The 144179-nt window shown below is 39.8% G+C and overlaps 3 protein-coding genes across 6 annotated transcripts; 1 reads left to right on the top strand and 2 right to left on the bottom strand.

Moving 5' to 3' along the window:
• Positions 1-4259: 4259 nt before the first annotated feature.
• aasdhppt (aminoadipate-semialdehyde dehydrogenase-phosphopantetheinyl transferase) lies at positions 4260-11118 on the bottom strand. Its single transcript, XM_063493243.1, has 7 exons — positions 10770-11118; positions 9806-9919; positions 9430-9550; positions 8949-9070; positions 8073-8231; positions 5951-6019; positions 4260-5792 (listed from the first exon to the last, which is right to left on the bottom strand). Exons 1-7 carry the CDS (start codon positions 10911-10913, stop codon positions 5625-5627), a joined length of 897 nt encoding a protein of 298 aa, XP_063349313.1. The 5' UTR covers positions 10914-11118; the 3' UTR covers positions 4260-5624.
• Positions 11119-11434: 316 nt separating this feature from the next.
• On the top strand, positions 11435-19343 carry msantd4 (Myb/SANT-like DNA-binding domain containing 4 with coiled-coils). The gene is made up of 5 exons (XM_063493382.1): positions 11435-11495; positions 12875-13616; positions 14255-14350; positions 14442-14723; positions 16734-19343. The coding sequence occupies exons 2-5, from the start codon at positions 13509-13511 to the stop codon at positions 17460-17462; spliced, it is 1215 nt and encodes a 404-aa protein (XP_063349452.1). The 5' UTR covers positions 11435-11495; positions 12875-13508; the 3' UTR covers positions 17463-19343.
• A 6521-nt stretch (positions 19344-25864) lies between these two features.
• On the bottom strand, positions 25865-142282 carry gria4a (glutamate receptor, ionotropic, AMPA 4a). 4 transcript variants are annotated; one of them, XM_063494205.1, is made up of 18 exons: positions 141926-142282; positions 136956-137114; positions 91008-91247; positions 87412-87464; positions 87031-87162; positions 84756-84809; positions 83521-83679; positions 78757-78924; positions 77444-77548; positions 76386-76496; positions 66510-66716; positions 65065-65280; positions 62066-62226; positions 50392-50590; positions 44282-44529; positions 40694-40808; positions 35325-35462; positions 25865-29327 (listed from the first exon to the last, which is right to left on the bottom strand). In XM_063494205.1, exons 1-18 carry the CDS (start codon positions 142017-142019, stop codon positions 29163-29165), a joined length of 2724 nt encoding a protein of 907 aa, XP_063350275.1. In that variant the 5' UTR covers positions 142020-142282; the 3' UTR covers positions 25865-29162. The 4 variants fall into 4 exon arrangements, with proteins under 4 accessions (XP_063350275.1, XP_063350276.1, XP_063350277.1 ...); XM_063494206.1 differs by lacking the exon at positions 40694-40808 and adding an exon at positions 38700-38814; XM_063494207.1 differs by having other exon boundaries at positions 29218-29327; positions 35215-35462.
• Positions 142283-144179: the final 1897 nt, after the last annotated feature.

Raw genomic sequence — 144179 nt, 5'->3', positions numbered from 1 at the left:
TCATCAACTAATTGGAAGGGCGGTAGTTGGACAGTCCTTGGGCACTACTGAAGCTCATCTCACACAAACAATGTGACATTTGTCGGAAAAAACTTAAAAACCTCTGACGTTTTTAAGGTTTTCTAAATTCCACTTCCACATAATAAAAGAATAAAATGTCAGGAATCCTGTGGTAAAATTCTGTAGCTGTTTCACAATTTGCAATTTATTGGATTGTTTTCAAATGACTCCATCCAGTGGAATAAACATACACATTTTTGTGCTTGTAGCCACTTCTGAAAAGTTATTACAGTTAGGCGTCAATGTGGCCTCACCATCGACGATGTCATGAGATAACAAAACAAAATCTATCAGTAACCTGATAACAAAGGTGCCAAATTAAAGATAAGGAAAACAAATTGGTTATATCTTCGAAGTATTTTTTGTCAATGTTTCGTCTGCCTTCGCTTAAATGTTTCATCCAAGCTTGACTAGAAGAGCACGTACAAGTAAGTAACTTTTCCTCCAAACTTCACACACGAGACAGAAGTACACACGGACACAAATATTTAAGTAAGCACTCGGCAGTCACAGTGGCTCGCTCTGCAATCAGAGCAAACCAGCAAATGTAAACGCGCTAATTTTCTGATCGCTGGGTATTACATGTCTGCCCTGTGTGGGTACTGGTGTGTTGTATGCGCTATTTGTATGTGTGTGTGTATGTGCGTTTTGATTGTGTCAAATGTGGCGTGACTTTCTAATCACGTTGGGCTGCACAGATCGTGTTCCAAAAATGTGAAAAATAAAAACACAGTCATGACTTATGAACGCAAGGATGCACGAACTTAAACAAAATAAGACTTATATTTAAGAAAAACTGCTCAGGAATCATAGCCTGTGATCTAATTTTGACAGTTTTCTATAGGTATGACCATTAATGTCTATGACTGTTTATGATTTCTCCTGCAAACCAAACTTTGGTTGATTGTGGACTCAGAATGAAACATTGTATGCCACTGAATAATGTATGACTCTGAAGTGGAACCAGCCTGAGCGATAGAGGATTATAACGAATTCCAGTGGCACATAGAAGTCAGTCCTCTTATCCGCTGCTGAAACACTGCTTCATATCTGAGCAAACATGAAGCTCAAAGCTTGGATTGAGAAAAAAAACTTGACTCGGGGCCGTGTACGCCATATCTTCGCTGACTCCAAGTTCCTACATCAAAGTAGCACCATGCTCCCTCAGAAGTAGCAAAGTTTTAAGTATCCACAAGAAAAAAAATGCAGGAGAAGAGAAAAAAAATCCACTCTGAATATATTTTCCAGCCGACCAGACAGACATAACAAAGTCAGTCTATGACACTACAGTAAATCACTTTAGGCTTCAGCTCACAATCTGTTCTCACTGAAGTAGTGGCTTGGCAATTCAAAAAAGCATGAATATGAAAATATCAAATTCTTTGCTTTCAGTCATTCTGTTGTGGATACACATGTATCCTTAGGCTTATTGTCTTGGCTCATGAGTCCACCCCTTCTAAACTTCAAGCCATGGACTGCTGCCCTGAAATTCCCCAGTAAAATTTCTTCATGCAATTTTCAGTTCATTGTTCCCTGATGATGATTGCAAGTCCAAACCCCGAGGTAGCAAAGCAGCTCCAGAATGATGCACTCCACCATCATTCACAGTCAGGCTGAAGGTTTTTGTGTTGTCGTGCAATGCCTTTTCCCCCCTTCCAAACAAACTGGTTTGCAGTCAAAAATTGTCAAGTTTTGTTTCACAGGTTGGTGGATCATCCAGATGGTCTTTTGAAAAGGTCTTTATACCATTTTCTAGTTTGTTCACCCCTGTAATGTATCATCTGCATGTGAAAGTCATTATAATAAAGGCATGGTTAAATCTAAGAGGCCCAAAGTGTGCCTAGAAAATATCGCCCGCATAATTACACCACCAGCACCAGCCTGACCATTAATACAAGGCAGAATGGCAAAACTCCATGCTTTCATGCTGTTTATGTCAAAATTTGACCCTGATATCTGTATATCACAGCAGAATTTGGTTGTATTTGAATTACTGTCGCCTTTTACCAGCTCGAAGCAGTCTGGCCATTCTCCTTCTGGTATCAATAAGGCATTTTCATCATAAGAACTGCTGCTAACTGGATATTTCTCTCTTTTTCAGACCATTCTGTGTAAACCCCAGAGATGGTTGTGCTGGAAAATCCCAGAAGATCAGCAGTTTCTGAAACACTCTGAGCAGCCCGCCTGGCACCAACAACATTCAGAGTCCATTAAATCAACTTTCTTCCTTATTCTGATGCTGCGATTGAACTTCAGCATGTTGTCTTGGTTATGTCTACGTGCCCAGATGCACTGAGTTGCTGCTTTGTGATTGGCTGATTAGATATTTGCTTTAACAAGTAGTTGAACAGGTGTGCCTAAAAAGCTTCTGTGCATAAAAACACAGAAGTGCTGATACAGAGATTTTATAAACTTATAAAAACGTTGGACAGAGAAAGGCTAGCTGCTCGCCTCTGTTTAAGCTAAGCTAATATGCTTCCAACTACACTCTGCTGGGAAATAAATAAGTGTATTTTCCAGAATTCTTGATGCATTTTTGAAGTAAATGCAAAGCAAAGCACCCTATTATATGTCACATCGGCAGCTGGCATAAATCACCTCGGTTGATGAGAATGTCATCATATTGAATCATTAAACAAAGTAATGGACACATTAAAGGATGAAATAAAATTAATGAAATGTCAGGCGCGGCTGAAATGTTATTACTTACCAGCTCAGCAAACAAGTGCACTCATTACATGAGCTTTCCTTCCTATGTGGGATTGGCTTCCTAATCACTCAAGCACAAAGTCTTCAGTGGACTTGTTAGGTTCATAAGTTACAACAGGGTTTTATGTTTTGTTTTACACGTTGTTTGCAAGGCAATGGTTAAAAATGTTATTTTGAAATCGAGTCTAATTTTAAAGACATACCAGCGAAAGTTTAAATGCAGCAGAAACTGTTCTCCTGCTCTTCCTCCATCAGAAGAAACATTACTCTTATCCTCAACAGCAGGCAGGTGGATTTCATCTCTCACTTCAAGCTAAACTCAGTCTCATGCCCAAAGCAGTCTTGTCTCCAGCCCACATATAAGACGAAAAAAGAGAGAGAAAATCTATTCCCGTGGTCTTGTCTCTGACACATCAGTAAACCTGAAGCAACTAAAAATGGTCTCTCTCTGAGGAAAGCCTGTAGGCCTCCAGTCTGACCCTGCTGCCTCCTCTCTCCTCTTCACCGCTGCAGCTAACGTAAGATTTAAGACGATGAGGAGGCAAATGAATTCACTCCAGCCAGAGACAATGACGGCGCGCATATGTCATTTCAAGTTGTATACACATATCTCTGTACAGGCTCAGCAACGTACACTTGAATCAGTGCACTTTTTCTCTGACATTTCAACACTATGTTATCGGTCTCATATACAAGTGTAAACAAAAGGACTCCATAAAGCCACCTGGAGAGTAGGTTGCCATTTAATCAGTACCCACAAGTCTCCTCTGTTCTCTCGGAAGGCTAAGGTTACATCAAAGGAGAGCTGGAAAAAAAGAAGAGCAGCAGATTCTACAGGTTGGGTTAAACAACCAGTCCGTGTCATTGTGTGGGTCTCAGACAACCAATGTTTGCCTCTGATTACAATTTGAAGGCAGATGTGGCACTGAAAGAACTCTTTGTGGCTGGTTTTACTTGATGTGTTTGTGTATCTGTTCAATTCAAAGGTTAAAGCAAAAGCTAAGTGTAGGATGTTCAAAGAGATTGCTAACCGACCTCTTGGCACTGATGATAGCCAACGTGTGCAGGCAAAAAGACTTACGATCACAGGTAAGAAATAATATGCGATGCAGGAAAAAAAAAAGGTTAATGCGGCAGACTGACACGAGCAATCTATGAGTTAGTCTCGAGAGCAGGAGGAGAATAAGATTGAAGGAAGGAGACGGTCAGCTGAATATGTTCAACAAAAACAGACGCTACCAGGCAGAGAGGTGAGAAGGGAGGGAAAAAGAAATAGATGAGATATGATGGCAGGAGGAAAACGTTCATGAAAGATAAGAGTGAAGTTAAGAAAGAGAAGCAAGGTTGAGAGACATTTAGATTTAGATACACAAGGGAGGAAACAAAGACAGCAGTAAAAAAAATGATACTCACATAAAAATGCACTTGTAGCATTTGGTAGTAATGCTGAAACTGGTTTATATGCAAAGTTTTAATTGTTGACATTGAGTAAAGATATATTTTATGTTTCAGAACAATTGTGATGGACATTTTTTTATTATAATTATTATTCTGATGTGTAGAGAATAACAACAAAGTGTAGAAAGAGTGAGGGTGAATGACAGGAAATGATCTGGGAGAGAACTGAACCCAGACCCCTGCAGGAGGACTATAGCTGTCAGTGTATGCCATCAGTCATGCTTAGCATGCATACTGAGGTTTAGGTTTTCTTACTGAAATAGGAAAGAAAACCTAGTTTGTCCAAAGAACATAGGTGGGTGGTGGATATGTTATTAAAAACAACTTTATATATTGTAAAGCATTACTGGTCCCCTCACAAATGTGCAAGAGCATGTCATGTGCACAAATACACCTCCATATGACCTTGGATGCTGGTTTTCTGGTTTTCGCCTCTTAACACCAGAGAATATGGCAAAAAATAGCAGCTGATCTGCAAAATTATTGAATTTATTTTATTTGCATTTTACACATTTTAAATGTTTGAAAATGACAAAAAAAGTATTTTTTTTATTTTGATCATCACTAATTCCCTTGTTAAACATATTTATTCTTATTTTTTTAGCCAACAGTTGGATGGAAACATTTTGTTTCTGGATTTAACAGGGAATCAGTGAAGTGACGCTAAAATGGGAGAAATATGCTCTCTCTTTCTGGTTCCCTGTCAGTACTTGCGCTGCAACATTTTAGATCAACTCAAGGCTTTTCAGGGATTATGAATGGAAACAGTCTAGCCTAGAAGTAAAAAGGCAGGAAGTAGTTTTTCAGCATCACTCTGAGACAGGATGTTTCTAATTCTAGAGATATCGTGCAAACGTATTAAAGCAGTCCTACATATGTTTGACATTACATGGAAAGATATATCCTAGCTAAAAACCACTCCAAAATTCCTCACAGTGTTTCTGGAGGCTGAGGTAAGAATTAGGATTTATTCACAATTTCACAACTGACAGCAACCTCTCACCAACCAGTCATGTGACCAGAAGTTGCCGGGTGGTTGCCAATCGGTTTTAGTTTCATGAGACTTAAATCAGATTCAGTGTGTAGAAAGAAAACAAAATGACATGTTGGATATATTGTGTGTCTGTCTATTGGGTTGGCGATTTTTGTTGAATTTCCTATCTTTTTTTATACTTATCAGAACAGAGAATCTAAAGATAGATATTGTCAGATGCTGTCCAAGTTCTTCGGTCCTTTGAGACAAGCCTGTAAGTTCTGGCTTGGCAAATAAACTTGACAGGACGTGACTGGATTCGGGTTGAATACCAAAGTGACTTCAGTGTCAGTGTTTTTCTTCTTTGGCACTTCTGAAAGGTGTGCGTTTGTATGGCAGCTGAGGGTCGGCTTCAGACGGGCCGCTATGTGGACGTGTGTGTATCCTTCTGTCTCTGCGGAGCTTCAGCCTTCATCTTGAAGCTATCCCAGTAGGTGGGGTCTTCGTCTGTTAGAGGTGAGGCTGAGTCGATGAGCTCTCTGAACGACAGCACGGTAAATGTGGTGGGCGGAAGAAGAGAAGGCGGACGAGGCTGTGAGGAACCAGGAAGAAAGTTAATATTGTTTATCCTACAGTATGATAGCTACTCTTACTATTGTAGAGAAGTTCTTTTTTTTCTTTCTTTTTTTTTTTAATAATCTATTCGTTCCAAGTTCACATTTTTTTAATGGAAAAGTTATGCTTCCTTACTGCAGGGCATGTGTTGTCTGCTGGTCCGAGTGCTACAGCAACATGATGATCAGCATCCAGTAAACTCTCCTGCAGAATGACACACAAATCCAAAAATATGCAGTCTGCATAGACTTTGGAACCAATCATTTTAGGGTGTTTGGCACAAAAAAAGGGCACACAGTAATGTCAATAGAGAGAAAATCAATAATTTATTTGAGTGGTGAGGAAAACTACATTTTAACAGGCAGAACCCTCCAACAGGCCATCTGCATCGATGCTTGGGGTAAGAGCAAAGAAGAGGATGGAGAACCAACAACAAAAAAAAAATGCAGCAGTAAACACTCAGCAGGTAGGAGATGTGGCCAGTGATAGCTCATTGCTGCAGTTTCAAAGAGTTGCTGAAAAGTCAGAGAGGAAAGGAGACACAGAGGAAAAGTATGCGTGTGCACAAACTGCAGGGGAGACGTCACAAACTGTAAATGCACTGAGAGAGAAAGGAAGAGGTGAAGTGACTATTACACCACAGCGTAGCTGGTTTACAGATGATATAGGGTCACCTGATCCAGGCCTAATGATAAGCTTATCAACGAATAAAGTATTTAAGGTTAACATTAAAGAAGAGAGTCTGCATCACGACCTGGTTGTGTGGGAACGGAGCCTGACAGCTAAAGGCCTCCCGTGGTATTTTTGGAAGAGCCAGAAGTAGAGAGCAAAGTGCTCTACTGGGTACTATTAGATCTTTAAGATATGATGGAGCTTGGTCGGGTTTTGTATGTGAGGAGAAGGATTTTAAATTCCTTAAATCTGGAAAATATGATCTCTTTATAGTTTCTCTTAGTGCTTTTAATGGAACATGTTGGATCAGAGACATTTTGAGAGAGCCTGGTAAAAAATCCATGCGCCAAGTCATCAGCAATGCTCTGTGACAGGATGTTCCTAATTTTAAAAGATGTCATGTTTTTTAAGGGCTTGAAAGAGATGACCTAGATCATTGTGGTGTGTTGTGTACCAATATGTTCTTGCTTTAAATATTTGTAACTTAGTGTCTGCTCTAGGGCAAAGAAATGTACAGATTACTAGGGGGAGCAGAGCAATGGCAGAAAGAGGAGTTCTTTGCTCTGTGAGGTGCACTCCTCTAATCTTCAGTTATCATGTTAGGCAGGATGAAGAAACACTCGAGAGAGCCCCCCCCCCCAAATCACAACCACTTGTATTTCCGTACGAGGCCACCTATGATTCTCTCTGAAGATGCTCTCAAGGGCATATTCACTGTGGAAATGTGCATCAAGGACCCCTCTGCATAGCACCCAAGTCCTTTGAACCACTGTGTTAAACTTTCCTAAAAGCTGCTTCCAGCTTGTTTAATGCGATCCCAAATTAGCTCATCTTGTTTTGAGCTGCCCTGGTTTGTGACACATTACTTAATATAAAAAACAAAAACAAAAACAAAAAAACACACACACACACACACACACACACACACACACACACACACACACACACACACACACACACACACACACACACACACACACACACACACTCATGTTATCTTTGCACTTGAAACTAATCGGTCATCAGTTCTATAGCTGCATACAGTATCTCACTCTGTGTGGGAAGCAGCGATTGCTGAGAGCTACGTGGCTGGGAGGAGGAGAGTCTGCTGATAAAGAATAGCTCAGAGCAGCTCATTTCCAAAAAATGTAAGAAACAAACACAGAATAGCTTATTTTTATCTGTGTGTGTGTGTGTGTGTGTGTGTGTGTGTGTGTGTGTGTGTGTGTGTGTGTGTGTGTGTGAACTGAGCAAACATTTGTGAAGTGTGAACTAGCACAGCACTGATGCATTCGTGACACAAGTGGAAAATCCAGAAAAATGGAGCAATTATCAAATGGCATAGCAACATTTTAAACCTGAGAATAAAACCACAGACTACTTGGAAGCTGATGAGAGACAAAAATAGACTGAATTGTTGAGCTTCTTCTCACAAAATTTGGGAAAGCAGTAAACATTGTGTTGTGGTTTCTGCATACCAGACTTAAATCTAGCATTTTAATTTGATTGCGACCTCTAATACACAAACCTCTAGATTTTAACAACATCTCTGGACTTTTATTTTTCTTCACAACACCAGACTCACTTCGAATACCCAGTCCTCTTCTTCCTCATCTAGATGCATCTTTGTCTGGTGCAGTACCCGGGCCTGTGTGAGCGGCTCAGACGGCAGGTGAAACTCCACCCTCTGCAGGTTGAAGCCCAGACCGGTGCCAATGGCTTTGATGAAGCTCTCCTTCAGGGCCTTGATGGAAAGGGAAGAAACCTGATCAGCTGCATGGAGAAAATGATGATCTGTGTGTATGCGTGTGTCTTCATGTGTGGGATGGTGTGTGTGTGGTGGTGGAGGGTGTTTTGGCTAAGAAGAAACACCACTTAAAACCGCAACAGATGGGAGTTTGTGCACACATGTTTATCAGAGTGCACACCAAAGAAGGACATAGTGTGTGTGTGTGTGTGTGTGTGTGTGTGTATCCAGCCAAAACCGACCCTGCTCGACAACCAATAAGCCACAATAACACTATTACAAGGCTAATCGCTATGGTAACCGTTGAGCTCTGCCATTAGTCAACAGTGTGGTGGTGATATCAGTGCTTGACGTCTCTGTGCCACCCTCTCAATCGCACAAAATCTTTACTTAGCTCCACTGTTGCTTTTGCTGACCATCTGTGTGTGTGTGTGTGTGTGCGCGTATTAGAGAGAGAGAGCGAGAGAGTGTGAGTGCATGCAAGACAATGAGAGCCGAAGGAGGCAAAAACCAAAGAAAATGAAATGAAAGCGCACGTCTCTGATGACAGCATGCCGCGATGCAGCGGGGCAGCGTTTGAGAAACAAATTTGCACATGTATGTAAAAAAATACAAGTGTGTGCCGCCTCAGAGGACAGCGGCAATGTTATGTTCTCCCTGTGCTTTCTTCTGTTACACACACAGGGCACAAGGTAGTATGGTTGCCATGGTTACCCAGTGGCGGTAGAACGCGGCGAGTTGCTGGTGCTCCGAGCCGGCTGATTGGATGGCGCTCCACTCGTGCGCTGTAAACTGACGAGTCATAATGCGGAAAAACTCCGGCACAGAGCTGCTACCTGGAGCGAGTGAAAGAGGTGCGGGGACAAAAAAAGTACAAAACCAAAACAGGAGGGGAAGAGAGAATGGATGAAAAATTATAAATGAGGGGAGGAGAATGAGGGAGGTGATGGAAAAGAAAAACAGTAATATTCAAACACAGCCTGTGTTTGATGGAAGTGTTTCGCACATTTGAATTCTGTGGTCACACAGAAATCCAAATTTACACACACAAACAGCCTTGGCCTAGTCAATACTGTACATATATGATGCAGCAGCGACCCCTTGTGGTGGAATTTCATAGCCAAACGAGTCCAAAAATGTAGTCATTTCATATATTGGCACAGGTTTATCCTAACCAGGGAACCACAGTGTTTACCTGGCATGGTGGTCTTCATGATATCCACCCCGACCTGCCTCCCCTGCTCTGCAGCAAGCACTGCGTAGTCCCCTTGGTGGGAGAGATTGAAACTCCAGGCCAGATCTGACTCTGAACTGACCTGCAAGGAGAAGGATTATATGTTTGAATGTATCAAAATAAATGAAGTCTATACTGAGCTTGACAAAAATCCAGTATTTGGGTCACACCGACCCCTTCCTGCACTGTGTTATAGATATATTTCTGATATATCAGATTTATATCTGATTTTTAGTTACTTGTGCTGGAACACTTGCAGTTTAGTGAAATGACAATGCAGTGAAGTAAAATGCTGCAGTATATGCAGACTTTGAATTTTATGAAAAAAGGAGTGAACCTTGACAGGTGTTGCCAGGTAAGGTTTGCCTCTGGGAGATCGCTCCAGTCTGATCTCTGACCATGGGATCCCCATCTTCTCACACACAAACCTCCTTAGCAACAACCGTCCAGCCTGTTGAGGCAACAGAGACGCAAAGACAGCTGTATAAACTTTTCAGAATAATTAAGGGAACACTTGATGATAACAGCAGAATACAAAGTTTTATAAACTTTGGGGACATCACTCTGTCCAGGTAATAAACATAAACTAGTTTTGATTGCTTTGGTGCAAATTAAAGTGACAACAGGTGTACTGGAGATACAATATGCAACATATTAATGGCATTTCAGGTTGGGGCCACAGACTGTTGCTCTCTTCTTTTACTTCAGTTTAGCTTTTACCAGTGTCCTTATCACTGCTGGTAGCTTGAGACTCATGAGACTGTCTATCTTCACAGATGAGAGCAGGTTTGCACTAAGCACATGTGACAAGATGTGAAAATATCTGGAGATGCCATGGCAAGCGATACGCTGCCTGAAACACCATCTGTGAAGAGAACAGGGCGCCCTGCCAGTTCTGGTGTTCTCTGGCAAGAACCTGTGAGGGAGGTCCCGCTAAAGACCGTTAGGCCCTCATGCCACCGGAAACCTGTAGGAGTAAACCTGCTGGGCGTCATTCTGTAAGTCTCTGCTTTGCACTAAGCTCAGTTCAATTTAATTTTATTTAAATAGTGCCAAATCACAACAACAGTTGCCCCAAGGCGCATTCCAGGTCTATTCAAAATACATGGAAAGCTATGAGATGTGTTTCATTGTGTTAAGAAGGTAATGCGGAAAAAAGAAAAATCACAGGCACCTTGCGGTCATAATCCAGACACACTGGTCTTCCCAACAGAAGTTAACTTTACAGATTTAAAGTATCGGCAACACTGGCTCTTTGTTTACTTGGCTCTTGATCGATACCAATAATCGGTAAAGTTTACCATAGCTGACTTTGCATCCTTGGCGAACACAAACTGCCCGATCCGATCTTTCTCCTCCCGCTGGATGCAGCGAGCAGCGAACAGCCAGTCTGACCTGCTCGGCGTCCACGATCCGCAGCGGAAAGCCCACCGGACGGAACCCATCTCCTCGCCCCCTGCTCCACCTCTGACATCCGGGCACCTCCACCGCAACTTCGGGCTGCTTACAAGCTGCTAAGGAGCTAAAGTCAGCGCGGCGTCTTCGAATGTAATGTTCAGAGACATGCGGATTTTCGCACAGATGTATCCCAACAGACTTTCCTGTTTACATTTCGGAGTTGACAGCGGTGCACATGCCCGGAAGAGCCCGGCGAGATTTAATGTCGTCATAAGTGGGCGCGGTGGAGGATTAACCAATAGGAGCAATTAAAATGGCGCGTCACTGGCGGTACCTTCAAATGTTTCAATAACATTGGAAATACGACAACACTACGATTCAGTTTCAATAAATTACCCCCCATCCCCGTGCAATACAATGACAAAAGTAGAGACGATGTCCGAATGAGATAACACCAAGTGCTTTTGTTTTATTTAGGTCTAAATGTCAAGTCTAAATCTCTCGAACCTTAACCGTCTTTACAGCTTTGAAACCTTAGTGTCTCCCGTTTCAGACGGGGCGATGAACGCAGCATTAAAATTGCATTTTAAACGGTGCTGTTTTGATTGCGGTTTTTCTGTGTGATTAAGGTGAGTTGTTTTTACTATTATTACCAGTGGTGTTTTATTGGAGGAGGTGACGAGATGCAGTAAAACACGAAATTTATGACTGTTCTGACAAAAATGCACTGAGCCTCTCTGGTTACTGATGCCTTGTAGTCATCGGGAAAAAAAAATCGTAATTTCAACGATTTGGAAGGTTAAAGAGGGAAAAATGTTTAACATTCGAGGTTTATTCATTTATATATTTATTTTTATACATACAACTAGGTCTTTCTTGTGTTCTTGTGCGATAAGATAACGCATGACAAATGTGCTATTATCAACACATTATTGTCTGCTGATTATAGACATATAGTAACGACTCGCAGAGTATAGTGATGTTTGATTGTGCTTCAGAGACACGTGAAGCATGAGCAGTGTTCCTACCCATCAGTATTCGTCATAGTTACGAGCGATCTCAGTATTTGCCTGTCTTTAGATTGAAAGGTGGCCTGTAGCTGATTGTCCAGCTCCAATCCAAAATCAGGGCAACTGATTAAAAAAAAAAACCCTTAGAGTAAATTAAAATACTCAACATGTGTTTTTCTATCTATAAAAACGCCCCCCAAACTAACTTATTCCACTTAATATACAGATTGGTTCATAAGTATATGTATGATGACGTAATCGGTGTAATTTTGCCCGTCCATGCCATCATGGTGTATTTTAAATCAAACAATCAAAATGTGATGGAAGTACAGACTTTCATCCCTAATTCAAGGGATCTAACAAAAGTACTGCATTAACTATAGGTATACACAGTCTTTCAATTTTAGTGGCTCAAACGTAATTTGTAAATTGACTGACAAGAAGTTTCATGGCCAGCTGAGAGACAGTCATAACTTTAGGGTCTGCTACGGCACATCACAAGAAAACGAAAGAAAGAATAAATACATTGAACAGCCCAGCAACACCAAAAGGCCTGAAAAACCATAGAAAACAACTGAAGTGAATGATGACATAATTATTTTTATAGTTAAGAAAAACTGCTTTATGAAATCCAAACAAGTCAAGAACATTCCTGAGGAGGCAAAAGTATCATTGTAGGTTACAATAAAGAGACACCTTAATGAATGGAAATACAGAGGTCTCTACAGTAAGGGTCAAACCACTGGTTACACCAAAGAAGAGGAAGGCCAGATTGGATTGGACCAGAAAATACCCGAATAGAAGGTAGAGATCTGAAGTGTACATGGGCATGTATGTACATGGGCATGGCTGCCAGTGCAACCAGGTGACTAGTGTTTACTGATGATGTGTGTGAAGTGTACATGGCTGTACTCTCTGCTCAGATTCCACTAATGCAACTGTAGGTGGCTGTATAAACTAAATCGTGTTATCTGCTTTCTTTTTTGTCTTTTACACAGGGCTAAACAAGAAGAAGGGCTAAAGAACACTTTCACCCTGTGATGCTTCTCTACACGTGAGATTACCTGGCTGCAGCCCATTCCAGGAGAAGTTGGACTGCAACCTGAAGCCTTCTTATAATATTAATAATAGCTTGTGTCTTATTAAAAGAAAAAGTGAACCCTCCAATCAAACTTGAGCAAAGCAGGAAAGGATTTGATGACTTATCCCTCCAGTCTACCAGATCAACGCGTTTCTTTCCAGCTGGCATTGCTTTAACCCCCAAGCCTTAAATGTCCTTACTTAGATACTCCCAGGTGGAAAACTTTAAAGAAGCTGCTACAAACGGAGCCACGGAGGAATTCCTCCCCGGTGTAAACTTTTTGTGCTGCTGAAGGACAGCTAAGCTACAGCAAACTTCCACACTTCTCTCTATTTGAGGACTGAGTTTCCCTTTTACACTGAACTGTGACCTGTCTCTTTACACCTCTGTTTCAGTCCTTTTCCTCTGATACCTTCTTCCATATACGTGCCTCTCTTTCTCGTAACTTCACTCCTGTTTTTCCGGTTGTCTCTCTTGACTTGTTTTTCTTGCTCTCTACATTTCTGGGGGCTTCTGTCCCACTCCTTGCTGCAACACTGGATTTCCTGCAAATGAGGCACCTGAAGAGGAAGAGGAAGAGCAACTACAGCGTGAGGGAAACACAAATTCTCATCAGGGAGATCCACAAGAGGAGAGACGTGTTGTTCTCCAGACAGCAGGTGGAGATTCTTTTCTTTTCTTTTCTTTTCTTTTCTTTTCTTTTCTTTTCTTCTTGATTTTATCCACAGAAAAATGCATACACAACTCTCTTTCCTCGGAAGTCTGAACCAAGGTGGGGAAAATGACAAAAACAGCAGCACAAACCATTCAGATAATTCTGCCATCTCGCCCACCTGTGTTTAGTCAGCTCCAGTTTATGTTGGTCTAAATTAAAACATCTAGAGGCTGTAAATAAAGAACAAAACGCTGACTCCAAGGTTTGAACTGGTTACATTACCGTTGCTGCCCACTAGAGAGCACTGACATGTCTGTTTTTCAGCTGCAGGATGTCCTGTGTGTTGCACCCTGGACACATTTCTGCTTATACATAACAGTCAGATTTTTATCTTCCTAATGAAATCAATAGAAGAGGTTAAGAAGGTAGAGTTGGAAAAAAAAATTAATAACTTCACGCTGACTATGTCACGTGTACACTTTGCTCCAGCGTTCACTTTCTTCGTCCCAGTGAAGAGAGGGTAATTATTTTCAATGGCACAGGAGAATTTAATTTACTTTCTTTTTTATTCAGTAAACTAGTGTCATATTATTTGCCTCTTTGAATGAAACAGTTTAACTGCTGGTCTTTCTTCTTTAATAGAACACAGCCATTAATGAGCTGAAGAGGCAGGCATGGGAGGAAGTGGCACAAGGTGTGAATGCCCTGGGAGAGGGGGAGCTACGCACTGCTGCCGAGGTGAGTTTGTCTCCATTCAGATCGTATCGTTGCTTCTGTGGACCCAGTCGTGATTTTTCAAGCAGCCTTCCCTTTCTGATGTCCCGTGCAGGTGAAGCGTCGTTACCTCGACTGGCGTGCGCTTATGAAGAAAAAACAGCTGCAGACTGAACTCTCTCTCTCTTCCTCGCCCCCCTCTTTGGCCATTAAGACTGAGTATGAAAATTCCTCTCCAGAGCACGAGGCGCCTTCTTTGGGATCTGGTTGTGACCAGCTGCTTGACCTCTCGGGCTTCCCAAAGGACTGGCACTGCGACTGGCCGGAGATGGTGGCTCTCAGCGGGTCGAGCGGGCAGGCCGCGGGGGCACTGCCGGGAGTAAAGCTGGAGGACGATGTCAGTGAATACAGAGTAACAGTGTGTGTGTGTGTGTGTTTCTCTCTGTAGAGTAGCCATCAAAGCTTAGAGTCTGTTAAATGACTTTTCATGTAAATGCACACTGATTATTTTGTAAAAATATGCTCTTTAATACAGAGCTGCTAATTTTATGAGAAGACAAACAGCCTATGTTGAAATTCAAGTGTTGCTAGTGCGTAATTAGTCAAATTAATGTCCTTATCAGCCATTACTTAATACACATTATGCAGCTCAAGTGTCTCTAGTCAATCCAGTCTGTTGATTGTACTCCTGCAGGTTCACAAGGTAGAGACTAAATTAAATTAAGCACGTGTTAATTAATTAGGATATAATTGAAGACTGACATTTAAATATTACTTTTCTGTGATTACATTAAGATCTGCTTTTAGATCAAATCTCACTGGTCACTCTTATCTTATGAGACAACGCTTCCTGGGTCCTGTCAAACAAAGTTCAGGTGTTACAGCAGCTAAAGAGTTAGTATATGCAGTATACGCTATATAGTGTTCATTCATCTGCCTTCAGAAAGATATAAACTTGAGAAAAATCCCATTCTTAATCCATAGGGTTTAATACGATGCCCATCCAACCTTTGCAGCTATAACAGTTTTAGCTTTTTTGGGTATCATCTTAGAAGAGGAAGGGGCCATCCCCAAACTGCTCCTACAAAGTTTGGAGCATGAAATTGTCCAAAATGTCTTGCTCTTTTCACTATTTTAAGGGGCCGAGCCCAACTCCTGGAAAAGAACACGTCTCTGCTGATATAGAGTCCAGTGCTGGTGTGCTTTACACCACTGCAGCCGACACTTTGCATTGCACTTGGTGATGTAAGTTGCTCGGACATGGAAACCCATTCCATGAAGCTCTCTACACACTGTTCCTGAGCTAATGTGAAGGCCACATGAAGTTTGGAGATCTGTAGCGATTTACTCTGCAGGAAGTTGGCAACCTCTGCATACTATGCACCTCAGCATCCACTGACTCTCCTCTGTGATTTTATGTAGCCTACGTAAAATGAGTTACCGTCGTTCCCAGTCGCTTCCACTTTGTAATAATGCCACTAAAAGCTGACTGTGGAATATTTACTAATGAGGAAATTTCACCACTCGACTTGGAATTCAAAGAGCTCCTGAGAGCGAGCCATGTTTGTAGAGTCAGTCTGCATGCCTAGGTGCTTAATTTATATACCTGTGGCCATGGAAGTGATCGGAACTCCTGAATTCAATGACTTGGATGGGCGAGTGAAATTTTTATTGCCAATATAGATATTTATACATCTCAAAAATTCTCCAGTATTTTGTGTCTTTGGTTGATTTAATACTGCCTCGTAATACAAAACTGCACCATATCTAGTATAGTGGTACATATTATCAGCCAGAGAATCTGCAGTAATAAAGAAGTGATGTTGGTTTGTGTGCAGACCATGTAAAAAAAAACTCAGCACATGAAACCATCAAATGTAGTCGTAGAGATTTAGTTTAAAAATAATTTTGGGGATAAACTCTCAGCCAGAAATCCAGATTGATGACTCAGAATAGCTCATGGCTGTACTTATTTCTGTATCATTTATATAAAAACAAGAAAATAACTCAGGAGAAATTAGGATCCCCCATTTACCCCAGTGCTCCTCGAGCGCATCTTTCTTTGGGTTTATTTGTGAAAGCTTGCTTCAGAGTCTCCTGTGAGAATTAAAAATAAGTGTGGCGTTCGCTTTAGTTATGCTGACCCAGAGGAGCTCCTCGTCCTGCTGATACCAAACACACATCCAAAAGGTAAGGTGTTGCTATAGTTGATGCACATCTGCAGGCCACTTTGCACCCCAGCTCCTCATTTTCATGCTGTCTGACTTAATCAATTTCATGTCTGCGATCACTGATGTCTGCAGCGTTCTGAGTTGAAAGCCTTGCTGCTGATCTCCCCACTGGTTATCCACATATGTGTAAAAACCTGTTAAATGATGACTCTCTCTCTCTTTCTCCTTCCCTTTAGCTGGACGGGGATGTGGGAGATGGAGAAATGGATGATGATGATATTCCCTCTCTCCTTTGTGACATCGAGGCACGTGTAGAGGGGCATGATACTGATGTTTTTTCCCACAATGACTTGGGCATGCCCAGCCCCTCCAAGGATCCAACTTCCACCACCAGCAGAGATCTACTGCTGCCCGGTGGCCTGATGGGAATGCTCGGTGAACTCAGCAGTGATGAGAACATAGGAGCAGGGTTTCTGGTTGCTGTTGAGAAACATCGTCTGGAGCTAGAGAAACAAAGGCTGGCTGTGGAGACTGAACGCCTGGCGGTGGAGAAAGAGCGGCTATTGGTGGAGAAAGAGCGACTTCGTCAGACAGAGGTGGAGAGAGAGCGGCTGCAAATAGAGAAGGAGAGGTTACAGGTGGAGAGAGAGAGGCTGAGGCTCATGCGTGTTGGCCAATCAGAGTACGTCGACTCTTCTTTTAACCTGCCGCCGCAACAAGGCCCAGTCCTTTCCTCTCGTTCGTCCTTATCCTCAACTCATGATGGACAGAGGGAGAAGGGAGTGTCGGCGGCGGACTTGGAGGCAGCGAAGTTAAATCTGGAGAAGGAGAGACTGCAGCTGGAGAAGGAGAGACTGCAGTTCATCAAGTTTGAGGCTGGCAGGCTGCAGATTGAGAGAGAGCGCCTGCAAGTGGAGAAAGAGAGAATGCAGCTCCACAAGGACCATTTGTCAGTAAAAATCTGATAAGAGTGAGAAAAAGAGGGTAGCTGAGCAGGGTGAATAAATTAGATGTCTCCAGATCACTATTGGTACTAGCAGCAGATTTTTCACAGACATACTGTCTAAGTTTGGTGCGAGACACTTTAATGATCTTTCCTAACTGGCCAAGAAGAAGCCCGAGAACAGTGCCTTAGGATGTAATATTTGTTCGGCACAATCAGCGGCCAAATGCAACAACTGTTGGCTGATGTTCAGCACTCTAGTTCACAGAAATGTGCAGTAGAAGATGTTAAATAAATACTGGGCTGTTAGTGCAATTAATCTTTATTGGTGCAGAAATATTTAAATATATATATGAAATAGTGCTGTTGTACTATAACTCCTATAAACCCTAACCCTTGCCTATCTATTACTGAAAAACAAATAGTTCAGTCACACTACAGTCAGCATATGATGGTAACCTCCTTGCATCTAGGAAAAAATGGTGGTTGCCTTATGATTACATTGAATATTTTGCATTTGGTAAACAACTGCAAATAGCTGCGACGAATTGGTCACACAGAAGGTAAGCGTGCAACTCCATCTACCTCTGGTTGGCCACTTTTGGTTGCAAGGTGATTGCACAGGCCACTTAGTGGGAGGCAAATGATTTTCTCCATACTATCGGACCTGGACCAACTGCAGTCAGTCTCAGACAGATTGTTGAAGGTTTGCAAATAGTTTATAAACTAATGTACAGATGCAGAAAGAATGCCAACAAGTTCACTCAGTCTGATTCAGTCTGATGCGTCCCTTTGTATCCCTTTGAAAAGGGGTCTATCCTGGTTAGATTTCTATATAAACGCAACACTGTTGAGCACTTGTGTCATCGATCCATTGATCCATTGATCCATTGATCCATCCATCCATCTATCCATCTTCTTCCACTTATTTGAGGCTGGGTTGTGGGGACAGCAGCCTAAGAAGAAAAGCCCAGGCCTACCACACCGAGATGTTCCCAGGCCAGCTGAGAGATATAATCTCTCCAGTGTGTCTTGGGTCTACCCCGAGGTATCCTCACGGCAGGACGCCAACACCTTGCCTGGTTGGGTGTAGTGTACGTTGGGTAGCCTCAGCCAAGAGGACTGATCCCCAGTTACTTCTGTCATTTTGAAGTTAAATCGCCATGTTACAGCAACTAAACCACCAATTGTGGAGGAATTATTATGTCATATTTGAACTGTGAATGTAAGTAGTGATTGTGAATTTCTGTTTAATGTGAATTTTTGTGTATGTAGAGGCTCACAGATTCACAGTTTTCAGGAGTTTATGACAGTTAATCACAGATTCTGTTAATTCAGTTATAAATTGACAGCAGACTGACTCTGTCCTTTTGCTTTTCTTTTTGCCGTCTTGACGTACTAAATTTGTTCTAAAGATGGCACCTGACTGCGTGCAGACATGGTCCCTGTCAGTCATTTCAAAGGCAGCAAAATTGCATGTTCATTGCACACGGTCACAATAATTTGGGGCGTTCTGCGATCTCCAACCACCGTTTTCTCTAGTGTGACTGTAACAAAAAGCGCACAACTTTTCTTGTACAGAAAAATTTTAGTTCACAGAAGACAAACACGATTGACAATAATATTTAAGTTGATATCTCACCTTTTCACTGACTTTTAGATACTAATATCACTACCACTGAGCCAACACGAGTCACACCACAACCCTGAAACTGAGAAACCTAAATGGAATTCAGCCATTGCTAATTTTATATACCACACACCTGTATTCCTCCTACTCATGTCAGGAAGGACTTTGCAAGATTTTTAAAGGAATTTCTGATCAGCAAGTTTGATGTGCATGCTAAAAAAATACTGTAAGTGAAGTAATGAAAGTTTTGCTGTAAACATGCTGTAAAGTATTACTGGCTTTGAAGACTGTAATCCAAACTGTACTAAAAGCTGTGTCATCTGTAACATAAATGACACCAAACACAAGCTTTTATATAGAAAATGATAATAATAGTCATCATAAATATTGTTAGTTTTTCCTAATGTTAGATATTTTTATGTTATGTTAATTTATATTTGACATTCAATCATAGTATGAATATATTATTATATAAAACTTAAGTCTACGGAGCCCAAATTCATGAAACTTAGATTTCTTTGAACACGGGCAAAGAAAAGGTTAAATATCTGGGTGTAGGTCTGGGTCAATTAAAATAACAAAATCTGGGTATTGGACTTTGTGGAGAATGCATTACAAGTGCATCTTTTTAAAATATTTTCCCGCAATTGTGCCTTTTTGCTAAAATACTTGTTGATAAAGAGAAATTCAACTTCAAAAATTGTGGTGCTCAGAATGAAATAAAATCTGTTATACATCCAGATCCTAAAGTGCTGCTTCTGATGATTAAGCTGTGAGGGCCCTTTCATGCCTTTATGCATAACGATAAAAGAGAATAATAAGAAAAAATGTAAAAGTTTTTGAGTCTTCTGCACTGATGCTCTTTAAGAAGAAGGGACAATTGCTGAAATGTCCCTGATGTGCCTCTCAAAAACTGCAACTTTTGAGGACTTTACTAAATCTGATGTAACCTGGTGACACTTGAAAGTGAAACATTTAAGTTCATAAGAAAGACCTTCATTATCACCCGAGGGCTTACACAAACAAAGACACACATTCAAAGCGAGGTGGTCGAGGCAGACGGATCAAATCACAAAAGGCTAGTTTACTTCTCGGTCCCATGGTTTATACTTGTCTCTACTTGAGAGATGAAAGCCTCATTCAAAAGGCTCTGCTTTATCTTTAGACGTGCTCTGAAAATCCACTGTATTGATTCAAAGAGTCCCTCAGCACTGAAGTCATACATTGAATCAACTGACTGCTCTCTAGACTGTGTGAGCGTATTAGAAACATGGCCAGAGGTGAGGAAAAAAAACAATACAATATTTCCTTCCTGATATCGTGTTAACTTTACTTGACCTTATTCAGTGATGCAGCCCATTATATCAGGTTAACAGATATTACACATTTATAACCTTTCTGAAAAAAAAGAAAAGAAATAAAAGTGAGAGAGCGCTGTTAGCATTGTGAAGGTAAAACACTGTCCACAGACTGAGATGCCCGCAGGTCCTGTGGCAGACTGTTTCACAGGTGGCGAGGATAAAAACTAAAAGCTGCCTGCCCAGAGGTCACAGAGCTCACTACAGCTCAAAGATCTGTGTCCAAGGATTTCAGGGGTCTAATACCTTAAAATCAGCTGTTTCAAGATTTGAAAAACAGTGGATGGACTTTAGAGGTAATCTCAGATTTTTCTTCTCAGACTTGCTGTAAGAGCTCTCGTTGGCAGTCTATAAAAGAGAGAAGAGATATTACGAAGCCAATCTGATTAGTAATGAAAGTGAACATTCTGCCCATCTAGTCCCATTCTAACCCATCGTTTTGTAAAATTCCTTTAATGATAAATGCTTTGTGACTGTGCACTGAAAGCCAAAAAAAGTGCAAAAACAGAAATTTGGTTTTGTTTCTGAGACACGTTGAGTCATGTAAGTAATGATAACACTGATCTGATGAGGTGCTGATTAAACCTAATGTGCTGTTTTACTGCATATTCTGATATTTCTGTTGGAGTGGATCCATAATTTAATAAAAACCCTTGTCTTGTCAAGATAAATTTGCTTTCAACATGTTAGTTGGATAGAAGAGCATGAAAGTGGCTTTGTACAACAGTTGATTGTCAGTCACTTAAAACTGGTTGGTGTCTGCTGTTCCTCTGTGAGAGAAATCAAGGCTTTTCGGGTCATTCCATCTAAATCCATCAAATTACGAAATGAAAAAGAAAAAAATAATCCCACTTGATGTGCATAAATTTGTCTGAAAAAAAAATTGAGAGTGAAAGACACAGTTCTTTATTTTTTGTTCATTTTTACTGTGATTAGGTTTCCAAAAAAGAAATTAAAAAAAAGGTGTTAGATGATTTTTTTGAGGGGCCATTTTAAAATTCTATTATCTAAAAAACTATTTCAGCTAGGTCCTTTATTAATATTATTATTATTACTATTTTTTTCATAACAAATATCTGGTAGGCTACTATGGCTCTGCTAATATAGACCAGAAACCATAGTGTTGCAGGGAGGTGATATTTTTTCATAAATTTTATTTAGAGCTTCTCACGTGCATGAATTCTGCTACTTTTTGCAGTCAACTGCATATCTGAAATCTCCCTTCAGCAGCTTCTTTCTAACTTCCTTCTAACTTCAACTCTGGTGAAGTAAATTTGGTGCCATGATGGATTTGTATGTAATTTGACATTTGACCTCAACTCCCAGTGCGTGTGTTACTACTGTCGGAGAAATTTATCACAGATTTAAGGGAATCAGCAATTAGTTTGTCACAGTGTGCAGAAAAAGCTAAGACAATCATCCAGAAGCAAAGTGTTTTTGTTTTTTTGTAATCAGTTCCATTTGATTTACTCATAAATCGAAACTGAAAATATTTTAGTCATTCTTTTTCCATTGGCATTAAATGACAAACAATCTCATTTATTCTTCATTCAGCCAGAAAATTGAATTTGCACTAATTCAACCCTGAAGAATCCCAGCTGTGAGTTTATTTATTGTCATCTCATTTTTTGTGTGCGGCTACTCCAGCTCTGTACGCGTATAGGTAGGTAGTATGTACTAGAGTAACCCCAATTCTTAACAGTCTTAAAATATTCAGACCCTAGCAGCTGCAGTGGCAACAACAACAACAACAAACCAGCACAACGGTGAGCTGCCTGTGTGTGCTAAGAGTGTTGGAATTTAATCTTCTATCAGATCGTGAGAAATGCCTCAAGAAAAAGAGAGAGCAGGGGAGGTGGTCATAACGGGAAAGGAGCTGTGGATGACAAATCACGGTGTGACAGGGATTCCCCCTGAGAGACGAATGCAAAACAGGAGAAATAAGATATGACAAGAGGAGGGGAGGATAAAGAGAATGAGCAGTGAGAGCAGAGGAGAAATGAGGAGGGGCCGAGCAGAAGGGGGATAATGCAGAGCTGAGCGAAGGTAAGGGAGAAGCTGAGAAAGATAAATCGAGTCAGTGAAAATAAAAAGGTGAAAAGGCTGCTGTCACTCTGCAGTAATGATAAAAGAGGCAGACTGGAGGCGTGTGAGCGTTCACATGTGTGCATTTGCACACGAAGGTGCAAGGTTAAAAGGGCGGTGGAACTCCACAAAACTGTTATTTTGCTTCATCTTCAAGTAAATGGGAAATACTTGTCAGTAATAACACAGCATGGTGTGCGAGCGCATGTGTGGGTTTCTGCGAGAGCGTGAGTGAGATGGGAAATAATGGGAAATGCTTGTTGGTGATAGCTCTGCATTAAGAGTGTTAGATCCCCGAGGACTGAAGAAAAATACAACCCAAATGAGAAACTCACAGCAGGGAGTTTTTAACCCCATAACAGCAGGTCTACAGCGGCAGAGACTGAGACATGTTGGTATCACACAGGGCAGACACATAAGAAGTCCTGTAAAACTTAAAACCCCCCCCCCAAAACCTCCATCCGTCTCTGGAGAAAAATGGATTTCTCAAAACCACTGATTGAGCGATTTAGTTTTGGTTTAAAATCATGTAATGGCACGAGTACAGACACAAAAATCCAACCTTTTTTTAGTTTTTAAGTTAAGTTAAGGGACACAGTAATCCTCATCTGCTATGATCCTTTTGCTTATTAAGTGCAAAGAAAAAAGCAGAAAATATGTAGAAACAAAACACTAAAATAGTTCCTGAAGCTGCATGCAATCTATAGACAATTAGATGATATCCATGAATTTATTTCAGTTTGGTGTTGTGTTAAATTCTCCACTGTAAAAGTATTTTTCTTATTAGAGAAAATCAATGAGTGCAAAATCATTAAATAATCATTGTAACTTCTGGTTTTGTTGTCTGCTTTTATATTGCTACTTGCTACGTGTTTTATTTAGTAGTTACATGTAACAAATCTATAAATAAATATAAATTTGAATTAATTGATTTTTTTTTTACTGTTTGCTGTGGGGTGCGGATCATTTCTCAGTAGTCCATGGTGAACTGTATCCTTCTCAGTTTGGTTGGACAGTGATGGTCTTTAAGCTGCCAGGTCCCTACTCTGTTCCCGTGTGACTGTAGCGATGTGAGCATAGTGCTGGTGATAATGCATGAAAAGCTAGATCTTTCTGCAAACCTCCCTGCTCCATGGCGGTTAATGGCTGTTTACAGGCCTTGTGGTCTGGAGGTAACTGTGCCAGAAACTAGTCTATAGAATCCTGAGTAAACTGGGCTGCGTGATGGTCTGGCTTAGGTACGAATGACTCTGATTAGAATCGCACTCAAAGATAAGAAACCCTCAGGAAAAGTGTGTTTGGTTGGTAGATCTGGGATTAAATACAAGATTAGTAAACCCTGACCTTGAAATCCTAACACTTGTTTATGTTGTGGATAATCTATAAGCCTACATCAAAAATACTACAATTATTATATATTCACATGTTGCTGTTTGTGAATAAGTGGGGATCATGTGTCATGGCTCCTGTACACTCTACCTTTACCTGAAAAAGAGTATTTGTAAAGAGAGGACTATGACCTGCTGGCTGGTACATGTGGATAAAAGCAACTTTGGACTATGTCAGGACTTGAGTTGCCTAAAACTGTGTGTACTTCATGGCTCATAATGACTTTACACTCTTAAACTTGCTCTATCGGGAGATGCTATATACTTGTGCCTGTTGTACCTTGGCAATTAAGTGTTTCATTAACTTTCCTCAATATTAAGTGCTAATTTATTCATATAAGTCAACCATGTATTTTGTGCATGTAGTAGATTTACAGATTTAGGAGTGGAAAAAAAAATGCAATAACCCTTTTTGCTACTGTACACAACTATAGTAGAATTTAAAGGTACAGTGTGTATGATCTCACCACTAGATGTCAGTACATTACATACAGATTGCAGTCAATTGAATTCTGCTTTGTTATCTCTTCAAATAACAGTGGCAGCTGAGGCAAAAAAAAACTGGTCACAGTTAACAATCAATATGTGATTGAAGATGTGATTGAGGCTCAAAAGTAATTATACAGATAAAAGATCTGTAGATGATTCCAAGTGTTGTGTTTAATTTGGATTTGGTAGATGTTAACTGTAGCTCTCAGTATGAGGTCATGCCATCATTAGGCCATAAAAACAAATCTATCAGAGAGATAGACAAACCTTAAGGGTGGTAAAATCAGCGATCTGTTATAGTCTTAAAAAGACTGAATCTACTGTCCAGCTCAGCAACAGCAAAAAGACCTAAAAGACCACAGAAGTCAGCTAAAGCAGATGATCGCAAATTATTTACTTGGTTACGAAAACTTCAACATCAACCTAAGTGAAGAAGACTTTTAAGAAGGTTCGAGTTTCACTGTTAAAGTTGACTATCAGATGCCTTCCTGAATATAAATACAGAGAGTTTACAACAAGGTGCAAACCACTGGTTATGCTCAAGAACAAGGAGCTTAGACTAAAACATCTAAAAGACAGATTAAACCAAATTTACCTTGTACCAAAATGATGGGAAGAGAAAAGTATAAAGACTGAAAGAAACAGTTCATGATTCAAAACATAACACATTACCTATCAAACATGGTGAAGGCAATGTTAAGGCATGGGCATGTATGAGTGCCAGTGGAACTGTTGACTCTCGTTGCTCAGATTCAGCCAAGTGCTGCAAAATTGATCGGACAGCACTTCACAGTAAAAAGGATGATGACTCAAGTCATACTACACAAGAAAACCAAGCGTTTCTCAAGGCAAAAAAAAAAAAAAAAAAAAATCAGTATATTTCAATGGCGAAGTCAGTCACCTGATCTGAGTAGAGCATGCTTTTCAGTTATTAAATACAAAAATGGAGAAAGACCCACAAACAAGCAGCAAGGTCTGACAGAGCATCTCACAGGAGGAAACACAGCATTTGGTGATGCTCAGGGTTTCTAGACTACAGGGATTGAGTTCAAATTACTTTCATGTAAAATAAGTAAATAAATAAAAACAATAAAATTGATAAAATAAATTTTTTTCCAGTTACTTCTGAATCCCTGAAAACTGGGGCTATAAGTTGATTGCAATTCTAAAGTTAATCCCGTACTTTTGTTGGGAGTCTATCTAAATCTGTCCAAACTGTGGAACTCCTTGGCTTTCTTATTTCCTTCTTTCTATGTTGGTTTTTTTTTTGTGTGTGTCATTTTCATACTGCTTAGTTAGTACTTACCTCAGTCCAGTTAAGTATATTTGACTATGGATCCTTCATTGTGAAACAAACCATTAAATAAAGTGATCAATATAGATTTCATCATTTGGTTGAAAATTAATCCACCGTTCTGCTGTTGGAGGTGTAGAATTGAGATTACTGGATAAATAAGCACAGACAGAGACAGGAGATTGAGCATTGATGTTTTACTAGAAAAAAGAAAACTGATGGAAAGAAAGAAATAAAGGAAGAAAGAAACTGTTAAAGCCAGAGCATTGACAACCCACCAGTCAGCCTTTTGCTGTCTTCGCACGAAATCTTATGCTCTGGTGGTGAAAAATAAAATAAATGAAAAAAAAGAAAAGGAAAGGCAACAGTATCATGTGAGGTTGAAGTGTCTGGTGTTTCTGGTCTGGTGAGCTGGATTAGTGATAACTGTAAGAAACCCACTATTTGAGCAGTTTTTCTCATGCTGGATTGGTGCAGTACTTCTGCAGGCTCCTGATCCCCTCGGCCGAGAAGTGAGTAGAAAATTTCTACCTTACTGGTAAAATTTATGGATAGTTTAAATCTGTTGTCTGAAATACATGTAGATTCAAGAGGTTCTTTTCTGTTTATGTGTTTGTCTGTTTGGCTTGAATAGATCTGATGCAGGACTAATACAAGATGAGGTGCGAGTTCAACAGACAAGGTTATGATACAAAAGGAAAGCAACGCTGAGAACGCAGAGCTAGAAGAAACTCAGATTGTCAACCGGTGTCTCAGGTTCTTGATTAATCTCTAGCCTGTTACTTTGCATTGGATTAGGGCAAGAAATTAAAATATTTTCAAGAAATCAGATGTGCTATGTACAGAGCTTTTTGTATGTTAGGGGAGACACGAGCCGAAGGAGGACAAGACAAAATGGGGGGAAGAAACAATGATGGCCTAAGCAGGTGAGAGGTAGGGTAAAGGACAAACTATAAAATAACAAACTTGAGGGGCTTAGAGGTCACTGAAACAAAAGAGGAATGAGAAGGGCAAAAAACATAAACATACAGTATCGAGCTGCATTATGACACAGATCATAAGCATCATGCTTTAGCTGTATTGCAGTATAATAACTGCACTAATTTACTTCCCTTATTTTTTCCCAAGATTTCCTCATATATTAAAGGATCAGTGTGCAGGATTTAGAGTGCTTCTTTAAGCATGTTTTCATCATTATATAACAACCTGTACCTGGGAATGACTGTGTTTCAGTACTCTAGAATGAGCCCTTCATACGTACACAGGAAGCAGCTCGTCTTCATTGGCTATTGCCAGGTTTGGACCAACCAAATGCCAGAGGGCCTTTGTGTTTTTCTGTTGAAATGACGTTGACTGTAAGTTTGTTGCTGGTTGCAGTCTCCAATCTGACAGCCAGATGTCACTAACACCTACACACCGGTCCTTTAATGCAATATGCATTTTTCTATTTTCAGGTCCCCAAAAATGTACCGTACCATATAGATTCGGGGGAAAACATAGTCTACTTATTGAAGCGCAAACCCGTTCAGTCTGAACATGAACGTGAACGAAACGCGATGACAAAATGTGATTTCAAAAAAAAAAAAAAAGCACCAATAATGCTACACTCTTGAAAATGCCCCAAACTATTTCCCAGCAGTACAGCAGTCAAACTGATCCACCGCCTCTACGTACAGTCATAAACAGTGGCATCTTTACATTGTTTCAAGTGGCTTTGCAGCTAACAAAACATAGATTTGAGGGGGGTAAAGACACTATTAGACAGTGAAAAGCAGTGAATAACTAATGGTTCTATGGTTTGAGCCGACCGCGTGTATGCAACTATGTATGTGCACATGTTTCCATGTGTGTGTCTCTGTGAGTGCCAGATAGACATTCAGTGTTGTTTCGGACACATGAAAACGGTGGTATTTAAATATTTTCAAGTTATCAAAAAACAGCCAATGAACAGAATGTATGCCATGGCCTCTGACAATCAGTGATCAATGTTTTCTATAGCTCTCTATAGGCTTTTATATATATATATATATTTATTTATTTGTATTATATATAATATGTAGATTTATAAAAAAAATTTCATCTTAATTACAAGTAGTGGCATTTTTTTATATTCATTATTGCAATGAATTGTTATCTAAGATGGTTAAAAAAGACAGGTGAATTCTGTTTTGCTACGCAGTTATTTACAACAGTTTTAAAAAGCAAGCTCTCTGATATGGTACTTTTTCCCAGCAACTGGAAAAGATGGAGGATCTCAAATAACAACCAAACTGCCCATTTGAGTTGAACTGAATTGGAAATTGTCAAAGTTGGCCTTTATAGTTCAAATATCAGTTGCCTTTTACCGTGGAAAATGAATGCGTTCCCACATTTTTAAAGATTTTTACCCCACGTATTTCAAACGTCTCGCTCATTTCTTCTGCAAACATCTGTAAGATCCCAGTTGTCAGGCTGAGAAACACTTTGTTAGGAAGCCATTTGAGATCTGCCCATGTATTTCTTTTTTTTTTCTCTATATTTATCAACCTCACCCACTTGGCAAAATAAGTACTCATCACTTTGCTATTTAGAATTTCTACTGTCATGTTGATGCTGTCGATGAAGGGCTCCATGAATCACCACGTTTTTTTTTTCTTTTACAAACCCCTGTGTAGTCTGTGTTTTGGAGGTTACTTTTGTTCTATATTGATTAACTCGCTGGTTTGGGGCGAGAAACCATTCTATAAGCATTTTCATTCATTTTGAGCAGTCCATGGCTGAGTAGTCCAAATGTTCAAGCTTACAGTTTTCTGGTCTTCTAAGGGTTATACTAGCTGGCACTCTTCGCAGGCAAGTTAAATTGATGACGACCGTGATGATGATTATGATGAAAACAATGTTTGTCGTCTTAGTAAGGCGCTGTTAAGGGGGTGTGGCTTATTGTCCAATGAAGAGAGAGCAGGAGCTAAGTAGTTTGGTTGTCTGTTTTTTGTTTTTTTTCCTCTCGTCGGCTGTGGTCATCATCTTTATCACTATCATCATCATGATCAGTTTTATGGTCGTGTTCACAGCTCATTGTTCATGGAAATCTGTGCTGGCTTTCCCGTTGGTTCGATGATATCGCGATATTGGCATCTTTTCAAAAAAAAAAAGAAAAGAAAGAAAATTAAAAAGAAAAGAATGCTGCAGGCAAGTGTGACGTCATAGTTGTCCATTGCTCTGTTTCTACACCGTTCGCTCCACAGCTGTATACATCAGTCTTCTGTAAAATGAGTCAGTGGCAGCAGGAAATGTGAAATGATGATGCGGTGTGTGTGTGTTTCGTGTAAAAATGTGTTTCTCTGTATCTGAATATTTGAGCTTCTGTTGCTATGATCATGTACGTGCGGGTGTGTGAGAATATATATAGATCTTTTTGTATGTAAGTGTGTGTTTGGGTCTTTGTCGAAGTCCTTGTATGTTGGTGTGTTGTTAAGGCACGGCAGGTGTTTTTTGGTTTTCAGGGCAGTCCAGAGGAGACCACTGCAAGGCCGGGGTGTCGGAGGGAGGCGTGGCCAGCATGCACAGCTTTGGGGCAGTCTGGCGTCAGGACGCGGCCATTCTCCCCCACACTTCCTGTGATGGACAGACGAGCCTTGTTCCGCATGGCTTCAGAAAAAGACAGCTATATGAGGAGAGATGAAAGGCAGGACAGGAGAAGGGGAGGAAATAGCAGAGTGGAGATATCGTTTGAGAAAAAGAAAACACTCTCACAGACAGAAACACCGCACAGCAAATGCAACGACAACTAAAACAACAACTTTCTGTAAAAACACATGCACAAAAAGCACTTACACATGCATGTGCCTGTACACACACTACACATAATTAGGCTCACAAATACAAAAAAAAGGTCTCAGGGCGCGATCACGTAGACATATAAAATATTTGAAATAGTTAAAATTATATTGAGAAGGTTTCGCTGTTTGTAGTTTGTACATAAGCAAACCAGTGCTACAGGAACCAAATAAAGGATTTAATTAATTATCAAGCTAATCAGAGGCAACTCTGATGATGGATTCTTCTTTTAAATAATTGATCAAATAAAAATTTGAAACATTTGCCGCTTCTCAAACTGATCATGTACTTAATTTCCCTTTTACACTTGTTATTATTATTATTATTCAGTACATGTCTTTGCATTCAAGGGTGTTTAACAAACGTAACAAGCACTACAAAGACATTAGCCTGTGGTTTGGAAAATTCTAGTCAGCATCTTTTTGATCCCTCTAAAAAGACCATTAGATCAACATATAAGGAAAACACGTTACAATAAGAGACACAAACAAGTGTTTGGTTGTAGGAATAGAAGCTGTAGTAGTAAGTGAATGAATAAGGAGCAACCCAGTAGTTAATGAGTTATTCATCAGTTCTACCCTAATAATGCCTGATGCTGGATTTTATAGTATAAAAATGATTATTTACCAAATACCCAGCTGGGAGACGCTACTTAACTCAGCAGTTCCTCATTACTTCAGGACTGCTTCACCGTAACCTCCCCTTCAGGTGTCCCCTCAATTAAAGTAGTTAGTAAAGTCGTACGTAGCTAAACAAGTCTCTTATTGTAAAATGCTGACCAAATATGAGACATGAAGCTTATTCCTTTTTTTAATTATTAAACAAACCAAAAGAAAAAAAAAGGGTCATGGATTTCAGTTCAATAGCCTGGAAAATATCAAATTTTGAAATTGCACTTGTTAAAGGTGACCTGTAGAGTTTTAATGTAAACAAACTTCATTTTAAAAGAAAAAGTTTATTCATTACTTTTGTGGGAGCGTTATAAAAGCTGCTAATAAAAGCCTAGAATGTAGTCTTCTTGTTATGTGACATCTTGACTGAGTGTGCTATGTAATGCATGCATCTGCAAGCAGCTTTGCATCCCACCTCCAATCCATCTCCTCCTTTCTTGTTGTGTCCGACTTAATCAGTAATTTGCTGTTGTCCTTAATGCCTGCTCAGATCCATATCAAGGCTCTTGCTTGTGCTCAGCCTTCCTGCAGCTTTCCTATATGCAGATGGAACGGCAGGGAGGAGTGCTCTCCCTGACTTATGCTTTCCACATATGCGTGAGAAAGGGTAGGGAAGTCCCAGAAGAGAGCCATGCCCTCCAAATATAAACCACTGCAAATGGAAATAACATCTTTACACCACAGTGGTGCTGACTGAACTCTAATTTACATTTTACTTGCTAGCACTTCTTCTCTTTTTTGTGAATTGCTGTGCTAAGCGATTACTAGCAAGAGTACATGTGCATTCTTGTGCATGATGCAAACAAAGCAAAATAAAATAAAACAAGCAATCATACATTGTGGTACTAATGATAAAAAACTCCACAGGAAACCTTTAAGTTTGTTTTTGACACCAAATTAGAGGTTATCTAGAGAACAATGTAAAATGTTTTGATTTGATGTTAGTATTCATTTGTATTTTAGAAAAAAAATGCTCTAATCCTCTTTTTGAATTACGTTAAACAGATGAGGTGTGAAAGCACCCTAAACTGCACATTCAAATCTCATTAAGAGGCTACCACGCTGTGCAAATGCTACTGTAGCATACAGAGGCAGGCAACAATCCACAAACATGTACACTATAGACAAGAAGGGTTTGTGTTGTAGACAACTGCATTTCATAGGTGACCATGCGTTTTTGGGTTCTAGGTTTCAGTAACCTGACAGACTCGGGTGTGGATTTGGAAGGATAGGATTGAAATGGTGAGGACTTTGGAAAGACAGAGGGAAAACGGGAAGGAGTGATTTTTCTTCCAGGGTTTCAAATTCATAGAGAGGGAGTGACTGGCTATACTGCTCAGAGTCGGGTGACACTTCACACAGATGAGCTACTCTGGGATGTTTTGTTTTCTTAAACTTTCTCGCCTGCTAAATCATGTTAGAGGTTTTCAAACTGAGTACACTGAACATCTAGAGGCAATAATCTGTTTAAAGGATGCTAGCGAAGAAAAATAGTACATTCTTAATCTTAACCTCCTAGGACCAGGCGTCCACATATGTGGACATCACATTTTGGGATGTCTAGACCAAAATACTTAATTTTTCTCTACAAGGACCTGATATCCACTTACGAGGACATTATACTGCCACTGTTCTATCAAAATTTGAAACAAATGTCCTCATATGTAGATCTCATTTTTCTCCAAAAAACAAAAATTAGGTAAAAAAAAAAATCTGGGAATCCTTTGTTTTTACATTCTTTAGGTCCCAATCAACCCAAATAGCAAAGAAAAATTAAAAATGCATGCTATGAAAGAGTTTGGGTCTTAGGAGGTTAAACTTCGAATCAGGTGTTCTTGTGTGAACTTTTGTATACCTGAATTACAAGATAACATCTGAAAATAATGTTGTGTATTATTTAATTCCCCTTTCCGTTGTATGGCTTTCTTATTTTAAGGGTTGTGAAGTGTAGAATTAAAGAGAAGATGTGGAATTTTTAAATAACCTATACATTTAATTTCTTTTGTGTGGTACCACTGCTCTTTGAAATATTCTTGGATGACTGATAGCAGACCATAATCATTTGGGGAATTGCTGTTAACATCAGTGTTATTACTTTTGAGTGTGGTCCAAAATGGTCCGCTGTGAAAGTGGTTTGCCTTTGGTGAATTCTCCATCGTATTCAAAACTGTCAGTTTATGTCAAGAGCCAACATTCTGTGCGCATTTAGCTCTACTCATTTTTGCATCCTCTGTATTGATTTTGCTACTTTCCTCAAGGTGAGCATCAAGTATGACCTCATAATGCCTCTAAATGGTTTCCTACGCCGGCCAATGAAATGTTCAGTGTTTTCTGTTCACTTTAGTTAATTGCTCCTTTATATAACAATAAACATGAGTCATGTTGCAACCACATCACAGAGTAGCTGTTCCATATGAAGTACTTGCTCCATCAATTATTCGTCTGCATTAAAACTAAGTGAGTAACCGGGCTGTTTTGAAATTGTCAGAGCTGGAAAGCCAAAGTGCCTTTTTTTGTCTGTCTGCAGTAAGGATGCACAACTCCAGGTAATGGATGACACAATAGAGACGTAGAATAGATGATACACAGTATCAACTAAAAGCCAGCAGAGATGAGACTGGTAACTTGGAACTTGCTCTCCAATGTGTGCCTTTGTATTGTTTTTGTATAAATTTCTCTATATTTATTCCAGCTGTCTGCTATTTATATTATATTCTGGCACAGTTGGTATTGTACAATGACAATAAAGGGCTATTCTATTATAAATTCAAAAGGAATTAACAAATTTAATAAAAGGAATGAATTAACAGATCATTTAGACTCATGGTGTTTGCGTATACTTTTTAGGACAAAGGATTTCCATTGTGTTCACCTGTACAGGAACCTTAGTATACACCCACCAGCCAATTCATAAGGTACACCTTGCTAGCACTGGATTGGATCCAGTTTTGCCTTCAGAGCTGTATTCATTTTTGTGGCATAGATTCAATAACGTGCTGGAAACATTCCTCAGATTTTTTAAATCCTTATTTTCATGATAGCTTTACATGGTTGCTGCAGATTTTGTGCGTCTGTTCCAGCACACCCTAAAGATGCTCTATTGGATTGAGATCTGATGACCGTGGAGGCCATTTGAATACAGTGAACTTATACTCATATTCAAGAAACCAGTTTGAGATGATTCGAGCTTTGTGACATGGTGTATTATACTGGTGGAAGCAGCCATCAGAAGATGGGTACACTCTGCTCAGAAAAAGAGATGGACATGGTCAGAAACTGTACTCAGGCTGGATATGGTGTTTAAATTTCCCAAGGTGTGCCAAAAAATATCCTCCACACCATTACACCACCAGCAGCAACATGAAACTTTGATACAAGGCAGGCTACCATCTAAATGTTTAGGAGAAAATGAGACTCTTCAGATTTGATTCACTGTTGCTTTCCTGTCAACTCAAAGCAGTGGGACCATTCTCCGTAAAACTTTTAGAGATGATAGGAAAAGTCCCAGTGGGTCAGCAGTTTCTGAAATCACTTTTGAATTTCAGGAGGTGTCTTGGCCATGTCCACCTGCCTACATGCATTCAGTTGCTGTCATGTGATTGGCTGATTGGATTATTGCATTAATGATAACTGAACAGGTATACCTAATAAACACTGTGGTAGTCGGAAAATTTAGCTTTTACGTACGTCAATATCTGTATTCATCTTTCCACTTGAAATTAAGATAAATGGAAAAATAAAGTTTTTACAGACAAAAGATATATAAATTAATTAATTAATTAATAAAAGCTATTAAAAACTGCTGTTGGCTTAAAAAAATCACCTTGTCATTTTATATTTCCCTCAAGAATTTCTACTTCTACTGATTAAGGTAATTTTTTAGGGGGAATGTGGCGCAGCAGCAACTTTGCTTAAGCTTTCAGAAGACCAGACGTGCTCTAAATTAGTTTGAATTGGCTCAACACTAACTGGTCTTAAGAGGGACCAAACACAAATTTCTATCTGCGTTCATGTGCTATTAACAACCCACTCTACCAATTTGTCTGGTATTGCAGTGGTGCTAGAGGGAGTAATGAGATGTCTAGTTATGCTGAAAGAACGGACATCTACAGTTATAAAAATATCTTAATAGTGCGTTTCTTCAGAAGATGTCTATCACATTTTGGGTAAAAATATTTTAAGTCAGACCCAAATCCACGGTAATTGGTGTCCACACACTAGCTAATTAATTTGTAGCTGGAAGCGGTCACAGATTTTAATGAGGGCTACCAAATTAACAAACTTTTGCTCTCAGGATGGTGAAAAACTGAAAATAGATAATCCCTAAAACCTTGTAAAAGTTTAACCAAGAAAACACATCAGCAGATGAGGATAACGAAGACGTTTTTAGCATTAATAAACTTGAAACTTTTAAAGAAGGGACTCAAGATGTCACATGTGAAATAAGATAATAAACCAACACCATTAATTACAGTAATTAATATATAAATAATTAATAAATAATATATTAATTCATTTATTCATTCAAAATAAAAAGGTTCGAAAAAATCAAAATGTATTTAATGCTGGAGTTGTGCATCACGGCTTCAATATGTTATCTGAAAATTACAATGCAGGTGCCTAGTCATTAACCAAGAGCATCACCACCACTGTCATCATCATCATCATCATCACCATCATGATCATCTGCAGCCAAAGACGATGGAACCAAATCTGCGGTCACATAAATCTAACCCCAGTCTAGCCCAGGGTGACGTAACCGTGACAAAACGCAAACCAAATTTAAACCCCAAAGTCCAAGAAAATATTCTGCCAATAAATAAATAAATAAATAACCAAAACAGCCAAAATTAAGCAGAAAACATAGAAAAAAATAAAAAGTACATTGGTTCCACAATGCTTGACCACATACTCATCACCACATGAAGAACAACACGGTTGCGTGGGGCTGCTGCGACAGCCTCGTCGGTACAAAATCTACAGCACCACCGCCATGTTCAACACCACCATTACCCCACCTATACGGGAGCCTCTAAATCCTACCCCTATATCTTGACCCCCTCGGAGCCGTACACGTTGTACCCCTCCCTATAAGTGGCTAGATTCTGGGTGCTGGGGGAGGGGCTGGGGCAGTGGGGGGGGCTAAGGTCCACCTTCATGCGCTTGGCTTCGGCCCGTGACTTGTAGCAGAACTCGACCAGGGCCACCAGCATTGCCAGGCCCAGGCCGCCCACAAGGATGTAGAAGACCCCAGCCACGTTGGACAGGCTCAGAGCCTGGGACGACTTGTCCTGAAGAGATGGGAGGGAGGGAGGATTCAAGGAACATGTGTTTAAAAGATGAAAGGGTAGTAGTAGGATGGGTAGAGGAGAAGTGGTGGGTAGACAGAAAGGAAGAGTAGAGAAGAAGGGGAAAAGTGAGGGGAGACGTTGAGTAAACTCAAGGTGAGAGCAGTAAAAGGAGAACGGTGCAATGAGGAAGGTGGAGATAGAATAGGGAATGATCAGAGGGAAAGGGAAAATGAGGGAAAAAGCAGACAAAGAAAAGCAGATACAGTAAGTTAGACACAGAGAAATGGAGATTATACCAGATAAATTAATATGGTTACAGGTACTGAAGTTATGGTATTATCATAAATGATCACAGTAATACATTCTACTTATATAAACTGACATACTACTCATATTAAACTTTAATCTCTACTGCCACCACATCTGCTACTCCACAAATACTGTATACTACAAATCTATCACTACAGCTACAAAACATTCAACAGTTCTAGAAATGTTACAGTGTGCAAAATAGTGCAGCAAGAGTGAATTATTTGTAGAGCAAGTTTTTAATCTGAGCGGGGATTTTACTGTGCTCTATTTTTTGGAAAAGCTCCAGTAGTTTAGTTAAAATTTAAAGCAACTCCCATGTCAAATATTTATAGCAGGGCAAACATTCAAAAAAAAAAAAAACCCTGTTTAGCAACAATTTTTAGGTTTAATTTTGAAATAATTTGAATATAATTTTGATTAATATTGTTAACTGGGGAGGTATGCAGTATGAACTCCCTGGTCTGTTATTTCCCAGTTGCTTTGTAATTGTAATTCATTGGTAATTTAGATCCATTTATACAAATACTAAAGCGTAATTATAGAACATAGTTTTTGTTGTGTTTTGTTTTTAGCTTAGCTTATAGCTCATTATATTATTTATCAGTGATATAAACTCTATTAATGATAAATGCTACATTCTGTTTTTACCTTATTAAAAATGTATATACAGGGCTCTAGACTAACTTTTTGACATGGGCGCACCGATACGCCTAACTTAAAAAATTTAGGCGTACCGGCACAAAAGTTAGGCGTACCGGCACAAAAGTTAGGCGCACTCAAATTTTTCAACCGCTTCGCTTAACACCGCAGTTTTACATGTGCACCTTCTTTGGGGGGAGGTCCATACAGACAATATTCATTTCTAAATTATTAACTAACAATGTTGTGCTTAAAGTGCTTTGTCAATATTGTAGAAAATGTTAAACTTAATCATCATCTTGGCCTCCTCTGACGACCTGTTTGCTGTTGCATGCTGCTGAAAGGCAGTGGGGAGAGAGGACACTTGGGCAGTGCATTTATTGCAGCATGAAGTGTGTTTTCTGGATACACTGCTGTTTTTTCAGCATTCAAAGATTGATGGCACTGTGTCAGAGCACTGGCTATGAATTTCAGACGGATCAGGCCTTAACTTAACAAAAAAGTTATCAATAGTTCTTTTCATCTTTTCTTATTACCCACAGCTACATCCACTTCTGTCAGGCCTAGGCTGCTCACTAGGGCTGGGTATCATCACTGATTTCTATAATCCATTCGATTCCGGTTCTCAAAGTCCTGATTCGATTCAATTTAGCCTCAGACAGTCAGAAATATTATAATTCTGATCATTTATCAGTACTGACACTTGTGAGACTTCATCAGAATTGTGAACATCACAGCAGATGCCTTTGTGTAAAAGTAACTGAGAATAAAACACAGAAAAACATGAAGGAGATTTTCCTGGTCTGGCTTTTTATAGCAGATAACCTTAAAAATATTCTGCAATATTCTGCAATTTTGCATAATTTTAAGAAGTTTAAATTTCTTCAGTATTGAACAGCAGAAATTAGGCTTTCTTGTCGGACGTCATTTACATGAAAAAAGAAAAAGACAGCGCTGTAAACAACGGTAGACTGGTGGGTAATAAGCGAATGAATAATCCAGAAAACAGAGATTTGAGACGGGAAACTGTTCTTGAAGTACACACAGGGAGCTGTGTAGGAAGTGTAATTTTTATCGTGGGGAAGCAAAACAGCAAAAGTCAGAGGGAATTCATGACGACATTGATCAAATGTGAAGCGCAGTTTGCTGCTTCTTTTTGGCTCGGCGAATTTTGGTTGGAGAGACAAAACCTGCAGCTCAGAATCAGCGCAAAAAAACGTAAACACAGCGCGGACCCGACGCATCAGAATCTCTAAGCTCCGACAGCGTGTCCGTGTTCGGGCCGTCCGGTGAGAAAGCCGAGAAAGACAAAGCTGATTCTGATGCGTCGGGTCGCTCTGTGTTTACGTCTTTGTGTGGAATCCGTTAATGAATTGATATCGCCTTATTAAAGCTACTCACCTCCCTCTTCCACCTGCACTTTCCACTGGACCACGGCCAATCAGAGAGGTCCCGCCCCTGACTATCTCTGATTGGTTTAGTCCACGATAGGGGCATAATGTGTGTCTGCTGTTGACAACATGGAGAGTTGCAGAGATTTTTTTTTGTTACCCAAACAGGTGCGACCAAATGTTGGTAACAGTTCGACCAAATGTTTTTTTTTAGTCGCACCACGGAATAATTTGGTCGCATTTGCGACCATATTGGTCGCACTCTAGAGCCCTGATATATATTTGTGTAGCTGGGCTTCTGTCCACACTCCAGAACTGATTTTCCAGCATGTTAATTTAACCAATCAAATGAGTGTAGCTAATCATTGCATTTTATTTTGACTGACTTCTTTCAACAAAAGTTTTGAGAAAATAATAACAATCTAGACATTATGGAAAAAATCTTAAATTAATAGAAAATAAGGGAGCTGATCCCTGAATAAATCTCAAATATAAAATGGACAGCCAGAAATTGCAACAAGTTAATACTGCTGATGCATAAGAATCAGTGCCATTCTCATGTGGAATGGACTAGCATATGAGATTAAAACAGAAACATGGAAGTGAAGGCTGATGATTTTACATATTTTAATATATTTCTAACACTAACTGATGTGAAGATAGAATTGCCTCAGATTGCTACAGAGACTGAATAAGACTGTTGTCTTCATTTTTATTTAAAATTAGGTAAATGTGGTCCACCATCCAAAAAGACTCTTTTAATTTTAATGTGGAGCACGTTCAAGAATTATCTAAAGAGTATTTAAAATGCTATTTCTAAGACAGTAGTTGCAGTAGTATTCATGATGAGAGTTTCAGGCTAGCGTTCTGCGGGCCACAGCAGCGTGAGACTGACCTTACTTCCAGAGTCCTTGGGTCCACACTCTCCCTTGTCATACCACCATTTGTTTTTCAGTTTGTCTAAGACGCCTGCTTCGCTCAGTTTCAAAACTGCAAGGTTTACTGGGGTTCTTCGCGTGTAAAAATAACATAAATAACATCATAGGTCATGTTATTTTATGTTATTAGAGTATTTCTCATTTGCATTGCACATCTCAGTAACAAAGAAAAACATTTGCTTAGATTGAGTGACCTAGCATGGATCCCACTGAATACATGTGTGTATGCTCGTTGAGGAGGGGCTGGGGGGGAGCGAGGAGCTAAGGCGAGATACAGACATATGAGTGGGACCCACCTTTGTCACTTCAGGTAACACACCCATGCTGCCCCAGCTCAACCTACAACAATCCAGAGGCAATTACTATTAAACCGGGACTATTGGCGTCAGGCTAGCTCTGTGTCACGACTGGGAGAGTGAGAAGTTCGTAAACTTACTTTGCATGCGTTGAAGCAGAAATGATCTTTTCTTTAAACTCTCCCTATATCATCAGAGAAAACAAATGTGCAGTTCTGTCTGTTGGTTGGTTGACTGTTTTGAAACCTTTAGATATGAAATTTGGGGTAAGCATCAAAGGGTTAATCCCTTGGCAGTCTTCAACAATCAATCATCATCGAAAACCTTCCAAAACCACGTTTATTCAAATACACATAGAAATACACTAACAGGAAGGTTACTGCCAGTCCACCACTTTGGGCTGTGACTGAAATCGATGGACTGCTATGATATTTGGATGAAACAAGGCAATGAAATTCTTGTGTTCCTACAGATGAATTGAAATAATTCATCACAGAGTCAAAGTTTTATTTATTCAGTGTTTTGATTTGTGACAAAATCTAAATATATACACTACTAATGATGGTTTCAATAATAGTTTATATAGATGTGCATACTAACAATAATTAATATTAATTACATGACAAATAACAACTAATTAGCATGCATTTAGCTCAAAGCCTGTATCTAATTACAGCCACTAACAAGCAAGTAGAATTTATTCCTGTTCAAATGAACTTGATAGACTGCATTTAAAATTTCTCAGTTTTCAAACTGACTAAAGGAATGAAACTTTTGTTAAAGATCCAGATGAATACTTTTAGAAATTAAAATGTTTGAGTCTTTAACACAATATAGAACTTTTTTTGCTGAAAAATGTTTCAAATTGCTGAAATCACACATATCCTGTGATTGTTTTTTGCTTTTATTAATTATTCATCTCTCCATCTGCCTTTAGTCAAACTGAGCCTCTCAGGGGGTGTCTGCATTTGACTCTAACTAGACTGTTTGTTTTATCTCTTCTCTTCCCAGAGCTGCCACTAGGGGGCAAATATTCCCGTCTTGACAGTAATTGCTCTCTTTATTATTCCAGCTATCCATCAGGGAAACCTCTTTCCATTACTTTGCACTCTGTCCTGTCAGAGGGACATTACCAGTTCAGTGCAAAGCACCTTTAAAATGGTTATCTTCATGAGATGTGTTTGATTTATTTTGGCAGCTACTCAGAATAGGGATATTTTTCCATGCATTATAAAGAAAATGAACATTTTCCCCCCTGATGATTCAAAATGAAAGTAGGATATATTTACATTTTCCAGCAATCGGGTTCTCGGTCTCTACCAGGTCCAGCCAGCTGATTCATTTAAAAAGACGTTATTTCAGGGGTTTTCATTTTATGTGTATCAACAAGCTTCAAAGTGCATTTGTCATTGTGTCTGAACTTCTATATAAAGTCACAGACCGTGGACATCAGTGCAACCTTGTGCCTATTTTTGCAACTGCAGGTTGTCGCAAGAGATTTAAGCTATCTCTTCAATCCTCCCTGTACGCTGCTTGACTCTTTGCCAGGGCAGATGCATGTGTTACGCTCCCAGGACGGGGGCTGTCGCGAGCCGCTCAGCTGGTGAGCAGCCCCTGTCACCTGGAGGTGGGGGGGGCAGACAGAGAGGGCTAACCTTGGAATCCCCTCCCCCGCTGCCACATTCTCCTTTGTCATACCACCACTTGTTTTTCAATTTGTCCAACAGGCCCTGCTCGTTGAGTTTTAGCACGGCCAGGTTGACCGCGTTTCTTTAAGTAAAAAAGGAGGAACAGATAAGATAGTTTGGTCAGAGCAGAGGATGGAGGGACAAACAGACAAGATGGACGGGGGACCGTAGTCAGGAGAAGGAAAGGGAAAAGGAGGACGAGAGGGAGCAGAAATTAGGATGGGCTGAATTCACACATACAGGTGAGTTAGAGGGGGAAAACCGCACCCCGGACAACGCTCTCCCTTACTATCACTCCCTTGACTTACTTCTGGAATTTTTTCCAAATTTGTTTGTGGTCTTACAAAAAAAACCCCTCTTGCGTTACTCTTCTGTATCTGGCTGCACTAATATCAGATGCTACCACAGTGAGTGTCAGATTACTGGTATAAAGTGTGTTAACCAGGTCTCTGCAGTGTACTGATGAGGCGCTTGCCCCCTCCTGCTGCCCCCCTGCCGTCCTATTGCTCTGTGTGTGCACATTGTGTTTGTGTGGCTTCAGTTTCCTAAGGCCCTGCTTACTCTGTTAAAGGGACTGACCTCTAAACAAAATTCAGGGACACAGGGATAACTATTCGGCATCCGTACAGTGTGTGTGTTTGTCTGTATACCTAGCATGATTTTAATGAAATACAAAATCATTACTTGCCAATACTTCTTTGTAGATGTGCATGCAGTGTGTGGCCTCGAGTGGTCTAAAATGTTTATGTTTAAGTAATTTAATTACATGTAAATTTTCCATGCAAAAAATAACAAAAATTAATTGAATCTGTTTGAATGCAATTTACTTTATCAATACACATTCAGTTTTTAGCAGGGGTGTCAAACATAAGGGCCAGATTCTGCCCCCCCCCCCCCCCCCCCCCCAATGGCCATACTACACCAAAGTAACAATACAAAGACATTTCTATATTAGAAATATTTCTTAATGATGATTTATTAATTATGAATTACTCTCCAGTAATTGTAACTGCAGTAGAGTCCGGGTAGCGAGCCACATGAACGTTCTTCTGCAATTTTACACATTTATTTATTTATGCTAACAGATTTCTTTCATTTACTACAGCAGCAATTTTTTATCATGTAGAACAACTGAGACATACAATTGAAATTAAACTTTTTTCTTATTTTAAATGGGATTAAATGTGTAGCTAAACATCTTTACACTGACAGAAAAGGGAGTTTCGCTGGTTTGGCCTGTTTATGATGAAAGTGAGATGTATGTGGCCCACAATGTAAAATCAGTTTGACATTCCGGGTTTATAGCAAACATATTCTCCTTAATTATTATTTATTTGAAAAACAATTATTGAATATATTTCAGTTTCATTTTACTCAAGATTATTTCTTCATGTTTACAAGGGCCAAGAGTTATGGTATGACTGTGTCATTTTCTGCTTTCTCTGGCACATCTCTGATTTTTACAGCTGCCCATGAACTCTTTCCTGTCATCCTCTTCTTGTGCGACTGTGCTCTGCTTTTTTTTTTATGCGATGCTGATCGGCCATACTAATCTCTGCACAAAGGTCACAGCAGTCGCTGCGTACTTGTTTATTTGTCTGGCCCTTTGTCTGTGCACTTGCCTATCTGGAAGCACTATCTCATCTCTGACGGTCTGATGGTACACTGGTGTTAAGAGCTTAGAAACAATATTCGAGAGATTCGAGAAGAGACAGCGTTCTCTGGGGTGATCTAATCTGCCGGCCATGACTAATCTCATCAACATAAGAGGAATGGATGAAAACAGTTCAAAAAGATCTGTAAAGCATGATAATGACAGTCACATATTAAAAATCACATCAAAAGGAGCCATATAGCAGAAAGTATACAATACTATTAATGTTCAGCTCAGTCATCAGAGTATTCATGCTCTTCTTCATCATCATCATCATCACATCAAATGATTACTGCACCAGGAGGAGAGGCAGGCTCACCCGGCGTGCGCACTCGCAGCCTTGTGCAAGTCTGTGTTTCTGCAGACTGAGAGCAGCCAGAGACAACCGTGGATAGTCCCAGGTATGTGTTACGGGGGAGCTTCCAAAGGAACCTATCCACTTGCTGTCTGTCACAATTTTCCCTCATAAACGGGAAAACTTTTTTTTTTCTCGTTTAAGAAAATAAGAGATAAACTACAGGGCGACAGGGGTCTTGAGGAACTTTGCACCATGCACAGGGGAAAGTTATAGGACATGGTGTGAGGCTGATGTGCTGTTTGTGCTTTGCCTTTTATGTGGCAAATCTGAAATGCTGACAGAGATAGATGGAGGAGAGAGGAGTAAGCAAGTGGTCCAGCTTTGCTGAATTTAGTCAATTATTTTTTTTCCTCAGCAGGCACTTGTCACATTGAGAAGACAAAGTTTCTTTACTGCTGTCACAGTCACCTGGAAAATGAATTATCTACATTGCTGAGGATATCACAGTGAAACCTATTGAGACTGTTACTGTAAGCTCAAGTTAACAAGCCAGAGAAACAAATGTCTACTGAGGGAAAAACAAGATAAAATGACCAACTTCACTTTGTCATTTGTTTCCTCCATCTTATGGTTTCTATTTTGTGTTGATGCACTTTTTCCTTTTAAAAAAACTACTACAAATTTTTCTGTTTGTTGGGCTTTAATTTGAGATTGTTCAATTATCTATTAATTTAACCGGTTTAAAGATTGAAACTGTGTCTTTCTTTTGTTTGTGGCTCAGTATTTTTCCTGTATTACATTTACTTTGAATTCCCCCCATTGGACAGGCCCCTCTGCTTCCTGTTCCTCACTTTTTTTCTTTTCCTGGTTGTCTATAAATTCCCCCCGTGGCTCTGGATGGAGTGGCAGCAGTCTGAGGTTCTGCCTCTCCTCGTGGTCATTCTCTGGTAATAAATCTCTCTTTTAATCATCGTCATCATCAGTATCATGGAACAATGAGATGATAGCAGACAAATGAACAGAGTTACCTGGAAGGTGGCCCTGTGGAGAAAAGGTGGTTGAAAATAGCAACAAAAAAGAAAGGAAGGACACAAGCACAAAGCGATGTATGGATGACAGCGACACAGGACAAAGACGGTGGAGGTGACATGCTTTGATTTAACAGATGGCAGAAGTGAGAGCAAAGAGAGTCGAACAGAATTACAAACAATACAAAAAGGAAAGCAGAAAGTGGGGAAAAAGAAATTAAGGAATTAACAAAAGAAACCATGACTAAACAAATGATTTGCACGTTAAACACATTTATCGAAGTCACTGCTGCTCGGTAAAAACATATAACTGCCAAGTGCCTATTCCATAAATCCATAAACTGTGTTAAATCAATAACATTTACTGTTAATTTGGGACTTTACGCTTGCGAGAATCAATCAATATCCACTTTGGTCAATTTTTACAATTCTTTGGTTGAGAAATTTTCACCAGACAGCAGTGAGAGGTTGATTAAGGTCAAGTATAAAAGGCACAGCAGGGTAGGTGGAATATCGCAGCAATAGTCCAGTATCAGCGTCGTTACTGTTTCCTATTGTTACACTATTCCACCCACCTTAACTGTGAGCCTTTCGGTGTTGCAATGCCGTATCCTTTGGAGTCCAGGTTGCCCCCGACTTTCATGGTATCACAAGGCTTTCGCTGCTCCGTGTATTCGTTCATGGTGGACTCGAGGAGGAAGGCGTACTTCCCCTTGGACTTTCGGACCCTTGCCACGCCTTCTGCTGTGGTTTTGGTGAAGACAGTTGGCTCAGCGGATTTCATATATGACCACATCTTCTCGTATACAGCTATTTTGGATCTCTAGCATGGAAGAGGGGCAAAGGGGAGAAAGTAAAAGGTTAACAGGGAATTAATGGGTATAAATTTACAGTTATAGGAGTAAATTTTCCCTAAGATGATGTGGAAGCCAGCTGTCAAGGAAGCGACGCTGTAGATGTTCACTGTATATATTTCAGCCGTTTAACAAAAATAAATGAGTCCCACTAACAAATACTGCCTGTTTGTTGCCAAGTTATTGGTGTTCTCCAAAAGATATTAAAAACACATTTGAGCTGCATCATTGCCCTGGTTATGTTCTTCATTACTTTTAACACAGGTTTTGAGTCAATCCCACCTCAAAAACTCTAGAGGTGGATATATTTGAATTTGCTGCTGATTGATGCCAAACACATTGCTCTTAAACTTGATTTGGGAAGGTTAACAAAAATGAAAACAAAATTCCATTTTTGTGACCTATTTAAAATGGATTTATGCTTCAGGAATGAGTAGAAATTAATTGGTTTTCAGCTGCAAGAAAATATAGAACAATGCCTGCCAGTCTTTTTCTTTTACAAATATTACTTTGAACAGTGTGCGGACATTATCTAATTAATTATTCAAATCGACATGCTGACCTTAGTGCTGACTTTACTGATGAAAAAAGGAGGCTGTTAATCCATGTTAACAATCCATGTTTTCACTGGATTTGATTTGTTGCTACAGATGCTACAGCTTCACATGATGTGAAGCTGACTTTTCCTCTTTTAGTCCCTGAGTAAAATGATGCTGTTGATGGTGTGCTGTGTCTTCTATCTTCAATGTTTATCTCATGTAGAGCTGGGCGATATAAGATTTTTTCATATCACGATATGTTTTTTTCATTTCAGGCGATAACGATATATATCACGATATAAGCCAAATAACTATATTTGTAAGATTTAAATGTTCCGTTGCTCACAAGTAAAATGTGAAATAATCAGCAGCTTGTCTTGATTTTAATATTTATTTCCCATAATAAGTTCAACAGGGTAGATGTACTTAAGGAACATGAGACTTTTTCAGATAAATAAAGGCAAATATTGCAAACTACACAAAGGGCAGCCGCTAAAGCGTTTAAGTTTCAAAGTAGAACAAACAAAACAGACTACTAAATTGTCAATTCCACTTAGAAACAAAATATTAATTCTAAAAATAAATCTTAGTTTGTTTTACAGAAGAACAGACAAAATTGACTAACTTTTGTCAATATCAAATAAACTGAGAACTAAAAGGAAATTTTCACTCTCCTTGTTGTATAGCTTTCTGAACTTTCTGAATCCTTTATCATCCGCAACTGAAAATAGTTGTGGATGATTACTATACCTTTCTAATGTGACGTTGTTGTCCCTGGCTGTCTTTCTGTCTCTCCCTCCCGCTCTGTTCCTGTGCTACTGCGAGTGTAACTACTGCCCCTCCCCCCTCTTTCCAGCGCAAAGCACAAGGCTCGCGTGCAGAGTGAAGCGGAAAAAAAGTGCGAGAGAGAGGGTGAGAGAAGGAAAGAAAAAAACCCCACGGCTCACGACAAGGAGCCGGCTCGCGTCATTCACGTCAAAAATCCGGCTCTAAGAGCCATTTCGTTCGCAACGGACACATCACTACGAAATACCTTCGCACTACGGAACTTCTATGGCCCTTCCGTTCGACAATCTCTCCGGCATTGGAACCATCATCTCTTTTCTTTTCGGTAACCTGGTCACCCACGCTCTCGGTTGATTTTTCTCTAGTCGGCACACTCATTTCCTCCATTACCTGGGCAGCCCGGCTGGCTGCTTCCCAAACAACTACACATGTGCGGCTTGGCACTTGTGCTGTACGTAACAAGTCACGTGACGTGACGCTGCGGCTGTGATTGGTTCGGCTCTGCGCTACTTAATTTGGATTGGCTGTTCTTTTCTTTTTTTTTTTAAGAGAGCAAGGTCTATCGCAATAGTTTATTTTTTCTATGGAGAAAAAGTTATTTTGCAATACATATGGTTATCGTTCTATCGCCCAGCTCTAATCTCATGGTGTATAATCACGTTTACTGTATAACCACATTTAAATTATGACATGGTGTAGATGCTGACAAGTCAAGCATCAGTCTTACTTTTTACTGGGATACTTGTACACTAAGCTGGTGTGTGGTTATGAATTTAGGACTGAGTACTGTACAAAAGTCTTCAGCCACCACTTATTTCTTTATATTTTATCTTGAACAAACCAGACTTTTTTGGACTTTGGCTGCTTTTTCACTCATTTTCAGTCCACTCTTTGTACCTGGCTATTTTCAGAGGAATGTTGTGTTTTTTTTAAAAAAAAACACACTTATTGTGGTTGAATCATTCAAGCATACAGAATATGCCGAACCTAATGGGTGAACCAGTGTTGTAGCTACATATATAACAAAATGTATCTTTAGGCACTTTGTTACTATTAGCTTAGCCTATTAAAAAAATGATAATTATTTGTAATTTCTTTACTTGAAACTTGAATCTATGAAAAATTCCAAAAATAACTCAGTTTTTCAAGCATATAAACTGTACTTTTGTACCAATATGGTGATACCCAAAGAGCCAAAAACCTGGCATATCTCTACATGCTACACAGTGTTTCCTTAAATACATATAATAGAAATGACAGAGACAGAAGTGGCAGGCCTAAAAAACTACAAGACGACCTGGGGACAAAAAGCAGGGGTATGTCACATCACTGAAAAAAAACTGAATATCAGTGGCGACAGGTCATATGGGGTGATGAATCCAAATTGAAATTTTTGGGTTCAATCGATTTGAAGACAGAGGAGGTCAGGCGAGAGCTACAACAGTGAGTGTCTACAGCCATCTGTAAAACATTTCAGACAGTGGTGCTGGGGATCTTGTCAAAACTGATGGAATTGTGAATGCATTAAAGTATTTTCAGATCTTGATCCACCGTGCTGTACTAGCTGGAAAGCGTCTGATGGACATCAGCTTGTTTTTTTCAACATCACAATGATCCCAAACACACTGCCAATGCAGTAAAAGCACACCTGGATATCGGTCATGGATTGGCCTCCCCAGAGCCTGGACCTCAACATCCATGAAGCAGTGTGGGATCGTCTTGTGTGGTCATACCAGATATTGGCTTTTGAGCTTATTATAATTGTACAAACTCTGTTGCACATATTTTAGTAAATAAATTCACCAGTTTCTTAGCAAGATACAAAGAAATGAAGGGTGGCTTAAGACTTTTGCACAGCATTGTATATAAACTCTATTATATTTTTTTATAATGTGTACTGTATACATCCTGCATATGTCTGTGGTCTTGTAATTCTGCACATCGGTCTGTGTGTATACATGTGAAATGATTTGTTTGCTTGTGTGTGTGAACTGTGTGTACTCAGGAGTGAAAATAACAAGCAGAGGAGTCAAACTGTCATCCTCCACAAGCGCACTGCTTCTTTCTTCTCTTTCACTCCTGGTGATAAAGTGTTATTCTGTCGCTCTTCGAGCAACAAGCCAGGGCCTCAGCCACTGAAACCAGCACCCGGGGAATGGTATGTGTGTGTATCAGTGTGCTGCTAGTGCGTGACGGACACCTATCCCATAATAATGTCACACACATCAAAAGGCTCCGCCTCTCTTCATTCAACCCTCTCTTTCTCTTCATTTTTCTCCTTCCATTTCTTCCTCTGTCTGCCAAAGTCTATCACAGTTTCTCACCACCCCCTCCTGTACACCTCCAGCCCATCTATCCAAGCCCCCACCTATAAAAGAAAGTGAGACCGAGAGACGCCGATAATAAACGCGCGTGTACAAAGCGCCGTCTAGCCTTGGAGGGATGGATGTGTGACAATAAGGTGTGACTCTTTCCAGATTCTTTAACAATGAGCGTAGCTGTGAAAGAGGAAAATGGATGCTGCAAGTCACCTTCAGGCATGCACAATATGGAAACGCTTTTAAACATACATGGACGCACATACCGTGTTTCTGCGCGTTACAAAACGCCACTCAAACTTGCTTACACATATAAGACACATGCATATGTTGCTTTATGTGCACAAGATATTGTATGTACACATCCACGGTCACACAAACACACTCGCATGCACACACAAGATAATTAATGGTGGTGGCGAATCCCCCTCAGCTGTGGGAGAGTAAATTGCTTTTTCACCCTCCACAGATTTCAGCCTGCTCGTTATGTTGATGATGCCAGAGCGACTAACAGAAGCACAAACTGCCTGCTACATTCTCCCCCCTTTCCTCCTCTGTCTCCAGACACAAATACTAGTGCACACATTCCTACAGAGCAGAACTGTTTATATACACATAACATGCACAGGAACAAAAACAAATCTTAATAATTGTGTGAAGCAAAAGGGGAAGAAAAAAATAGGATTGTGTGCATGTTCATGTGTGTCAGCTATTAACAGTGACTGGAAGCCACATAGGTGAAGAGGTCAAAGGGTGAAGGTGTAATTGGGGCTTCTTTACCCCACTCTGCTATTCTTTCCACTTTCTTTTCATAGCAGCATATCCTATCCCACTGGTTATCCTTGACTTTACTTACCTTACTGCCTACTTTTATAATCATTATGGTTTTATTCCTTTATTTTGATTAACTGCTAAGGGCTATGGTAAAAAAAACATCTTTTCACTGTAATCAACATTGTGTTTGAGAAAATCCAGCACAGATCTTTTGTTTTCTCATGTCCAGTGTAATCTTTTTAAATCTTACTGTGGGCCTTGATCAGGTTTTTCACAAACTACCTGGAAACAGAAAGTCATCTCAGCTTAACATCACGTTTCAAGTCTCTCTCAAGTCAAGATCAGTACACGAAGATCCATTCATTTCTATTTTCTAGAATTTTGTAGATTGGTTTTCAAGTATGTGCTGCTTGAATTAGCCTAGCTAACAGAGGCACACTCATTACTCCCTACTAGCATACAAGTGATTAAAATTCTGCCACTAAGGTATTTTTCTGAACAATGTAATATTTTAAATAGTCATCTCTGTAAATTTGAATCTGCACTCAGTTGTCAGTTTATTAGCTATACCTTACTAGTACCAGGTTGGACCCTCTTTCGCCTTCAAAAATGCTTTAATTCTTCGTGGCATCGATTCAACAAGGTGCTGAAAACTTTGATCTATACTGATGTGATAGCATCACACAGTTGCTGCTTTGTTGGGTGCACACCAATCAATCCCAAAGGTGTTAGCTTGAGATCTGATGATTGTGGAGGTTATTTTCAAGAAACCAGTTCGAGACGATCTGAAAAAATATCTCCCTCACTATTACACCACCACCACTAGCATGAACTGTTGATTCCAGCATGGATCAGACCATTTTTTAATCTCTGTTGTCCTATTTGGTGAGTCCATGTGAATTGTAGCCTCAGTTCCTCCTGTTCTTAGCTGACAGGAACAGCCTTATGTTGCAGTAGCTTCAAGTCTGAATATGTTGTGCACTGTACCCCTTGTCTGTTACAAACAGCAACGACACATTTAAAATCACTTAAATCACCTTTTCCCCCCATTATGATGGCCTGTGTGGACTTCAGGAGTCTGTCCTGACCATCTCTACATATCTAAATGCACTGAGATGTTGCCATGTGATTGGCTGATTGCATATTTCCATTAGCAAGAAATTTAACAGGTGTACCTAATAAAGTGGTAACCTTGAAAATGTCAGTGTTTCAGATGCTAAAAATAAAGGAGGTTGCATTAACAACTGGCTGGTTTTCAGTACCAGTAATGGTATAAGTAATACTATACTAATGATACCAATAGGATTAAAGATGGTCTTCCTCAAAGTTGCAAATTAACTTTACTTAACATAATAAAAAACCTGAAAAGGCTCAGGCAATCAAATAAAATGAACAGTGTGCGTTGAGTTCATACCCTGAAGAATTCTTTAGTGGAGCCTGAGTCCAGCGTCCCATAGGCTATCTCTGTCTGTTTGGCCAAGTCCTCTGCACTCTCTATCGGTGAAACCATCCTCTCCACAGTGAGGAATGCAGCCAAGTTGGCTGTGTAAGAGGAGATGATGATAAGAGTAAAGAACCACCACACACCTCCAACAATACGTCCAGATAGAGACCTGCAGAGAAGAGAGTGGGGAGTGAGGTAGGGAGAAAAAAAAACAGGCAAAGCAAAGTGAGGTGTAAGAAAGGGAAAGATAAAGTCAATTTTTTTTTTTTTTTTTTACAAAGTGGCCAAGATGGCACGATTAAGGAGATGAAAGAAAGCAAACACAGACGAGAAATCAGCAGATGGATGACACGGAGATGGTTAAGGTAAAGATGACAGTGAAGGGATTAAAAAACGAGAGAGAGAAAGAAACACAATTACCGTTGCAGAGATATGCAACACAGAAAACTGTAGCTTCACAAAGCGTTTTGGACTCCACTGTGTGCATGACAAAACTGACAGTACCGCTAAAGTAATTGTCTTTCAACCTGAAAACCAATTCAGCACTAACAGCAACCGAGGCTACATGAAACAGATTGCAATCGGGGCAAGCCAGCAACTCTCTCATCGTCTTTCCGTCTTTTCCTTTTCTCCATGCTTACGCTGTTTATCTCCCAATTGTGAGCAGGAGCATCAAAGTAAGTGGCAATTCATTTTTTTTTGCATGAACTTGTTTTCACTGAGTAAAAGGAAGGAAAGCAAGTGAGAGTGAACCTATTAGAGAAAGTCAGAGAAAAATACACGAAGGCCACACGATGTTTCCTTTTAAGTACCGCAGTCAGTAAAAGACCTTGAAATTCTAATGGGCAGAAACAGCAACAAGGAAAATAATAATACAGAAAAAAATCAAAAAAACAACTTCACTTCAGAGGAGCGAGAAACAAAGTGAAAATATTACTGGGCATACACTACAAGACATTCAGAAAGAAAGAAAAAATGCAGAAAAAGACTGATAAAAGACCTGATAAATAACTTGAGCATGAAACCAAATCATCAAATTTAAAATGTTTAAATTGTAATTCATCGCTTTTGCTTTTAAGAAGCACTTTAATATTATTATTTTTAGGTAAAATTACACTAAAAAGAAATAAAACAACTGAGAGGTGCTATGATGAACTCCTGATTCAGGTGAAAATGATCTGTGAACAACTCCTACCACATTACAAATAATCATTTGATCCGTTGTTATCATAAAAACACTGATTACAGCCACTTAAACCTCGGGCGATAATCAGATCCTCTTGCATACAATCAGACAATGTGTTCCAATATTTACCGGACAGACAGTAGCCTGGTGATACCAACACTCTGATGTGAGAGCGGTGGCAGACAAATTATTTTTAGTCAGGGTTTATTTGTAAGAAGTGTGAGCGGAAGAGAAAACGAGGAGCGAGAAAGTGGAGAGATGCATTGACGCCTGACTCGGCATAAATTGTCACCTTTTGGAGCAACTCTGCATTATGCTGCTCTTCAAAATCCATCGCACCTCTTAATCCACACACACGCAAACACACACAGACTTGATAGTGTTTGTCCTTGAGGCCTTGATCTGTTTGCTTGAAATAATGAACCTGGCATACACCGTGATGGATTCTCAGAGGAAACTGTTGTTAGATTTATTTTTATACTTATTAGGATACAACAGAAACTTTCTGGTTTTTTTAACCATGTGACACTTTGATGTAATGTTTGTCTTCGAGCCCAGAAAAGGAAATACGCTGGTGACAGGGATTAGGAGGATGAAGAGGATGGCATGTTCAGAAGTATCATAGATTTCACAGGATTTCCGTTAGTGGCCGCAGAGGTGATCTGACTGGTTAGCTGGTAAACAATACCTTATTAATTCAACCATGTGGAGTGACTCTGGGTGAGTGGAAAAAGACAGTGGTATAAAAGAAAAAATGACCGTGTAAGGAATCTGTTGAAGTTTAAGTTGCACCTTATTGATCACTGAGGAAATTTTGTCCTCTGTAACTGACCCATTATAATCACTGAGTGGCATTTGGCAGAGTGCACTGCTTATTTCCTCGGGTAGTGCTTCAGGCAGGACCGGTGACAAGAGAAGTGACGTAAAACTTTACTGCAGTTGTGCATATCTTGTATTCATAAGCATTACATAAACTTTTAATAACCAATATACGCTCTAATGTATTTTTAAGGAGCATTTATTAATTCATTTGACAGCTCCTCTTGGGGCAACCGCAGGTGCTGGTATGAGCAGATACTGAATGACAATACACTGCAGCAAAACACATCTCTAATATAAAATATACGGGTTCCTCAAATTTATTACATCAAATTAAAGGCTCCGGCCTACAGCTTTCATAAATTAGCAGTGTTGATAATTACGAAAATCATTTTTGCAACATATATGCAGACTCTTTAATAGAAATTTTAAGCTAAAATATAACTACTGTTGTTTTCCAACAATTTTCAGATTTACTATAACCTAAGCCACGTTCTTGCCCTAAAGTAGTGCAAACAGCCACAGATGCAAAAGAGAAGAAGTAAAATAGTAATTGCCAAACACAGGATACAAACTGAAAATCGTCTGTTTGATATGTGTCTAAACTACTACCTTCACTGAAAATGGACTCTTTATACCAGTTAAACTGACTTGTTTTCTGGAAGTGTAATTTCTCTTGCTGCTTCTGACCTGTAGAGGCACTAGACCAGCATGTAAGCAAGCACTCTTGCTTTTTTTTAAAGCAGATGTTAGTAGCATTCCTAATAACATGCAATCTTACTGTAGCGAACAAAATCTCTTTTTTTGTCCACCAACTCCTCCTACACGATCAGGAGTTGAGGAATCAGACAATCGGGCACACTGGTTCATCACAGCCCACTGAAGGTTCTTATCAATGTCACATGTTATGACATCATCGTGTGATCTAGCAATAACCTAACAGTGATCTAAAACCACAGTCTAAACAGTACTACAGTACGGACATGTACTAGGACCTAAAATGCATGTGTCATTAGATGGGAGAGTAATAAGGTATGATGAGGACATATGCCAAGTGCACATTTGAAGGAAAGAAGGAAGCAGGATGCTATGTTTCCTTTTCAGAAATTCTCCAGAATCAACTCTCTGAATAATACCATTGTTTTTCTATATTGCATCTTTACAGTTATTCATTAGCTAATTGTAATACTTTTTAAAATTTCTTCTTCTTTTTTGCATTAGAATTGTCATCTTAAACTAAACACTGCATCCATCAACGCCGAGCAGCATTTCCAGCTGTAGTTGTTGACAGATGAATTTCCGAGGTCCATTAATTTATCAGCAGAATGCTCAATTCGAGAGCTGCATTTTTATAATTAATTTTATTTACATTAAACCCGTGAGGTTCTTTGAATAAATCATCCTCAGTGTTCTAAAATAATCACATCTGATTCATTTTATTTCTAGGTTAAAGGTTTCATAGGGGGAAAAACAGAATGTTGGACCACAGTGCAGGACAGCCAGCAAAGTTAATCTGACATTATAGTAGGGTCTAATTTATTCATTTTTTTTTCACTTTAATACCTTAACTTTGGCATGTCATTTGCTGGGCTGAGACTAGGCTAGCATCTGCTGCAAACAATCTCCCTTTGTTCTGTTTACATTCAGACTAAACGTGATCTCAGCGAGGATTTTCTTTTCTTTTTTTTAAAATTATAAAACACGGCAATACAGTGAAGAGCCAGGGAAAGATGAGTTTCCCCATTTAAATAAGGCTCAATGTTTAATGAAGTCCTACAAATCTGTGACATAAAGCAAAGTCGTTAAACCTCACAGTAAAGCTTCTCACACTAATTACAATACACTGGGAAGAGACACAGATTGTGCAGACTTTCAGTGTGTTTAAGGCTGATTTACAATTATAGCTACTCCCATACACAGTTTTCCTCTTGCTGAATGGGCTGTTAATACAGATGTGACAATGACAGAAACACTGTAAAAGTTAAAGAGGCTCACTGAGTCTGCACATGGCTTTGACACATTCTTTTATGCTATGTTGGGGGCGAGGTTACTGCTTTTATTCTGAAAATCAACTAAAAATGGTTCTGTATCTCAGGCAGCTCAATAGAAAACCATCCTATTGGAGAACACGTTTGCCCTCTGGTAGTTGATTTAGATGGAATCGTGTGTGACAATATGTGCAAGCAGGCATGTGTACAAATGTGTTTTCATGTGGACATGTGGATGAATTCAGCTGTTCTCAGAGTGCATGCCGGTACACTCGGCTGATCTTTGGCAGCAGTGTCTTTGATTCTTTTCGTGATGCGTCTGTGTGAGTGTGCCGCCTGTGTGTGCGGTTTCACAGTGTTGGTATGCAACAGGCGAGTCATTCTATAGCTGGTCATGTATCATCTATGATAGCCAGCAGATTGCCTCCCCAATCCAGTGTGTGAAAGATTAATGGCATGCTGTTCGTCTTCACTCCCTCTCACGCAGACTCACACTGTCACCCGCAAACACTCGAATCCTTCTGAGCTATGCAATTTGTTTAGCATCCAATACATCTGGATTTCATCGCCTGACAGAGGAGACTGCAATTTTGAGCTTCAGGTGTGCCCATAATATCTAGAGTGTGTTTTTATTTTTACTCCCATAAGACCAATTGCAGATCAGTGTCAGGCAGATCAGCTGAAAACTATAATCAATTACTCATTAAATGTTATTTCAGCAACAATTACAACGAGTCACCTCACTTGACTTCACTTTGATCAGTCAACATCAAAGATTCCTTTAAACACCTCCAAACCATCTACAGCAAAGCTGTCTTCAAGTTACGGGAGGAAACGAGACCAGTTTCATCAAATATCAAGTCTGCTGGCAGTGTGACTGATGTTTTAAGAAAGTGAAGCTTAAATGTTTGCGTTTGGCACAATAAAAGACAGAAAGGCTGAATAATGCAGGTGGGAGGCATAATATAATACAACCTTTCTTTTCTTTGTCTCTTCTCGCTTTCATCTTTTTCCGGGAACGACTACAGGTGTGACATAAAGTAAATTGGGAAAATGATTGAAAACGGGCTCAAAGACGCCACAGCAGATGAAGGCAGAATAAAGGGCATCAAGGCGAACATGAAAAAAAAAATCAAATTAATCGATTAAATAGTAGGTGCTGCAGGCAGGTAATGAACGGCATAATAGGAGAAAATAAGAGGAACTATAAAAGTGAAGCAGAAAAGATCTGAGCTGCTTAGAGAGAGGAGCCTTGAAAAGACTGTTCATAAAATAAAAAGGATTACTTGTGAAATTCATAAACACGCCGTCTGTCAGCGTGACTGGGTTCTAATCAGTGACCTTGAGACTAATCATTAATTACTCAGTAAGCTTCGGTGTCCCAGTGCAGTTAGTTAGTCATGCCATTAGCTGGATCTGTTGCTACCATTAACTATTCAACACACCCACAGCCATTTGCTCAATGCACATGACACTCACAAACACACATTTATACGCAGCCACACACACTCAAGCGCACAACTGCCCAGACAGCAGCAGACACACTCGCACAGCCCCCCTCAATACACGTACACACAAGAGACGGAAGCTGTAATTTCATATGCTTATTGACAGAGACAGATCTAATCCCTGTGAGATGTTCACTGGCGATCACTTTACCTCTTTCTTGCTTCCCTGCAGTCCCTCTTGGTCTTTCTTATTCTGAGAACAGACATTGCCACCATGATTTAATCTCTTTCTTTTATTTTTTTTAAATCCCGCACTATCACCTAACCATCCATCACTTTGTTGCCACCCTTTATGTTATGACCAAGCCAATCGCCATCATTAGAAACCCAAAAGCCCGGGCTAAAAGATGACAGGCGGGTGGGGCTAATGCCCTATCAAGGTCACTCTGACAATGTGTTTGAGGGTGTATAAATATGTTCATGGCAGCCATTACCTTGTGCTTGAGTGGAAAGGTGAAAGAAACACAAGTCGGTGCGTGGGATGCTCACATAAAGTAGTCAGTAGTGTCATCAGCATGTAGACACGCCACCACACATGTGCACAGCAGTTTCCATTATATAAATGCCAACTACAAAAGTGAGCATCAAAGAAAAAAAGAGGTAGGGAGGTCATAGGTAGATAGATGGATGATAGATGGATAGATAGATAGAAAGAGAGAAAGAAAGAAAGAAAGAAAGAAAGAAAGAAAGAAAGAAGAGAGCTGAATAGAAGTGTTTGTTACACTGTGTCTCCTAGACTGCAGAGATGACTGCAGCACAGAGAGAGGGACCCACGCTGAATACCAATGGACTTACTATGGCAGCTCACTACAACATACACAGTCAATACACAGAGTATATGGAGCCAAACAACCAGTATTGACACATGGGTACTTGACCGACAGATGTTCATAAATGTAATAAGACAAAACATAATGCTGGGCAGGAGAGATGCATAGTTCACCAAGCAAAAAAAGAAACCATGCACTTGTAATAACCAACGAGGCAAACTGCAAAGCAGATGAACACAGACTGAAATTAACATATAGAAGAAACAGGAAAGCATTCAACCAGTCAGAAAGAATATCTCTTCCTGCAGAGGCTGCCTCTTTTCCTTTATTCCCAACTCCACAGTAAATGTCAGCCTCGATATTCCGATCCCCGCTGACTGGCCAGGGACAATACAACTGGAAGGATGGAGGAAAGTGAGGATAAAGCCTGAGCAAAAAAATAGGCGTCCCGTCGTCAGGGTAGACATATGCACGATGAAAAGTGATGAAAAATGAAGAAACATTTAAATGATTCTTTAAAGAATGTTTTGAGAAAATAAAGTAACAGTAGACATAACAGAATGAAGTACAGCATGTAAAGTTTGAAAGGAGACGTAGCTCCAGCACTCAGCACTCACTAACGACAAAGGCTGGTGATGCTACTATAGTGTTTTTACCTGTAGTGGACAATACTCAACTTTCTGCTATTTTTCTGGTTGTTTCCAAGAACATCATTTTTACATATCATATTTATCTGGAGCCACTGTGTCACAGAGAGGGCTACTTGCCCAAAGAAGTCATAAAGCTTAAAAAATAATGCACATATACATACTTTTTCAAATTTTGTTATTCAAATTTCACTTGTTGGCCTAAATTAACACCACATACAAAAGAATTTTATACATAGTCTCTTTGGATTTGATCTCTTGTACAAACATAGCAAGAAATTCTGTTACATGTCTGCCTTTATAATCATTTAGTTCATTTTGTTGTTCTTTGATATGGTTGAACAGCTAATAGAGGGAATGTGATACTGCAGATTGATATCACGGTAAAATACGCATAAGACATCCTTAAATTTGTAATAAAAGTAAAAGATTGTTGGATATTTTCAATACAAGGAAACTTGAAGGCATCTCGGCAAAAAAGGGGGGGTACATTCTGTGTTATGATAATACATAAATACCTTGTCTTCACTGTAGCTGTAGCACATTTCTGCTGTCAGGTGTGACTTGAGTTAGCATTATGATTCTGCCTGCTTGCAAAGGTGAACAAGGGAATGTGAGATTAAAGGAAATGAACTGAGGAGAAAGAAAAGTGATATGACATTATGATATGCAGGACACGTCTCCTTTTCTAAGGACATGATCTAGTATTTCTGCAGAGCACAGTGTCAAAGAGGCTCATCCATCACATGATTTTATGGCAAAAAGCCTGGTCACCGGGCTTATTTCATTTTTTCATCAATGAGTCTGATGACTAATAAACTCTTTGACCGTGATTTCATGTGGAATAATGCTACTACGTGAACACAAGCTAAATTTAAAAGCTTTATAGTCACAGACACCGCTATCTAGCCAAATTGGCACATTGAAAACAGTAAAATTTGCCTTCTTTCAGCCGTGGCTCCCAATGACAAAAGAAATACTGGGAGAAAGATAAGGGAGAGCATGTTAGGGCCACATGAAGAGAGATTAAGAGGGACAGTAACAAATTTTTCCTCCCCTTACTGAGACTCCTTTGCTACAATCAGCAGCCTTAATGTTTGGGCGCTTAATGCTGTAAGAAAGGGGTGTGATGCTAATCACGGTGCAGGGATGCATGGTTTAGCAGGAGATGCATAGGTTGAGCAAAAAATTGGGCAGACCGTAAAAGGTTTTTGATTATAAATGATCTCACCCATAATGCCAAAAGTCACTTTAAGCCCTTAACACCCACTGGCCAAAATATGAGTCCCTTGAAAATTCTGCTGCTGTATTTTAAATGACATTGGTCCAGTCTGAATGACATTTGCCAAACCGCAAAGCCTCATGATTCAGAGAAGTTAAGTCTTTTACAGACACCAGTGCTCTTATTTGTAAGCATGCACCAATACATTGTCTCCCTTGAGTCATTATATATAGCACGCTGTTTTCAGCAAGAGCCCATATAAAGCACCACATATATGGACAAAGCCATTGGGAAAAAGCATTAGACACAAATTTATCTCTGTAACATTGAGTGCTATCTATTTAAACACATGTGTGGTCAAGAGTTAATATACTGGTGTTTTCATTTGTGCTTCCATCATTAACCTCGCGCCTGTTCACTGAATGCTTTCACCTCTCCTTGGCCTCTTCTTTCTTATTAGAAAGCACCAGGTATGTCCCCATATTGTCAATATTACAACTAAGAGATACGCATCTCCAAAGCTCATTTCTGTGTAAAAAAACAGGGGCTTGAAAACCAAATGCCATCAGAGTAGAGAAACACAGCAAATGTACCCGTCCTTGTGTATCTTGTAAGACTAAAATGTTGATACAGTGTACATCAAAGTGCATTTACTTCATCAATTGTAACTGTAGGAGGTGCTTCTATGAGGAAAAATCTTAAGCCTAAATTGCCCAGTTTTGTTTGAAAAATCCATAAGATAAACTACACACATTTCTTACTGTAAGAATATAATCTGGCATTTGCGGCCGCTGTAATCCTGGCCTATGGAGACGTTGTGCTGTATTGGAAGTGACAGGCTGTAGTGATTTATGTGACGAACACTGGCTTCATGTTAAGTATCACATTATTGATATGACAGCTGTAGCTTATGCGCAGGACCTGCAAGTGACAGAAAGGTCCACAAGTGTGTGTTGGACTGTTGTGAAACTATACGCTGGCTGTTTTGTTCTTTTACATGTGTGTGTATCAGGAAAGCAAAGTCTGTAAAGTGTCTGTTTATTCGTGTGCACAACTTGTATGACCGTGCGCCTCTGAGTGGTTGTGCGCGCAGCCGATGTGAGTGTTTTCCATTTTGTGTGCTAAGGCTAGAATTGGCCTGTCAGTCACAGTAAAGTGGGGAGAAGAAGGAGACGACATGTGTCGGGAAGTGGAGAGAGAAAAGGAGAGGGTATGAAAGAGATGGATGCGAGAGCACAAGAGAAGGGCAGAGGAGCAAAAGAGGAGGAGGACGAAAGTGAAGTTTGTGGGGATGAAAAGAAACTTTTGTTCTTTTTTTGAAAGAGAAATGCAAATGGAGATGCAGCACAAATGTCTGAGTGATTCTTGATGTCAATTCATTTCAGAAACAGCAGAATAGTCCTTGAGAAGAAGAAAATAATGAATAATGATAAAGTTTAGCATATACCACTTTTCAAGATCTGTGATATGAAGTCCTTCGCAGGAGCAGCAAAGTAAAATGATTACTGAGCAAAATAAAACAAGCACCAAAGACAATTGAAGTGCTGCAAAAGAAATAATTTAAGAAATAAAAAATGGTAACAGAACCTGAAACTCAGGTAAAATCAGGAAAAGCTTTCCTCTTTAAATATATTTTAAGATGCAATGTAAAAGTGACTAATTCATTTTCATTTTTTCCATCCATCCATCCATCCATCCATCCATCCATCCATCCATCCATCCATCCATCCATCCATCCCACCCCTTGTTTATCCCAACCACCTTCTTCATCTCATCCAGAGGAACTGTCCCCAAGCCAGCTGAGAGACATAGTTTCTTCAAAGTGTCCTGTGCATACTGTATGCCCTCCACTGAGCTGAATATGCCCAGAACACCTTGCTTAAAAGGCACCCAGGAGGCATCCTAATCAGATGCCCTAACCATCTCAACTTGCTCTTTTCGGCGTGGGGGAGCAGCGGCTCTAGAATGACTAGATTTCTCACCCTTTCTCTACAGATGAGCCCAGCCATGCTTCAGAGAAAACCAATGTCTGCCCCACATAATCATGATCTCTTTTGGTCATTACTCAGAGCTTGTGACTATAGGTAAGTGTAGCAATGTAGTTTTACACTTTGGTGTTACGCTCAGCTCACTTCACCACAATGGATTTGTGCAGTATCTGCATCAATGCAAATGCTGCACAAATCCGTTTGTCGACCTTCCGCTTCCTCACTTTGGAACAAAACCCCAGATACTTTAAGTCCTCGTCCTGTCGAGAACCATGGGCTTGGATTTGGAGAAGCTAATTCTCATTCCCACTTTGAGCTGGAGGCCAACAACTGATGAAGCCAACAGAACTATATCATCTGGAAAGAGCTGACACGAAATCCAGAAGTCACCCGACTTGTTAGAAAACAGCAAAAGACTGCCTGTAAATTTCCCTTGCAGTGCATATTGTGACATTTAAGGTCATTGTTGCATCCCTGACCTCTTAGTATCAAATCAATACATATACACAGCACTCCAGGACTGGATCCACTCACTGGATCCCAGTATGGGTAATGGACCGTTGCTTGGGCTGCAGCATGAAAGATCTTTTCATTTGTGTCGATCTTACTGACTGGATTCTCTTCGATGTCTTGTGCTTGGAAGACTAAATCCATTAGGACTCATTGCAGCTATAAAGATAATCTCCAAAAATGTAAGGAGAGTGTAACTCTCCCACAGGCAGATAAACTTCATGTTTTAACGATTTCAGGAAACTCGCAAAGGGTTGTAATGTCACGTTGCAGGTGGAATAATGTTCAGTTGAGCAACCACTTTATCTTCCTAAAGTGTGAAGCTTCCATTTCCATATACGTGTGAATGCTTACATAACAGTTTTTTTTTATTGTTCTCCCAAACTCAACTGATCACACTATGTTTTTCTTGTGTTCATCACTCATCAGGCTTTGCTTTCATTTGTTTTAGTGTGAAGTGCTCCCTGCTGCTCCTTCTCTCCTTAGACTTGCTCCCTAAAGGTCTTGAGGATGCTGGCAATGAATATTTCACTAAACTGCATTCTCAGGTTATCAATAATAAAATGGCATATTCTTATAAATATTCTAAAAATATAGCTGGACTCTGCCTCTTCTGTGGTGCATTAAAGATTCATACACACCTAGCAAACTGCTAAATCTTCCACCATAACAGACCCACATGTACATCACCACTGGACTGTATGCAGGTGTATTCTTCACACTTCTACGTTTTTGTGTTTGCATGTGTGTGCCTTGGTGTATCAGCCCAGCTCAGTTAAACCTAGAAAAGTGCTAAAAGAGGTGATTCACTTTGTCAACAGTCTGAATCACCACTGCCTAATACTACAGCACTCAAGCATTACAGACAGTTAGACAGGCACACATGCTCTCCCCAGCCCACACACTCACCCTGTACACAGCCTTAAATATGATCTCGCTCAGTCTGACGCACACGCATACACAAATGCACTCTGTTTGTCTCTCACAGATCATTTCCCTCCCTCACCGTGGTGAGATGTCGCAGCCTTGTTGCATGAAGGCTCCCAGTGAGAACCACAGGGAGTTAAAGATGCCAAACTCATTTGGAGGTTGGTCAGTGGGGCCTTGCTCCGTGGCACCCTCCTCTGGTTCCTCTGCATGCCACTCATACGGACTGAAGCGACTCACCTAAGATAGCATATGCAGAAAAGTGGTTAGAACAATTTAAAGAAAAAGAAGAGCTGAATAGGCACATTAAAATTTAAAATTAAAACATGTTAAGGACTTGAATATGCACACAAATGTTTTCATTTTAATTTCAAGAAAGACACTACAGGACTACCAAGGTCTGAAATGGTTAAAATCCCCTTTTTTAACCACATGGTAATGAGACACAGACAACACTACCGCCAATGTTATTATGCTCTTCCACAACATTAGAACATAAAGGAAATGCCAGAGATGTAAGTCAGCGATACCAGTGTATATAATCTATACTAAATATTGCTTATAAATATAATAGCAACAGACTTGGACTTGACAAAGCTAAAAACAGTAGACATGGTGTGCAGCTAAATTACAGTACAGGTAGCTGGCTTGGCGTCATTTCCCTGCATTGCTCAGTAATAATAATAGTGTAGACAAAGTTACAGACCCATTTGAGGTAACACAGTTGTGTGGCAGTATTTTTGTGTGGCAGAAAAACAACAGAAACATTGGAAAAGAAAGCAGCAAAATAAGAAAAAATAGCTTTTTGGGCCATTGGTCATCAGAAAAGAACATTTGTGGTTGCAAGCTACACAATTGTTGACTCTACAGTCTATATCAGACCACTTTTTCTTGTTTCCACTTTTCTACTTTATCACACGTGACTGTAAAGTACAAAAATGTATTAGGCTTTTCATTTATATAGAGGCAAGGAATATTTTTTTGGCCTTACATCAAACTTTGGCAAATACACAGTACTGTGTGATATGATGGATCGTGTTCCTCTATAGCTGGTGAAGTAATTTGACTGGCTATTCAGTTAATATGTACACAAATAATTTTAACTCCAGAACCTTAGCAAGCTAAGGTTAACTGTAACCTGTAACTTTGTTACATGACTTTGGTTATAGTCATTTGATAACATTAGCTGATTAGTTAGCTGTTATTTTCAAATTACTTCATGATTAAGACGACTCCTGGGAGTATGTATAGAAGCTGGACTTAACAGAGTCTTAACTATGTTTTGCTAAAGTTTCAGAAGTCAGCTAGCCTTAGCTTACCGTCTCACTAACACTGTCATTACTGCCATATTTGAATCCAGATAATTTTTTGTAACTTCTTTAACAATAATAACAGTAATAATAAACAAAAAACAAAACAAAATGAATAAATAAAAACAAAAACCTTGATCCACTTTTTAAATCTGATGTCATTAGCTATTTCCAGGTGCAAATGCTGCTTGTAAAGCTTACAGTAAAGCTTGATATCCAGTTATTCATGAATATGAGGCTTTACAAGGATTAGAAGTTAGCAAGCTAGGTTCCACCAAAAGATGACATTACATGTTCTGACTGTAGTATTTCTAAATAATGAAAACATACTCATAGCACTAATAGCTCTACTGCTATAACATGGGATATGGACAAATATGGAAAACCAGAGCCATTGGGCTAGTTGACAAATAATATTGTCTTACCTGGTTGATATCTACAGAGCTATGGTTAGGCTAATATAAACACATTAGCACAAGGAAGACAGAGCATGAAGGTTAAATTGCTGTCAATAAAAGCTCGTATTTACAGCCATCATATGGGAAACCTTAGGCAGAAACATGATGGTTGATCCACAGCACGAGTTTAATCAGTAATATGTTGCTGTGTGGTGAATCGCTCTTGCCTGGGAGCGAGTCTTTTCTGAAATGTTCAAATGTTTGGTGACCAGGACACCAGGAGCCCATGGGCTGAAGTGTACTCTGTGAATTTTTAAAAATGTAGCTTAATAATATAGTGCACAAGTAGTGCTAATAAAAAGATGCAGAGGCTGAGAATGAACACTGATTATGGGCTTGCAACATTACACCAAAGCATGGTGGCCTCTATCAACTAAACAGCAGAAGTTTTTGTTGAAGTGTATTTTTGAAAATGGTTATCAGCTATTAGTGGACTCCATTTCCTAGCAAGTAGCATTGCCTAGTCTTCATCACCTTTGGCACCTTTAAATTTTCAAGTTTGACCAGAGTTGTATTCTTTTTTTGTTTAACATCAGTCCACAGGTCACAGAGTTAGTTGGGTAGGGTTGCATTTTTTAAGTTGTGCTATAATCTATTTACACAGAAGTTAATACAAAATGATACAAATGTGTTTTCAGAGGCAAACTGAGCTAGCAAACGGCGAGAGATATCTGTTTAACATCTCAGAACAGATAAAAGGAAAACCTTGGAGAGTGAATTTCTGATTTATATAAAAGAGGAAAAACTGTTTCCTTGAATATTCAGACAATCTGGTATCACAGGGCTTATGCTGATCTTGTGCATGCTAAAGTGGGCTGTCTTAAATATCTGACATTGAGCATTTAAATGTCTCGCATACATCACTATTATGATATTTCTGTTCATAGAGGATGCCTTTAAGCATCTAATGGTTTCCTGCCTAGAAGCTGTCTTCAACACTGTAAATGTCATTTCAGCTGAGAGTGTAAAGGGAGTACTGTCATACTTCTTAAATTTTTAAATGCATTAGCTATTGAGGGCTAATCTGTAAAACATAAAAAATATATACTCTCAGAGACAAGAGTCATGATGAGTTGTCAGGGAAAAAAAGCACCTTACAATAAAAACCTTCTGATCAACAGTAAATGTGCCCTGTAAGGGTCTAAGCAGACAAGCCTGAAAATTCAATGTAGCTAACTGGTTCAGATATATCATTACCCTGTAGCTACTGTATGCGCTTTCATCCCTTAACCCAAGGCTTCAGTTACTTTTCTAGTCCAGTCCTGGGATCCAGCTCAAATTCTAACACCTAGTATGTAACAATAACTCACCAAAAACAGCACAACACTGACTCCAATGTAAGCGAACACTATGCACATCCAGATCTCGTAGGCCAGTGGGTCCAGGAAAGAGAAAACACCTGGTTTAGACTTCTGAGGCTTCTTGATCATGATTGAAATTCCCAGAGACATGAAAGGCTTAGAGAAGTCAATCACCTCCTCTCTCACCAGGGTGATGGTCAGTGGAGCCACAGCAATTTCTGCTTTCTGTGAAGGAGAGGGGTGGGGCTGAGATTTCACTTCACTCTCATGTTTTTAATGCAGTTAATTTGCAGCAAACTGCATATAAAACAAACAAGCTATAATGAATACAAACTGTCAATGAGCAAAGCAAAGGGAAACTGGACTCAAAGGTGAGAGAAGAAGTGTGAGAGCAGAGGGTTGAAAGAAATGCAGGCGGGTGATGGAAACCCAGAACGACAGAGGAGTATTTCATACAGTAGACATGAAAGGCAGTGTGCATACAGACTTACACACATTTACAAAATCCAAAGAAAAGTCAGAAATACCATTAATTCAGGACACAGACTGCTGAATGATTGCATGATTCTAAATGATAGCTACAGTGGTAAGTGAAACAACCTACGATAGCAGCGCATTGCTACAAGGAGTAAAGATGTTGCAACACAAGAAAAGTAAACAGCAAATATAAAAGAAGGAGGACAGAAGTGATATGAAAAGAAAACAGAGAGGACAGGATATCAAATACCCACTCAACCTAATGCACAATAGAGAGACGGATAAAATAAATTACAGGAAAGATGCAGGGGGGGTAAAGTACAACAAAGAAAAGACAAAGACTACAAGTGGAGTACAGTATTTTCTGTGTGTGGAAGAAGAGTTATCAGAACGGACTGTGAGTGTTTGATGCAAATCAAACCCGATTAGTCAATGTTCTGCTGTGTCACCTTCCAGATTCTGGAGGGTAATTAATTCTGTCGGTGTTCTGCTGCAATGTCTCCGCTTTCACTCTTCGTCAAAGCGACGACTGACATTGTCCTGTGTGTGCTAATAAAGTTTGTATTCAGACAGCATTGTGAGATCTCAGACTGTGCCTGGGAGTATATGGCATAATTAACCAGCTTGGCAAAAATCTCAAGAAATAAGTGAACCTGCCATGACATTACATCTCAGTGGGAAGCTAACTTGGCAACTATGGAGATGCAGAGCTTGTGAGAGTTGCTATACTGCAGGGAGTCATTTTGAGAATTTCTCGGTCATTGCATGATGTAATGGCTCTGCAGCTCATACGACCTCTGCAAAGATTATAGAAGTTTTTGCCAAAAGGCACCGAAGTGCACCATAACAGGACGTGATTTGTGATGCTGTTGTAATGTCATTGTGATTTAATTTAAATACCATACTCTGATACTTAACAGAAAATCCAGAACAAAATTCAAAGCATTCCTTGCATGCTGCAATTTTTCCATCCTTACCCCGTACACAAGCTCGCCAACCATGCCATTCCATATCTTTGTCTCTGGATCCCTCGCTCCATATTTCCCATCTGGTACAATGGAGATCTTGTATTTAATTCCGATGTGTTTGGCGATCTCAGAGGCAAGGTCCACACAGTATCCCTCATACTGGTCGTTGCCCTCATAAAGCTCCCAGTTCTTCTTCAGCATCACGTAAGGACCCTCCTACAAAACCAGCATAAGGGAAGAAGGACAGCTGTTTGGACGAACATGATGGCAGGAATTAAGAGGAACCAGTCTGCTTACAAACAATGCACCATGTATGAAACACGTACAAAGAAAAGTGATGTTATTCTTGTGAAAAACAGACATGTATATATATTTTAAGGAGAAGCTTATATTGAACTTCTTTTTGTAAAAACAATCTTTGAGTAACAAATCTCTACAAGATATGAAAACAATACAAAGCTACAGGATTGAATAAAAGACCAAAGAGCAAATCAGAACCTTTGAAAGCTGAATTTTATAAACTACATACACATCACCCTAAGATATCATAGTGAACATACAGGACCATGTCCATATAACCCACCATCACATATTCAGATTCATGTGTTAGTAACTGTGGGCATAAAATCTCACACACAAACTACCTTGTTAGTAAAACACAGAAGCCAGAACTTGATAAAACATGATAGTTGATAAAATGGGAAAATATATATATTACAGATGTTTTTTACAAGGTGAAGTTTTATATCTTGTTTTTCTGACTTGTAGCACTGTGTTTTATGCCTTCGTCTACATGACTCCACAGGGACCTTCACCTGACTTAGTACAACATTAATGCTGAGAAGAGAGAAATGTATGAGAGGGAAGAAAAATACAAAGAAGGAGAAGAAAAAGCAGAGGAGACTGGTGCTTTTAGGCGAAATGAATTCTGTGCATGCAGTTATCACAGATGAAAGCGAAAAGAACAAGTTTAATGTGAGGTGGTGGGTGTATTAGGAATAGCACAAATATATCGCTGCACGTAGGATATCCACAGAGAAAAGAAACGCACACAGACGCAGAGAGTCTTTTGAGTGACAGTGCATCTATCAGAAGCAGTGAGTAATGGTATTATGCCTGAGGCAGCTTACCCTGTAATCCACATGAAACAAAGCCTATTAAATGTTATCAAACCTGTTTTAATCAAAGACTAATCTCATCTGTTTAATCAAACAGGCCCGGTATAATACCCAACATGGCCAAGCTATGAAACAGTAAATGTGGACGATAAAACACATACAAACGATAACATTTGAATTCTTCATTCATGAAATTGATTCACACCAAACTCAAGTACAGTTTAATCAAGGAGAATTTTTATGCTGACATGAATCAAAGAGGTCAAATGAGCAATAAAGAACACAGATCTGGATGAAATCAATGGGAGAATCTTCAATCCGGGAAATTGAATTACATTAAGAAAAAGTCTAGCTCAAAGGCAGGCATGCAGAGGGATTAAAACAATCTCACAACAGGAGCTGAGCAATACAAACAAATCCTTCAAAGGGAAGTTGGATTTATATATTGATCCTTATTCTCTTCAGCAAACAAAGAGCTTGAAATGAAACCATTTACTTGTGCACTTGTGTACGACTGAGGCGTAAAATGAGAAATTCTTCTCAGTGGGGGGTATTTAATGACTTTGCATTTATCTAAATGTAAAGATGATTTATACTGCAGAAGAATTTCTATCTTATATTATCTGATTCCTAATTTAGTTTATGAGTAAATATCTTGAAAATTAAAAGCATTCCCCACCGCCTCTGCTGGACATCCTGACACTGCTCACTGGATTGAGGATTACCATTCAGAAGACTCCAGTCTGGTATTTTGGCCACCACCAAAATAAAATAAACCCAAAAAGCATCAAGATAAAGTACTATCATTGTTATTTTAAGCATGTTCACTGTAATAGCTGTAAACATTTCTTTTTCTAAAATAGTTTTTTTAAAATGAGTTCATCATTTTTTTTTAGTTTGCTTAGGACGTGCACGCCTTTTTGTTCTTCCACATAAACAAGGTAAAAAAACCATACAGAAAATAACATTATATTTAGACAATTCAAAAACAACACATTTCAGAGGTGCTTTTTGCAAAAAAGAAAAAAGAAAAAAAAGAATTCTCCACTTTTCAGTAAAAGACTTAAGAAAATCTGTTTCTTTTGAAGCCAAGCATTCAAATCAGTTCTTAATTTATGTTGAATATTAATGCTGAACATTTGCACTACCAAGACAATCATCGTCATCATCATTAAATACAAACATTTGCCCTTTGGTGCTCAGTTTCATATCATACAAAGAAAAAAAACATAAAAAACCAAAACATTTCTCCCAAAAATATCATTATCAGATACATTAGCAGCTTCCGGGGCACAAATTCCACAGACTCTACATGAATCATGTGAAAAGCAAAGCAGTTTCATGTAAATTAAACAGATGCACAGAGCCATCACAATTGCATACCAGGGATAAAAAGTAAGATTAAAGAGAGTGTGTGAGGAAATCAGTACAAGTGCATTGAATGCTGGAACCAGTTGTAATGCAGACAACTTGTACAAACATATATATATATATATATATATATATATATATATATATATATATATATATATATATATATATATGAAATAAACACAAAAAATAAGGAAACTCAAATGTTTGCAATATTATAATCTGATTGATGTGGTTGCATGGTTAAAGCACTATCTACATTAACCTATGACCTTAATAATTCCCATTAACATATATGTGCTCAGAGCTAGACTGTAATTCTGTAAGTTAATTATGAAGCTGCAGCCATGAGACGGTTAGCTTAGCACAATTGCCCATTGGAATGAATGCAACCAAGGGATTCGCTGAAAAATACAACATACTTCTCCTCAGTTTTAATCTTTACATGTAAAAAACAAAAAAACAGAAAAAACAAATTAGGTGTCCCATGTTGCTAAATGTTACTTTAAGACAGCTGACTCCAGCTTTACATTTAGCCAATTTATTATGAAGCCATTATTTATTTCTTGAAATATGTTTTTATTTTGCATTGCGCTACCTAAAAACCCTCCCACATTTTACATTTGGGTTCCAAACAGTTACCACATAACAGTACAACAGTGCAAAAAGTCCTGAGCCACATCTCATCTCATTAGGATATGTTTTGTTTCCAAGGAGTCAAATTTGTCGTCATTTTTTAATGCGGTCTTGAGCAATAGTTCTCCTGTTGCTCTCTACATCCATCCGTAAAACACGGTGGAGGTACTGTCGTGGTTTAGAGCAGCTTTTCAGCTAGTGGGGTTGGGGATCGTTTCAAAATAAATTATGAACACAAAAAGGTACCATCTGGTAAGCATCTGATTGGCAACAGTTTCATGTTTCAACATGACAGTGATCCCAAATATACTGCCAATGCAGTGAAAGCACACCTTGATAAAAAAGACACACACAGTGGAACACTATCAGTCAGGATTTAGCCTAAACAGAGCCTGGACCTCAACATTATTGAAGCAGTGTGGGATAATCTTGAACAAGAACAGAACAAAAAGGCAGCCAACATTCAAAGAGGAGCTTTGAATGTCATTCAAGAAGACTGGAGAAGTATACTCTTAGCTGAACTTAAAGAAAGTTCAGCTAAGAGAGTTCAGACTGTGTTGAGCGTTTAAGGTGTCATACCTTTCAAGCTTGTTAGAATTGTAACGAGCTATTTATTTATTTATATATCTCTATTTCCATGTATCTTTGCACATGTTTCAATAAACTGCTACACCTATTTCCCATTTTCATTTTGAATAAACCGCTCTATTCCTATTTTAAGAGCTTAATTTGAATTTGAGATTGTTTCTGATATAATTGGTTTAAGGTTTATGTAATAAGCAACTTAAAATCATATCCACAAGTATTCGTGCACATGCTGTAGTGTCAAATGGAGAGCAGCATTATTGTCCAAATCAAACTCTTGGCAGTTGGCAAATGAAAATATCTTCTAATGCATATTTATTAATTTTATTTATTTTTAGTGTCAGCTTTATAGTGAATTCTGTGAATCCAATCCTGTCACGTCCAAACAACTTTCTTTGCTGACCCTGAAATGGAAGCGCCTTATCGGGTCCTTCCCTTAAAAAATAACCTTGAGCGCTTGTTTGCTTCATCTTTAATCACTGATTCTCAGCGGGAATCATTTAGTCAGCTTGTGTTAAGGAGAATGCAGCCATCTCAATTACAAGGTCAAATGCTTGAAGTCTGACAAGTCTACTTTGCTGAGTTAATTTAGTTTTATGTAAGCCGATACACACGAAAGGATATACTATACATATGGACACACACATTTTAGCTGAAGCTCTGGCAAAAGTGGCAGTGTATCACTTTAATGCCTCCTTAAGGTTTGTTATCAGTTTGCTCCAGACACTTTTGTCTTGCTGTGAGTGAGTGAGTTTGTGTGTGTACAAGATGTTAGCGCATGTATTTACTGCTGGGAAGAAAGCATCATGTTTGGGTGTTGCCTAATGTGGCATCATGAGTTAGTGCAAGGAATGGGAGGGGAGAAGACAGGAAGAAATAAGAATCAGGAGGTTGAAAGGAAAGAAGGATGGTAATGGGAACGAGACTAGCAGGATGAGAGGGATGCAGGGCGTTTTGGCTGTAAGAAACTACAGAAGAAAGATGAGGGAGGAGATCAGAATACAAACAGTGATCGCTACAAGGAGAAGAGACGATAGAAACGGCAAGAGGGAAAGTGTGAAGGAGAGATTAAGAGAAAGAGAGAATGTGACAAAAAAGAAAAATGGAGAAGAAGCGAGGGAGCAAGCAAAGAAGGGAAAGGGGTGTGTGAGAGAGGGAGAACAGCTTTGTAGAAGCAAATGGTTGGGGCTGATAAGACATGAAACACTTCACACTGGTGCCAAAAAGGCAGAAATGACTTGCTATGTAAGCCAGTCAGCTAGCCTGGTGAGAAGACGAACGCCAATGCAATGGACAGTCAACCTAACTGTCCAGTCATTCATTCACTCCCCCTCAACCCCCCAACTGGATTACAGCATTTTAAAAGCCAGATTTTTACATACCAAGAGACATCTCACCAGCCTGCGAGCTATCCGTTCACATGGCCAGAGAAGCAGGGCAGGCAGTGAGTCACAGTCTTTGTCAGTTACTTGGTCAGGCAGTCCATTTATTAAGCAATTACTGCAATCACAGTACATAATCATCTATCCGGTCATATATTTGGCCAGTTGGTCAGTGCGATTAACTCCCAGCTATTTAGCCATAAAGAAAGCAGGGCAGTTCAGCGGTTAATAAGATAGTCATTTGAGCAGCCAACCAATGACCAGAAGACAAAGACTGCCAGTCCTCTAAACAGTTCTTCAGTAACAGTCAGTCAGTTTGTCTGTCAATATATGAATCAGTCAGACAACTAATTAGGCATCAAGGCACACTAAGTCTAACCAACCAGCCGTGCACAATCCTTTTGGTTCGTTAAAGATTTGGTTTTATTTTTTCATTAACAATATATTTTAACTTTTGCCTTTTCTTTCTTTTAAGATTAGAATTGTTTAAGTTAAAATCTAACTAATATAAAGTCAGATATATTGCACTACTATGATTACAAAGCAGGGGCATAAATAAGACACAGTCATGTCCTCATGGGTGTATCTGGAATAGAGTTAAGGACACTTTAATAATGACCATAGGCAACACATCTAACAATCTACCCTCATCTTTGTTCCGAGATCTGTGAGGGCTTTTTAGATGCACATGTACTCATGTGTTTGTGTAATTGGGTTTATAATTAATGTTTACTATAGCATTTGGGTCTTGAGGATGTCTGGAATATTTCCATTTTCGTATAGGGTCAGCTTTGGAGTATTTTCTGGGATAGTTTTTAAAAAAATGCTATTCTTTTACATGGAGAGTACACAAATAATCACAGTGTCACTGTGGAAGTAAGATTAAATACAGAGAGAGACATGAAAAATAGCACTGTCTCATACAAATGCCCAACAACTCACCTAAAACTATGAGAACAGGTTTACTTTACCCTTTTATTTTGACGAAGAGATAAAAAACAACCTATCAGAAGAGCTCAAATACACTAAAGGAAAGTTGACTGAGTAGGCATGACTGAATAGATTTACAGAGTGACACAGCAGAAAGATGAAGACAGAGGAGAGAAAGGTGAGTGCTTAAAAAAATGCCGGACTGACAGTGAAGACCTGTCACTCTCCACCTACATCTTCTCTTTAAAAAAACAAAACAAAAAAACAAATAAAAAATAAAATTGAAATCTGATTAAGGCAAATTCTTCTGCAGGCAGTGTAACAGAGAGGACGGTGGTAGCTGTGTTGTCCTCAAAAAGAGAAGAATCTAAATTAACAGTGCTGTTCCACAGTCCGGTGACTTTGTGCAACCAAATGTCAAACCTTGACAGACGCTGCAGAATCCATTGCAGAGCTTTCATCTGGTGGTAGCTTTGTTACGAGAGGAAGACAGGAGCACAATGAGCAAGTCAGCCCAAAACCTCACAGGGCCATGATCCTCCTTCTCGTCTCTTCTCTGTTCCATTATTTCTAAGCCATCTTCATCTAAGCAAATATATGATGTCAGAACCAAATAATAAAAAAAAATGTTATACAGAAAAAAAAGAAGAGAAAGATAAGTCCTTTAAGAGCTTTAGAGAAACTCTATCAGGCTGTCTGTTCTCAGTCATTTTCGAGGGTCTGTGTTTTCTGTCTGTTGGTTTGTCTGCAGACTCGGCATCAGTGTCGCTGCAGAGGTTTCCTCATCACCAGAGGCTGCAAAGAGGAGGAGGTGGCTGAGCTAACATTAGTCAAGCCCTGCTGAGGTCACCATCCACAGAGAAATATGCAAAGACTGCAGGCATGGAGGTAAAAACAAAGGTTTGGGGAGGTTGAAGAGGTGAGTACAGTTACAGAGAATCGAGAAGACGAAGGAGAGATGAGGGGAGTACAAGGACAGATGTGCTGGAATGTCAGATGAATGACAGACATATTATAGAATGACAGAGGGAAATAAACAACGGAAGCATGTATACAGTGTTCACCATACTAATTTATTCATAACACCAGCTCTTCAACCAAAATGAGATTAATGTATTGACACAGTACAAAATAAACAGAAAACAGCACTGCACTGTCACAGATTACTAAATTGCCCTTTTAAGTATCTGGTCTTGTTGATGTGTTTGTATGTTTCTCTTGCACCTGACTCGAGTCACCAAACCAAACACTGCAGTGTAGTTTGATATATTGCCAGCTGAAATGTGCATGGCTGAAGGTGAAGCTCAATCTGGGGACACCTAATCCAGCTGATTTAGTGTTTCTGAGCTCTTTACAGCAGCATGCGTGGCTGTTTTCCTGAGTGATGACTGGATCTGGCCACCGGAGGCACTGTAGACTCACTGCACTCTCAAATCAACATCTTTGAGCCGATGTCTGTTTATAAGTATTTGCATGAGGGGAGGGCAATGGCGAAGTACAACTGCAGATATTTTGGTCACATTTGAGTTTTCTGGATGAAGCGATGCAATGTGCCTTAAAACAAAACACCGAATTAAAGCCCGAGCATCTGTGGCTTGTTTTATCTCTGGGCTGAAATTAGTCTTTTGAGTTGCTTTCACTTGCATCACTTTGCATGCCAAATTGAATTAGACTGATTGCATTTACAGGAAGGGGATGGCCACCATAAAAACGCTGCAGATGGGTGAAGTGAAATCAAATGTAAGCGGAGGATGTGCACACATCCACCGATTAGCCCTCCTTTATCCTTGTTTGCAGAAGAAAGAGGAATAATTAAACTGGGCTGCAGAGCAGTGTCTATGTGAAAGCTATTAGAAGAGATTGGACTGAGGTCACTTCTAAATGGTGATCTGAGGTCACTTTTGGATTTGCCTACTAATGAGACATTAGTGAAATCTTCCAGCTGGACAAGTGCCACTCCCTCCTGGCTGTACTGTGAGGGCTCTATTGAACTCATCCAGCTCGTCCACTTCCAGGCTGATTTTTTTTTCAGTGTTAAAACGGTGCCATGTCGTGCCCTTGTTGGACTTCATCCTCCAGCTTTCTGATGCTGAATGTATTCAAAAAGATCACAAAGACAGGTAAACCTCATCACAGAGCTGGACTTGAAGCACTATCAGTTCTACAGTATCCACAAAGTAACTGTGGTAACTTTCCTCTCTACGAAAAGTGATTGCATGTGTTGACTGGTTACGATCGTGTGTAATCAGTAATCAGTGGACGCATTACCAGTTTCATTTGAATAATTTACGGCCCCCACCAATAAAAAAACAAAACAAAGAATGTCCAAGCTGAAAAAACATTTCTTTTTTTGATAAGTGGAAGTTTGCGAACGCTTCCTATGGATGCTGAAACAATGACTGAGATGAGAGTGTGCCAGAGGCTGACTGAAAAGCACAGACAGATTGTCCAGACATAAGGGTTCAATCGTCCTGTGAACCATCAGACGAGTCTAACAACACTTAAAAGGGGCACTTTAGCCTCGTATTATCACATTAATGTTGTGGCCATTGTTTCCCCACAGTACAGACTGCAATATTCATGGCAGACTCTATTAGCACTAAGGGATGACACATGCCCACTTCTTCTTTATTTAATTGCACTGAAAATAGCCACAGCTCAAGACACCCTTCAATGAAAAGGAGTGATGCGGCTAAAAAAACAAGATTCTCACTTGCTATTAGAAAATAAAATGCAAAAGGTGGAGGCTAATCTGAGTATTTTTCAATATTCAAGAAACCAGCTTGAGATGATGTGAGCTTTCCGACACGGTGCCAGTGCACCATTAGGTCACTTCTAGTAGCTTGAACCACATGCAGATGGCTCCATGCTTTTCATCTTGTTTCAGCATAAATCAAGGATCATTAGACCTTCGATTGTTCAATTTTGATGAATCCTTGGGAATTGTAGCTTCAGTTGCTACAGCCAGTGTGCTCTTCTGCTGCTGTAGCTCATCTGCTTCAAGGTTGGACATGCTGTGCATTAATGTTTTTATGCCTGTGAATCCTTTCGAACCGTTACAAGTGATCTTTGGCTATACAATTAAACTGAATCGAATTTATGTGCTGCTATCTTGGCTTCAATGAGTGGTTACTGGTGTTACTGTTGCCTTGCAATCAGCTAGAAGTCAGGCAATTTTCCCCTCTGACCTCTGGCATCAAGGGATTATTACCCAAAGAACTGCCCCTCACTAGATATTTTCTCTTTTCTGGGCCATTCTTTGTTGGCCCATGTGGGGAAATCCCAGGAGGTCGTCGGTTTCTGAAACATCAGCAAGCTGGCGCCAACACCCATGCCTAATTCAAAGTCACTTAAATCCCCTTTTATCTCCATTCTGACGCTCACTTTAAACTTCAGCAGGTCATCTTGATTATGTCCACATGCCTGAATGTACTGAGTCAATTCCATGTGATTGGCTGATTAGGTATTTGCATTATTGACCACTCGATCAGGGGTGCCGAATAAAGTGACTGGTTAGTGTGTATCCTATCCCCTGTGAAATATTCTAAGTGGGTGTTCTGTATATGAGAAATTCTCTGCCTATAGTTTTCCTATTCCATCAATTTCCATTTACTAATCTTGCTTGGAAAAAAATGTAAAATAAAAACTTATTTCATATGGTTATCATATTTTTTCTGGTGTGTAATTTTTTTTCAATATAAACTTCAAGTCTCTGCATACGTGCTCAAGTCAAATTACGATTCTGGTGACATTAGGCTATGTATTTTGGAACGACTGAGTGTCCGCGCTGAAGGAGAGCTTCACCCAAATCTCGAACAGCACCCAAACAATGGAGAAATGAAAACAGTCAGATGGTACATTACCATGATAGTTGTCACGACAACAGTCCGGTTCTCCATAGCCGAGCTGTCATTGGACAGAGCATTTTCATTCTGGACCAACACAAGTTTGTCTATGTCATTCCAGTAACCAATCTGAGGTAAACAGAGGGATATATGGGAGTAGGAGAAGATGAATGAGAGGGATAAGAGAAAAAACATCCATGAAAATATAGTTTAATGTACTTTCAATCAGTTTTACCCTCATACAATTCATGCAAAATGTAATTCAGCATGCGTGCAATACAATCGAGATAGAAAAGGTAAAACGGAAGCATTAAAAGAAATGAGAAGGCGAAATAGGAGAAAATCAGACTGAGAGAAAGATAAATCAGATTGAGCAAACTCCAGGAAATTTCCCATTGGAACTGTAGGAGATATTGAGTGTGAGCCAAGAACCTTCAATAAACACACATTGCTGTCGAAGGAACAATTGCGATGCTGGAACATGGTGCTATATCTTTATTATTGGGGCTACATGTATGTGTTTTTCCAGTATAGAGAATTTCTAAGCACTTCCAAACGGCATCCTATCCTCTTACTTTCTTCTCTTATGGAGACAGATTATGTTCAAACTTTACTTATTTATGTCACTGCAGATTTTTATGTACCCCCAGGTTGCCTGGGAGCTGATCTCCAGTGTGTACTCCAAAAAGCCATTAATATACACAAGCTGTGATGACTGGTTTGATTGCAGTCATCTAATGGTATTCATAATTGCAAACAGAAGTTATTAATTAAGAATTATGAAAATAATTATTGCGTAAATTAATTTTTTATGAATGGAGGCTAAAACAAGAAGAATGAAGCACTATACAAATTAACAGGAAGTGTATATATTAATTGTGATTTATGTATATATCCTGCTGAGGCATTGCATTTGCTCAAATTAAGATAAACAGCTTTTTCTTTGCATTTTCCTGTCTTTTAACATGGCTTTTTAGAAGCACGGTCTAAAATACTTTGCTCATGGTATTGCTGTGAGTATCTGGACTCAAAAATTTATAGTCCTTGTCTTTTTTTAATGCATGAGGAACGTTTACCTTGCGCGGGCCATTGCTCTTGAGTTCAAACACATCCATCGTGTAATTCACCCTCCGACCGTAGTGATCAAACTGAATATTCCCAGTCAGGCCCTGAATGCGCACCTGGATGAATTGTAACAGTAGAAACATAAAACTAAAATAGTTCATACAGATGTTTAAGATCGCAGACACTCAGTGAACAGTCAGGAGTGCAATAGGAGTGCTTTCTTTTTTTGTCTTCATAGTGAAGCCAAGCAAGCGGTGCTTAAACAAATAGTTCAATAACTGCAACGGGATGCTGCAGCAGAGACAAAATTGAGTTTCCATTAGCAATAATTTGATGCACAGTTAACATTAAGACTGATACCCGTTATTTATTTCAATTATGCCAAACGAAACGCTTGCATTGTTTCCTATGAACACTTTGTGCCCAAGCTGAAAATCTGAATTGAGTGTGGGAATGTTAGCTGCTGCCACTAAGCTACTATAAACAGAAGAAAAGGGGATTAATTAATGCAAATAGTTTAACGGTGCTGGGTTTTTGACCCAGTGTTTTTTGAGTTTATTGTTTTTAATGTTCTCTGTTGATTCTTAGGTTGCCCCTCATTTGTTGTCCTTAAGCGTTAGTTTTTCTTTGCTTTTAGAGGCCAAGTCTAATTAAAGTTAATATTGTCTCGTTTTCACTTTAAACGTTACACTGAAAGTCTGATGGGTAAGTACATGAGACATTAATATAAATTGATAAGATAAAAAAATAAGGCGGTACAAGTATAAACATACAGTCAATCAAAGTCCTGTTGATACAGTATTTTAAAACAATTGGACCAAAGCATTTATTTCCATAATATTTTGTTCTGTCATATGCTGTTTTTATCATCAAATGGTTGGGACCTCCACAATTTTAACATTATGACCACAAAAATTCTACTGATTCACAACAGACAACAGCCGCAGTCCCTAACAGAGCATCCATGTACTGGATGCCTTATTTTCAAAATAAAAGCACCTGGATAGTCATAGGAATTTAATGGAATGCTTTTAATTTAATTATTTATTAAATGATGTCAAGACTCTTTATTCCTGTGAGATTTTCAAAATAAAAGCACAAAGCTAAGAGTTTATCTGAATGGTTTAATTAGTTTAATTAGTGTTTAAAACCTTTTCAGTAATTTTTTCTGCTACCATTTTGTTTCAGATTATTTACACAACCTATTTACCTCCAGCTTTTCAGGAGAAAGCAAAATTATCACTGTTTACACGTGATAATGGATAATTCATTTAGCATTCACTCTATTATAAAATTTGTATACTATCAGTGAAATTGAGCCAACCTGTTTGAGCGCACGCTCCATATCTATTCCTTGGTTCCAGGGAGCAGCTGGATTGGCCAGACAGTCACCTGCATTGCCACGGCGACTGATATCGATTTTTTGACGGCGAAGGGTGCGGAAGGCTTCAGCCATTACAAGGACACCATCATAAGTCAGAGACGAGGTATACTGCGAAAAAGAGAGAGGGGACAAAGGTTACCTCTTTGACAAGCCTAAACTTTGTATAGAACTGCATGTATATCTTAGGTCCTTCATGTTATATAACTGATAACATAAATTGCCTAAAAACTGTTTTATTATCCTTTTGCATTAAAATGTTTAGTGTGAAGTCTTTGTATTTCAGTATATTTGTTGCTTTCCAAGAATTTCTTTCTACAACAGTATTACTACCCACTCACATCTTTTGACCAGGCTTAGACCATCATAACTCTACATAAGGGAACACGGTCATTACTGTGACCAGTGCCACAGTCTATCTCACTGCTCTGACTTTTATTCTATTTCTACAGTAAATATCAATCAACACCACTATAAATGTAACATCACTGTAAATGTGCCAGGATTAGACAGAGTTACAGTTTTTAAATAAAGTCGCTGTACGTGATATTGAAGCCATTTAAATGAGTTAAATCATATCATAAACATGTTTTTCAAATATGCCATAATTCTTTGTCATGCTGATTGCCAAGGTTTACAAATGCTTATTAGTGTTCCACTGGGTTGTATTATAAAACAGACTTAATACCTTTGAAATGACCTGCTATTAATTTTAATTAAATGTAAGACACTATCAGTGTCTGTGCTCTGATGAAACTCTGCAAAGTGATGGTGGTCTTGACAGATTGCTTGACAAATTCATTATAGGTAAGACACAGCGCTGCAGGGAAGAATACCACACACTCAGCAGCAACACCCCCACCCAGGACACACACAGACACGCAGCTCCACACAGATGGAGGCAGTCAAACACACAGCAGGCTGCCTTCACATCGCTACAGAAAGAAGTGGAGGGATGAAAATGGAAGGATGGAGGCAAGTCGGCTGAGATTCTCTTGCCAATGCTTTCCACGCCTCTGCAGGTAGTTTCTCTCTTATTGACATCCCTTGATTTGTATCCCACAAGGTGTGTTTTGCAAGGCTACGCAACTGTGTCATCCTCCTTTCATCTGTACCCTTTGAAACTAAGGAAAGCCTTTAAGCATGTGACTGACAGATGAAGACTATCCAAATCACAGAGAAAACAACAGAAGTGAGCCAAGTAGTTTTCTAACTTTCAGTTTTTGTCAGGAGCAGAGTACAAATGTTTTGGGGACACAAAGAAACAGAATTTCCTTTTAAAAACACAAAGTTTCAGAAAATTTTCCCCAGGATCAGATTCAAATGTGGCTTGTCAAACAGGATAAAACATTTAGAGAAAAATATCAGGGACCGGCTTTATGATTAATATATAAAGATGCACAAAGTAGTTTTCATTTTTCACACATATTTATAAAACTCTATGCAGCTATGAAGCTTTGCAAAAAGTGAAATGATCAAATCCCTCCTTTTGCAAGTGGAAGGACTTGAACATTGTCCAGTATAATCAAATGCAAGCAAAACTAAAATTATTTCTAGTAGCATCAGCTGTAATTTATCTTTAAAGCTAATAAAAATGCCATTTTGCTAACTAAGTTTGTGATGTGAACGACTCCATCCAATTCGAGCCAAAACCATATCTGACCTAAATTTGAATGTCTTTGTGTAGCTCTGCTTATGGCTCCCCTGCTGTTTTCAGATCACTCCTGGAAGTGTTCTGATGACTTTCACATCTGAATCTTTACCTCTTTTGCTGTCACACAAAGAACAAAAGAACAAAAATCAAACAGAGCAAAATTCTGCTGTTAGGTAAATGTTACAGCTAAAATTTGATACTGAATAATTTTGGACTTGGTATTTGACCCTGACATTCACAGTCTGATCATCAGGTCAAATTCCTTGTCCACAATTCCCATGACTGTGACAATATGATGACTGAAAATACATGCTTCTGATTATTCTCTGGGTTTGGATGCTGCAGGCTGTTTCACTGAAAGCTGCTGTTTGTTTGCTGTGTTGTAGTCAAAGGCTACCGTTCTTAATTCCATGTATAGTTGTAATTTCCTGTTTTGAGAAGGGTTTTTGGTATGTTTTCCAGATGTCCAGGGTTGTTGAATCTGTTATAGATGCGTCCTTGCATGACAGCATTTCAAAGTATAATTCCAAGAATTTCTAGATATAGAAAGGATTTTTTGGACATTATAAAGAGCTCGTGTTTTGTGTGAACTGCTGGCTTTTTTCTGCAGTCTAACCAAGCTTATTTGAACAAAAAAGGCTGACAATCTTGGAAATTTTGTCTGTCGAGTCTGATTTCTTCAGAACATAACGTGGCATCATGAATAACTCTGGCTGAGCACGAGCTCGTCTTCGTGCAGAGGGAGAAAGGTAAGGTCTGTGAGTGAAGGCTTTTACTGTTACGTTCTGTTCTAATTTTGTCTCTCCAGCATTTCCTTGTTTTTGAGACTTTGTCTGTTAGTTGTTTGTTACTTCCTGTTTTATTTTGTGAGTTGTCTCTTTTGGCCTTGCTTTTAGTTTTACTGTCTTTTCATTGTCTTGCTTGATCTCAGCTGTGTCTAGTTCCCAATGTGTTTCCTCTCATCCCTGATCACCCCTCTGTATATAGTCCTGTGTCACTTCGGTCTTTTTCAGAGTACCTGTGTTTTTACGCTTGTGTGCTCTTTTTTTTTTTTTTTTTTAAGTAGGGCTGCTGCCTTCTACCCAATATGAATGTTGAATTTTTTATCTTTTCCACCTGTAAGTTCTGAACCTGGGTGTCTTTCCTGAATTGTGACAATAGCTCACAAAAAATACGGATAAACTGGATTTGATTAAAAGCAATAACAAGAAAGATGGAAAACGTTGGGATTCTACAATAAGCTAATACACAAACAAAAAGAAAAAAAATATTTAAACACTACATTGAAAAAATATTAAATGAGTTTCTGAGAGGGAAATAACATATGAACATTTAATTTCATACCAGCAATAATAACTAAAAGTAGAATTTAAGCCAGTAAATCTAATGTTTACTAAGATTATTATCACGATGATGATTATTAAATCCTTCTTATTAATCATTTTTGATTAAATCTGTTAACACAGATGTGGTAAACATTCATAAAGTCAGATCAAGTGTTTGAAAGAAATTTGGAAAAATTGTTTGTATCTCTTGAAGTGACCCTAATTATTATATACAACATTTTAATGAGCTTAATATATTTCTTTGACAATTACTTTTCAACAAAATCTCCAAGCAAAACAAAGAGACACCAGCAGTTAAGAGATTTTGATTGATGGGCGGCTCAAATTCCAGCCTCAAGTGTAGAAGGGACAATTCTCCGTAGTATTTCCCACCCTGCCCATTATTAAGCCACATTTTTATTTGGCCTAAGGCTACCAGTTGCCCCAAGGTTAACTGAGCTCATTTTCTTTCTTTTTTTACAGAGCAAAAATTAGCCAAGAGCAATTTGGAGGCATCTGTTGTCACGAGAGGTAACTGGATTTCTGTTATTGTTAAATCATTCAAATCATTGTTTCCAGGTTTGTAACACAGTATATGTACATGGCAGCAAAAGTAAATACATTCTCTGAATGCACTTAAACAAAGATGTTTAGAGGTTTTGAGATTTGAGCACTTACAGGTGTGTTTGCTTCTGTTTTGTGCATCAAAATATGTTCACTGTGTTTATCTGTCACAATCATGCATAATAGGCTTACCTCAATTAACACACTAAATGTTGTGTAAATGTTAAGGGACGATTGATGAAGCTGACATCTACTAATGAGAATTCATTAGGTGAATCTAAAACTGATGATTAGCTAATTAACACTGGGACCGGGTGAAAAATAGCGTGCCAATTAGAAATCGTAAAACCATAAATATATATTTGCATCACTGAAAGACACATACACAGTTCCATCTTTTTGTAGTTACTGCGTTCTGTGTGTTTTTTTGAGGATTATTGAATATAAACAATTTCAGCAAGCGGGTAGAGGGCTGACAGCTGATGTATTTTTAATGGGTAGATGGACATTTTTTCTATAAATATACCCACAGGTCAGTGCTCTGTCAAGGGATTTAATTGTGAATATCTATGCAAATGACAGGGAGCTGGAACTATGAAGGTTAAAGAAAAATATCTTTAAAAAGTGAGTGAATATGGAGAGAGCCAACACATGACAGCAGAATTTTATTCTAAAGTGACACAGAACACAGAAGTCTTTAGTCTACATAATCTGTATGCATCACGTTAACCTTGAGACTTAATCACAGATAAGCCTTTTCACTGCCATATTCTGAGGTCATGCTCTGATTGGCTAAGAAGCTGTAACACATGCACCACATCACAATCTGAATGGTTCAAATACTGCGTATCCCCCTGTGTCTGGATACCTGATTGAAAACCTTCCGTGCAGCTTTTGCGTTGAGTTTCAGGTACAAAGAGCAATTTGCACATCAATGGCAGTAATGTGTGTGTGCGCACTTCAAGTAACTGTTTATCTCAATACCATGCATTTTTGAAGTAAGTCTGAATGGAAGTCCTGCATTTTCTTCATTCCATATTTTGCTGTAAAATTTATTTCAGCACTTCAGCTACCACACAAGACTATGTTTCAGGTACCGAGACCTCTGTCTGACACAGATTTCCAAAATGCATATTCAATGATAGAGCAACATGTTTTTATTACCTTAGGTGGGCTTTCAGATCCAGGGTATTCACGCTGATCGAGTTTGTTCCAGCGCTGCATAAGTTTTATGACAATAGGCTTGCTGAAGTCCACTAACTGGAACCCGGTCACATTGGCCCCGCCATGCATGAACCTTTCCAAAGATATGTCCTTGAAACCCTGGGTAGACCAAATGCATGACAGAAATAAAGAAATGTGTTTGGAACAATGTAACACATAAACCACAAAAACCTTCAGACCAGACGATGTAATGCAGCCCATATTCGTCTTATGAAATATCCAATCCATTTATTGCCTGAGATATCTTAATATAAGAAAAAAGGTCTCAGAATAAATACATAAACAAAATAAAACACATTTCTGTGGAACCATTGTAAAAGTCAAACAAAACCCATAACTTTCTACAGTAGATCATTTAATTGATTAACTGCTACTTAAGTACTTCGGTATCGTATGAATGGCCATGGGGGGGTGTCTTTATCAGCAGGAAAAGCTGTAAAACATAAAACTTCAGTTAAAAGTCCAAAGTTTATGCCTTCCTTCACATTTTCCAAAACTGTCGAGTGACCCAGATTGGAGACCTTGTCGGCCCAATTGTGACCCCCTGGCCATACATTTGAGACCCCTGGTCTAAGGTTCAAAGTCCTCCCACAGACTAAGCTCTCCAGATTACATCCCCACAGTGGAAACTTTGCAACATTGAGGAATGACATTAATGACCAGGAAAACTGAGTAGATGGTGAGTAGATTACTATATTACCAACTGGTCATATAGTAATCACTAAAAGCAATGAAACTCCATCTAACCTGACCTGAGCCAGACCCTTTTACACTGTCCTGGAGAGAACTACTGTTCAAAAGATTTCAGGAATTAAGGTTGAAACAATGCTGATTTTATTGAGCTTGATTCCATCATCTTCCCAAAGGTGTGACTTTGTCAAGGAGAGACACATGATAAAATAATAATTTAGTAAAATACATAATAGGATCTGGTAGAAATAAATAGAAAATAATTAAGATAATGTTTTTTTTAATCATTGCAGAAAATCTCCAACTCTGTAACAACAAAGACTTGAAGAGGAATTTTTCAAAGGTCCATCTTGTTTTGTCTAGTATTGCGTGTCTACTGTGGATTCTTAAGTAGGCTTTTGAAATAAAACATTACACCAACACTGTAGGAAACGTGTTTCAGAAAACAGCAAGACAACAGTTGAAAGCAACGCCAGCATCCTTACCAGGTTTGCTATGATGTAATGGTAACCTTTGACATGTTTCCCCACACTGACAGCCTGAAAAGAGAGAGAGGGAGAGAAAACTTGGATTTAATTTGGAAACCAGGGGAAAAGTGGCATTAGGGAGCACGACAGGGGTGACAAGGACAAAAAAGGTGATTTCCTCCATCTCTTGCTCCATTACCTTCCTTAACAGTGGTGCTGTGGTTACTTTATTATGCTGATTAAAGGAGGATAAAATGATGAAGACTTTGGTACCATGCTGGCTAAAAACTCTGCAGATTTTTAAAATGTTTCAGTGATGCAGAAAACAGCCAGTACTGTGTCTTTTGAAGACATTCAAATTGAAATTATAAAATTTAATTTGTTCTGTTGAAATAGCTGCTTTTGAGAAACGTAGTTCCACTGAAAGAAAGCATATGATACTTTTTACATACCTAAACTTGAAAACAGGTCAAGTTTGACCCAAACACAATATATGGGTTATAAAAGCTGCAGATGATTTCACGCTTTTCGGGGTTTTTTTTTTTTTTTTTTTTTTTTTTGCTATTTGATTTCAAACGTGACCTATAAGGTAAAAATATTTCTGCTCAAAACTAAAACCTGTGAGTTTTTGGTCACTTATATTATCCATATAGGGAAATGGAGCGAAAATACAGAAGACTGTGGGAATTCTGACAAAGTAGTCGAATGCATATTCAGATTAACAAGTGGCATAAACCTAATTAATAAACTGTTCACATTTTTCTTTGTCTCTCTCTCACCCACACATATCAGCGGCTTTGTACTGATGCAGACAGATGTATGTACACACACGCGCGTGCACACACAAAGATCGCAGCTGGCAGGGGCAGACAAACAGAGCAGTCTCTGTCTCAGAGCAGGGATGCAAGCCAGTGCCAGCTCTGCAGAGCTGACTAGTGTGTGTGTTTGTGTCTGTATGCCCGTCTCAGTACACATGTGTGCGAGTGTGCGTTTTTGCGTGCGCCTCCGTCTGTCTGTTCACTCAGCACAGAAGCCAATTAAGAAACAGTCTGTGTGTCTGAGATGCCGCTACTAGTGTGGGTTTGTGTCTGTGTAGCTGTATGACTATGTGCATTATAATGCTGTAATTTTAGCTTTTTTTCATAATTACATATATTAAATTCCTGTGTGTTACCAGTAATTGTAGGAGTTTCTGAGAAGTATGTGCATTAGTGAATGTGCTTGTGTGTATGTTTGTGTTAGTGAGTTTATCACATATGCAAAGTGAGGATCACATGTAATGACAGGTGGCAGGACCAATGGGATGTTACAGCCCTGAGTCACACGCTCTCTCTTTCTCACACACACTCCTGCCACCTGTCAGAGCTCAAGACTTAACCATCAAACAAGACAGACAATTTAATGAACTCAGACAACCATAAGGTGTCGGAGTGCATGCCTTGACATTTATTACGTGGGTATATGCTCGAAATCTGTGTGCGATAGGACTCTTTACTGTCATTACTGCAATCACACGCTGATGTAGCTGTTGGAGAAGTCACAGTTTTTCATTCCACATTTACGAACTCCAGGGAAAAACTCAAATCTTGTTTTCTTTCCAGATGTCAGAAAGCATCAGGCGAGCTGCTGCAACCAGCTGAGTGGAGCAGACAGTCGGCAGACACTAGTGGTACGGTGAAAAATCTCCATTATGTGGTACTACAGTTATTAGTAACTTAACATTAATTCTAATTGTTTTTACTATTTCTCACAGGGTCTCACCTCATTACTTAACACAACCTATTATATGGTTAAAAGGATCTAAAAACGCATCATTGTGGGTTGGCTGTATCTCATTAAGTGTTAAGTGCAGGTCAGTAATGTCATCTCTGCCCTCACTCAGTGATATTTGGGCAGCCATTAACTCTATCTCATGATCTTGTTTAGCATCCAGATCAGTGTCAGACCTCCATGCACCAGCAGTTGGATCATTTTTTACATTTTAAAAATTCCTTTTATTACTTGTAACCAGGGACTGTAGAGTATTTATAAATGCTGTAAATGTAATGTAGCCATTAATAAAGGGCAATAACAACCTCAAACTTACTCTAAAACAGAATTATTTAACATTTAATAGACCTGTTAATTATTCCATGTTTTTCCATCCTGCTAAGTTATCTGCACCACAAATCTCTCCATATTCAACCTCCATACTCAGCTAACATCAGTTACATGGTTTGCTGGCTATCCACTATTTTGGATTTTAGACTGAAGTATTCACAGTCTTGTTGGTTAAATTTCACAATACCAGTACCTGTTCCAGGATGCTCTGCAGTCTCTCAGGCTCCAGGTCAATGACATATTTTCTCTCCTGCCGTCGATCCAGGTCCTCTAAGAGTCTCCGATACGCCGCCTCATTGAAACTCTCCACACAGATTGCACTCACCTGTTTTTACATGTCAAAGGAAAACAGGAGCAGGCATCATGGATAGAGTCATGCATGTAAACCTCAAGCAAATGAAAAAGCTATTTGAAGAACTAATCACAGAAATGTGAATACACAGCATGGGAGCACAGTGTGTGCATGTGACTGTTTAAATTAATATACGAGTTGTGCGCTCTGAGAGAGCATTCAATTATTGTGCATGTGTTTTAGCAGGTTTCCAAGAATTTGTGCGTTTGTGTGTGTCCTGACCTGCCATCCGTTCTGCCCCGCTCGCTCCATAATTGCCTGCAGTATTGCATAACCTAAACAACAGAGAGTAAGGGAAGCAAAAAATAGTATTAATGCTGCAGATTCGATCAAAATAAAATGATATCACAATTCGCTGAAAGTCACATGGACACAAAGGCAGAGAAACACAAGTACAGCAGGAGTCTTCTAAAACACAAGACGAGAAAGCACACACTCTAGTTTGACCTTTTTAACCTCTCGACTGATGCTATATAGAATCATACATGTGTCTAAATGAAAATGTCTGTGTCTAAAACTTAACCTAAAATTCTAAAAAGGTAAAACTTGGTGTGAAAAATAACCTAACTTTTGGAGAAAAATAAACTGACAGAAAAGATTTTGTGAACTTACAAAATTCACTAAACTAAAAGAAAATATGTTTTTGACATTTTGTTCACATGTGTCATCACAACCTGCCTGGATGAGACTTTGCTGATTTTGTTTATTAAGAATTAGGAGGTCTGCGTGACCTCGAGTCAACCGCCTTCACAAAGTGCTGTGTTTTTACTGCAATAACCAGTTTAAGACTAACTAATAAAAAAGAAACTAAAAATCATCATTTTGCACTGCACCCTGCCTTTCGCCCCGTGACCGCTGGGATGGGCTTTAGCACACCTGCAACCCTGAACTGGTGAGGCACAAGAAAATGAAAGAGTGGATAAAAACTAAACTCAAATGAGCTCATCTGCTTCAGAAACTAAACTGTATTGAACACAAAAAAATTAAAATGAAATCAGAATTAAAACTAATTGCAGAATACAAAATGATTATATTGTAAGTTACTCAGGTGTTTTGCAGTATGTGTGCCTTCCTATGTACTGTGTTTACACATATTATCTAATACTTTCAGAAATGGGCAATGGGCATGCAGTAATATAATCTATTTGAATTTGTCTGTGAATGCATTTGCCTTTGCATGCACATGTGCAGTTCTGTGAACGTCCACAGTTCATGCCTCTGTGAGTGTGTGTTAGCAGCTGTCTCTGGAGCAGAGCAGGGTGCATAAAACAGATCACAGTGTTACTGCCCATTTTCCAGCACATTACAGGCAGCAGGTCTTGATGGGAGCCTATAATGAAGGGCCCTGCCTTGGCCAAGTCATGGGTGAGTACAGCCCAAATTCTTACGCATCCATCTTTCGCTCCATTTCTCCCTCCGATCCCCCTTTCTCTCAAACATTCCCCCTCCTTCCTGTGCTATATGCTACTGTACATCCCCAGAGGCTTGTGATTTTGTCTGTCTACTTATTCCTCCTTTCTGTAATGTTCCCCCTGCCATCCTCCACTGCCCCCCATCTACCTCCACTTTCTCCTCTTCCTAGCCCTTGCCCCCGTCACCTTGTTTGTCTCCTTCTCTCATGACTCACAGCTAATTTTCTGTCTTTTTGACTTTGCCACCAGCACGACTGACCTAACCTGTGTTTCCTGTTCCCCCTTTTCCTTCCTCTTTTTTTTCCCTTTTGCTCCCCCGGGTAATAACTTAAAACAACGAAGGCCACAGGATGCTGGCTGAAGCACCTACACACATGCACACACACACCCACTATAGTAGGGTCTGGGGACTTTACGTCATGTTTGACCTGTGTTTCACTCCCTGTGGCTGGGGATTAGTCTGCGTGGGAGTGTAAGTGTGTGTCTATTTGTGCGCACATGTAAGTGTGTGCGAGAGAAATAACGTGCCAAGCATCCCCATGACAGTGGTTAGGGACTGAGGGCATCAGCTGTGCTTGCTCCACTAACTTGCGTGCACTGCATGATGGCATGGTCGAATCAAAAGCAGGTGAACGCCGCAAGAGCTGAGGCCAAATCTTTGTCTCTGGCTGAAAAGTGCCAAATCACCACTGTTTCAGCTGCTGTCCTTATAAAGTCTGCTCATTGCCAGTAATAAAACCTTTGTGTTTCCATGAGAACACAGGGCTAAATATGGGAGTTACTTTATGAAAAAAGAATGAAAAAAGAAAAGAAAGGCTTAAGGGTAAGAGGGGTACGCCCTTACTGCTTTTATAGGAATTAAGAGGGTCAGTAGCAGCTGGGTGCTGCTAATCAAATGTCCTTGATTAACTGATCATCTGCAAGTCTGAGCACCTCTATGAAAGCAAAAGTTTTGACAGTTTGATGTTCTGGAGGATTCAGGAATGTGTTAGCTCAATGCTGCCATCTGCCCAGGAGCTGACGTCCCAGGAAATCCACCATATAGTCAAACAATGCAATGCTCTGCCTTAGAAATGCAAAACACCTCCAAGCAATATGTCTCAGGGTCTACAGGCCTCAGTAAGTGTGTTAAATGTTAAAGTTTGTGACAGCACAATTAGATGAAGATTGACTGGTAAACAAGTACAACTTTTTTTGAAAGGCTGCCAGGAGAAAGCCTCCCCTTAAAAAACAAAAACAAAAACAAAACAGGGCTGTATGACTTACGTTTGCAAAGATGCTTTTGAAAAAAAATGTCAAGGCTTTAGTGCTTGCATTGGAAAGACATGACCAAAGTGGAGATGCCCAGCAAAGTGCCAAGATTGGTGAAAACCAAACACAACATATCAGCACAAACACCTCATGCCAACTGTTAAGCACAAGCATGGAGGGTTGATCATTTGGGGTCTTCCTTTGAAGCCACAGGACTTGGGTCATCCAACAGGACAATGATCCAAAGCTCAGCAGCAAATCTACAACAGATAGGCTGTAAAAGAAAAGAACCAAGGTGCTGAAAAGACCCAGTCGAAGTCTAGCCCTCAATGCTGTGAGACGCTGTGCAGGACCTTAAGCAAATGCACGCAAACCTCAAATTACAACATTATAAAGCAGAGCGAGCTAACCACAGCAGGTCTTTGTCCTGTCTCACCCCCCAATTGGTCACGGCAGATGGCCACCCCTCCCTGAGCATGGTTCTACTGGAGGTTTCTTCCTGTTAAAAGGGAGTTTTTCCTTCCCACTGTCGCCAAAGTGTTTGCTCATAGTGGGTCATATGATTGTTGGGGGTTTGTCTGCTTTCTTTGTATAATTGTAAGGTCTTTACCTTTATAATATAAAGTGCCATGAGGCAACTCTTGTTGTGATTTTGTGCTATAAAATAAAACTGAACTGAATTGAATTGAATTAAATGTGAAATACTAAGAATCAAAAAGAAAATTATTACTTTAATTTTTAAACATTTTTAACACTAAGGATGGATCCAGAAGCTACTGGATCATGTGGTGTACGTAGTATTAACAGAATAGCATTGAGTCCTTTGAAAACAATGACACACCTGCCCATTAGCGCTTGGATTTTTTTTTCTGTGCATCATGGCAACCCATGTAATTCTGTAAGTACATAATGCTTGCCCAGTTATGTTCCAGTCTTTTAGGCTTTTCTAGTTGAAATTGACCATTTTACTATATTACAGCCCCTTTTAAAACCTTCCAGAAAGTCTTCTCTGACTTTGCTCTTTAAAACTCTCAAGGAACAAAAGTTAAGTAGAAGAAAATGAGAAGTGGTCAGATTTTGTCTTGGTCATAAGACCACTATAAATTCGAGCTGTTTTTACATGCATCATTAGCGCATTCATTGCTGGGCATTTACCTCTGTCTGTGTCGTAGAGGAAGACAAATCGGCTCCAGTCATAGTGGTCCAACAGGGACAGCAAAGCTCCTCTGATGGACGGCCGAAGCTGCAGCGTGAACTGGCCCTCGCCTTCAGTGGGGAAGCTGGGTGTCACTAGGCTGATGTGCAGGGCCCCACAAAACGATGTCAGCGTGTTTACTGAACGCTTGTCGTAAAGGCCGAAGATAGCGAAGACCCCCCTTGAATACTGAGAACAGACTGAGGACAGAGAAGAGGTGGAAGATGGGGAGGGGTTGGGGGATAGGGTGTCGGACACAAAAGGAATCCAGGTAGAAGAAGAAAAAAAAGTGGGTAAGTCGATAAAAATACTATATGACACTATATAATACTCAGTGATTTCGCTTTTGAAAGCTGCTAGAGAAACGGTCCAAAAACAGCAAGAGGGGAGGATGGAGAAGAACACATGGCCCTTAATTAAATTCACACTGTGGAATCTGGTTTCACATGTGAACTAATTTTAATGAGAGACGGCTTCAGCTTGTGTCAGCTATGCACTAATTTTACACTCCTAATTAGACCCACAAACTGCATTTTTTCTTTTTTGAGTTGTGTGTGTGACTGATTTTGCAAATGCCTAATGAAACAGAACAGATCTTGAAAATACATCAGTCATTTTCACATTAGACTGCCTCTGCAAAATGACTTTTATTTCACCCAAAACAGGCAACACAATAGCCCTCTCTGCCACTTCTTATGTACTTACACATGTAGTTATACATTACAAGCACAAACATTTGCAGGGGCATGGGTTGAAAATCAGACGCCAACCTAAACTCCCTGACAAGACATTTTCAAATGCTCACACAAAATCGTTCCCAGTTGCCAAAATTCATGTTGCTTCTTATGCATTTTTTGAGAAAATTAAAATGAAATCCAAACTCCCAACAGCTTTTAGATCCTTAAGATCCATCTTTGCACACATACAGACATGCAGAGCCAAAGAAATAAATAAAAAATCCGAGACCAAGCCACGAGTTCACTTCAAATATAGTCATTTTCTGCTACAGCACTGCAGCTCAGTCTCCAAACATCCGGAAGCTTTCAAACATGACAGAGAGAAGAGTAAAAAGCTCTGACATCTTCCGCTATGTCGCTTCTGCAAAATTCTACCCTCTGCTTTGTTTTGTCATTCATCTTTGTAGCTCAACCAAGAAAAAAGCACTTGGTATGTGAACAGAGGAATCCTCCATATTCTCAAAAAAAAAAAAGAAAAAAGAAGAGGACACAGAAATTAAGCGAGTGAAGTCTAAGAAAACTGTGTCATCATTTATTTCTTTTTATAGGATTTAATGTTTCACTTCGGCTGCCCACTTTCTCTTTTATCCTCTTATTCCCTCCTCCTCTTTCTTTCCTAAGTCCCATTCTTCCTTTCTTTCAAACAGCCATGTTTTTGGACTTCAGCTCTACCCTGCATCATAATTCACTCTCCGCCCCATCATACGTCACACTGGAGTAAACAGTAAGGCATGAAGACTGCAGGGTTTGCTTTTGGCAACAGTCAGGCATTACTCTAAATTCTTTCCTGTCTTTCTCCCTCTATTTATCTTCTTGCGCATCACATCACCTCATACCTTTGCCCCTTTCTTTAGTTTTCTAGGCAGACGCTCCATCCATCCTCTCTCTTTCAGCTTCCACCATCATCCACTTTCCTTCATCTATAGCTGCCTCCTCTTCCTGTTCCTCCTGCTCTCCCTCCCCCTGGGACTCAGAGTAATTCCATTATCAGCTATAAGCCTCAGTGGGGGTAAACACTGAGGGAGATGCAGCTTTGACGCTTGGGCTTGTGGCAATTAAACAAAGCTGAGGCCCCTACACCCAGGAGGCGATAAGGCAGGGATTTAGTCTCTGATTATGACAGGAGCTAAATGTCTTCAATTCAGAGAACTAGCATACTAGACGTACTTAGCATGCGTCATTCAGCAGTAGCTGAGTCATGGTGTTCTTAAAGTCAATGTTCTTAGTGTCTTCCCAAATGAGTTTTACAACTTTTTCCCAGATTTCGGTTGATATTTCAGTGCACATGAGCGTAACATAAGCGATGCTGAAATGAGGTTGTGTTATAAGATAATAAAAAAAGATTGTACTTTTTTAGTGAAATGCAAGGAAAGTGCAGTACTTGGAGTTTCATCTTTGATAAATGCTAAGGAAAATCCATTTGTATGTATTAAGCTCAGTAGAACTGGCTTGATTTTGGATGAATTTGTGGTACAAGGATCAACTATTTTGAGTTAAGGAAAAAAACCCAGCAGAATGAGAAATAATAGAACTGAAGCACTGAACATGTGAGCTGACATCCTGGGTTGCAGATTGGAGCAGAGCTCCTGTGCCAGCTGATGACTTCTTTTGAAATTTGACTGAAACTTCTGGCTTAGATGCAGCTTATGACATCACTTGTCTTCAAATTTGACTTTCCATCTACCTCATGGGCCCCCATCAAAACCTAAAGAAATATTGATAGCCTTAATCCCAAACCAGTCTATTTTTATACAATACCAAGACAGCTGCAACTATACACACAGGCCCAGAGCACATAACTGAAATCCCACTTTTCATTCATCTGAGCTTTCATTCTTAGCTTCTGTTCTCCGTCTATCGCTTCTTCTTTTTTCTATTCGTGCTTCCTGATGTTGGTTTTTCCTTTCTTACACTCACATTTCTTCCTTTCTCTCTTGATTCCTTTTCTGATCTATGCCTCTATTGGCTTGTTTTTTTTTTTTTTCTAAAACCCCCTCCACCAACACCACCCTGCCGCAAGGCTGGAATGTGCCAGACAGTGGCGTCATAGTAATAAAATGTGTGCTAAGCTTGCTTCATAAAGCTTTAATGAGAGGAGGGGACCAGCGGCATGGTACATCATCACCACAGTTAAAGCACTGGCCACAATAGGTCTCCAGGGACATCTCCTACATTTACATCTAGTTGCTCCCCCTTCACTTGTTCACGAGCGTCTCCTTTTTTGTTAATGTACAGTCTGTTTTTTGATTCTTAATTACTCACTCTGTCTGTCAAACAACTCTGTTTCTCTGTGCATACCCCTCCATAAATCTGATGTCCTTCCTTTGTCTGCATTACTCAAGCCTCTACATCCGCGGCTGTCCATGTTATTCTCTGATTTGTATCTCTGTGCTTATATAGAAAGCCCTCTCAATCATCTGCATACTCTGCAAAATCACTTTATTTCTTGTTTTCACATTCAAATTTGTCCAATTTGCATAACAGGGAAGAAAGAATGTTGCTTCTCTGGTGTTGTTCGCTCTTTAACCATTTTCCCTCTCAAATCCCTCACCATGATGCTGATGTCTTTACGACAGCTTCTTGCTTTTCTTTTGTTAACATAGCAGAGAGAATAGATACCTTCTGTAACAGCACAGCATCAAAACTTATACAGACCCATACTGTAGATGCTGTAGTCACCTTCACACACAAGCATCCCTCCATCCTCCAAAGCACACATGCAATTCTCAGTCTGTGATCTCCCATTATCTTGAGGCAAAGGCCAAAATAAAGCACGCACATGAGCAAATGAGGAGTACAAGCTTGTTTAAAAGCCATAAGGTGCATTTTCCCTGACATTGCCTGGGGGTGCCTACAGGGCAGAGCAGTAGTACCCGAGAATGGGGGGGTGGGGAGTGGGGACGTGGTGAATACCAATAATCAACTTTATGTGCAATATAATTATAGACAAATGAACTGCACAATGGCTTACACTGAAAGTTCATGTTTAACTCATTTACCCAGGGGTTAGCTCTGTAGAAGCAAGCTCCTGTGCTTTTTTGTTCCAGCACAGCAAAAGTGTTCAGAGTCCAGATTTTCAAAGAAAAATTATTTTACTGCTCGAGGATGATCCTTTGAACAGTAAAATGTCCACAGTGACTGAGACTCCTACTGTATGTGAAATTAGTTATCCTATTCAAAAAACATATTAAGCCAGTTAGGGTTAGTGTTCATTTTTTGCTCTGGTAATTTCTAATGTCTTGCTCTGACCTGTACTTCCTCCCCGGCTCATGTTCCTGATTGTCATCACCTATCTCTTGTTACCCAGCTGTATCCCTTCCTGCTGATTATACCTGTGTGTGTGTTTGTAGCCACAGAGTCTTTCTTGAGTTATCTGATCCAGCTTTGTCTGTTTGTGGAACTCGTGGTTTATTGTGGTCTCTGTTCTGAACTGTTGGATTACCTTTACTCTTTGATTGCGCTTTGTTATATTTTTGAGACTAGTCACATTCATTAAACGTATCTGACCGGTGAGGTATGAAATAGAAAAACAACTAAATTAATTAGAGATGAACCGACTGGCCAGCCAGATTTGCTTGACCCTGATTGGTCACCGGCTAGTCAACCAAGGTATGTCAGATTAGGATAAGGTAAGGTAAAATATGCTAGGTAAAGGTGGGTGTTCAGCAGAATATTTTCAGTTAACTCTTTGCACTTCTTTCCAACAGCAGAGCACCTTATTTTCAGTTGTTTCAGTGAGAGAGTTTACTGCAGAACTTACTCCTCTAACTTACTGCAGTTTGGGGGGAATTGTTAGGTTTGATGATTTCTTTCATTGTGAAAAAAACGTGTATCGAAGAAAAGCGAATTTTTGTTTGCATATGGTTTTAGCTACAGCTTTTGGTGAAAATCAGTGTTGGCTGGTCACACTTGGAATTGGAATTGGACAAGAAAACTGCAATTGGTGGGTCTCTAACTTAAATTCAGTTTCATTAATATAGAAACAAAAACAAACCCATAAAAATCACTGGTGACAAAAAAGAAAGAAAGAGTTGGGGGATAATATGCTAACAAATGAGAAAAAAGTTTTCAAAAGTTCAAAAGGTTTTTATAGAGAATTTTTTTCCACCCATCCATTTTTCTTCTGGTTACCCAAGTCAGGGTGGTGTTGGTGGTGGCCCCTTTAACATCACTCTCAGTGCTTGCCATGTGACATAAAACAATTCCTGTTTACATTCGCACCTATGGCCAGTTTTAAATCACCAATAAACCTAACCCATGCACTTTGTGAAGAACCTAAAAAGAACCCACACAGACATGTGGAGAACTCCCCACAGAAGGGACCCAGCCACCGGTGGGTTCAAACCCAGGGGCTTGTTGTTGTGGGGCTAACCACTCCACCATTCTAGAAGTTTCTTTTATTACACAGTGAAGCACTACATTTGTATGGGCATCAAAAGCTCTGTTAAAGAGGACCATTATAAAGACAAGATAGAAGACAAAGTTTGGAGATCAATAAAATCTGGCAGAGAGCAAAGTCACTGTATGGATTTCAGATTAGTTCCCATATAATACACCATACTGGAGATTATGACACAATGGAGCAACTTCTTGCAAAAAGCTGCCGGCACCACAAAGGTTAGAAAAGAAATTTCATAATATGCCTGTAAAATTGTTTTACTGTTTTCAATAAAATCATGCAACAGTAAAACACATAAATCACTTTTTCCCGCAGCTCTTCGTAAAAAGCAAACAGGTTAACAGATGCTTCTGTAATAGACAATCATGCACACTTTTTACACACATTTATTTTTAAATCAAGAAAGCAGCTCTTTATCCACTCTATTTATGAGCAAAAAAAAAAGAAAAGAAAAAGGTATATGAAGTCAGGCTAAAAGCCTAAAGATCAATATTCTTTGAGAGAAAATGCTCACTACTTTATAAAATAGATCAAAATTAGGAGGCATCCGGAGAGCTTTTTAAGAAATGGCCAATTGTTCAGCACCAAAATAAAGAGGTATGCACAGCAGTATAAGCAATATAAGCAAGAGGCATAAACGAGTTATGAAGAATTAAATATTTTTGTGGTTTCCTTCCCGGAGACATTATTATAATGCATTCTTCTCCCTAGAAGAGCTACCTAAAGAGTTTTTTGAATCTCAGGGGATACGTTTATCCAGTTTAATAAAACACATTTATAATGCAAAAATCTCCTACATTTACCTTCATGTAAATGTAGGTAAATGTAGAGAAACATGCAGAGAACAATTGATCAAACATTTTCAGGGACATAATGCCTCAAGTGGGCTAATTAGTAGCATTATAAAGACAAGACAAAAGATAAACCTTGAAAATCAATAGTCTGGGAAGAACATTCGGCCACCTTATGGATTTCATATCGAATCCTCTCCAGTAGAACATAGCTAATGGGATAACTGGGCCACAACAGCTTCATAAACAGGGGCAGTGATTATTGAGAATGATAGATTGCTATGTACCCTACTGTGTGTGTGTCTGGTTTTGCTGTGCTTGTGAATAAGGCCATTCATTTCTCTGTCTGCCTGCTTCTCCCGTCTATCTTGCTCTGTCTTCCCTTTTTTCTTCTCTCTTTCACAAAACTGCCTCAAGCAGAGAGAAAACGGAGGCTTCGGTTGTTCTCAGTGAGGGAAGGAAAGAAGAAATGGAGAGAGAGAGAAAAGCAAGAGAGGAAGAGAGTAGTTCCAAAACCCATGAGGGGCTCTGACAGCAACAAGAGAGTGTAAAGTCTGCCAAGCAGACAGTGCAGAGGAAAAGAAGAGGTAGAGAAAGATATTTACAAAAAGGCAGAAAGAGAAAGTGAGGAAATACTGCTCTGGAGGGCAGTGAAGGAATAGAAAAGGCTTGGAAATTAGTCCTTAAATGCACTCATAGCCATTTGAATGTGTTGGGAGTCAGGTCTTCACATGAATACACACAAGCACACACTGACGTTTACACTAACACACTGACACACACACATGCACAGCTGCTTCAAAGAGCATTCATAATATGTCTTTTTTTAGGACCCGTGTCTGAATACAGGGTTGAATGTCGGGTCAGGGGTGAGGGACATCAGGAGAAAATGCTCCTGGGTAGAACTACCACACTTACTTCTTTATTCTCTTTGATTGCATCTTTCTGCTTCTCTGCACCTGTTCATCCTCCTCACTCCTCCCCAGCTCCTCCCCCAGGGCCTGTCCCTGAGGCTTCATGAATAAAGCTTCTAAGAATAAGAGTAATGACTGGGGAAAATGAGGACAGGTACCCAAGAGAGAGGCAACTACAGTACTTGTGTGGCCTTTAGTGTTATCACATTTAGGGAATACTAATAGTTGGTGACACTATGGCTCACTCCCTGCTATCAAATATATGTAAAAATAAATACTTGGACACTTTAGTTCTTACTTTGGGATCATTTATCCTGTGACTGAGGTGAGTTAAATGCTACTAATATTCTGTAGTTCACAATGAGTTGAGGTTATTGGCTGTTTATCTCAGTCACCCAGAGGATATGTTCATATACAGTAAATACATTAGCAAGTCATTGTCTTACAGTGCATTTCATTTGCAAACCCACAGGTTTTTCTTTTACAGTGAAATTTCCACTTGCAGAAAGAAAAGCATGATGGTCAATGATGGTTGATCCTCACCGTTGTTGCCCTCGCAAGAGATGTTGAAAGTGATGACACAACTTCTGAGGCAAGTCACGCTTTGGTGTTATTTCAGCAGCTCTCAATTTTTCTGTCCTTGTGTGAGTGTACAGTCTTGTTGGTAAAAACCGATGAGATAGATTTTTACCGACAGGATCGTATAGACTTATATCAGTATAGGAGCTTCTCAAGGATTCTCACATTATGCTGTGGGAGATGTTGCAAAAGCGTGAAAAGACATTCTGGAGAAAACTAAACAAAAAAAATATTTGCCATAGTTTTGCTAACTTTTTTGACTTTTTCTAGTCCTACATCAACAAAGGTTTTTTCTGTTTGGCGACACTTATTGTTCCAGAAAAGACTGCAGTGAGCTCAGTGTGCCTATAAGAGCCAATGCAAACAGCGATGGTCTGTGGTGACGTCACAGGAGTGCAACAACAAACAATCAGTGCGGTGCCCATGAACCTGCCATAAATGTTTGTTGAAGCAGAGGTTATGATCAGGGATAGGAATAACGACATTACAAGTAACAGCGTTACTTTTTTCAGTACTATTCCTATCGTTACAATGCCGTTACCGTTACTAACAAGAAACTGCAGCGCGGTCGCGTTACTATTTTTCAACAAACAGACGGTTGAAGCTGTCTTCAGCTTACCGCACCTTATATCAGTTGCACGGAAGTAGCTGTCTATGTAAGTAATCTAGGTGCTACAGCTTTAAGCAGCTGCGTGCGCTCCCACGGACAGCAATCACTTTCTGGCAGACAAATCACTTTATGGCACAACACCTGGAGCTAAGAGGGCAAAACAATCGCATTAGTGCTGCTGTTTGACCACTTCAAGATGACAAAGCAACAAGGTGATATATACCAGTTTTTAAATTGTGTTGATAGGCTACGTAAAACCAGAGTCATGATAAACAATATATACACGCCGTTTTTTCCTCAATAGTTTCGTCACGTTTACTGTCTAAGGACAGCGCTAGCAAGCACTCTCTGCTTATGACCAAAACATAAAAAAACAAAACAAAAAACGGCCCTTTCGTGTTGTTGGAAAAATGCACCATGTCGACCAATCAAAAAATGATATGGCAACATGACATTTGGTTGTTTAGGAAGAGGGGGAAGTTTTAGGAGTGACGACGAGAGAGAGAGAGAAAGAGAGAGAGAGAGCGAGTTTTGAGATGTGAGAGATTTGTGACGTTTAGCGTGTTTGGAGTGTGTAGTTAATGTCTTGTCTTGTGTAGTTAGTGTGTAGTGTTGTGGATAGTTTTGTGTTGTGTGTCAGAACAATGAGGCGACTGCTGTCTCCAGGTAGAAAACAGGATGAGTGATACACCTGCTGATGTCAGACCTGCAGGTATCAGGCTGTGATGTTCTCCTTTATAGTGGACAGAAATAATTTTTTTGGAGTGGCACAAATAATTAGTGTGGCATTATATTGAATGCAGAACACCTGATTGTCCTGTAAATAGTTTGAAATAAAACTTGTACATAGGATTTTAAAATTGACAATTTATATTTGCATTTAAAGTTGTGAAATATGATTCAATAAACATGTTTATGGTTGTTACAGTAAAAAATATAACTTTCTACTCGGATTTTATGTTTTTTGTCTGATTTTAGATCAATTGTATTAATATCGTATGTCAAAATGTAAACTTAATTGTAAATTGAGACACATGAGGTTGTGCTGAAAACAATGATACCAAACAAGGCAAAGTAAATAGTTTTTAAAGCTGAAATGTAGAGGGGAAATCAAAAGTAGTCAAAAATGGCCAATTATACCCTGGACCCCAGAGGGTTAAACATTTTTTTTAAGTAGAGCAATAGTTACTTTTCAAGTAATTAATTACTTTTAGAATCTTGTAACTCAGTTACTAACTCAGTTACTTTTTTGAAGAAGTAACTAATAACTATAATTAATTACTTTTTTAAAGTAACTTGCCCAACACTGTTTATGATATTCACCTTAATTTCTGCAAAGCTGAAATGTACGTATCTAAACATTAATCTCTGGTCTTACTATCATGTGCTTTATAGGTCCATCACGCAGACTAACCAACCAACATGCTTAACTTAGGAAATAAATCGTATCCGAAGTTCCAAATGTAATTGCAGAACACATTTGGTAACACAAATTTGTCTGCAAAATGTGTTCTCATTAGGGCTGGGTATCGTCACTGATTTTTAGAATAGATTCAATTCCGATTCACAAGGTCCCGAATCGATTCGATCCACAATTCGATTTGAATTGGGGAAATTTTGCCTCAGACAGTCAGAAATATTATAATTCAGATCACTTATCAGTACATATCTATATTTTTATATCTATAAAAAGAAACCTGACACTTGTGAGATGTTATCAAAGGTGTAAGCATCACAGCAGATTCCTTTGTGTCAAAGTAACTGAGGATAAAACACAGAAAAACATGAAGGCGGTTTTCCTGGTCTGGGTTTTTATAGCAGATGACCTTAAAAATATTGTGCAGTCAAAAACAAAGTGAAGCAGAGCAAAGTTACAGAGGTTTGATTAGAGACACAGCTAAGCATTTTGCAATTTTGCATAATTTTAAAAAGTTTAAATTTGTTCAGTATTGAACAGCAGAAATGAGGCTTTCTTGTCGGAAGTAAGTAAAAAAAAAAAACAGCGGCCGACACCGTAGACTGGTGGGTAATAAGTAGCGGTGATTATCGATTTAGAGAGAGAGCTCTACATGAAGTGTGATTTTATCGTGGTGGAAGCAAAACAGCAAAAGTAAGAGGAAATTCGTGACGATGTTTATGTGAAGCGAAATGTGAAGCGTAGTTTGGATCGTCTTTTGCTGCTGGTTCAGTCAATATTGTTTGGAGAGATAAAACCTGCAGCTTCAGAATCTAGCGCAAAAAGGACATAAACACAAAGCGCCCGCTGACGCTTCAAAATCAGTGAGCTGTCGGCTTTCAGCCCCGCGTACGTGCCGTCGGGTGAGAAAGCCACATCTCACTGATTCGGATGCGTTGGGTCCGCGTTGTGTGTTTACGTGTTTGTCCAGAATCCGTGTACCTGCTCTCATTTACTGTTTTAGCTGTTTGGTGGGTGTAGAAATTTTGTGAGGTTTAACCTGAGATTCTGGCGTTTCGGGCAAAATAAATTTATATTTACAAATCGATTCAGGATTTTAATGAATCGATATCACGTTATCCAAGCCAGAATCGATTTTAATCGATAATCAAAACCCACCCCTAGTTCTCATGCCAGGGTGTCAAATACCCCCAAGGTGTCTTTTGGCATCAGTATTCTCCAAGTTTGTCACACTGCTCAGAGTTATTTTCACCCACTGCTTTGTTGGGATTCGGTACCAAAGCTAGTTTGTCAGATGTGGAAGCAGATGATGTTTTAAGTTAAATAGCTCTTTAACATCATCCACCGCACAAAAATGGAGTGGAAAGCATATTAAAAAAATAGACTTCTTCCTAATTTTTTGAATTGCACAAACATGAAATTGACATTTCGTAAAGAGTCACTTCTGGTTTCGAAAATTTTTAATAACCTGTCTTAATGTGGTGTGAAGCCTGCACATCAGGGCTATAATGGGCTTCAAAAATTGCTTCTTAATATTAAGTTTGTGGCATTTTCCTGCATTAGTCAACTCTGAAAATGGAGGGTTCTAATAAAATGGGGAGCAAGGGAATTACATGTACAAGTGATTGAACACCGATGTGAGTTGTAACTGATATTGTCTCAGTCCAATGAGCCATGGACACGACCAATCAGTAGTTCTGTTTTCTGTGTAGTCGTGAGGAAGCGATCGCATTTTGGTAACATCTCATTAGTGTCTCAAGTTCATATCTCTTAGCTCAGCACATTACTTTGGAACATGAGGCTCTTGTAGAAAAGATTCTGCTGCCCTCACGTCAAAGAGATTTACTGCAATTGAAAACTAACATAACCAGGTTAAGAATGATGCTGCACTTACAAGCCTCAAACACCAACACACACAGCCACACGACTGATGTGCCACCGTTTAGAGTGATCATTTTCGTAAGTAGCAATTGCAATAAATAGTCCACCTTCCTAAATATCTTACCATTTATGAAACAAAACAACGCTTGAATGTCCCCAGGATTGTCTTTACCGAGGCGTGTTATCAATCCTGTAATGGAGAATCTAACAAAAAGTCTCAAAGCAAAGCTCCAGCCCAAAGCAGATCTGCTCACAGCTTGATACACCAGTAAAGCATGCATGCACACACAGACTCCCACATCTGCACGTGCAGTTGGAGCAGCATATACAATGCTGACAATGCGCTGCAAGAAACTTTGTCTCAACAGTGAGGTCTGCAACTGCCGAGATAAAAGATGGAGAGAGTAAGGAAGGGGGAGGGAAATGATAAGAGAGAAAGAACGACGGAGACTACACATCACCTGTCACAGGGCTTTGCTACCATATGGGATGCAGTTTTTTAAATAGGAATAATCTATAGTGTGTGCATACGTGTGTGTGTGTGTGTGTGTGTGTGTAAGAGAGAGGAAGGTGACAATGTTTTTTTTCACTTCAGTCATCTTTAAGGACTACTAACGATAGCTAAAACCCCCTGGGGCTGTCCAGTATGAACACAGGCACCTCATCCCCCCAACCCCAACACACACACACACACACACACACACACACACACACACACACACACACACACACACACACACAGCCAATATCAAAACCATTCATCACAGTAGACAAGGGAGGAGGGAGGGCAGGAGAAGAAAGTAAGGAGGAGAGAAAGAAACTCTCTATGCCAGCCTCATATTGTATGTAAGTACTGTGCTTTTATCTCCCCCGAGGAGTGATCGCACAGAAAAATCTGCAAAAAAAAAAAGCCCACAGCTTTCCAATGGTATAGCACACTTGATGTGTACTTTTCTCTTGTGATGTGCCTTGTGTTATCCTTGCAGTTTTGCAACCATCCAAAAGCCAATTTAATATTCTCCGCTTGTTAATTTCACACTCTGATTCAACAGCCCAAGGTGCGTAAAGCCGTTTTGCTGGACAACTTTAGGTGTTTTTGAAGTGGATGCTTCTTCTGCTGTATGCTCTGTGTGATTGCTTCTTAGGAGCGCCTGCAAAAACATGATAAGTAGCAATCACACGGAGCGCTAACTAGGTCATATGTGCACAAGTGCATCACGGTGACTAGTTACCTCTACTGCAGTAACTAATTACTATCGTCAAATAGTATCCTTAGTCTTCATCATCAGTGATGAAAGAAAAAGTTAATGTGACAAAACTCAAAACTGTGGTTGTGGTTTGGATAGGTTTAGGTATAGTCATGATAAGATGAAAGTACACCCTCTTTAAAGTCTATGATTTTACTTATCAGGAGGTGTTGTGCATAACAAACTTTAAAACCGTATGAATATGATTTTTTTTTATCATGTTCTGATATGTAAAACCTTCCATTTGCCTGCAGCTTTGGAAAACGATCACAGTTTATATGAGAATAAGGAGTTTTGTTATGGGTCAAACTGCTACTTTCTCAGGGTTACAGGACCTCTGTTGTCATGGTCATAATAACTTCCTTGCCATGGTTGAAAGGAACCCATTTCAACTGCCAATATGCAGTTGAAATGGGTTCCTTATAACATCTCCTGTGTAAAAAGACCCCACTTTGTTAAGCTGACCATCTATTCGAACTTCTCCCTGTGGACTTTCGACCTCTATAATAATATCACCTGATCACATTCTGAGCTCCCAAGGAATACGCATTGTGATTCCTACAGCTGAAACTAGCTGCTTTGTCATTTGAATATTTTTTGTGCGACTTGCTGAAATGGCTGATGCTGTCCTTTCAGAGGATGTGAGAAAGGCAGCTGTTTCTACTTATTTCTATTTCAACTTCCAAGGAATCGATGAGGATCTGAGTTAGTGTCCAATGACAATTCTGAGTCTTATTAACGTTCCAAAAGTTGCTCTGTGTTACTCTGTTTAACACACCGCATGTCACAGAAATAACTGAATAACACATAACAAGAAAAGGCTGCCAGTCTGATTTCCGATATTGACTGTAAAATTGTGAGAGGACACAAAGCAGTTGATTTTATCTCAGGACTTTTTTTCTCGCAGGGCCGTCAGCAAAGCTCTGACTACTGACTGATGCATAATGAGCCAGACAATGCAACTGTTTGAATAGCTGTCAGGGATAACCATCTCTCAAAGTTCAACTACTGTTGCTTGATTTTCCTGTTAAAAAATAAAAGATTGCAAAATGTGTCTGTGTTTCTATTTCATGTTTATCTCTGACCTCGTCTCTTCCTTTCTGATGATAACATTTAAGAGTAGAAATGATTAGAAATGAGCACGAGAATTGTATTGTGGACTATCGACATCATCCAAATGCACAGTCACCCAAAAATTGCATATGTGTGTGTGCTGCACATCTATCTTCTCCTATCAATATAACTACAACAAATGGAGGAATGTTACTTAATGGCTTGTTTGAAATAGTAATACAAATATGTCCGGATGCCACTGTTTATGTGTGTGTGTGTGTGTGTGTGTTTGTGTGTGTGTCCTTCCAGCTGAGCACAGGTCCACGGTGATTGAGTGTGCTCACAAGATAAACAGAGCAGTAATGTAAGGGAGGTAATGGCGTCCCATCATCCATTTCTCCTGCTGTCTCAGTGCTCCCCCTCGCTATTCCTCATCCTTTCTTCAGCTCATCTATCTTGCTCTCCTGCTGATCTCTGTCTTCTTCTTCATCTCTTTCCATCCGCCGAGCTCTCACCTCCAGTTAGTGTGACTCTATCCTTTAGATGAATTCATGTAAATTCAATTACATTTAAAACTTTCAGTTTGAATTGAATCGAGTCAAATCGAGTCAAGTCTATACAAACTTAGTCACGTTAATTTCATCTGCCTCATCTTACAGTACAAGTTGGCAGTGGCAGGAGAAACAGGAAAGCAGATTTCTGCTGAATGAATGATTGGTTTAATCCCCGGCTCTTAATGTCCATATGTCCTTTAGGATAAAGCTGAACTTCAAACGTCTGCTTATGCACAACCATTACACAGCTGCTACTGGTGGATGAATGAGAAGAAAATTAACACAAAAAAGCGTTTTTTCCCCTCCTCATTTACATTTTGTACATTACCTTTTAGATGTCAGTAGCTTTTAGACTCCATTAACATTATTCAAGAAGATAATCACAGGTCTGTTATATAAAAAGAGATTTGGGTCATAGTGCATTAATTAGTAGTAACATGTTACAATAGGTACAAAATACCTATAGTGTGGTTAATGTGAGCTAAAATGAGCTGGCTTCGTGTTTGACATGGAAGTTATTACAAGTCAATTTTACATGGAAAGTCTGGAGATCCTGACAGTGCATAATTTGGCAGAACAAAAGCAGAGAAAAATTATGCTCCAAAGTCTTTAATTCCTAAAGGATGCCAGCACTTATGTCACTTTTTTTTTAAATGATTGAAAGCATTCATTTTGGACAGATGCATTCTAGTGTATCTCCCCTCATTAGCCACGGTCCACTTCTTACACATACAGTCAACACAAACAACACCTGCTCTGTTATTTCTGTATATGTTGGCTACAGCTCTATTAACTCCATGTGCTGTATGAAATAGATGTGGAGAAGAGATGTTAGTATGACTTATCTAACCTAGTGAATTAAAACATGTATGGGAATTGTTTAATAGTGTTTTTGAAGATGTAGTCTCAGATGTTTGAAACCTGCAGCGACTTTGAGCAGTAACTTGGTCCACTGTAACATTCTTCACTGGCCAATTTGTCTCCTTGTTTGCAAGTGCTAAGAGCTGAGCATATTTTTACTCAATGTGCCACTGTGATTCAAGTAAAAACAAAATACCCAAAGAGCTTTGAGCTTTGAGTTGTCTCATATCGTCTCATAGCAACAGTCGAAACCATGACTAGCACTTTCCCCAAGCATCTGCTAAGTGCCACTGCTAGCTAAAAAAAGAAGTGCTTGATCGACACAAGGCTTAAGCGCCTCATATCTCTCAAAGACGGCTATTTAATTAAGAGAACCAAATTTTATTTGTATTTTTTCCAGTTCAGTGATACAGGCACTAGAATCCCTGGAACCGTGTACCACAAATGAACCTGCAGTCACCGACCTGCTTATAGAGGTAAAGGGAGCATTTCAGCAATCTGAGAAGTATCAAAGAATTTTTGTGAAGTTGGATCAGTTATCACAAATCGTCTGGCATAATTTCTATGATACATTTAAACCCCTTATATAACTAGTCATAAAGGGAAAAATACATATACAATATCAAATACAGACATTAGCTTCACGCAGTGCAAGTACAACAATTCTTGCTCACCACCTAATCAATAGTAAAAAAAAAACAAAGAACAACAGACCATTCAGAAAGTATTCAAAATATGTTGGAGCTTTCTATCAGCTTCCCTGATCAAATCTACATTTATGACGCTATAATGAAAATCAACAAAGCAGAATTTTTAAATGAGCATATGACATAATTTTTGCAGAGACGTGGCGACCAGTTACCATAGAAAGTGTGCTTGTTGGGAAAATTGGATGATGTCACTACAGAAACTAATACAGTCCACATGGTTTTTACTGCCCTATGCATCGCCAAGAAAACGATCCTCATGAACTGGAAAAATAAAACTAATCTTAATTCTAGCCAATATAGAAACCATCTAATAGATCACATTAGTCTTGATACAGCCTCTGCCACCACATTGGATCAATCCCTCTGGGCTCCTTTGATCGGCTCCGTCACCTAGAGGGGGTGGGGGGTCGTGGTTTGGTCCCGTCTTAGCTATTGTGGTTGATGTGGAGGTTGGGACGGGCTTAGGGCGCCTGGAGGACCCCTAGAGACGTTATCCCGGGAGGGCTCAACCCGGGGGGCTGTGGTCATAACCTGGTCAGTGGCTCTGGTCGCTCTTAGAGGGTGTTCTCCTCGTGGCTGCGTGCAGCGGGGGTTGGGGGATGGTCTGTGCTGGCGGACGTAGGTTACTGGCCTGGTGGCCTGGCTGCCCCTGAGTGGATCCGGGGCAGGCGGGGGGGCTTGGGGTTCGGGGGTGCTTCGTCTCCGTGATGGGGCTCTGGCTGGGCCTTGGGGGCTTCGGTCCTAGTCGGTGTGTCGCCGAGGTTGTGGGCGGGTGGGTGCACGGGGGCTCAGCCCTGGCGCAGGGGGCCTCTGGTGCATCGGCCTAACTGGGGGGCTCTTTAAATGGCGGGGAGGTTGTTCCATCCTTGCAGAAGTCCACTCTGCAGGTGGGGGAGAGACATAGGAGAGGTGGAGAACAAACCTAACCTGGGTGTCTGTTGTCTTGTGTAGTCTGGGAGATGATTGAATGTTAGGGTGGGTACAGTTTCCTCTGCGGTGGGGTAGGGTGGGCTTCCCTGGGTCCTGTGGGGCTTGGCGGTGCTGCTGCCGTAGGCCCCGGTCTGAATGGGCCTGGACTCCCTTGCCTTGGTGGGTGCCAGAGGACGGGGGTGCCTACTGGGGTCAGCGGGGGAGCTGGCCCTAGGGAGGAGCATCTTGCCCCTCCTTTCTTTTCCTCCCCATCCCCGGCTGCCTCCCTCTTCCCGCTCCACCACACCCACCCACACAGGTAGGGCCTTGGGGTGTGGGTGTGTCACCAGGGTGCAGGGGAGACATCCCCCCCCTCTGTCCCCTTCTGGCCACCTGTGCCTCAATTTTATTCCACAACTTAGACATCCACATTATTCACACTGTCATAACACACACATATATATAGGGCCTTGAGGGTGACCACGCCAACGGCGTCCAGTGAATGGTCTGAGTATTCAACCCTACCTCTGGCGCCGGTGCCCACCTCTCAATTTTAAATCCATGTAGACATTGAGGGTTCTCGGGAGGGGCCGTGCTAACACCTGCTGCTCTCCGGCAGCAGCACCATGCCCTCCCCTGTTTTAAATGCACTTTAGAACAACACGCAGCAACACTACACATGAGCGGGAGGAGGGAGGTATGGGGTCTTCACACACCCCCGTTCTCTGCCAGCCATCGGGGCGGGGGGCTGGGAGGAGGTGTTGGCTGACAGATTGGCCTCCCTGCTTCTGCGAGGCCTGGGGCGGTCTGCTTGCCTCCACCCCGGAGGGAAAGGGTCACATCTCTTGGGTCTGGGTGCCGTTTCCCCCTCTGGGGGCGAGGGTACCTGGACCCGGGGTATAGAGTATGTTTGGGGAGTGCGATTGTGTGTACATGTGCATATATGTCTATTCCTACGTTGGATGAGTGCTGAGTGTTTGTATATGTGTGCATGAGGGTGGGAATGCATGTTTGTGTCTGTGTGTGCCTGTTTGTCTGTGTTTATATGTCAGGTCTGGTCTTAGACTCCACCTCCCTGGGAACACCCAGGCCCTCCAAAGTGTGGAGGCCTATCTCCCCTCACCACACTCCCTGCCGGTAACTGATGCACTCAGGGGTCGGTGCATTGGTGGTTCTTGGTGTCCGGGGCTGGGCGCTCAGGTATACACCAGCTCACTCCCGGTGGCTACTTGGCGGGGCCTGGTGCCTGTCGCTCGGTCAGGCCTCTTCCGGGGCAAAGGGGGCCCTCGAACCTCCGGCCTCGGGGCCTGCAGCTCGGTTCACTCTGGCACAGCTGGCTGCCGGCAGAGCCGGCGGGCGCGCCAGTGCAGCCCCCTCTGGCTTCTGCTCCGTGGCTACTGGGTGACCCCTCGTCTGGGGATCTCCTCAGCCCTTCCCAGGAGGGTGGCACGGATGCCCCTCCGGTGGTACTCCTTGGGCTCTCGCACTCTGGGGTCCCTGGATGTCTGGAGCCTGGATCTCCTCCATGCCTGCTTCATGCCCTGGGGGACGGGGCTATGGCCCTCCACACCCTCTAGCAGACCGTTACATGGGGAAACCTTCTGTATACAAGCGCGCTGATCCACACAGGTGTGCACATGGGTGTTCACTGTTCGTAGACATAAACTACACCTTTCTTAGCTGCTACTTCAAAGCACATTGTGCGCTGTCTGTGCTGCACAACAACATTCAATATTTAGTATTTATTGCTGTTTACACTTAGCTAGATTAACATGATGGTGTTGTGTTTAGTATGTTGCTTTGTTTTTATTTTGCTTGTTTTCTATTCTTTTTCTCTCAACAGGTGATCCAGGAGATTTTTTTTTCTCTTTGTCTTTGTAAGTGCCCTTTCTCACTGTCCCTCTTCCCTTCTGTTTTTCTTTTCCTTCCTCTCTTTCTTTCTCCCTTTCCTATCCCCCAATCATGTCTGTCTCATCTGTAACTACTGAAAATAAAATAAATAATAACAACAAAAGTTGATCAAATGGACCAATACGGCAATGCCATGATGATCCATTTGGCAAAATAAATCCATTTGGTATCCTTGTTGGTCTTCAGACAACAATTCTGACGGCTAAAGAACCAAATGGGACAGACAAAAAAAAAAGAAAAAAAAAAAGAAAGTGAATGATATCCCATGACTTCAAGTGATTACGGGTAAAATAAGAAGAGGTGTTGGGAAGTTGGTGAGACCCAAACATTTATTAATTTGCTGGCAGCCAACTAGAGCGACAACCAAGGTGCGTGACAAATATCGCTGATTGACACATGCTTGGGGTCTTTGTACTGTTGGAAGGTAACCCTTCGGCTCCCTTCGATGTTCCTGGGTGCTCTGTAGTACTTAACAGCTCGTTCAGCTTTCCTTTAACCCAAGGATATTTGGTATGCAGATTAGGGGAAGCCAGGAATCAAACCACCAACCTTCGATCAGTAGATGACCTGCTCTACCGCCTGAGCTACAGCCACTTACTGGCCCTTCTGCTAAAAAGCACACCATAACATAATTTTGCCACCACCATGCTTCACCACTGAGACGGTATTAGACAGGTGATGGATGATCTCTTATTTCCTCAAGACAAGACAACTATGGTTTGACTGAATCAGAGAATCTAGTTTCTAACAGAAGGTATTTTTTGGTCAAAAATTGAGAATGAATATAATTTCTCACAAAAAGCAGCCACTACACTGTGGCTACTGTTTGTGTGTCTGTCAAACACCCAGCATGAGTAAACAGACTGTGTGAGACAGAAGGTTTGGGAATCTAGAACCCACACATTAATCATTAAAGAAAACATGCAAAAAATCTTGTTTGGTAAAGATATGCTCCTTTAGAAATTATTGTAGCTGTTAAGGAATAAAATGAACCCCAGGCATAAGGGAGTCATTCTGGGAAGTTGGTTTAAAAAAATACACTGATTAGCTTTTCGACAGTCTGTTTCATTATGGGAACTGTTATGTGATAGCTAGTAAACTCCCTTCTTGTCATATTTATGTTTGATCATTCGAGTGCATTATTCAAAAGAAACTCCAGTTCAGATCAACTCATTTAAAAGCAATTGTAATATAATTGTAATTGTCCCAATTTACAAAAACACTAAACTCAAGGGAAAGACTCTATCATATTAAAAGGACAACCCCAATCAGACAACCCTGACAACCCAAGCACTTGGTGACAGTGGAAGCAAAACCCCCCTTTTAACAGGAAAAAACCAGGAAGAACCAGGATCAGGAAGTGGGAGTCATCTGCTGTCACAGATTGGTGGTGATGGGAAAGAGAAAAGAGCAGAGAGAGACTAGGGAAAAACACACTATAGCAGAGAGTCAGAGTTTAATAATCACTAATAACTAAATGCAATACTGGTGTTTAACCTCATGGAGAGTGAAAAGAGATAAGTGAAGAGGAAATGCAAAATGCATCATTGGAAGCCTCCCAGCAGCTTTTTGCCGCAAGACTAAGGGAGGGTTCAGAGTCACCTGATACACCTGATGAGAGTCACCCTAACCCTGAAAGTAAAAAGGGTGTATGCTTCCTGAATCCTCCTGAAACTGAGAGCTGGCTCCATAGTACAGCAGCATGACAGCTGAAAGCTCTGCCTTCCATTCTACTGTTAGAAACTCTAGGAATCTTTCAGACTTCATGTTTCAGCAGGTCAAGCAATAGTCCAGATTTTCACAGAAGATTATTGAATTAGGCACTTATTGATTTTAGTGACTCTTGTCAGACTAACTAATCTTTGGTGAAAGAAGAAGAGTTCAGAACTTACAAGTAAGTACATAGGTTGTACTGTATGGTTAGTAGCTATGAACACATTTCTTGTGTTTTATACTGTGCTTCACACCTGAATGTGAATAGAGTTTTAAATGCTGTTACAGTGTTACAGTGTTGATAGTACTATGTACTGAGCAAGGTAAAAGTTGGTATTCACGGACATCCCCTTGCATTGTTTTATAATACATGCTTTTGATGTCTGCTCTACAAATATATCTGATAACTCAGTTTTTAGAGCCTTTTAATTTACTTCAAAAACTCAGATTTAGAGCAGCAGGGATCATTGTTTGGTCTAAACAAGGTAGTCTAGTTTAGTTTTTATCAAATGTTAGCTTTTAGCTTTTACTGGTGTGTACCTATAACATGCAAGTAATACCTCATGTGATGTAATCAACAAGATCTCCAATTCAAACTGTCACTAGCAATGCTGCCAGATGAGATGCTGCATTTACCACATGGAAGTTTTTCAAACCATTTGTCAAACACACCAGAATAAAAGACAGCCGAACATAATAGAAGGTGTATAAACTGTGAGCGTCCCGAGTTCTGGCAAGAATGTAACTACACTTTCTGTCCCCCTGGGAGACTTCACACACAGACACTCTGCAGGGTAGCAGCACAGTGAACAGTCCCTGTCCTCCAGCAAAAAGCCAGCCTCTGCAGATGAAAGCTAAGCACACGCATGCACACACTCCTGTCTTATTCACTACCACTGGGTGCTTTTCATTATTCGTGTCTCTCCGCTTCCTCCGTTCACATCTTTTCCTCATGCCGTAGCTCCTTAACGCTAGGATGTGTGTGAGAGAGAGATATGAAGAAGGACACCTTCGATTTGTCACTCTAACGTTCTCCAGAAGCCTCCTTGCTCAGTTTGATCTCCTCAAACTGCATTTAAGGAATTGAAAGATCCTTCAGGATGGTAGATGGAGGAATCGTTTTTGGGTTGTGGGAAGAGAGCGCAAGTGAGCATAACGAAAAGTATCCACTGTATGGTCATACATTTCTAACCTAAGCTAAACATAGGAAAATTTCACATTATCAGTGTTGCATGTGTGTTAAATGCAAACAAACACAAAAATTAATCTTTAAACAATGATAGTTGACCAGAGTAATGGTTAAAATAACTCTAACCCATCTAAGGCTGACCAGATGAAATCATACATGAGTGAGAGTTTGCTTTGCTAATATCTTCACTTAAGATATCCATCCATCCATCCATCCATCCATCCATCCACCCTCTTCTGTTTATTCAGTTCAGGTTTGTGAGGGACTTTGAAATCATTTAAACTATTTCATATATTCTCTTTGGTTTAGTGAACAGCAGATGAATCAACTGAAGAACATAAGAGATACATCTGGCACTTCAGTTGACTCATCTGCTGTTGACTGAAGCCTCATCAGAAATGGTCTCAGTTGAAGGGTGGCTGTCAAGCAGCCATCCTTATGAAATAGAAACAGGGAGAAAAGGCTGAGGTATGCCAAATTACCCAAGAATGGATTGAAAATCAGGGGCAACAAGTCTTATGGAGCGATGAAGCCCTATTTGAAAATTTTAGTTGAAATCCTCATCTGTATGTATGGAAGAGGTCAGCAGAGAAGTCTATAGCCATCTGTAAACCACAATGGAGGCTCCGTGGTTTGGGACTGCATTTCAGACAGTGGTGTCGGGATATTATTAATACTGAAGGAATTATGAGCCATCAGAATTTGGTCCACCATATAATACTATCTGGAAAGTGTCTGATTGGCAATAGCTTCATTTTCAGTATGGCAATGGCCAAACACACTCCCAGTGCAGTAAAAGCATAATTGCATGGAAAAACCTTTTCAACAAGAGTAGAAAAAAAAGAAAGAGAGAGACCCATCATGGGAAAAAGTACTATAAAAATGTGCGGTATAATGAAATCATGTTAATCATTGTGTAGAATTGTGCAGAACCTATCATTTATCCACCAAGTTAATTAGATAAGATTACTGTAACACTGCTGAGGGCTCTTCTTGATGTACTGCCAAGGACAGTTTCTAACTGAGTTTAGGGGAAGTTAGCTATGAAAAAGACAGATAACAGCAGGCTTTACAATTCACTGACTGAAAAGTGAGCACTAAACAGTGGGCCCAGCTGAACTGTTATGTATGCACATCTAATAACTATGAGCATACAAGACTTCTCTGTGGCATCAAAGAAGGGCATTAGTGCAGTCTTTAGGTTGTCAATGCATGACCCCCAAGAGCAAGGGGACTGTTGTTTCCTCTTGTTTACAGCCAGTCATGTTTTTTATTTGCATGCTCAGTATGCCCATAGTTGGTTTGATCTCACAGACAGCTGGTGTTACAGAATAAGAAGCTTGGAAGAGACTCACAAAACATCTCTCATTAACATATGTAGATTTTATTCGCTTAGGGCAAAGTCAGCTATCATTTATAGTAAAAATAAATCAATACTCTTTGCGATGTTTGCAGAACAGATATACTGTACATGGAACACAATGATATTCACTGATGCATACAGCACAGAGTGTGGAAGCAGCTGACCTAGTGCTCATGAGCTCAAAGTTGGGGCAAGAATGCATACATAATGGACTGAAGTTTGATTTTTGCTGTTTTGGCAGTAGTCATGACAACCTGAGTGTTGTTGAGGAATCAAATCCTTAGATTAGAGTGGCAATAAGCATAATTGTGACGCAGTGCATTTGTGTTTTGTAGGTTTTCTGATTACAGTATGAGTCACACTGTGCATCGGTGGACAGAGCTTTCTCTTTAGAAATTCCTTCACATTGTGTTTTTCAGACATGTATTAGGACATTTGTTAAGTTAAAGTAGGAAATCAAATGTTGAGCATTTGTGCAAAGAAGACAATGAATTAAGTTTATCAGAAATGCACAGCAACAGCAGAATGTCCTAGTTCCAGCGCTGTCTGAAGCACAGTCGTCCTTGACAGAGAAGTTTTTAATTAGCAGTACAGCTGCAGCAAGCACACGCAACTGACAGAACATGCATAAACATCCAATAAAAGACATAATTGGTAATAGTTTTGTATGCAAGTTCAGTAATAATAATGACTTTAGAAGTAACTGCTTGGATACGTGGACCAAATTAATGATATAGCAGAAGAAGGCTTTATGTCAATACAGTGCTTGTCACTGGTGAACAAGGACTTTGTTATTATGCTCAGTTATGGATTATTTGTTATTTATACATAACAAATCCTCCTGAAACTGGCTTTAAAGGCTGTTTTGTGTTTTGACACACAGAAATATTTTTGGCATCTTACTTATTCACACTGGATAAACAGTGCCCATTCATCCATTTTTTGCTGGGGGTGGAACCAGTGCCAGCTGTCATAGACCAAGAGACCAGTTCCACCCTGGACAGGTCCCCACTCTATCATAGAGCCAGCACAGAGAGACAACCATTCATGCTCACATTCACACCTAAGGCCAGTTTAGAGTGATCAGTTAATCTAATCGATTCATCTCTCTGGACTGTGGAAGGAAGCCAGAGTACCCATAAAGACGCCACATAGACACGAAAAGAACATGCAAACCTCACACAAAGAGGTCCCAGCCAGCAAGTGGGTGGATTTAAGCCCAGGTGACAGTGTTAACCACTGTGCACTATGGTGCCTGGATAAATGCCGTTTTTATCTAATGCAATAAGCATTCTTGCATTGGCCCAGGTCAACCACAACAACGTCCTCAAAGCATTAAGCGTATGCCAGTTGGTTTGTTATACACACACCATCACACATATGCAGATGCACACTGAAATTCCTTTTTGTACATCAAGCTTCCAGGAGCTGTTTTTGATTGTGACTCAGTTTCTTTTTCTTGAGGCAAAGCCATTTGCATGCAGATTACTACAAACAAACTTCTCATACAAAATATATGTATATATATGAATAAAAAAAATATGTAAAGACATGTGCATTATGTGAACAACTGCTGAGATGATGCATGAGCACAAAGGAAGAAGCATAAATTCAGTGGAGAGAAAACACCCACCGCCCCCTTTCTTCGACTTTTTTCTTTTACTAATAAAAAGAAATATTTCCAAAGCTGAATGTGTTGTTAATGTCATATGGGTCTTTCATCTTTCATCTCTTTTGGCAGCATCATATGTAGCATCCAAAGCAGGCAAACACTCAAAAGTCCAGGCAGCTCAAAATGCAGTGTCTACTCATGAAAAATAGATTTGCTCTATAAAAAGAATCTACGATCTATATCCTCCAGTCTCTGTGAGTTGTTACGACAACTGTTTACATTTATTTGGGGAGGTGCTGAAAAGGAAACTGTGAACAACATCTTTTGGTTTTGCAAAAAGTTAAACAAATAAAATTGTGTGAAGATACTCAGATTTGACCATAACCTGTAAATAGAAGATGACTACTGATACAACATCGGTTCATTTGTGGTATTTTGGCTGTCTCAATCTATGCTCTTTGAAACCAGAAATAACAACCAAGAGATCTGACTCACTGACTCTACCCTGAATAAAGCCATAAATTTACAAAACAAACATCATATTTTGTTGAAGCCTTGAAACGTGGAATGAAGACCTATCAAAAAGCAGCACAAGTTACAGTCATGGCAAAAAGAAAGTACTAGGTCTCAGGACCAAATAAGAGATCTGGTTCTTAGCAAGTTAACAAGGTAACTGCAACCTCAGATGAACAAAACATTACATATTACACTGTGTTGTGTTAAGCCAAAGTGCAGAAGTAGTGCATGAAAAAGTAAGTATATCCTTACTGCTCCCATAGGAATGAAAAGGCTAACTAGCATCCAGGTGCTGCTAATGTGTGTGCAAGTGTGAGCAGCTCTATAAAAGCAGAGGTCTGGGCAGTTGTTTCAACACAGTGCTGGGTAGGAGAGACATCACCAGTGATCTAGGAGAAACAATTGTTGCTGCCCATGAACTTATAAGGATTAGGGCTGCCACAAACGATTATTTTGATAGTCGACTAGTCACAGATTTTTGTGATTAGTCGACTAATTAGATCGTGCGTTCATTGGACGTAAAACGTACAGCTTATTGCATCAGCATGCGTCTGCTCTTATATAACTATCATTAGCTTACAGCTTGAAGTCTTTAAGGTATGTGCTAAGTAAAAATAAAGAGAAGATGATAGTTTATTAAACTTTTAATGAAATTTGCAGATTGTTTCAGTGGAGTTTAATAAACTCAGCTGTCTGCTCCTTGCTATCTAAAATATAACAGGACACTGGAGTAAATTCTCGACCATCTCACACTTCTGATAATCAGTTTTCTGTGAAAACTATAACTTTAATCTCAGCCAAACAGATTTACTCAGGAACAAATAAAACACTGAAAAAAGCCAAACAATAACATTTTTAAGTTATCTAAGTGACTTATATATCATGTTTAACCTGAGTAGTGAAAGTCAGCGGGGGATCTGAAAATGATTTGCCAGGAGTCTGGTGTTTTTCACCAGCTCCAGTGAGCCTTGAACCCCCGGCTAGCTATCGAGCTGGTGGGTAACAGACGTCTCCGAAAACGAGAACCTTTACAAATATGCGATGTCTTGATAAACCGAGCAGATATTTGAAATTTCCACACCTACATTCTCGCCTGAAAATATTTTGTGACCCAGAAAGAGTAATAACAGTAATATTAAAACGAATTGGCTGGGCCAATTCTTGTTGGAAACTGGAATTGGCTGGGCCGCGCTATGAATTCTGGGATAGGTTGAGCCACGAAGGATACACCCAACCCATCCTTCAAATCTGGTGAAAAGGAGGACGCATTTGTCGGCCACATCTGGAGAAATCTAGCCACATAGAAAATGATTACTTCAAGTTATTTCTGATAAACCTTTTTTGTTACCATGACTGTATGTGACCCGGAGTGAGTCAACACAAGGTGTTTACTTCATCAGAGTAGACTGATACCTAATAGCATGGATTAAAGATCATCTGGACTATCATTCGTGTCATGGAAGACCCAGGTGATTACCCTCGCTTTTCAGCCAATCGAGAGTAGCCCAGAACTGCCCCCAAGATAGTGGGATGGGCCTTAAACAAACTCAGGAAATCAGGAAAGTGTTTAGTGAGGTCAGAAATGAAGTGATAAGTCAGTGTCACTAATAATAGTTAACATTTTGCAATTAGAGGTGGTGCCCTGCTGGTGAACCAAAAGAATGTAGTTTTAAGTCACTTCTTCAATTCATTTGTGTTATATACAATTTCTAGTTTTAACTTTAAGGTTGTAAAAGTCTGGCTGAAGATTCTGTTCCATGGGGATACTGACTGATGTCGACAAGGCTGTTAAAAAACTCTTCTGTAGCAGGCTCCCTGGGATAGTTCCTCAAAGCAAGACTCTGCATGTTGCTTGGGTTGCCTGGTTGACAAGTCTCTGCAACGCTGCATGTAAGTCTCAGATAGCGTCTCTGACCGATTTAAAATCTACTGCTCTTATGTTTGGAGGAAAATTGAAAAAGAAAAAGCAAAACTGTGTCATTGTCCAAATACTTATGGGCCTAATCTAATATCTATATTTTCTACTATTTGAGCTAAACAGAAGCTATTCCACATTGCCAAAATGCAGTCTTGCATGATCCCTCGACCATGTACAACACAAGCCCAGCCTTTCTCACCCTCTGAAAATCTAATCTCCCTTTCCTCTTCTTCTTCTCCCTACATGACTGCACTGATTATTACCTTCCCATATGGAGAATATTACTCTAGTATGCCATCTGTACTATGCTATCATCCTATCATCCCCTTGAGTGTGTGACTGAGTGTGTGTTTGTGTGAGGATTAGAGCCTGTGGGAAAATGAGCAAAAAGAGTAGCATGCATGTGCATGTTTATAGTTGTGTGAATGAGCATGATGGAGAGGGAATTTAAGTGCCCATTAGGTTGTGCCAATAATGCATCTGTGTACAACCTGCTTTCAGCTACATTGTATTTTATTCTTATGCAAATATCAAATCAAATCAAATCAAAGTTTATTTATATAGCACATTTCAAGACCGAAGTACACCAAAGTGCTTTCCATAAGATCATAGTACAGATAAAATCAAGTATAATAAAATTATAAATATGAAAATACAATAAAATAGTTACATAATCCAATGCAATCCGGATGCAGTTTGCCCTAATTGACCTTAAATGCAATGTCGAACATGTATGTTTTTAAACGTGATTTAAAAGACTGAATAGAATCCGATGCGCGTATATGGAAAGGAAGTGTATTCCATAATCTAGGTGCTGCAACGGCGAAGGCACGATCACCTCTGGTTTTCAAGCGAGACCTGGGTTGCACTAAGAGCAGTTGGTCTGATGATCTTAGTGCTCTTGTGGGGCTATATGGGCAGAGAAGATCGGCTAGGTAATCAGAATATATAAATAAGAATAAAATACAATTAATTTACAGTTGATTAAAATTATACACACAACATGACAATTTTTTATCTGTACAAACTGATTAAAAAAATAATAAAAAATGTCCCTTTTAAATTGGTTTAAACTTTTTAGGGTTTTTAGGGTTAAGATCATTTGCACTCTGTTTATTTCTTCCTTGAAAACGATTGTGATGACACAGTGTAGCAATTCCCACATAGAGCTGATTATTATGGTAGTTGTTCTTTTTCTGTGTAGATGCTGTCACGATTCTTTCACTGTTTTCACATGCTGTCATCATTGTTAATTAATGCATACAAGATGACTGATCAGGAATCCTCTTTCAGCTTGTGTAGCCTCTCTATGATCTCCTCTCCACTCATCAGCAGCGTTGGGGTTGTAACTCAACAAAAGTGAGGTACTACACGCCACACTGTTCTCCCTGTAGAAAGTAATTTGTTTAACTACTCTTTACATTACATTACATTAACCTCAATCCCACATACCAAAATCCTCATCCTAATGAAAACATAAAGACAATTTAAGTGTAAACATATCAAACCAGTTATAAGATACTTCGGAGGGGTCGCTAATGAAATTATACTGCAGAAATATGGATAGTAGAAATAAAGGTACAAGCTTTGTACCTTTACTACCTTTACTTGTTAAAGATCAGGCTCTGGCTGCTGGGCTCGGGTCAGCACACACTCAGCTTCAACATCACTCTGGGTTCTTGCTAGCTTATGCAAACTTTGTGTTAGCAGAAAAGTTTGCGCAGATGTTTGCAAAGAGCCGATTTTGTGTTGTTCAATGCCGTTGTTTCTTTCCTGGTTACAGTTTGCACTTTAGCCTTGTGCTCTTGTTTTTCCTTGCAATAGGAATAAAACTAATCTTTATTTCTCCACCACTCAGAAACTGTAGGCCTCAACTGGTATTCCTCTTTCCTGCACGATCTAGAATTGCCTGATTTTAGTGCAAGCGCTGGGAAGAAAAAGGCAAGTTGATGTGTGTGTTTTTTTTTTCTTATGTTGAGATAATTTGTGACAGAAGTAACTGACTGCAATGAATTTACTTTAGTTCAGTAATAAGTTACATTATTGCATTTTTTAAAAGTAGTGTAATTAATGTAACACCTTTAAAAATAATGCATTATAGTTCTGATCTTTAGAAATAAACACAACTTAAAACTTTCTGATATATTTTTCTGTTGTTGTTTTGAAGAAGAGTAACCAGCTCAGCTTTGACACGCCACGCTCTCATACAGTTTTAATGGTAGTCCTATAAGTAGAATTGCAAACTGCACTTTGTTCTCCTAGTCAGGGGCATCAGAATTGAATGTTTCTCTCTGTTAAGCATGTTTAATGCATATGTATGCGCTTGTACGGATCGCTATAACTGGAGATGGATGGATGGATGGATGAACACGGATGGATTAGGGGGGGGGAAACACATCTCATTTATATTCTAGGTATTCACAGACACAGCCTTTACACGCCTCAATAAATGTGGAACACACAGCAAAAGGTCCCCTTCAGAAAGGAGCAACAGCCGCGGATCATCAAGGCAGTTTGTGATCGTGTTTAGTAAGTACCCTCTGGTGACTCGTCCAACTAAAAGGGACCCAGATGGGAAGGCTTTGACCTTTTTTGAACTTTTTGTGCACTGCCAAAAGGTAATGTGAACGCTCATCTAGTTTTCATTTCCCAAGTCAGTTGCTCTCTAAATGGAGTTAGGACTGAGAATGTGTCACTGCTATCATAACACAGACTGAACATGTCACACACGAAGTTTGAAAATTTCATTTCTATATATATTAATCTAATATATATTCTATTATATTTGACTACAGATAAGTAGGCTGGAGCCCACTCTACCTATACTAGTCATTTGAATTAGCATTCAATCATGCTTTATTGTTCTACTCATTGGCTTTACAATGAAAAGAAACACAGTAGATTTTTGATAAAATAAAAAAAATATGTCAGTGCTACATGGTTCTTATTTCTTTTATTAGCATTTTAATGAGGCTCAGTGGGGGAAATGTGGATATATGTCTAATTCTGCATAAACATTTTCAAACAGACAATTAAAGTCACTTTTTTAAGGTACAATCTATCTAACAACCGCTTGTTAGGCGAGAGTGCACTAAGGCAACAGCAACTGAAATAACCACTTGTTACATCTAATGCATGCAGAAGAGCATGTCTGAGCACACTTGTCAGTTCTTGAAGATGGTGTGAGGACTATTTTCTTGGCACACTTTAGGCACCATAATACCAAATGACCATTGTTTATACACCACACACGACTTGAGTATTACCAGTCCTTCCTGCCAATTCCTGGGTATTGATCTTTCACTTTATGACCACGGTGAATCCATCTTCTGATTGGTAATTCCTCTGGGATAATGGTGCATGCCACAAAGCTTAGAATATCTCAAACTAGTTTCTAGAAAATGACAATGACTTCACTGTCTCCACAGTCACCAGATCTCTTTTGGATTACAACAGACATTTTTAAAACTGACGATAATCACAGCTGTAAGCACAAGTGCTGGTAAAGATGTTCTGCTATTGCACAAGATAGTAATAACACAGTGCCACAAACTGCAACGGCAATTAAAAAAAATGCACCTACAATCTCAAAAGAAGCTTTGAAGCTTTGATATAATTAGACATTTTATCAGGACTGTCTGGGTTCGTATAAATTGTTAAGTTAGCCTTGTGGTCCAGAGTGATAAGATTTAAATAAATATGGGATTGATACTTGGGAAAGAAAACACACTCCTGTAGTTTAACCTATTACATAACGCATCATGTACAAATAGCCCCACCAAAGGTGACTAGATGTTGAATTATCCAGAAGAATTACACCAAATTTAAAGTGCAAGTCTTCAGTCTGCAAAGTAACAGCTAACTATAGCTGTGTGTGGTGAAGGCCTTCAAAACAGTAATTACAAATACATTCATTTGCCTTGAGTTTTGCATTGATTTTCCTTTACTGGTGCTACCTTATCCATCCTTATTTATTGATAAGGTGTTTTTCAGTTCTCAGCTGGTCAATATGCTGATGTAATGTGTTTGGACATTTCCAAGGCATTAAATTCTAGTGGTTTAGACGTCCCACACTTTTTCTAATATGCTCACAAGCTGGCACACATGCACAATGTGACACATTCTGGAGCATTAAAACCACAAATACAAGCACCACAAGAGCCTGCAACTGTGTTTCACTTGGTTTTGCTTTGACATGTTTCTTTATGATTAGAAAAGAAAAACTCCAAAGGAACCGCCGTATGAGGCTGTGAGTTTTGCCATGTGGTGCTGTGCCTAACTTCTGCTGCATGAGTAAAAGTGTCAGAAGTCTGCCTTTGGTTCAGCCAGGAAAATCCTGCTGGGCTCCAACCAGGGTGAAAAAAAGAAACACCAGTATCGAAGACGCGCAGTACACACATACAGACGAGTTTGTATTGATGACACAGGGGTTTTCTTTATGTTTGTGTAATTGTGAAAAGAAGAAGGCAGACACACAGAGTGCTCCGGCGTAAAAATAGAAGCAGGGGAGTGTCCATCCATCACTGTGACTGTCTGAAGGGCCAGATCGATTGCGCGTGTGTGTCTGCATGTTATTTGATGCACTCCACTACCTCAGACAGAAGAGCCAGAATGTGAGTGGGCAAACTGTGATGTGACTTTTGAAACACAGGCACACATATTGCCTGGCCTCTCTCTCTCTCTCTCTCACACACACACACCTACACAGACACACACACACACACATACACACAGGTGCTGTCAGGAAAAAAAAATTGACCTCTAATGTCGGTAAACACACAAAAAAGACTAAGTCCAAGCATACACAGCAGTTGTCTTTCAAGTCATCTAAAGGTTAGATGACTTGCTTTTACCCAATTGCAAAGTGTGTCTGTATATGTGTGCACAAGAGTACCTGTCCCTGTGATAATCAGCAGAAAGCGCATAATTCATTGTTTTCCTGTATTTCCATGAGAGGCTTTTTCTCTCCTCATATCAGTCCAACTACTGCTCTGATCTGTTTAATAGCTTTTTTCACATCCTATTTTGTCTCTTCCTATTTGTAAGTGTGATGAATTACCTGCTGGTTACCTTGGAATGTGTTACCCTAGCAGAATACCAAAGAGCCATTAGAGATGAATTGGTTCAAGGCTGACACTGGCCTTAAGGTTGGCGTATCCTACAGGCGGAAATGTGGTTTTAACTAACACTGAGAGCAACATGCATGTTTTTTTTTTTCCTTCCTTTTTTTCACACATGCACAAGCACACTCAGCTACACACACGCATTAGGTTTCGCCATTTACAGTGAGAGTGGGAATAATTTAGGAGTACAAATAGTTCGGCTTAAATAACACAACGGCAAATGCACTTTTTTGTGTGTTTTTGTGTGCTTCTGTGAATGTTAGTGCATGCGTGCAGATAACACCTTGGTGTGTATGTGTCCGAGTGTGCGTCTGTGCATGCGTGTGTAAAGGTCATGTCTCTCATCTCTAAGTGAGCTTCAGTGAGAAGAGCTGAGTGGCAGCACTCATCAATATTAACTAATGCCCTTCCTTTCATCCACAACATAAATCCATGGAAACAAACTCACACACGTGGGCCTCAGGAAGGTCTTGCTGTTTGTATGTGCGTGTGTGTGATATATAAAATAAATACTTTACATATCACTGTATTTACAGTACAACAGTGCTATACAAAATAAACTGTTTGACGAGCTATTGCAGGTTTACTGAGTTCCCAGGTTCCACTTTGTGGCAGGTGACAGATGATGTGAAAACGTAGGTGTAGGTTCAGTGTTGGCTTTAGCAGCGAAGGTGTCAGCTTGAGTTTAGATAAACACACTACAGACACATCACAGGTTTTGTCCGACACCAAAAGCCTTTTAACAGCTAATGAGTAATGAGGGAGAGTAATGACAGACAGAGGATGGCGCGAGAGAGAAATAGAAAGTGAGAGAGGAAAAAAATAGCAAGTGTAAATGCGAGGTGAAACCATATCTTACTGAAAATGGGAAAAAGGGAAAAGGAAAGATGAGGAAAAACATTAAAAAGGCAACAGACGCGCACTGTGTTTATGTTTGTAATTAGGTCCGAGTATGTAAACGGACTCTCGTGATGGAGGAAAAGCAAAGCGAGGGGAATTTAAGGAAGAGCAGAAAGTCGACAAATGGAAATCCTTTGATCAGAACACGAAAACAACAGCAGTAAAGCCGAGAAAGTGAAGAACAACAGAAAGACGTCACAGACAATTACTGCGAACACGTCTCCATTCAGTATAAACACCCCTGTGTTTTGCTAAGGCGACGCGTAACACTTAAAATCCTCTGTCATCTCTTCTCCAGCTTTTCATCTTCCAAACGCCAGAGCGTGAAAAACAAACACAGAGGAAACAGACTTTTTTTTTTCTGTTTACAGCATAGCTATCATGCCTACTGGGAAAAAAGAGATCTTAATGAAACACATTAGACAGATAGAGGCAGTTGAGGCACTGCGTGAGTGCATACGAGTGTGTAGGTGTGGGTCAGTGTGTGTGTTTAAGAGGCAGAGTCGGCCTTTCATCCGGGAGAAGTCAGATTACCTGGAGGGAACATTGCTATTCACTGAGACATACTGCATGGTCTAATAATATTATTCACTCTTCATTACTACCGGGGCTTGAACAAAACGGCAAGAGAATACAGTGCTGACCCGCAAATCACATCCACCCAAAAAAACAGAAAAAAAAAAGAAAAACCTCCATCCACCTGATTGATGTTCTCTGCCTAACCACAGTTAATTGAAATATTTTTTCTCATTGTTGCTTTCACATCACTTGTCTGAACAAGACAAAAACAAAACAAAAAAAACATACTGCAGTATGTTGTGGGAGGATTTAACTTAACGGTTCAGTGTTGGTAGTCTGCAAAACCTGCAACACGAATGTGGCACAGTGTCTCATCTCGCCTCAAGGTACAGCAGACCCACAAAAAAGAATTTCATTAATATGGGTTTCAGTGCAGCTTTAGCATCAGTCTGACTCCTTAAATGTAGATCCATTGTCCCTTTTTCACTTTTATACCAAAATGTTTTTATATGTCAGACTGGGAATATATTGTTTCTATATATTATCCAAACCACCTCTCTCTTTCTTACACAGATACACAAGCGATTATCACCATTTTGGAATTTCCTGAGAGGCATTTTTAGACAACAGTGATATGTACAAAGATTAAGATTTCCATCCATCCATCGTCAATTAACAGAACGGTGGTGGGACACCTGGCACCCCTGTTGTTGATGCATACACTGGTGTATGAGTGTGTGAACGTTAGCTTAAAAGAGGCGGGGTACACAATCTATCACAGGGCTAACAGAAAGAGACTGACAACCATTTATACCCACACCTGAAGCTAGTTTAGGCTAATCAATTTAGCCTAACGCACGCATGCCGCTAACCACCACATGACTATGCCACTCCCGATTCTTTTTTGAAACATTTTAAACAAAAAAAATACTCCAAACATCCCGTCCATCACAGCCTTAACTATCTCTGAAGGAGACAGAATCTACTGCCATTAGAAATCCTCTCACTAGGAAGATGCTAGGTCTTCCTAACAGTGGACTTTTTAATGAAAGAATTGAAATACACTGAGAGAGTGCATGTTTTATTGTACCACAAAATAAAATCAGATTATCTGAGGCAGTGTGCTGAATCATTGCAACATACTGTGTGATTTAATAATATTGCTTACATTCTGGTAATCACTGAAGAGGCTGTAGTAAAACAAAGCAACCGAGCAATTCTTCAGGGAGCACTTACAGTGATCCACAGGAGCCCCGCACCCTACACGTAGGCAGCTGTTCAGCAGTTGACCATCAGTGGTTATTTTACAAAAAAGAAATGGGGGGAAAATATGAAAGTCAATACTGTGGTAAGATAGCCAACCACAGATGGTCATGTGCATGTGAACCTAGCGGTCAAGAGAAGTCAAAATGAAATAAATGAGATATATATCCACACTGTACCGTGAGCGCATTTTCAATGACTGAAAGCACTGAATCACAAATGGCAGTAACTTTTATTTTTTTATTTTTTCAATTGTTTGTTGCTCATGTGAAGCTTAAATGCACTAAAATACATCAATGAATAGCTTTAAAGTAATAATACACAGTTATGACATGCAGTCTCCACGCTACAAAACTGTTTTTAATGCACTGTGAGGGAGAGCTGACTCTCATGTTCATGTTCAGTTTGGATTCCCTGTAGTTTTATTCATTACTTACATTTTCCTAAACCATCAATTTTATCACATTCAACCTTTCAGCGTCACCGCTTTTGTCCAGTGATCTATGTATCCACATTCTCCAAGCCCTTAGCCGTTGTTCTTTAAAATCGTTCTGACCTGTCACTCTTCCTATTAAAGCTGTCTATCGTGCCTCCCTCCACCTCATCTCGGTTTTCCAGGGTGTTGCACTCAAAGTCTCCCTCAGCCTCCCACTTATGTCTAGTCTCTAGGCACCCTGGGGCGCAGTCAAACTCTCTTCATCTGGGATTTACCTTAATGATTCATTGGAGTCTATCCGCCAAAAATGCTTTTTTACTTTCACTTTTTTTTCTCTCTTGCAAACAATCTCTTCTTACTGAAATTCATTTATAATTTGACTTAAAACACACTGAATGCTCACTGAACTCCTCCTGTTTTATGTCAGTGTATCGGGCACATCAACTTGCAACAGTGAACACCACAGCTGCTCACACTAGTGAGCGCCAAAATTTTTTGACCTCGCTGTGCTCCGTGCACAGCTGACTGCTCACAGGTCAACTGAGTGAAACGTAGTCTGTTTAGATCGCATCATCACTGATACACATAGTGATTATAACACACTGTGTTACAGCCGTGATTTATATCAAAAATCCATTCATTTCATTTTTTTCTTTTTGAGTCACAGCAACTTTTAGTAAACTCATCGATACTGATGTTGAGGAAAATTTAAGAGGATTTGTGTAAGCATGATTATTGAAAACCAGTGTTTTTCAATCAGCTGCTGTATGTAATTACATTGGTTGGTCCAAGTCAGGTGTACTCAGAGAAATTTGTACTTTGCACTCTACAATTTCACCTCAGCATCAAACTTGTGTGCAAACACTAGTATCTCTTTCAAATGGACTCAAACTGTTTGTGAAGGATTAGGATCTTCAGCTAAAGCTCAACCTTCTGGAAGCAGAAGACTTCATTTCAAAGTCTAAAGGCATTGTGTTAGATTTGGAACAACACCAGGCTATGCATTCCTCCTCCAGGGTTGAGACAGCCAATGCTGATTCTAATGTTAAGGTCTTGTAGTGTCTCAGAGAGAACATTCAAAGGAAACAACCTGAACTATGTGGTATGTGAAACTGGTCCAGCGGTTCATAAGAACATGATCTTGAAAGCTTCATTAATGTATCATCACAATTCTAGGAACAAAAACTAATATTAACTCAGGACAAAATAGGAACACATAAAACATTTCAAATGTACATGGCTCACCAAATTAAAGGGACGCTTTTTAAACAGAGAATAGTATCAAGCCAATTAAATGTGTGGGATATTGATCTGGTTGGTTAAATGACAGAGGGGGTTGTTAACCCTAACTAACCCTAACCCAACTCCTCCAGGATGGCATATCAATACATGGAGATTCCAGGAAACAGGCAGTTACTCTAGGCAAGCTGGCCAGGGCCGTAGAAAGTCCTTCACCCATCAGCAGAACCGGTATCTGCTCCTTTGTGTGAGGAGGAACAGGATGCGCACTCTGAGAGCAAACTAAAAAATTACCTCCGATAGGCCGCTGATGTGAATGTGTCTTACAAAAAATCAGAAACAGACTTCATGAGGGTGGCCCAAGGGTCTAGTGTCCTTTAGTGAGCTCTGTGCTCACTGTCTATCACCGTAGAGCCCAACTGGCATTTGCAGAATTGGCAGATCCTGTTCACCCTGAGTACATGTGAGAGGCAATAAGAGGTCTGGGAAACTGTGGAGAATGGTATGCCTGGTTTGGTGGTGGGTCAGTTAATGGAGGGACACACAGACCTCTACAGGCTAGGCAATGTCATCCTGACTGCCGTTACTGTAGGTGTTATCTGATGCTACCAGGTTTCACCTCAGACTGTCCAGGAGCTCAGTGCTTCCCTGGTCCAGATTTGGGAGATCACCATTTGTCGTCTCATTAGGAGTATGTCCTTAAATTGCGAGGCATACATACAAGCATGTGGTGGCCGTATTGTACAATTTGTATAATTAAAATGAGTCGCTGCAATGAAATTTGGAATGGAAAATGGACTAACTTCCCGCATAATATTTTCACTTTGATTTTTGTATTTGAATTGAGCCCCATGTAGGTTGATAATTTTCATTTCTATCAATAATGTGGCATCCTTTTTTTCCAAATACATTACCCAGTCTATATCACTAAAGACATCCAGGATGACCCCCCTACCCACCCCCACCCCACTATTGGGATCTGATATGTTTAAAGTTCCTTTGATTTTTTTTAACAGTGCACATTTATTACTACCTGGAAGTGAACAAAATAATATTTTAGGGACGCTTCCTGTGATGTTTAAATAAAATTAACGTTACCACCAATGTTCCCTCTAATTTTTTATGTGTCTGAGCGAACACACAAACTCCCTGAGCGATCCCTTGCACCACTGTGAGCGACATCAGACGTGTGCACTGTGGTCACGCCAGCATCGAATCCATCCAAGTTAAATAGTTTATTAAAATCAAATCAAATTACAGCATTTACATTTATGTTAGACTACCTTTAATTAACTGCTTTAGCCCATTTACAATGAAAATGTAAAAAAAATCTAGTCATTGACCTGTGTAGTATGTTAAGACTATTGGAAGTAAAAATACCTTGAACTCCAATTTCGAAAACACAACTTTCTTTCTTTTCTTTTTTTATAAAGCTCTGACTTGTATTATGAGTATGAGTCTGTGGTCTGGGAGAGAGTCCTGTAACTCTCTGTCTGCAACATATAGTATATAATGACCAATGCTGGGCAATTAATTATATAGTTACTTCTTCAAAAAAGTAACTGAGTTATGCAAACAACGTTTTTTGCAGCTATTTTTTTAAATGCAGCCAATGCATTTTTAAATAAACATTTCAAACTATTTACAGAACAATCAGCTGTTCTGCATCAAATCTGATGCCACACAAATTATTTGTGCCACTCCAAAAAATAATTTCTGTCCACTATGAGATAAAGGAGAACAACAGCCTGATACCTGCAGGCCTGACAACAGGATGTATCCCTCCTGTAACACCTGTAACATCCAGCAGTCGTCTCATTGCTCATTGCTAACAAAACTATTGACTACACTACACACTAACTACACAAGGTTTGCGCTAAACGTCTCAAATCTCTCACATCTCAAAACACCGCCGTCACTCCTAAAACTTCCCCCCGTTTCTTAACAACTAGCTGCCACGTTGCCATATCATTTTTTGATTGGTCGACATGGTATTTTTTGGACGAATAGGAAAGGGGAGGCGGGGGGTTTTGTTTTTGCTCACAGGCGGAGAGTGCTTTCGAGCGTTTTCCTTATAAAACGCCGTTTTTACCGTTTCTTCCTGCAGTAAATATAAACAACGATAGTATTCAGGAAGAAAACCAAACATTGCATTTTTTTTATATCACAACTCTGGTTTTACGTGGCCTATCAACACAATTTAAAAACTGGTATGAAGTCCACACTTTTCCCGTCAGTTGTTCCGTCTGTCCTGCTCACATCTCCAATGGTTGTACACGTTGTCATTAACATGGCTTCACTCCACATCAGCCACGCTGCTTTGCTAGCTAAAACACCGGTGTCGGCACATAAGGACGCTGTCATAGCCTGTCAACTACGTTGATTGGCTGCGTATATACGAATGTGAATCGCATTATTGGCTGGACTATGGGATAAGGTGGCATCGTTCTAATCCCATATGGGAGCAGCCAGTCACTTACTGACTCACACTGCAAAACAGAATTGTTAAAGTATTAATTTTAATTTCAATTCAGGTACTGTCAGTTTTTTTTTTTTGTGCGCAACGCAGATTTTCTGTGCGCAGAGACTGTGCCAGCAGTGCGCAATTGCGCACGTGCGCAGCTTAGAGGGAACGTTGGTTACCACAATATTAACAATAAACTAGGCAATGTGTCTGGATACCAGGAAAAAGCATTTTTCCTGGTATTTTGGGGATGTGGAATATCAGCACAATTAGTATAATTCAAGACAAGTAACATGAATAAATGTAGGTTTGTTGCAAAATCAATCTCCTTGCTTTTCCAGGGCGTTTTAGATATAATTTCAGTGTACTTCCTCCAGTGTGGTCATTATGAAGACATATAACCATGCAAAACATCACAAATAAAAAAGATCATACAGTGCCATTACTGAGCCACTCAAATCATCTACAAGATGACAGAGCCTTTTAATGAAGGAAGTGAGTGAGGTAAAGCCACAGAGTAATGCTGTATATGAGTGGAAAGGTTGGCAAAATCAATGTGTGTCAAGAAGACTGTGTAAAAATTTGTATTTATGTGTGTGTGAGAGTGGGTGGTGTTGAGTTGTAGCCATCTGTTCCAGGAATCTATTTAATCAAAGCTCCAAGCCTGGATATGCAGAGAAAATTTAAACACTGATGAACTCTTTTGAAGTGTGTGGCTACATGTGTGCACACACAGAGCTCATTGTCATCCGTGTATCAACACCATTTCAATCACTACCTAAATCGGTGCAGCGTATCAGTCATTTTCTTGTCAATAAGAAAGGATCGGGCTTGTTTCCACTTGGCATCTTTAAAGAAACACGTTGGAAACAAGCCCCTGAAAAACAGCAGGGCTAAGAGCTGTTGACAGAAATGATATCAACCAACCTGAGCTAACTGGAACCCTGGCACACTCGCAATCATTTTAAAGCTACCCGTCACTTGCTGTTGCCTGTTCACCTGTACATTTCTATGACAGATTTGCATTCATAGCATCATATTCTTTCATTTACTTTGACATGAAATATTCCCCCTGCAAAAAAGTTACATGCAGGCAACATCGTGTTTTTTTAAGTGGGAGACTTCTGTAATCTACAACTGCGGTACTTCTGTTTATTTATTCATACAGAGCAGGAACTGTGCCGAGCAGAAGGTTTGCAACAGAGAAGGTTTTGCAAGAAATCTAGTACTGAAAAGGCGACAACTCTCTTTTCAACACTTTATTTTTTTCAGGGAAAATCTTTGACAATCAGAAAAGAACATCTTGTACCAAACAAGCAGTAAAAATCCCGACCATGCTGCCCACACCAGCCAAATCTAGATCCACTCACACCCCTATGGGAATGGGTCACATTCGACGCATTCGATGGGATTTGTCTATTCTAGAGCAGGAGTGCCCAAGCTGATAAGGTACAAAGGGTCACTGAACAGTTTGATGAGTATAAAAATGATGTAAATCATGTGCTACAGCTTTCACAGTCACCCAATGTCGAACCAGCTGAAAAGCTGAGGGTTTTCTATTGACTTATTAGACAGCCCACTCCACCACATCATCAAAATTCAAAATAAGACAACATACTTTGGAAGATTGGTGTTTCATCGCTCCATCAAAGGTCCAGAAGCTCAGTGAACCAATGTCAAGGCACTTTGAAGCTTCCATCTGACTGAGGCGCTTCATGTTGGGTTTTTACTTTAATTTGTTACCCATCCGTAGGTCTACTGTTTTGCTTTTTACTGCTCACTGCTGGTTATCCGTATCCACGGTGATGCAAACACCCAATAAGTTCAGTGTATCAGCAATGTTTTGTTACACTGTGTCATTTATTCTAAAAGTGGGAAGCACAACTAGCAACAGAGCTAAGATTGAACAAATGTGAAGTGTAAGCAGTTTATGATATTTTATCATTATCTATATACGAGTCTGTGTCCATATACTTATTAGATGTGTGAAGGCTGTTTTTTTTTTTTTGTGTGATGCATAGGTGGAAAACTCTTAATTGAGAAGACTAATTGCCGCCACATCTCTGAGCTGATTAATTTAGGAACAAAGCAAGACGGACACATCAAGGAGAGTCTGACTCCAACAGTTTGACTCAGGCAGGCTGCAGAGATAATCAGGTGCAGCCAGCATGTAAACGCAATCTGTGGCAGTCAATTATTGATTTGTGAATAACTGACTATGGGGACAATCTATATTAACTTTAGGTGGCAAATGAGGTCATGCATCGCAGCGATAATCAACCAACCACACCACACAGAACCACACATCCCGCCTAATCATCTTTACAGCTGTGCAGTAATGAATAGAATAGAAAGCAATAGAATAGAATAGAATCTCACTTACACCCAAACACTCATCATTATGTTTTTAAGCTTTGACACCACAAACAAAGCATAACCACCTATTGTTACAAATCGTTTCCTCTCAATTTCTTCCGTCTCTGCCTCTAATGCACCTTATCACTTTCTGACTATCTTCATCACACTCTGTCTCAATGGATTGTTTTGTTTTTCACAGCACACACGCTATCACGCACCTTAGTGGTGCAAAGGTTTGTAGACGCACACATACACATGCATTAACTGCATGTGTATGTGAAATCAAACACATGGATTAGCACGATCAAACCCTTGAAAAGAGATGGAGCTCTTCACCCAGTGGAGTAGTGTGGTTCTTTAGTGGGACACATTAATACAAACATCAATACACACAGCTTTAACAAAGTAAGACACAGAGTCACATCCTACACAGATATATGTGCTGATATAGACAGAAATACAAAGATTGATGAGACGAGGATATACGGATGTGTGACACTGCTATGAGAAAATGGTTTGTACTCCTGGGTGAAAAGAAGAAGCGATGGGGACCAAGGAGTTTCATGATCCATTCACACTTTCTGAATGTTAGAATAGAGAGGAACTAGCCAAGGTCAGAGGCAGTATTCCCTATTCAAATTCGGAGTGTTGCTCACCACCCGGAGCAAGAGTCAAGGATTAATTTAGAGATCCATTCGCCACGCCTGTGCAGAGGATAGGCGCAGTAAAACGCAATGAAGAGGAAGAGTCTGAGGAGATGGAAAGACAAGGAGGGGAGAGAGGGAGAAGTGGAAACCAGCGAAGGTGAGAGGGAGGGATGGAACAAAAGTGAAAAGAGTGGGCAAGAAAGTGAGAGAGAGAAAAAAGGTGCAGAGAGAAAGAAGTGGCTCTGCTTGTTAAGCGTAGCCTGTGGAGAGAGCAAGAGAGAGGGGAAGAGCCGATGGTTCGCATAGAACAGCCTCCTCTTGCCAACACCTGTGTGTGTGTGCGTGTGTGTGTGTGTGTTTGTTTGCACACTTGTAAGAGAAAGGTACACATATGATTCACTGAAAATAAACTTCAGTGGTTGTGTTAAGAGCAAGGAAGAAACGGGTCAGTCAGCACAAAAGTGTGGCTTCTTGATGATGGTTCATGAATGTGAATTCCTCCAAACTGCATCAACAGAATCCAAAGACTGAAACCGAATGATTTTGGAGATTCCCTGGATTTTCAGTTATCACAAGGAATTTGATATTTTCGATTGAGAGTGAATGCTTCTTTAGCCTTTGGATAGCAGAGGTGTGACAAGTACTCAGAGAGAATCAATGTAGGCACAGAGAGAACATGCAAACACAGAAAGGCAACAGTGCTAGACACTGTGATATATCTGGGAAACAAAATTATCCACCCTCTCTGAGAATATCATTTAACATACATTAACTATCTATATCTCTATATCTCTTCATTAGGAAAAAATGTAGTGCTTACACTGAAATATTTAGGCCCAAATCTCCACTTTTTTATGGCACAACAGGGTTTCTGATGGTCACATTTCTAAGTCAGTCAGGTTGATTGATTGCACCTTCATACTCCTCCCTTTACTTTATAAGAATGCAACCTGATGTTTATTCATTGTGCACCATCCCACTCACTCGCTAAGCTTAACAATGGACTGGAACAGATGCAGTGTGTGAAGGAATCTAAGGGTGGGAGGTTGTAGACTATCAATTTTCCAGTGACTGTACACTGTATTAACTAATCTATTCATTTATGTGGCTCTGTGGTGCAGTGTGTAGAAACAAACTTGGAAATTACATTGCACACTTTTGATTTATGATTGAATATAGCTAGAATTTGACTCCAGTTAAATCTTAGCAATTCCCTTTTGGGGGGAGGGTATGGAATCTCGAAATTCATTTTACTCGTGTAACAAACATAAAACTATTGTCAGGTGATGCTCTAAACATTTCAGATTCTGAAGCATTTATTTGTTCCTGGGAAACAAATTGATATAATATTGTGAAGACAAGCGGTGCATTGTTGTAAAATACTGTATTGATTTCGTACACAGCACCTAGTTAATAACCCTGATAGTCGATTTGTTAAAGCTTAATGAGATAAGGAGGTAAAACGGTGCAACACAGTCTCTTGAGAATTTCCCTAAAATAGGATGGATGGACTTTAGAACTGAGTTAACGAGGGAACATGATATGATGATGCCCTTGAGAGGAAAAACACATATTTTGCGAACAGTTGGATAAATGATAAATAAATTCTTTCTACTTAAAGCTTTCACTTTTCTGCTTTATCAAACTCACCCAATGTCTAGATTCAGCTCACCGAGAGTATCAATGAAACCTTATCCCCTCTCAAACATTGGCATAAAAGACACTGTTGAGTAAATTAACAAGAGCAGCTTGTCCCCATCTTAAACACAGCACTCAAACATGCAATCACAAAGAGTTGTAAACAAGCGCAGGCACACAACTGACTGAAACTGGGGCTTCTAGAAAACAAATAACTAAATGACTATCATACAAAATACACAAAGACATCCACAAGGGCATCTCTCAGTCATATGAGGTGAAAACAAGAACAAGGATCACATTGATCTAACATTCCCTAAACTGGTCTGCTTTCAACAGTTGGTCAAACTGGCGATGTGACACAAATCAGACTAAAGAAACAGTTATAACAATTCTGAACTTTGTGGGAAACAACATGAGTTGATTAGTATAAATTCAACCGAAAGTGTTATTCGTATTTTTTCACCCACTCTTGATTGCTGCTCAAATGTGTTAAGGGTTTTAAGTGGAAAAACCTAACACATTTGATAGCAATCAAGAATGGGTGAAAAAATGGGTTAAAAAACAGTCTAAGGTGGTAAACGGCCATTACTGAAATATCAGTTTACCATCCGTCTCTTGGCAATTTCAAAGATGACCATACTTTAATACTGACTTTTGACCTGATGTGACAAAACTTGAACTTTCTGGAAGATTTGAATCCTGCTACTGGCAAAAAAATAAATAAAATAATAACAGTATTTTATGAAAAGAGCATCATAACAAAAGCCAAGCATGATGGTGGTAGTGTGATGGTCTGAGGCTGCTTTGCTGCTTCAGGAAGTGGACGACTTGTCATAATTGATGGAACCATGAATGGAACCACCTCAAGCAGACTTGGGTTACGCAGTACAACGATGATCTGAAAGGTAAGTCCTCCTCTGAATGACTCACAAAGAAAATTAAGGTTTTGAAGTAGCCTAGTCAAAGTCCAGACTTAAATCCAGTTTCTTAAATCCAAACTTCATACAGAGGTTATCATCAGTGGCTGAATTCCTCTGTAAAGATTTCCTCCACAGCCATTTGGGGTTAGGGTCATTGCCATTTATCATAAACCCTTGATTGCAGTCATTGTTGCCAAGAGTGGCGCAACCAGTTATCATTTTATTTAGTTTAATTTTGTGTAATATTAAAATGTGTTTGATGATCTTACACATGTAGATGTGCAAATATGTAAAATAAATAAATAAATAAAAATAGCCAACAAAGAAAAATGTGTTAAAGCTAACGCTATCCAGAGCTTAGAGCCTCAAGCCAACAGCCTCGGTATGAGCAAAGGATCAAAGCAGTTATGAAAAAAATAATGGAGCTGAGTGAAAAAGAGAAAAGGGTGGATGTCCTGTAATCTAGTGAAGTTTTAAACATACTGTAAAATGATGTAAGTACCTGACATGTGATTTTTTACATAAATCTGTTCCATCTGATTTTGTTTGGTAAGGTAAGATTGGTCAGGTAAACTCAAAAGCTAATTTTTGAAATCTCTTTCTAATAGAAGAGCACTTTATTTATACTGTAACTTAAATGATTTCATTATGCAAATATTATATTGCATTGAGTGGAATTACATTTTGTGTCCATATGCTGTCACTTACAATTCTTGGAAAGAAAATTGCATGTGGCAAAAATCGGTATTCCACAGTTGGGGCTCCTCTATGAAGAGAAACCAGAGAAACCTGCAGCACATGCAGCAATTCTGACCTGTCGCCAACCAGCTGCCCATATAGCCTTGTTAACACTAACTTGCGAGTGCAAACATCGTAAAATCTCTCTCGTAGGCTTCCAGGTCGACAGGGAGTTTGAAGGATTAGATGTCATCCCCTCATGAACAGACAGGGATGGTGAAAGATTAGCTGTCATCTTTCAAAAGATCAGAGAGGACACAAGCACCAACTGTTCCCCTCTGTTCTGAACACAAAGGACCCATATTAAACACTGTCTGCAACAGTTCCCAGACTAATTTTATACTTGTAACAGACTGCAATATTTTGTGATGGGTTATATTATCCTTTTACAGATGGGAGTGATAATGTGAATAGAAGAGAATGAAATAAATCAGTCTGGGTAACAACTGCCAACAGAATTAACCACTTGACAGTGCTTCAAAATGCCACACAGCAACGACTTTAGCATTTATCACTGTTTCATTGTCTTGTACAGTGTCTAAAATCAGCACTTTAAAACATCAATTTGAAGAAAAAGACCGCTCGAAGCAAAATATGATACTGTGCATTTTAAAATATGGTTACAGTTTGATCCTTTGAACAACTTCAGGTAGAAAATAAAACAAATATTTATCTAAAATGGTAATGAGAGATTAGCTAAAGGGAGCAATAGGGATGGAGAGAGAGGCATGCTGTATGCATTTGTTGTTTAACCAGCCACATATTTAAGTACTTACATGCATTGGTGACTGCAAAGCTGTTGGCAGTCTCTATGTTGTCCACATGTGGAACCAGGTTAAAGGGAGCTTCCGTAGCATTAGGGCTGGTGTTGTGAAGGAAGATAGCTAGTCGAAAAGCTGTATACTCCTGATCAGTATTCCTAATGAACAATCCACCTAGAAAGAGGGACAAAGAGAGAAGAAGAGAGGCCAAGAAGGTAAGAAACATGATTCAAAAGAAAGGAAGTGAGTTATTGTAAGGCGGAGAGGGGTCGGGTGGAAAAAGTCGCGAAAGACGGAGAGTGACAGGTAGAAGAGTAATGAGGGGAACGAAAGATAAATGGGGAGGGCAGAGAAAAACAGAGGAGGGGAGAAGTGAGGAGATAGCCGAGATCTTCATTAGCTTTGTTATAAAAGGTAATTTGTCTTTTAGCACATCCTTGTTCTCTGTCTCACGCACAAACATGAATACCAACACATTTATGGAGGCTCACACTGCAGACTGCATTGATGAAATCTGAGAAAGACAGAGAGATGGAGAGGAAAGGAGAAGAAAAGAGAAACGACTAAGCTGTCGGGAAAGCCATCAAAGAGATAATGAGTCTGAGAGGACTTAAAAGAAAACAGATCAAAAAGGGTCAGCCAAATAAAGGAGGAGGATATGCCATGAAAAAACACAGAGTAACAGAGAGCAAGTGTTAAAAGTCATTGTTTTTTAAAAAATGAAAGCTTCCCCTCATACAATTCAGTGAAAGAGAATGAAAAGAAGAGGTAGGAAGAAACAGAAAAGGTAGCAGTATTGCATAAAACAGGAAAAAATGGCCAAATTAACAAGAAGATAAAACTTATACAGATACATAGGAAAAGAACTAGAGAGATAGATGAGACTGACAGATTACTACCTGTACTAGAAATGGAAAAAAAAAATGGGGAAAAAAGCTGTTAAAGGTCATGTAATCTTTTCCATGCATTCTCAATGGAAAAGATTCTGTTCTTTAACCTTGAAAAAATATGCTACCTGTAATATAACACCAGTAACTTCTAAAATCAACAGAAGAGACCAAAATGTTATAGATATGCTAGGTATTTGCCTTCAGTGAGACTTAAAAGGAACAAAATCTGAATTAAATAACTGGGTGAGACAATGTTTGAAAAGCTCTGAGAGTGACCCACCCACTAAACAGAGAAGCGTAGGGAGACATGAAAAGACTTTCACTGCAGTCTAGTGAAAAACTACACCCCATGATTCAGCACCTTTAGAAGCAAAAACTTCACTTCAAAAATAACTTTAATATGACTTCATCAGTCTCTCACATCACGATAGAGATATTTTGGCCAACTCTTCTTTGCGTTACTGAAATTCATTGAGGTTTGAGGTTTGTTCATGCACAGTTCTGTTAAGGTTCATCTCAGCATTTCAGTCAGTTTGAGCGCTGAAATTTGACTGTGTCATTGTAACAGCTTGAGTCTTTTCTTTCTCAGCCGTTCTGTTGTAGATTATTGCTATGCTTGGGATAGTCATCGTCCGGCTGCATGACTCAATATTGGCTAAGGTTTAGATGTCGAACAGATGACCTCCTATTTGACTCTAGAACACTTTGATGTACAGAAGAATTTAAGGACCACTGTGGCTGAAAAACAAGCTCATTGTTCAAAAAGTCTTGTCGTTTGTTCAGGTTCAGCTTTGCAAACCTAAGCAATGCTGTCATGTTCTATTTTGAAGAGGCTTTCTCCAGAAAACCCATCCAGGACACACTTATTCAATCTTTTCATGAACTTTTCCATTGGTCTGACCATTACGCAGTCTAACCATGGTGCAAATTCACTGGGAGGTCCATTCTTTGTGGTATTTTGCCAACTCATACCCGAATGCTTCAAAATTGTAAACTGGCAAAAGGTCTCTTTTTCTAGGGGTGCTTAAACTTGCTCATGATGAGGTGATCAAATATCTGGCAGCATGTGGCATCTACTTACCTTCCTAATTCCCGTGGAAACATTAAGGTTGTGCTTAGTTCTTCACAGGACTGCAAAGAGTGATGTGAAAATGTTTAGGTTTTTTTTTTTTCATATCACCTCATAAGAACAGAGAAAACCAGTGAGCGAAGTGGTTTGTTTGACTGAACCATCTGGGATGTTGTGTTGTAAACTGTTTTAAATGTCAATCACAAATGTACTCGGCAGTCAGAAGACAATAAAATAAGCCACAACCTAAAGGAGCTTTTAGAGCTATCGAGCAGTCAGTGCTGTTAACAGTCATGTCTTGTATTAGATATATATTAAAATTGTACGTATGAAAGGAACTCGCAGTCAGTCACTTTCTTATATCTTTAAAATACTTAGCAAGTACTTGGATAAATCATTTATTTAGTGTCATAACTAAAAAACACACCTGTAGCGCTTACTGGCAAGTAGTCCCTTGTAGGGCATCTATAAGTCCAGGCGGTTTGTTGATTAGCTATAAGTGCTCAGGATCAGGATCTTGTAATTTATCTTGCAAATCTCGCAATTTAACAGGCATTAGAAGGCATGAGCGCATCATTGGAGTTTTAACAGGTTTACACATGGCTACCTGTCCGTTTTTTTGGATTGATTTGAACTTTTTTTTTAATTTCCTCAAATTTTAAATGGTATAGCACACAGCTGTTTAACCAAGCTGCTCAACTTATATAACCCCCAAAAGAGCACTGAGATCATCTATCCTGATGCTCTTAGTGCAGCCGAGGTCTTAATTTAAGCATAGAGGGGATCGGGCTTTTGCAGTTGCAGCCTCTAGTGGAAAAACCTGCCACTTGATATTTGTACTGCAGTCTATACAGTCCTTTAAATCCCGTCTTAAAACTCCCTTTTTCTATTTTGGCTTTTAATTCCAGTTCAGTTGGACTTCCTGTTACTCTTGAGTCCCATTAGTGTCTTTTTTATGTTGTGGTGTCTTTTTTGGTTTGTTTTTAGTCAGATTTAATTGTATTTATTTGTTTTTATGTTTTGTTTTGTTGTGCTTATTTTACTGAGCTAAGATTTTATCTTGTTTGTTTCGTAAAGCACTAGGTCATCCTTGTTGCTTTTAAATGTTCTATTGAAATAAAGATTGACATTGACGTTAAGATAATCACATAAATTAATTCTGCCTAACATTACGACTTGAGGAAAACCAACGTGAATTAGTTTGAACCGAGTCAGGCTCAAGTCAACTGAATTGGATTACACGAGCAGACTGTGAAGCCTTGACATTGCTTTGCGAGAGAGAGAGAGGAGAAGAGGGGTTGAGAAAGGGATGACAGGGGAGGAGTTGGGAGGCAGAGCATATTGAACAAAGCAATTATCACTACATAACATGTCACTTATCCATGTGGCTGCATGTGTCCCTTTAATACATCAGCTTCACTCTGAGTTCTAGCGTTTCTTCTACAAAACCCAGACAAATAATCAGTAACCATCTCCAAATATCAAGGCGCACGTCTGTACACATACACAGAGACCTTACAGCTGGAGCATGTGTGGGAACTGCGCAAATTTCACAATAAATAATTTTGTGCAAAATTACAATTTCATCAAAAACTGAATTGTTGTATGGCTTATGATTAAAAATTCCAAGTGGCTTGTTCAAAAATGAAAATATATTTTAGTTTTAGGGTAAAATATCCTCTGAGAGGACACACACACACTTAACACGTACTGAAACTAGATGAGGACGTCATTGCAGTAGTTTGTCAAATAATTTTTTCTACATATTCACATCTTTATCCTTCTTTGTCTCACACTCTCTTTTTCACACACACGTATGTGAAAAGAAATCGTCTGTGCATCCACTGGCATTACACTTGTGTGCAATGCAGAGATATGCAAATGACTTCTCAAGTAAGCCCGAGAGCCAAGTGGATGATCATGTATGTATATTGGAGTGTTTTAAGGAGGATGGCCAGAGGGAGGGAAGAAAAGACTGCATGTGTGTGCTTTAGCATGATCGTGCATGCTTCATACAGCATGTAGATGTGTGCAAGCATGTTCACTGTGAGCATGTGTTGTTGAATGTTTAGACGCGTGCTTGACATTTGTAACTACTCAAATGCGCAGAATACACCAGGTGTGCATTACTCTAACTGTATGTGGACAGTGTATGTGTGCACATCCATGCTTGAATATCAGTGCAAATGTGTGTATGCGTGTACCTGTGTGTATAAAAAACAGGAAATATTTAGCGCATTAAGTTTATTGGCAGCTGTAGAGAGACAGAGTCAAGGAGGCGAATCTCATTATAGGACCTCCCAGCTGCCCCCCACAAGGAGTGATGCAGTGCATTCATTATCACACACATGCCTGGCTGGATGTGTGTATGTTTGTACGTGAAGGAAAGAAGGGGAGGAAGAGATTCCGAGCATGTGTGGTGGTTCATATGAGTAAACCCATGATTCAGATTCAGTTAACTTCATCTCAGATCTATTAGATGGCTTGAAATACAGGCTCATCCCGCACTGACACGGGGTAACTGGAAAAGGGCAGACAGAGAGAGAGAGAGAGAAAGAGAGAGAGAGAGTGTGTGTGTGTGTGAGAGAGAGAGAGAGAGAATACTGCAGTGTCTAAACACTGAAGAAGACTAGAAGGGAACAAAGCTCGCTGAAACATTCATGAGCCCCGAACAGCGTTTAAAATACACGCAAATACAGTAGAAGGACAGACAGAGTGAAAGCGTTTGTGTGCATTTATAAACCATATGAGTCACAACCGAACCAGCACTAAAATATCTTGGATTAGAAAAATAATAATAAAAGTAAGAAAAGATGCACCACAGAGGGAATATTCCTATAGTTATATGTTCTTCTGTTCCTTCATTCTTAAGTGAATTTCTCGTGTTATACAGAATCTTATGGTTTGCTGGGTCCTGGTGCACCTTTTTTTCATGGTGACTGCTGTCCGCTAAAAATCCACCAAAATTCCGTGTAGTGTGTCAGATCTGAGTGTCCGTGCGTAAAATCAGTAATCCTCCAACTCACCTATCTGCACTGAGCTGGGGAAAGCCCCTGTCGCCAGCCCCCAAAGGGCGGAATACACCCCGAGAAAGTGCCAAGAAAAAATTATAATCCTCATTTTTCTTTAATTCAACCCCTTCAGAAACTGTTGAGAGACATCGAGGGAGATGGGGAAGATGCGAAAAGACAGAAAAAGGCGCTAGAAAAAAAAGAGTCGGGAAAAAAAAGAGAGAAGAAGATAAGAGAGGTTTTATTTTCCCCCGTTTCCCGGGTCGTATTCCTATTCCATGGTGGTTTCGGTCGGTTCTTTCCCTGCAGTGTCCGCTCAGGAGAAAGCTGTGGGTCCGGTGCACATGTGAAGACAGGGAGAGAGAAAGAGTGAGGGGAAACTCGTAGAATGATTGGCGAGCAGGGAGAACAGCCTGCATGGAAGAACTGGACATGCGCGCCCAGTCTCTCTCTCTCTCTCTCTCTCTCTCTCTCTCTTCAGCTCGTCCGCCCCTGCTCTGTCTCTCACTCACTCACTCACCCAGGGTTAGACGGACTGTTTCTCCAGCTCCTTCTACATCTTCCACCCTCCTTCTCCGACGTCTTTAGGTTTGCTTGAACCCAAATGGTAAATTCTGGACGGGTTAAAGTGGAGAGAAAAACACAATAACAGAACTCATGTTTAATCTGTCAATGAATGATTCACAAAAGGGGTGCGCGGGGCATAAAGTCAGAAAATCAAAGTGATTCATTTGAAAATGCGACGTTTAACATAAATACTGTTGGGTTTTGGGGGGGGTAGTGTTGTTGTTGGTGCGGTTTAAGTCCAAAGTGAGAAAGAGTGACAGAGAACGCGCGCTTGTGAATAACTAATTACATTACGAACCCAATCCATCCTCACGCAGCGCTCCACTCCGCTGTCAGTGCGGAATATGTGTGTCCAACCTGTGCAAACCTGTGAGGGAAACCTCAAGCTCTCTTTAACTGCCGGACGCCGTTCGCGCCCCGGGTGCCAGCTAAAATCATCGTTATTTCAACGTCACGACCCCGTGAGCGCAAACATCTGCCCAGTGAGGGGAAAACTGCAAATACAAGAGAGACAGTGCGACCATTCCTTGACACGGGCTCATAAAAGTCTGAAATAATGAGATAGTCGGAATAGCTTAGAATAAGGGAATAAAACGGCGGAAAGGGAATCATAGCCCGGAGTACACCGTGTTATAGTGCGTTATGTTAATGCCATATCCCATTCAGAGTCGTTTAATCTAGCCTGCCGGTAGCAGGTCGGTAAAACTGACAGACGGTCTGGGATCGCGTAGTTACACGGTGGAGAGCACAGTTTCATTTTTCCAGATGGCAAAACGAAAGGGTTGCTTCACGGCTTGTCCCAGTGAAAGATGTACTCTGCCCGTCTTTGAAGGGTTTTCCCGGTCGGTTGCAAGAACATGCGACTAAATCAAACAGCCTGGAAAAATGCGAGTTCAACATTTTCTTACATTTTCCACTATACATCTCTACCCTCCGAGAATGTTAATTCACTTAAAATTAAGACTCTCTTTCCGCGATGTAGCAGCGTGCAAACGGGTGATTTCATTTGATTTAAAGCTAGAGTTTTTCCATAGAAGCAAACACTCTGCATCTTATTGTAGCCTGGCCTTATTAGAGTGCTTGGATGAACAGGGTGGCATCGTTGATCTTGGCTGGTTGTTTACCCCCATGGGGCAATATCATGTGCAAGCATTTTATATTCAAAAGCTACACGCTGAGGGTTCATGTATATTCAGAGTCCTGCAAACCAGTGTCCAGCAGTTTGAAGCCTCAAGTTCCTCCACCGCACTGACGAAATCTGTCCATGGTGCTGAAGTCAAACTGCGCTACAGGCAGGCTGACTCGTCACTGCTCTCACACCATGTGCCGCTGAGAGCAAACAATCTGCAGGTATCGCTGAAAACAATCATCACACCAGAACATAATGCTGATGAGTTACTTCCCTCTGGACAAAGGTGTGCTAATTAGTACCTACCTCCTACTGTGACTGTTACTTGGCCGGATGGCATTATTGTGTATGCCACATAAGATACACTTATATATACATTTTCTGATATTTTAATTTAGTCAAGTACACAAATTGTAGTAATTTACTTGATAATCCCTTGTTTTGGTGAAGTCTAATGTAAACTGAATGAACTTATACATAGATATAATTATACCAAGTGTTGCAATGTGGCTGTAATGGAAAGGATCTCATAGGATCTCAGAAATTCAATAGCACTGCTTACTCATCATATCA

The sequence above is a fragment of the Pelmatolapia mariae genome, linkage group LG14, assembly GCF_036321145.2.
Source record: "Pelmatolapia mariae isolate MD_Pm_ZW linkage group LG14, Pm_UMD_F_2, whole genome shotgun sequence".
Classification (NCBI taxonomy): Eukaryota; Metazoa; Chordata; class Actinopteri; order Cichliformes; family Cichlidae; genus Pelmatolapia; species Pelmatolapia mariae.
This window is presented reverse-complemented; position numbering and strand designations above follow the sequence as displayed.

Coding starts and splice junctions, on each gene's coding strand:
- gria4a (XM_063494205.1), bottom strand. CDS start 142,019: ATGAGGATTATAATTTTTTCTTGGCACTTTCTCGGGGTGTATTCCGCC. Junction 84,810..87,030: donor TGCAGAGCATCCTGGAACAG/GTACTGGTATTG, acceptor CTCTCTTTTCAG/GCTGTCAGTGTGGGGAAACA. Junction 65,281..66,509: donor TTGGCGAGCTTGTGTACGGG/GTAAGGATGGAA, acceptor TCTCCTTCACAG/AAAGCAGAAATTGCTGTGGC.
- aasdhppt (XM_063493243.1), bottom strand. CDS start 10,913: ATGGGTTCCGTCCGGTGGGCTTTCCGCTGCGGATCGTGGACGCCGAGC. Junction 9,551..9,805: donor ACCTGGCAACACCTGTCAAG/GTTCACTCCTTT, acceptor TTCTCCTTGCAG/GTCAGTTCAGAGTCAGATCT. Junction 6,020..8,072: donor AAGAGGACTGGGTATTCGAA/GTGAGTCTGGTG, acceptor GTCATTCTGCAG/GAGAGTTTACTGGATGCTGA.
- msantd4 (XM_063493382.1), top strand. CDS start 13,509: ATGAGGCACCTGAAGAGGAAGAGGAAGAGCAACTACAGCGTGAGGGAA. Junction 13,617..14,254: donor TGTTGTTCTCCAGACAGCAG/GTGGAGATTCTT, acceptor CTTCTTTAATAG/AACACAGCCATTAATGAGCT. Junction 14,351..14,441: donor AGCTACGCACTGCTGCCGAG/GTGAGTTTGTCT, acceptor TGTCCCGTGCAG/GTGAAGCGTCGTTACCTCGA.